Source organism: Glycine soja, chromosome 8, assembly GCF_004193775.1.
Source record: "Glycine soja cultivar W05 chromosome 8, ASM419377v2, whole genome shotgun sequence".
NCBI lineage: Eukaryota > Viridiplantae > Streptophyta > Magnoliopsida > Fabales > Fabaceae > Glycine > Glycine soja.
Genome location: NC_041009.1, coordinates 795,751 through 907,033, shown reverse-complemented (window position 1 = coordinate 907,033; position 111,283 = coordinate 795,751). Strand labels below are relative to the sequence as shown.

At 31.1% G+C, this 111,283-nt stretch overlaps 10 protein-coding genes and 1 long non-coding RNA gene across 18 annotated transcripts; 6 read left to right on the top strand and 5 right to left on the bottom strand.

The window, feature by feature from the left end:
* Positions 1-4,858: 4,858 nt before the first annotated feature.
* LOC114420991 (heavy metal-associated isoprenylated plant protein 7-like) lies at positions 4,859-6,857 on the top strand. Of its 2 annotated transcripts, none has more exons than XM_028386729.1 (5): positions 4,859-5,084; positions 5,187-5,379; positions 5,529-5,734; positions 5,813-5,900; positions 6,168-6,857. In XM_028386729.1, exons 1-5 carry the CDS (start codon positions 5,076-5,078, stop codon positions 6,599-6,601), a joined length of 930 nt encoding a protein of 309 aa, XP_028242530.1. In that variant the 5' UTR covers positions 4,859-5,075; the 3' UTR covers positions 6,602-6,857. The 2 variants fall into 2 exon arrangements, with proteins under 2 accessions (XP_028242530.1, XP_028242531.1); XM_028386730.1 differs by having other exon boundaries at positions 4,865-5,079.
* Positions 6,858-16,722: 9,865 nt separating this feature from the next.
* LOC114422133 lies at positions 16,723-18,101 on the bottom strand. The gene is made up of 3 exons (XR_003668630.1): positions 17,854-18,101; positions 17,616-17,711; positions 16,723-17,014 (listed from the first exon to the last, which is right to left on the bottom strand). It is a non-coding gene; the product is annotated as an uncharacterized LOC114422133 (long non-coding RNA).
* A 9,088-nt stretch (positions 18,102-27,189) lies between these two features.
* On the top strand, positions 27,190-30,118 carry LOC114421936 (11-beta-hydroxysteroid dehydrogenase 1B-like). Of its 2 annotated transcripts, none has more exons than XM_028388077.1 (7): positions 27,190-27,450; positions 28,041-28,130; positions 28,235-28,427; positions 28,720-28,805; positions 28,916-29,047; positions 29,155-29,319; positions 29,541-30,118. In XM_028388077.1, exons 1-7 carry the CDS (start codon positions 27,268-27,270, stop codon positions 29,823-29,825), a joined length of 1,134 nt encoding a protein of 377 aa, XP_028243878.1. In that variant the 5' UTR covers positions 27,190-27,267; the 3' UTR covers positions 29,826-30,118. The 2 variants fall into 2 exon arrangements, with proteins under 2 accessions (XP_028243878.1, XP_028243877.1); XM_028388076.1 differs by having other exon boundaries at positions 27,194-27,450; positions 27,982-28,130.
* Positions 30,119-30,273: 155 nt separating this feature from the next.
* On the bottom strand, positions 30,274-34,036 carry LOC114421935 (recQ-mediated genome instability protein 1). The gene is made up of 8 exons (XM_028388075.1): positions 33,524-34,036; positions 33,253-33,423; positions 32,864-33,015; positions 32,565-32,698; positions 31,704-32,443; positions 31,320-31,430; positions 31,106-31,234; positions 30,274-30,975 (listed from the first exon to the last, which is right to left on the bottom strand). The coding sequence occupies exons 1-8, from the start codon at positions 33,992-33,994 to the stop codon at positions 30,811-30,813; spliced, it is 2,073 nt and encodes a 690-aa protein (XP_028243876.1). The 5' UTR covers positions 33,995-34,036; the 3' UTR covers positions 30,274-30,810.
* A 531-nt stretch (positions 34,037-34,567) lies between these two features.
* LOC114420990 (myb-like protein X) lies at positions 34,568-40,441 on the top strand. The gene is made up of 11 exons (XM_028386728.1): positions 34,568-35,144; positions 35,264-35,297; positions 37,129-37,208; positions 37,346-37,405; positions 37,599-37,709; positions 37,796-37,876; positions 38,287-38,337; positions 38,956-39,385; positions 39,628-39,725; positions 39,816-39,846; positions 39,939-40,441. Exons 1-11 carry the CDS (start codon positions 34,800-34,802, stop codon positions 40,079-40,081), a joined length of 1,464 nt encoding a protein of 487 aa, XP_028242529.1. The 5' UTR covers positions 34,568-34,799; the 3' UTR covers positions 40,082-40,441.
* A 6,315-nt stretch (positions 40,442-46,756) lies between these two features.
* LOC114423870 (omega-hydroxypalmitate O-feruloyl transferase-like) lies at positions 46,757-50,206 on the top strand. The gene is made up of 3 exons (XM_028390774.1): positions 46,757-46,890; positions 47,036-47,477; positions 49,054-50,206. The coding sequence occupies exons 2-3, from the start codon at positions 47,046-47,048 to the stop codon at positions 49,912-49,914; spliced, it is 1,293 nt and encodes a 430-aa protein (XP_028246575.1). The 5' UTR covers positions 46,757-46,890; positions 47,036-47,045; the 3' UTR covers positions 49,915-50,206.
* Positions 50,207-53,339: 3,133 nt separating this feature from the next.
* On the bottom strand, positions 53,340-53,813 carry LOC114424717 (auxin-responsive protein SAUR71-like). Its single transcript, XM_028391561.1, has one exon. The coding sequence runs from the start codon at positions 53,811-53,813 to the stop codon at positions 53,340-53,342; it is 474 nt and encodes a 157-aa protein (XP_028247362.1).
* An 11,316-nt stretch (positions 53,814-65,129) lies between these two features.
* LOC114420989 (protein MICRORCHIDIA 7-like) lies at positions 65,130-83,481 on the top strand. Of its 2 annotated transcripts, none has more exons than XR_003668473.1 (20): positions 65,130-65,787; positions 66,481-66,555; positions 66,683-66,717; positions 66,797-66,875; positions 74,380-74,472; positions 74,559-74,643; positions 76,614-76,689; positions 77,172-77,300; positions 77,444-77,542; positions 77,641-77,742; positions 77,960-78,124; positions 78,202-78,297; positions 79,152-79,203; positions 79,293-79,404; positions 79,499-79,572; positions 79,690-80,054; positions 81,056-81,150; positions 81,251-81,338; positions 82,787-82,896; positions 83,240-83,481. XR_003668473.1 is itself a non-coding variant. In XM_028386727.1 (20 exons), exons 1-20 carry the CDS (start codon positions 65,352-65,354, stop codon positions 83,321-83,323), a joined length of 2,463 nt encoding a protein of 820 aa, XP_028242528.1. In that variant the 5' UTR covers positions 65,175-65,351; the 3' UTR covers positions 83,324-83,481. The 2 variants fall into 2 exon arrangements, 1 of the variants encoding a protein (XP_028242528.1); XM_028386727.1 differs by having other exon boundaries at positions 65,175-65,787; positions 82,774-82,896.
* A 3,574-nt stretch (positions 83,482-87,055) lies between these two features.
* Positions 87,056-87,412, top strand: LOC114424716 (TPD1 protein homolog 1-like). The gene has a single exon (XM_028391559.1). The coding sequence runs from the start codon at positions 87,056-87,058 to the stop codon at positions 87,410-87,412; it is 357 nt and encodes a 118-aa protein (XP_028247360.1).
* A 2,326-nt stretch (positions 87,413-89,738) lies between these two features.
* On the bottom strand, positions 89,739-97,280 carry LOC114420988 (membrane-anchored ubiquitin-fold protein 3-like). 5 transcript variants are annotated; one of them, XM_028386725.1, is made up of 6 exons: positions 97,191-97,280; positions 97,006-97,104; positions 96,663-96,875; positions 93,585-93,755; positions 91,115-91,184; positions 89,739-90,135 (listed from the first exon to the last, which is right to left on the bottom strand). In XM_028386725.1, exons 3-6 carry the CDS (start codon positions 96,790-96,792, stop codon positions 90,132-90,134), a joined length of 375 nt encoding a protein of 124 aa, XP_028242526.1. In that variant the 5' UTR covers positions 96,793-96,875; positions 97,006-97,104; positions 97,191-97,280; the 3' UTR covers positions 89,739-90,131. The 5 variants fall into 5 exon arrangements, with proteins under 5 accessions (XP_028242526.1, XP_028242524.1, XP_028242525.1 ...); XM_028386723.1 differs by having other exon boundaries at positions 96,663-97,104; XM_028386724.1 differs by lacking the exon at positions 97,191-97,280 and having other exon boundaries at positions 97,006-97,147.
* A 10,673-nt stretch (positions 97,281-107,953) lies between these two features.
* LOC114420986 (bidirectional sugar transporter SWEET14-like) lies at positions 107,954-110,472 on the bottom strand. The gene is made up of 6 exons (XM_028386721.1): positions 110,307-110,472; positions 109,818-109,854; positions 109,494-109,707; positions 109,222-109,383; positions 108,973-109,092; positions 107,954-108,549 (listed from the first exon to the last, which is right to left on the bottom strand). The coding sequence occupies exons 1-6, from the start codon at positions 110,350-110,352 to the stop codon at positions 108,364-108,366; spliced, it is 765 nt and encodes a 254-aa protein (XP_028242522.1). The 5' UTR covers positions 110,353-110,472; the 3' UTR covers positions 107,954-108,363.
* Between the last annotated feature and the right edge of the window lie 811 nt (positions 110,473-111,283).

The window sequence follows — 111,283 nt, the reverse complement described above, 5'->3', positions numbered from 1 at the left end:
ACATCTGGTCTAAGGAAATTTATTTCATTGGCGGAAGGAACGTGTGCGCATGCTTGTCAGTTATCACCCCTTATATAAAGACTAAAATATATTGAACAAATTCATACTATTAAAAAGATCCACCCATCAAGTGAAAATCTTACCCTCTAGCAATTGTTTCTTGAAAATATCCCTCTTCCTTAATATTAGGGTTACATTGGTTAATAATTAAGTAGTCCTAAAATCTTTTGATGTTGATTAATAGCATTTCATCATTGATGGCTTAAATGCCAAAGTGTACCAAACCAAACTATTTACAAATTGATGATATACTAGTACTTAATAGTAACACAACATTTTGCATGTCAAATCAATAGTCACGTCACACTTGCATTCACAAGCAACATTCTTAATTTAGCTATCATTTATTATCTTGTTATTTACATAATAATGATTTATGAATCGAAGACAACAATCTTGATTCCATGTAATTCACCTTATCTTATCCCTTTCCACCATATCATCATTCACGTCATCAGCCTAAGCTCATCTTCGAGTCAACTTTATTGCCCATCATTTTGAAAAACGTACTCCTTGAAAATTCTAGGAATACACTCTCTGACAAACTTATTTGTCTTGTTTTATTTAGATGATCTTAATTCATGACATCAATTTAGGAGCTATCCATTGATCTGTTATCGAGAATTCGATAAGAATTTCTTCTTATGGTATGTGAATGTGTGTGTGGGGAAAGAATCAAATGAGTGAAGTGATCAACAAAGTTCTTCGAATTTTCTTGAGTCTTTTCAGATAAAGAATTTTGAAGGAAGCCTTCTCTGTAATCATACTAAAGTTTCTCTCATTTTACATCAATGTATGTTAACAAGTTGCAATGTACAATCTTTACTTCGGAAAAATTAAGGTTCGGTTCAAGACTGCTACTAGCTGATAAACTTGAACATTAAAATCATCTCTTCTTCTAATGCAGGGGCAATTAATAAAACGCCAGATAAGAATAATTTGGTGGTACTTTGTCTTTAAGTGAAATTCGATCTCCAACTCTATTTAGTAATCATGATGTCGAAGGCCTTTAATCAAGTTAGGTACGTTACCTAAAACTAGTTACCCGCTTCCATTACAAGAACACCACTTTTATCATTGCAGTGATGAACAATTAAGTCATTCACCAACCCATCCCAAACCCTTGCAGAAAATGCACTCTTAGACCTACCTTCTTCCCTAGGGTACCCAAATTGATATACCAACAACAAAATAAGAATTTTTACCTTACAAAAAAAAAATCGATCGAATATCGATGTTTTTTTTAAAATTTCTTTATGTATTAGTACTTTTAAATATGGTGGTCCTTTTGATGAACTTTTTTACGAAAGTAATAAAAGATCTTTTTGAAATTTATTGATGCACTAATTAGTATTTTTTTGCAATTTGAAATGAAACATGTTGTCAGTCACAGTTGGCCCATTCATTTATGTTTTATATTATAATATTAACAGTTCAGAAAGAGATACAAACTTTGTTTCATATCGATTCTTTTTAAAAGTATATAATGGCAATATATATTAATATAACGGATGAAACCTGTATAAACAAATCATTAATAGTATTCGATTTGCTATTAGCTGAATTAACGAGGCTGCATGTGAGTCCAGCACTCATGTTTTGATTGGGGTTGGTGATAAGAGTACTTAAGCACATGGTAATCCTCAACCCTGCAACTTAGTGTTCCCTACTCACAAATACGTATGTAACGCTTTGACAAGCCATGTCTCCATCCGTAGGACCCTCAACTTTTATGATACCCCTTAATTTTATGGCCCTTTTGTTAGTACACCCCATTGGATATTGTAGCAACGCCTCTGTTCAGTCAACGTACTGATTTGGCAATTTTTAGCTTATGATAAATTAAAGTGATGAATAAATCAATTTGGTGCATTTACCCTCTTTTCCTAACTTGGCATTCACTTATAGAAGGAATAAAGATGAAACTGAAGGGGCCTGGTTGGCTGCCATAGTCAAATGTTATCATGAAATTGAAAGTAAAAACGTAATGTAATGTCATGTTGAGGGTATGGACCCAACCCAATTCTGCAAAGGTAAATATGCTACTTAGAGCCATAAAAGTCAGACTGAGTTGTGACATTAACTTTTAATTTAGTTGGAGTATGATATTTTTCTTTTTTTACCATTTTAAGTCTGAGATACGGTATAATTTTTTTTAAAAATTGTAAATTTAGTTTCTTACATGTAAAAAAAATACTAAATGAAATAAAAAATAACTTTAGAAATTAAACTCATGATTTTTTATTTATATACAAGTCAATAAATCACTAACATATTTATTTTATTTAGTTAATAATAATATTAACATTGTTTTTTATGTATCATTAGTCAAGACTTATTAATTTTTTTCATATTATCAAAATTTATAAATTAAAAAATATTTAATATATAATTTTTTAATTTTATTTTTATTTTACCTATTTATAATTAAATTTCATAAATTAATATGTAAATTGATTTTAATATAAATATTATTTTTAATCTAATTATTTATGTAAAATTAAAAATATTTATATATTAAATATTTTTAATTTATAAATTTTGATAATTTGAAAAAAATAATAATTTTTAACTAATGATACATAAAAAATAATGTTAATATAATTAACTAAACAACACAAATATTTATTATCTTGTCTATAAATAATTTTACAGAAACAATTAGAGTAAAAATAATTTGTATATTAAAATAAATTTTTAAAAAATTATGTATATAATTTACATATTAATATTTATGAAAATTAATTATAAATTGATAAAATAAAAATAAAAATATATAACTATTCAAAATAAAAAACATAAAATGATATAAAATAAGATTAAAAAGATTTATATATTACATATTTTTTAATTTATAAATTTTGATAATTTTTTAAAAAATAATAACTCTTTAACTAACGATACATAGAAAATAGAAAATATTATTAATATAGTTAATTAAGAAAAAACAAATGTCTTAGTTGACTTATGTTCAATTGACGATTAATAAGAAACAAAATTGTTTGTTTTAAAAACAACGAAATAAATATCTTAATTTAAAAATAAAATGACTAAAATTATGAATTTAATATTATAGAAGATAAAAAATTATAATTTAGCCTAAATTCTTTTAGGCTAACAAATAAATAATGGAACGTACTGTCATAATTTAACGTTTAGTCATATATTCATATAAAGAGATTTCATGAAAAAAATCAGGCCATGATAATATACGGGAGTACTATTGTATGCCTATTTCTAGTTTTTGAAAAAAATATGTTTTGATTTATTTATTATTTTTAGACAACTTATGTTTTAAAATTACATTAGTTAAGAAGAGTTATTGTATATCATTTTTTTAATGAGGTTAATTGACACGTTTAATTGAGTCATTGTATACCATTTTCTTTTTGGTTTGAGACGATATGTATTATTCTTCGTAAGTGAAAAATTTACTCTTTTTTTTAAAGAAGTGACAATTTTACTCTAATTAGTTAGGATGACTATAATTTTTTATATCATTTTTAACTATATTTTAAATTATCATTTATGATTATATGCTACAGATTGAAAATATAATGAGGTGAATTAGTTCAGAAAGCAAAATATTATACGTAACTATATATATATATATAAAAGACTCTTAATGTTTATAGTATAGATTCGAACAAGATTTTTCCTACTATGGAAAATAATGTAATCTCGTGTGTGTGTGTGTGTATATATATATATATATATATATATATATATATATATATATATATATATATATATATATATATATATATATATATATATATATATATATAACTCAAACTTAATTCAAGGTGGTTAATTTACTCTGAAAACAAAAAAAGATGTTCAAAGTAATTAACTAGTAATTATTAATAACAAATTCAAATTTACACAAAGGTATTCAACTATTAACGTATGATATGAAATTCTAAACATATAAGAACTAATTTATCTCATGTGTAGAGAACTTGGTAGCTAAAATAGAATTTACAACTTTTCACAATGTGACACTACTCATTCGGTAATTTATGTTCCAATCAAGTTCAACTTCCAAGCACTTGCCCAAATGTCCCACCACTTATTACCTTATTTTCATCAAGTTTATAGCACTAGAGGGCCGACACAATTTGAGTCACTAAAGCAAGAGAGTTCTAGGTCTCAACTTTTAATTTTTTTATAATTTAAAAATAAATAATCATAAAAAATTTAAAATAATCCAAATTAAGTGCTTAAAAATTATTATTTTACACTTTACATATCCTTATAAATATTCTCAATAAGAATTTTTTTTTGGTACAGATCTTCTTTTTTTTTGGTACTGGACCCGTCCATGAATCTAATAGTATATATCTATGTCCAGCTCAGTGAGTCAAAATTACCTGAGACATGATATAATTCATTGGCGTTATACACTTATACCCCCGCGCCCTTCCTGATAAACTGCAAGTAACCTTCGTGAACAACCGTTATTTAAATTAATGAAGCAACCTTGAATATTTTTTTTCTATCAGTGCAACAACCTTGAATATATTCTAGTCAAAAGATGTAACCGGTGCTAAGTTAATTTCTATTCTGTATTCTGTAACCAACCCAGATTGTTTTTTTTTTTTTGACTGACCAACCCAGATTGTTGTAAATTTCTTGAATGTTTTTTTTTTCACAATTAAATTTCTTTAAATGCTAGTAATTATAATATTTGAAAAATTTGTTCCGTTGAATTCAAATATAGCCAAGGAGCAGTAGATGAGAGAAGGGGTTCTAGAGATTTCCAAAATTGCCCAAGCAAGTAATGCTGCAATGAGACTCAGTGTAACCACCACCAAGTACCATGTGTTGGAAGCAGGAACTCCCCGCGTCGCACGTGCCTCTTGAAAGAAATTGAGGCATATATAAGAAAGGACCCCCACACACTTACACATATATAAAGAACGAAAAATCCACTAACAGCAGCAAGCTTATCTCTGCAGCATTGAACACCAATTGAACACCAATCTGCAGCATTGAACACCAATTCAACGCCAATGGGTCATGTCTGCATAACTATTCTCTTTTTCTCTTTTTTTTTTTCTTCGATTATCATCATTGTATCATTTCGGATCCTGATTTTTCTTTTTTTTTTGTGTTCTGAATAGGAAGAGAAAAAATCCCAAGAAAACAAAGTGGAGGAGAAAAAAGTAGAAGAAGAAGAAAAGAAAGAAGAAGAGAAAAAATCAGATGAGAAGAAATTCAAGGAGAAATCTGCGCCGCCAGAAATCGTGCTTAAAGTGTTCATGCATTGTGAAGGTTGTGCTCGCAAGGTTCGTCGCTCCCTCAAAGGATTCCCAGGTCAGAACCAGTTTTGTTTCAGTGTAACTTCTTTTTTTGGTTGCGAGCAACTAACTCCTTTGCGAGACTTGACTACATGGGATGTTTTCGTTTTTTGGAAACTTTTGTTTTCCTATGTTGTCTGATTCTGGACTTTGTCTGAATTTCAGGGGTCGAAGATATACTCACAGATTGTAAGTCTCACAAGGTGGTCGTGAAAGGAGAAAAAGCGGATCCGCTGAAGGTTCTAGAGAGAGTACAGAGGAAAAGCCATAGAAAGGTTGAACTTCTCTCTCCGATTCCAAAGCCACCCGCGGAGGAGGCGAAAAAACCCCAGGAGGAAGAAAAGCCCAAACCAGAGGAGAATAAACAAGAGGTTCATTTAATTTAATTTCCTTTCCTTTTTTTTCTCTTTCTGTTCAGCTCATTGAAAATCATTTTACTTTATATGCAGCCTCAGGTTATCACGGTTGTTCTTAAAGTTCACATGCATTGCGAAGCTTGCGCCCAGGAAATCAAGAGACGCATCGAGAAAATGAAAGGTTTGTACGTGTGTAACGTGTTTTTGTTTGTTAATAAAAGTTTATTTTTTTTCCGTGGAATTCAAGGTACCATCCCGTGAGGAATTTGTGGATTTTATTCTGTGATTGATTCAGTTTCAGAAAAAATTACAATTATCTTTCATAATCGGTTTTCTAGTTTGATTCTCTTAGTCTTAGATTATTCAACTCAATAGTAAAATATTAAAGTGGACCAACTAGCTATAAGTCACACATTTTGTGAGTTGAATTTCATTTAAATGATGGCAGGGGTGGAATCAGCGGAACCGGATCTAAAGAAATCGGAGGTGAGCGTGAAGGGGGTGTTCGAGACAGCGAAGTTGGTAGAGCACGTGTACAAGAGGACAGGGAAGCATGCAGTGATAGTGAAGGAAGAGCCAGAGAAGAGAGAAGAAGAAGAAGAAGAAGCAAAAGAAGAGAAGAAAGCAGAGGAAGAAGGTGAGAAGAAGAATGAGAAGGGGAGTGGTGAGGGAGAAGAAAACAAGGAGAAAAAGGGAGAGGGTGAAGCCAAAGCAGAAGAGGAATCCAAAGAAGAAACCGCAGTGTTGGAGCTGAAAAAGAGTGAGTATTATTACAACCCACCACCGAGGTATGGCATGGAGTTCTATGCCTCCTACCCTGGACCATCGTACCCGCCTCAGATCTTCAGTGATGAGAACCCCAATGCCTGTTCTGTCATGTAAAAATGGTGGAATGTCAGGGGTAATACTGGAACTTTGGGGGAATTATGGAATTTGAGTGAGTGATTGATTGGCATTGCCTCCTGAGATAGATGTGCCCTACTCCTTCTTCTTCTGTACTTTTCCCCTAATATCAAAAAGTTAAATGAAATCTACAGATAAGCTGTAGAGTTTTGTAATGCCTCTACTTTTTTCCTAAATTGTTGTTAATATGTATATGGAAATATAAGTGAAAGTAATTACAGTTCTTCTTTTATTAGCACCTCTTTTTAGTTTCCAACAATCCAGTTTCTCCTTTCTTTACATTGTAATTTTTTTTAACCTTTTAAGGAGAAAAAAGAGAGATATTTTACTTTCTTTTTCACTTGCATGTTGTTTGTCCTTGACCATCTTTGGAGGAGGTCTGTCCGCGTACTATATCAACAAGTTAGGATAAAATACGCATTTATTCCTTTTATACATTAAAAAATATGCACTTACAACTGCCTTTCTTCCGTAAATGAAAATAAAAAATAAAAAGACAGAAATAAAGTTGCAAAGTTGTTTGGTTAAAAAAATAAAGAATAGATAAAAAAAAAACAAGTAAAGTTGTTTGGTTAAAAAAAATGGATAAAAAAGACAGAAATGAGTGAAAACAAATAATAAAAATACAAACAGATTCTACCATTTTTAACTTATTAAAAAAAAAACAATAATAACAATAGGGTAACTAGACCTAATAGTATTTGGGCCTACACTTTGTGGGTGGGACCAAATTGGATCTTAAACTTGAGAGTGTAATTGAGCTTGCTAGGGTGGATCACTTTTGATAAGTGAACCAATGTGTACAAGTAGTTTGAATTATTAGATTTATTTGTTATCATAGGTTAACACACACTAGATTCTCACCATCCCTCCCTCCAACCAAAGAAGTCGCGACGGGGAGTGGCAGTGAAAGAAGCAGCAGGGTCTTCCGTGCGACTCTTGGATTCGACTTCAACGTTGGTGGGATGTTTTTGTGGGAGAGTGAGTGTGCGATTATTTCCATTTTTTCAGGTGAGAACATTTCAACAACCAAAAAGGGAAATTTGGCATTCCAATTTTTGAAAAAGAGGATTCACAAAGGTGGATTCTTTGGAGCTCCAAGACATCGCATATGGAATGTGAACAATAATAACATTTCAAATCTTTCTATGATTTATGAAAAAAGAAGATGAAGTTTAAGCGAATTGTGAAGAGTGCACTGCCGCCGAAAATCGGTGAACATTGCTGGAGGGATGGTGGGACGAGGTTGGGAGAATCCAGTAAGTGCAAACCTATGATAACAGATGAATATATATGAGCTTAAACATAGTTCTTTTGAAATACTGATATTATAAAATTTATATTATTTATTAATTATAATTCAACATATAAGATACATTTATTAAATTTTGTAATAATAATCTTAAAAACTATTAACAATGTTAATTAATCAAGAAAGTAAAATTACTTTATAATATTATAGATAACCATTATGATGTAAGTATGAACTTTCGAGAAATTAGGAAAAATAAAAAATAAATTTTGAGCTCCGACAAAAGTAATGAGCTTTCGAGAAAAAAGTCATGAACTTGATTTTTTCATTAATAAAAAAAAATTAATAATTAATATTTGTTGATAATTTTTTTTATGAAAGAATTAATTAAGATTGTATCAAAATAATGAGCTCCAGCAAAAATGAATAAATACTTTCAATTTGAATTTTTACATTACCACATTATATAAATTTTGTGTGTTAATCTCTTTTCTCGTAAAAATTAAATAGGCAAGTTTTTTTTTTCAAAAAAATAAAATTATGAGTATTCTATAAAGAGAAATGAATACAAATTTGTCACTGTACATTATATTTTTACTATATGAAATTTCAATATGAAAAGATCCATTGATAAAAAAAACATATGACTTTGGGAAAAACAAAATATGAAAGTTTTCGTCGATTTATAGCGTACTGTATCATTTTTCTAATATATAAGTGATTGTTGTATCATTATTTCTCGGGTAAATGTTTCCAATGCATATAGGCTTGCGCATATGTCGACTTACTGGAAATTTGGAATGAATATTATGTGACTTTTTTGAATTATATAAACATAATTAGTTTAAATAAGCATTTTTCTTCTAATTTTATCTCACTTTTAAAATATGCCTTCTCTTGAATTATTTGTTGCTATAATTAAAAAAATATTAGTAATAGTTTTATTTATTAATATTTCAAATTAATTATTATTTTTGTTATCTATTTAATTATTACTGCAATAAATTCAATTATATTCTATATTCACAAATGAAATTAAAATTTTGATAAATAGAAAACCTTAAAAAAAATTACGTAAACATAACTTATATATATATATATATATATATATTATAAAATACCATTTGCAACAAAAGAATAAAAGTAAAATAGTATCATTAAACAATCGAAAGGAAAGAAAACATATAAAATAGTATATTTAGAAACTATTTTTTTTTAAAGAGAACTTAATGACTTTTTTTTAAGAAACGCAATCACATTTTGTTTCTCATTAAATTGATTTTTTCCTAACATAGTCAAGCACGGTGATTACACCTTGACATGATTTTTTTTAATGTGTACATAATTTGGTATTCAACTAAAATATATATTTTTACATACTTAAACACTTTTAATTTTTAATTGATTAAATGATTTCTAACAAGATAAATATCATAAAATATCCCATACAAAACTCATCGAGATACCTACCTTTTCTTTCTCGCTTAATATGCAGTAGACCTCACAACCGAATTCTTGTAAAAATAAATTAAATAATTGAATTCATTCTCTCAAACATTCAACACTTTTATCTTACCTTTTATTTTGATCAAAGGACACATTTTTTTAAGATTTTTTTTATTATATCTATTCATTGACTAAGAGATGATATCCAAATTCTTATGCAGGGAATTCCTTGACAATTCATTTCCCTCTATTTTCCCTTAATAAATGGAGTTGATAGGATTGAAACCATAAAAGAAACCAAAATTGAGGGTCACATTTTCAAAAATAAAATGTTGATATTATGGTAGGATTAGGTTGGAACATATTAAATGAAGCTAAAATTAACATAGTACTAGTATCTTCTTCTTTTTTTATAAAAAATAATCAATTAATTTTAACTTTTTTGTATTGTTCCGAGTAATTTCAATTTAAGATGCTGATCTTAAAGAAAGAACAAGAGGACTAGTACTCGTCGTATAGGTTTCACCCAAATTCTTGAAAATGCCACTTTTTTTTTTTTTGGAAGACCACACCACTTGTCCTCAAAATCAATCTGAGTGAGTAACAGATCAAACGGTTTTTTCATCCCTAGCGTGGTAGTTCTCCTTTTCCCAGGTAGATTAGAAAATCACTCCATAATGAGCACAGCTGAAAAGCTCACCACATCGTGATAGTAATTTTTTTAGATATACTTAAAGCACCGTGATTATTATTATTGTTTCACGGTCTTCGTCTCTTCGACTCTGTGTAGTATATAAATAGATGAAGGATGAAGACTAGTTAAATATTAGTCTACAGCCTAAAAACATATTTTGTCCCATATATTATCCTTCTATTAATTTTTTTATAGAGATTCTGAGTTGTTTTATCTTATAAGAATAACCATTTGTTTACTTATATACAGTGTTTGGTCGGGGAAACTAGAGGAGAGGGGTACATAGATTTTTATTCAATTTTTAGAGAAAGGAGAATGAGAATGGAGGAAAACAAAATTCCTCTTCATTGAAATTCTTCTCCTATTCAATATTAGAGGGCTTGGAAAGGATCGATGATATGCTTTAAAACATTTCAAGTGTATTGAGTAAAATATATTTACATATTTTGAAATTCAAAATTATAAGAATATAAAATAAATTATTTTCTAAAACCTTTCCTATTCCCAAGTGAACCAAACAAGAAAAAAGTTTTTCCTTTATTGAAATCACTATCTTCTCTTCCTCTTAACTAAACAAAATATATAATCAAAGTTTCTTCCCTTATTTCTCCTCCATTAAAATTATTTTCCTTCCCCTATCTCTTTTTTTAAAATGTGATCTGGTAAACTGGAAAAGAAAAGCAAAAGGGGAAAAGGGAAATTTGAAGTTGAATTCAATCAATTTAATGGCTTAAAAAAAGACATTTTTTTAAAAGGGGAGAAAATGAAAAAAGAAAAGAAAAGGAAGACCCTTGAGCTCTGACAAAGTGGCTACCAGTAAAAGTGGAAGTAGGTCAGGTTGGTGGGTCTAATAGGCCAAATAATATGAGTAAGGACTCATAACTGGTAGCATAATTGCTCGGATATGGGTTTAATAGACCAAATAATATGAGTAAAGACTAATAACTAGTAGCATAATTGCTCGGATATTTGCACATGCAATGCCTTTTGGTTAGTGTGTGTGATGTTCAAAGTAGTATTGTCGAGAGTTGTGCCAACAAACAGTTTTGACACATAACGTAATCATGTCATAGCAGCATATATTAGATTATGGAACAGTCTCTCTGTGACTCAAAATGTCGATATGGAAAGGTTTTATGACTGCCTGTGCATAAGATTCGATCTCACATGCTAATTTGATCATTTCCAGCTTGGAGAACTTTGTTTTTGTTTTCTTCTAAGGCAGTATAGTTAAAGCTATGTGATCTAGTTGTGGCTTGAGGGTGGATCAATGAGTATTCCAGTTATGGCATTATGTGCGAACTAATTTAAATAAATTTCCCAATAGGTGACCATATCATATGTACTTTTTGGCGAGGGAGAGAGGGGCAGATGGGGAAAGTAATAAAAAAGGAGAGCAAAATACACTTTGTAGATTCGAATTGTTAACTCATCCTGTTCGTTCATTTTAGTTTGCACATTTTAATGTGCTTTTTGTCATTTCTAAAGCCTTTCGACCATTGCTTTCTCTTTCTCTGTTTCAGTTTAAATGTATATTACTCTTAGCAAATGTGGCTCAATAAAGGAAATCCATTTTAGAATTGAAAATGTATCTCATTTCTTAAGCCCCTTCTGTAACATGTTTCCATATTTAGTTCCATTTTGTTGGTATTCATTGAGGATTAACATGGTTGATTAATACTAACAAAAGGTTGAACATCAATTAATAGATGACTGAATTCCTTAATTATTAAAATAAGATCGAGTTTGATTCTTTGAACGTGCATCTAAAGAATATTTTTTTAAAAAAAGATTAAATTTATTTTAATAATCGATGATTAGTCCTTGACTTTCAAATATCAAAATATCTTGTTTTCAATAAAAAAAAAAAGTTTAATAAATTATTTTAATTCATATCTAATTTAATAGTTATATGTATAATCAATTTAAAATAATCTCTATTAAGCCTTAATGGATATGATTCACTTCGCAACATTTGGTAAACGTATGGGTGAGAATACGAATTCAACTTCTGAAGAACAAATCCTTAAAAAAGAACAAAGAATTTTAAATGTGACTTAATCCCAAATTTAACATTAGTCTCATTTTTAAGAGAATAATTAGTTTCATAATCGACTTATGAGAAAAAAAAATGTATACTTTTGAGTTTAATAAAAAAAAAGCCTAATTATAATGATTACTGGAAAAAAAATTCCACCAACTAAATGATGTAATAAATAGTTCAAAATAATATTTTGGTCAAAGTATAATAAAATTTGACATTAAAAATTTATAGTTACTTGATTTGTATGCATCACCCAAGATATAATAATTTTAGAATTGAGGAAGTGAAAAATAAAGCATAGTAATGTCAATTACAGTGAACGCCTAATGAACTCAATGATTTGAATTTACTAATGACTAATGTTAATCAATATTTAAAGATGATTCATTTTAATCAACATTATGTTATATATATTTAAGATAATTTTGACAATTAAAAATAAATTATATTTTTTCATTAAAAATTTAAAATAATAATCATTAAAATATTTGAATAATAATTATAATTTTAAATACTTGTAAAATTTGGTTATAATTTTAAAGAAATAATTGCATAAATGAAACATAATTGTGTAAATTTAGTTAAAGTTATATGTTCTTATAATTTTCATAATTTGTGAAAATAAATTAAAATTCATTTTTAGAAAATTATATGTAATTTTAATAAAATAATAAATTTGTCATTTTAGCACAATTTATATTATATCTTATTATTACTTGGTCTGTTATATTGTGAGCACCAATTGAAGAAATTTATTATGTTTTTATCTTATGTTGTCATTATCCTACTCTCCTATCCTATGGTTTGGATGAAAAGAAATAAAGAAAAAATGATGAGAAATAGTACAAATAAATCTCATCATTTTTTAACTTATACAATTTTTTGGGAAACATCAATAGTTATATATACTCTTCCTGAACCTTAGCTCATTACGTATATTTTAATTAACTTAAATATGATTTCAAAAACTGAGTTATATAATAACTTTTCCGTGAGAAAACGCAAGGATAATGCGGTCAAACGAGTAATAACTAATAAACAAAGAATATTCCATTCCATGCACACTCATTGACGCAACTCCACACTACAGACTTGACACCCTACGAAGTTTTGTCTCTAATAGGGCGGAAGTTAAGAATCGAAATGGATTAGCGAGAGAGTGACGCAATGCAAATCATGGCATTTGGTTCATTCCACCATCTTTCCAACTCCACCACATAACATCTAGACATGGCAAGAAAATCTGTACATGTGGGTACCTATCTGAATCTGTTTCGGCTTTTACGGGTAATATTCGAGTTGATCGGGTATGGGTTTGGGTTTGGGTTTTTTCCGATAACCAAAAGTCGGGTACGGGTACGGGTATGAGATTACTAGACCCGTCCCGACCCCGAACCCGCCCCGCCACTTAAAATCTTTAGAATTTTTGCATAATTTAATCAAAAGGCATATAATTTTTATTACTAGTTAATTTTATTTTAAAATTTTTACATAATTTAATATTATTTTCTTAACTATTTATGTAGACACACGGGTTATAATAAATTTATTGATATATAAGTAGTTAAAAATAAATGTTTAACAATCAATTTATTTTTTTTCTAAAATCAAATTTTTAATATTTTTTTACAAAAAAAAAAAAAAATTCTAAATGGTGTGTGAAACGGGGTTGGGGATACCCGATACCCGACGGGTACGGGGATGGGAGAATAAACTCAAATCCGTCGGGTATCGGGTACGGGTATGAGAATATGTTGAGGAGTCGGGTAAGGGATTGGGGAGACAATACCCGTACCCGACCCGCCCCATTGTCATGTCTAGTGACATTTAATTGGTCCCTCTTCTCTTCGAAATTGCTTGGGGCATCCAGCAATTTACAAAAATATCAAAAATACCCTTATAGTATTTTTGGTTGTAAATAACAGGTTTAATTTTTTATTTCTGCAGAGTCATTTTTTTTGTAAAATTTTCGTGACTTAGTGTAAGTTGTTACCGTTAAGGGCGGTTTGGAAACGTATTTGATCTTCGGTGGTGTATATGCATTCGTGAGTAGTATACGATGAATTTTGGTCAATTATCATTGTTAGAGTGTAAAAAAAAATTTGACGTACATACATGGTCCATACGGATCAACAATCCGTATAGTGCATACGGATTGTCAATCCGTACGCACGTCAAATTTTTTTTCTTAATACCAGCCATTTTTTTGTGATACCGATTATAATTTTTTTTTTAAAAAAAATTATAATGATAAAACAAAACAATTAAAAAAATATTTTAATGATTCATTTTAATTCAGTTATTTGTTAAATTTAACAATGATAAAAAAAATTATTTAGTCGTTAATAAAAAATAATGTTTTTCAAAACATGACCAATTTTTTTCAAAAACAATGAGATGATATTATATATGACAAAACAATTATTATATATAAGAACATTGTTGCAACAAATTTAGAATCAACACATGATAAAACAATTATTATAAAACAACTATTATATAAATAAATTGTTCAGAAATAATTAAAATGTTCATAATAATTAAAATGTTCAAAATCCTAAATTGTTCATAAACACGACCAATAAAACACACGATTAACATTGGGATCAATGAATTCAAAAACTATTTTCATGTCAACAGTCAACGACAAGGTCTCGCATAAATGTTTTCATCTGACTTCAATTTTAAGTGTCTTCCTCAAATGATTGAACACGAGCGGACATTTTGCAACGTCCTCAAAGTGCAAATGAATCCAGCCTTTGTCTTTAAGAAAAATAATACATGCTACTTGGAACGTCCTAACAAATAAAGAAATGTTATGTCAGCAATTTATGTTATGGAATTTAAAACTTGAAAAATAAAAAAATGCTGACAACTAAATTAGAAAGTTGCTTACCAGACTGTTACAGGTTATTTTCTGCTAAATGAGATAAACTTTGAAGGTGACAGAATCTGACACTTGATGATATAAAGAATGTCATCTTAGGAATGATCTGGCCAGGCAACTGGTCTTGAATATGGTAAGAAAAAAAATGCACTATTACCATAATGAATTAAGGATACTAGATGATCTTCGGTCAACAGGTAAAAATCTCGTAGTGATGTCCACCCTACTACAATGGCTGGTTGGTCCAAATCTTTTGTTGTACATAACATTATATTGATCATTTTCGTCTTTGTCAACCAAAATCTGGTAGTGATGCCCACCACTTGGGTTTAATTTATTATAAAAAATATCGTTAACATTGTAATTTCTAATATATTTTATCATGATTTTTTAATAAAATTTTGATTAATATATTTAATAACTTCGTTCATCAAATTTAAAAACAATTATATAGATAGAATCTTTAGGGAGGATAATGTTTACCTATGAGATGTGAAAATTGTATAAGAAAAAGAATAACAAGGAAAAGTGATAGATAATAATGGAATTAAAGAAAAGACAGACCTGAATGAGAATAAAGTAGAAAAATAAAAACTATTTTAAAAAAGAGTTTAATTTAACTAACAATGTTACAATTTAAAGTCAACACTATATACATATGCAGATATTTTGGGTGATATTGTGACATGTGTTTCATATATCCTTTTGAGAATTATTTTTATTCCTGTAAAATTTCAAAACCTAATTTTAACCATTTTTTTTTACCTTGTGTTAGTCATTATGAAATCTCTTAATTTTTTTTCTTATTAAAATTGCACTTTCACCTCACCAACAGTATTACATAGTATCGCTCAAACTAATATTAGAGATCAGAGGTATCAAAACCTCTAAGGCAGGTTATTGAACATTCTTCAATAGTTAAAAAAAGTTTGAAAACTTGGGGTTCTAATTAACAATCTTTGAAAACTCTATTAGTAGAGAAATTTGAGACCAAGTAGTGTTGCAATTTCATTAGTAAGTGAAGAAGATATTAGAGATTTCGCTAAAACAAGACAAGAACTAAAATTGGATTTCATGGAGATTAGCTTAAATTTTTGAATTTTATGAAAATTAAATCAAAATTAAAATTTCATAGAAACTAATAATAAACTTTTAAATTTTTATGACGAAAAACATTCTAAAATATTCACATGACAATCACGTGATACTACATAACAATATAACAATCATAATTTTTTTTTCACTTGAACAGTATTAACATGGTATTTCTATTAACCACATCAGAATTAAAAAGTATTTTTAAAAAAATTAAAGGGAAAAAATGTATTCAACAAGAATTAAATAATTTTTTTGGTTATCTTCTCATTTTATTTCACTTATTTTCATTTTTTCTATTTATTTCTCGCTACTAAACAAAACACTAAGTTAATCAACCAATGAGTCAATCGACAGGCTATGTTTCCAAGAAGATTCAACGTGTATAAGTCATTCCAATTTAATTTGGGTGTTTTTCAATCTCAACATTATTTTTATGGGGAAGGCCACAGTTAGAAGTGCAAATAGTAAGCAAACCTTATTTAATTTCTTCCAATAAATAAATTTTGGATTATCTTGTTAAGTTAAGGAATAACAAATATGAAAATGAGGACTTCAGTAAAAAATTAAAAACTTCAAATATAAAAAAATCCATAAGAAAATTACCAAATAAAAAAACACTATGTTAATCGTTATTTCTAAAACGTAGGGAGGATCTGGCCAGAAAACAAGAGCTACATTTATTTCTAAGAAAGAATTATACGGCAAGGACATATTGCTGCTGTCACTGTGCAATTTGTCATTTAACCTTTTACAAGAGCTTATATACTACGTAATAATTATCAGTGAAGAGGTGGGCCCAAAACTAACCAACAACAACAAAAAAGAGCCAAATCGTACATACAAAAAGTAAAGGAGGCATTTTAAGATAGAGAGAAGTGTAGCTTTTTACGATTTCCGTCGTTTTTGAAATAATTGAGCTCCATCTCCATTTCACTTCAATTTGAATTGCAGTAATCCACTTTCTTTCTTTTCTATTTGAGAAAACAAAAATTATATCAGTTCGAATTCGAATACCATATTACTGAAAATAAATAAATATCATCATCCATATTTTGAAGTCAACTGAAAGTCTTATTCATTTTATCATAAATGTGTAATGAAAGATAAATTGTAGGTGGGGCACTTTTAATTATATTCCATTATGAGAAGTTGGATCAACGTGGAGATGCAATTATCAATTATTCAGTGTCACATGTCTTATCAGAGTTTGGTTGGATGTGAATGCTCAGTTTGACAACCACAGAGAGAACCTTCAGAGCCATGATATTTGATAGTAATTTAGTAATTAATTAGAGAATTATTTATCAATTGCTTGCTTCTGGGTGTCCATAAATTTCATTGTCTACATCGATTACACTTTTTGACAAGATGACGGGTTCAAAATAGTTTTCAATTGCTGGTGGAATAAGTTCTACTTCTTTTCTTATGTGCTTGTGATTGGTGATTTGAAATGGCACAGGATATGGCAATAATATAAAATTAAAGCAACAGATGACATAATGGAATCTCTTTTATGTTTCTGATCTATAATATAGTCCCCACCCCTGGTGAGTTTTCATTAAGGGTAAATACCTTTTTCCCCGTCCTTCATGTCTGTTTGTCTTTGGTGGTTGAATTTCTCTGTTTCCATTCTTCGTAGATCATGCTTTATGGTGGTTAGACATGAACCTGCAGTGATTGATAGATAAGAATTATATATTGTCTAAAATTGACACATATGCGTTGTTAATATTTTGTTGATTCAGTACAATCGTACAACAGTTATGTAATATCCTAGAATCGCCAATGAAATCGATATCTTTTTACTTACACAGAAGGAGTAGGAAGAGGCACTCAGATAGGTCATACATGAATGGATGGAATGGACCCATAGAGGGTCAAGATTCGGCTGATGAGAGATACTACCAACCTGTTGCCCTGTCCACTAGCGTTACTACATTGCTAGCTACATATATAGGGCATGATTCCCTACAATTGAAAAAGCAATTGGTTCAGTCATAATCTAATGATTTGTATAATTTTTTATCCTATCTGTTTATTAATTATTTTAATTATAAATTATAAAACTAAATGTTCAGATTTTGTATCACTGATCATGTGAATTGTGCATGATTATTTCACTTTAACCAAAGTTTTGACATTTATAATGATTCTAGTCAGTTTGTGTGAGTATCCTATAGAGAATACCTGTAGACTCTAACAGTAAAAGGTGCATATTTTGTGTAGTTGAAAAAGCAATCGGATGAAATGCAAACACTTGTTACAAATACGCATGTAAATGGGGTGGATGGAAAACTGAAAAAATAGACTCATATCGCAATCATAAACCCTTGTGAAAATTTATCTAAAGTTCAGATAATATGCAAATCACTACTGATATAGAATATAGAATGACAAGATATGAGAATAGGTGGTGGAAGATTTATGTGACTGCACCACAGAAAATGTTGGCTATTATTATTCATCACTTCATTCGGGTCCTATCACTTTCTAATGCTGGCCAGTTGTTCAGCTTTCATCATAAACAACTTGTTTTGGTTAACAGCAAATTAATTGATAATTCCATGGTCCTGACATATATAGTAAATGAAATTGATAGATACTCATTACTTAGTTATGTTGGTAATTAGTTGGTTACTTGGTTAAACAAATAAGACATGTTGCCTATAAATAAAAAAAATGAGACAAAGAGAGAGGACATCTTGTGAATTGTGAGAGGTAATTGGGAACATTAATATGTGCATACCTTTGCATTCTTGAAGTAATTGATACAGGTTCTAAGAGAAACAAATAACTTGTCATGACCCCTATTAAGTGTCCTCCAAGTCATCTTTTACTCTCAATTGGCTTATCAAAGGTTGATGTGGAATATGGTATATCATAATCAATCTAAAAGTTTGAATGATGGCCCACTTACTGATGTTTTTGTCTTGGATGCAAGAGGATAATCTTCCCAATTAAGCTAGTTTTTTGGCATTGAGTAATGTTTTGTCTCCTATCAATTATAATATTGCTAGATGTCTATGACATTTTTTCACGAATTGGTCCAAATCATACTTGGGTGTGTGTGAAATCCAATAAAACTTGGAAAAACAGCTTGTGCACGCACTGTAGACTATAAAAACTGAGGCTTAAGGTGAATGCACTAGAGCCTTAAAGTGACTCAACAGACTCAAATGAGTATCATACAATAGGTTTCAATACCAAATTATGAACACATACTTAATCTAAGATGTAAATCGAATGGACCAACCGGTTTACTAACATTGGTCACAACATATTTAAATCTATTTCTACATGTTGAAAGATATGGCTATCTAGAAAATACTAGTAATGTAGAATACGATGCACATCCTGCACTGTATATTTTTAATTGGGAAGGACCACAATGTATCATCTAGACGAGAAATGAAGGCAAAATAAAAGCGAGAAATCTCTTGACATTAGAATTGGGCCGAGGCCTACAGTCCCATGTATGGGTTTTATTTGCCTTTCTTCTTTACTAGACCAACTAATCAATGCATTGTTGGACCATACCATGTATGGGTTTTATTTGCCTTTCTTCTTTACTAGACCAACTAATCAATGCATTGTTGGACCATATTTTATATACGTATTATTAGCCTTTGTTTTTAGAGAATGTTGAACCATTTTATAGAAGGTACGAATCTTGTTGGACCATGTTTGATGTATTATTCATGAGCCTGGTTGAAGCTTGTACCTAGAGACATTGACCCATCCCTCAAATGATATTGCTTAATTATCATGTTCACCGACCAATTGACGTTCAGAAACGTGCACACTTGGCTTATGTTATGGGCAAAGAACCCTTGTTATTTTATTATTAAACAAAAACTAGTGAAATAACTCCTGTCCCATGCAGCTGTTAAGTTTACAATTTACAAATATTTATATTATTATAATTTTTAATATATTTATAATGTGTTTTTATTTTAAACATATATTTAGATATATCTCTTGTGCTCGTATATGTGTGTATGTATGGATATGCTTGCAAGGATAACATTAAAACTAAAAATAAATTAAATTAAAAACAAACAAATTTATAACATATTTTTATATTAAAACAAATACTTTTAAAAAAATATATTTATTCTAAAAGTAAATAATTTTAAATTTTTATATTTATACTAAAATTATATTAGAGTAACTTAACTTATATACATAATTAAAATTATACCAGTAATTTCAAATTACATGTATCCATATATTTGAGTTACTTGTGTTTCGTTAATAAACAAATACAATGAAAAATAATTTTTTACTCTTAAATATAAATACTCGTTAAACTATATCTATTTTTAATTCATAATAAATTTTAATGCATATTTTTTTCATCTCTAATTGCTAGTAATATATATTTGTGACCCTAATTAAAAGATGAATAAGATAAAAGTTAGAGATTCACAAACGGAATAATATTTTTATATTATATATATATATATATATATATATATACACGTCATTCAAAACATTAATTAACATCATTAGTAATTATAATTATCTGTTTTGTTCCATACATGCACTCTATCATATTATTATGCCCACTATCTTAAAAAAAAAGATCAATTTTAACATTATTCTAAGGATAATGCATAAAACATTTTTTCTTTCAATGTCATGTGACAAATGAAAAAATGAGAGAAATCATTAGCCAAGGAGAACACTATTTGTCACACCTGTGAAATTGAAAAAAAAAATTAAAAAGTAGTGCTAAAAAGTGCAAAATGAATGAGATGAAAAAACAACAAATGGCAATAAAAGTTAGACAATAGAAAAAAAAAGAAGCAAAACATACAAATGAATGAATAAAAAATACATTTATAATTTAAAATAAAAACTAAATTCAACTCAAATAATTAATAAATAATAAAATAAAAAGATGAACAATCTTAATTACATATAATTAGAATTAAATATTTAATTACTGGATTAGTTATAATTTACTAATAACAAGAAAACTTTGTAATACTAATCAATTTAATATTAATTAATTATAATACATTTTTCAAATTAATAAATATATTTAAAACTTTTTATCAGAAAAGTAATTATTAAAAATTTATATATGAAAATATATTTAAAATTTTCTTATTATAAATTTGATCATAACAAAAATAATATCTAAAATATATATTATTTTTTTATTTTTAAATATTTTAGAATAAATTAAATTTATAAAATATTTTTAAATATAATCTAAATAATAAAAAAAGATTTAAAGTATAAGAAAATACGATTATAAAAGCTTGAGTTATAAAAGATGTTGAATGTCTTGTTTGAATATTCACATTATTTAATTGAATTATATTTCTTGGTGACCAATAAATATATTAAAATTTAAATTTGATTTATAGTTAAATCAAGTTATTACCAACGTGACCAACTAATAACATGTATTATTTAAATATTGAGAAATTATATGATTTTGACATTTAAATCTAAACATATTTTTTGAAGATTTTCAAATTCAATATTATTGATTGCCTGAAAATAAATTGAGATGATCACGAAAGTGAAGCATGTTAAAGCATGACTCGTTACTTTAAGAATCTGGTGCTAAATTACATCCTTTTTTATTTCTCTCACATGCGCATGCTCCCTTGCATCTATTACAAATTAAAATCAGAATCTAGAAACAATATTTGCATCTATTACAAATTAAAATCAGAATCTAGAAACAATATAAGAAGAAACTGCACATTCTAACATTGTACCCTTTTCGATCAAAACACTCCAACTTTTTACTTTCTCTAAGGATCTTCCACTCCTAATTTTTCTTTTAAAACGTTGAGTTGAGATCAAACCTAGAAATGGCCCAGTCTGAGGTGACAAACTTGGCTAAGGCACTTCGTTCCCTTGCTGGGTATGTGTGACAATTTGTTATGGATGCATTTCTTATGTTTTCGTCATTTCATTCATCAATATCTTGAATTATCAATTAATTCCTATACATTCCATTTTTTGCAGGCCAGCGACGTCGTTATTGTACCCTTTGTGAGTATTGAGTGTCTATATATATATATATATATATATATATATATATATATATATATATATATATATATATATATGACATGCCACATTCTAGCAGCATATAATATAATGTAATAAGAACTTATTAAATTAATTTCTCCTTTATACAATTATAGGTATGCTTCGGTGGTTGCAATAGAGGGTCCGTCTAGATTGGATGAAAAGCAGTGGCTTGCTTATTGGATCATTTATTCGCTACTCACCCTCGTGGAAATTGTTCTCCAACCTCTCTTGAAGTGGTGGGTTTGACATTGATTAATTTATTGTATGAAATTCAGTTACATTACATATATGTATATTCTATTATCTAGTAAAAAATGTCACAAATCAAGCTTGAACTAGAGAATCACCACGCACAGATCTGCACATTAGGTGCAGTAGCCATCAAGATAAAGAAAAACAGAGGCGATTGCTCGAGAAGATAAGAGTAAAAGCTTATGAACAAGAAAGCAAAGAAATTGAGCAAGATGATCAAAACAAGCTTTGTCTTATTCATTGAGCAAAAGGAACTTATATACAGATTGAAAATAGATGCAGAAACTAACACAAAAGCAGTTACAAAGTTTGTTACAAATCTGCTAGAGTTCAAAATGAATTTGGCGGAAAAGGTAGTTTTCTGTTAGCTTGCTTCCCTTGATTAAGAAAAAATGAATTGAATTTGCAGGATTCCAATTTGGGGCGACGTGAAGTTATTTCTGGTGTTATGGCTAATTTTGCCGCAATTCAAAGGTGCTGCTGTCTTGTATGAAAGGTTCGTGAGACCACATGTTAGGAAACACATAACGGAGAGAGTAAGTTAATTTATTCAGAGAAATTCATATAATAATTTCTTCTAATAAAATTGAAATGAATTGCTTAGTCGACGGGGTTTAGAGTTTTGGATTTCTGATGCTATATGTGGAATTGTGTTATGATGGTGAGAACAGAAGGGTTCGTACAGGATGCATGATACATAATGAATTGGAAAGACAGTGGTGAGGTGAATGCTGGCTCGGCAGTGGGTGGCTTTAATTTGAATGAAGACTCATGAGATGTTGATATTTGATTATGGGATCAGCTTCCCTTTTTATCTAGTTAAATTAATTGAATTTATTTTAATCTTTAATAAAAACATCATGTGTGGTGGCTTATGTCACAATTTAATAAAAGGTCATTTGAAAAATATATACAGGAGTGTTTGTCTATTTGATTTAAATGCATATCCAATGAAGACACGGCTTACAAGTAATTAACTTCTCATTAGAATTAGTTTCTAGATCTATAGTAAGGAATCAAATCACCGGCCCCATGAGGGGTATTCCACTTTGTGTCCATTTCTTTAGGATCGACTTTTTTACTTTCTAATTGCTGTTACAAATTACGTGCCCTATCATTCTATTTCAACTACATTGATAAAGAAAATGTAAGCAGATTGTCCACAGACATAACAATGTTTACCAGCTTTCCACTAGTATCCAATGAGGGAAAAATAAAATTAAAACAGATGATTCATATTGTTAATTTAAATTAAAATATTTTATATGATCAAAGAAATTAACATATCATTATCCATAAGAAAGACAAGAAATTAACATGTTATAAATTTAAATTACATCAAATCAATGTCATGCACTTTCTCGTTTTATAATTTTCCCATTTTAAGGGAATTAATTCTCTCAAATAAATGGAGCCGCTGGCAGTTTCATGATGAGTTTTCTTTTCTTCTGATATGATAGTTTTCCTTTCTTGAAGGGAAGGGGCCCCGTACCCGCCAACCAAATTGCTTTTTGTTAACTTTTGCAGATTACCATTAAAAAAAGATGGCCCCTGCGTATCTCAAGAGCCATGGCACTTTGCACTGACAAATAAAGCTAATAAGATGACTAGGTCATCAAGCAAATACTCTATTTCGTATTGCGAAATTAAGATGACTATTTCGTATTGTTAACTTTATTGTTTTCTTCCTCTATCTGGTTTTGTTAATTGATTGATTTGGCACATGATTATAGTTATGATTCTCTATTTCGTATTGCGAAATTAAGGTGACTGTCATGCATGCACAGCCTCGAAGCTGATAATGGGTGGGTTTTATTCAAGTTTATCTGAAATACGAAATTTTAGTTACATATGATATAATTATTTGTTTATTTCAAGGAATTAAATTCAAAACTATATAAAAAAAATGCAAAACTTAAATAAATTCTTCCAAATACCCATAACTACAACTACAAACTTTTCGATCGAAAACAGGACAAATTGGTTTGCTTTATCAAAATTGACACTTAACGGTAAGCATGCCGCAGTAGTATCATTTAACCAAATTATTGGAGCGTATTTTTGTTGTTCTGTACTCATCATAAAATGTAAACTTTTTCTGAGATAAATTTGAGTACATATATAGAGAGAGGGTTTATCTCCATGGAAATACACAAAGCAATCATTATCATCATCGTTTTCATAAATTTGTGTCGATGACATGTGCAGAACATAAAGAAACTTGCGTAGTGCGCACTGTAATTGTTCTCTTGTTAAATCTACAGTCAGTAAGTCACCAGTGAGACGTGTAATTAAACCGTGACTTAGCTACTGCCATCGAGTTCATATCAGAGGTCACATTCACAAAAACTAAGTATTAATGGAGAAACATGTTGTGGAAAATGTGGACATGAACAAAGGGTGGATTGAGAAAGCTACAGAAGAATCCAAAGAGGAGGAGAATCTAGATGATGGAGGAGATGAACAAAGCTTAATTCCTTCTTCTTCTTCTGATGAATTGAACAAAAAGGTTGATGATTTCATTGCGAGAGTCAATAGGCAAAAGGAGGCTTGAACTTAGCCTTCTGCATTATGATAGTTACTAAGGAGCTTTGCAGTGTATAGGAAATCGATCTTTTGTTCTCAAGTAGATTATTTTTATGATAAAATTATTTGAGAAGTTTTATAAAATATGTTTAGTTATTTAAACCTCCTAATAAACAGTATATTTACAACTAATTAATTAGTAATTTTACAGTAATCAATAATCATCACGAGATAGATATTCTTATAGGATTTGGATTATCTGCAGTGAGGAGAGAGAATTAATACAATAATCATTCATGGAACTTTCTTAAAATATAAAATAAACAATTTTAAAAATAATTTCATTAACATTTTTTATTTTTTTGAAACAAAGTTTAATTTGTCGACAACTTACTTTATACTTATAATTAGAGAAATGATAAGACACTTTCTTACATACTCTTTTTATAACACTCGATTTTTATGTGATTGGTTTAAATCTATTATGATTATAAAGTATAAAAAAAAGTGTCATTAGCATTCTTTTTATGATTTTTTTATAATCATTCCTTTTATGATTATATATAACTATGAATATTTAAGTGATTTTAATTTGTTGATATGCACGGAAATAATTTCCTTGTTAATCACCTTCACCTTTTTAATAAATAGGTAGAAGAAAAGAAAAACAGTTATTTACCCATAACTATCTCTTAAACTATACAAATTCATTATCACTGGGTAGAGTTATGGAGTTTGGATCAAAATTTCATTCTATATTCTATTTTTACCGATCGATTTCATTATGGTTGTCAGACATATAAATAAATACGTATAATATGGTTTATAATAGATGTCAGATTTTTGGATCTGGGCAATCATCAAAAAATCCTTCGTTGATAAGCAAACATCCACTTGTACGTAAACATCCACACGTGATAATTATACAAAGTGTATAAAGCCTAGGAAGCTATCTTACAAATTTAGTTTAATATATGTCTCAAGTTCATAAAACATAAACTTTTGAAGGTTTAAAGTAGGCCACCGGAAGGTTGAAGCTCTTCGCAAAATTTTCGCTTCTGGTTACCTTTTTCACAGCGGGGCGCGGCATTTTCTCTACCTTTAAACACAAAGGTTATCTTAAACATGAATTAGAAGTTGAAAGGATACAGAAGCATATTGCTTGATATTGTGATTTTCAATTCTAACAAAACATGTAAGGTTTTATCCATCTGACTTTTTTTTTAACTCCATCTGACTTGTTTATACAATTGTAAGTTATATCTTATGAATAATTGTTTTCAGGTCTAACTACAGTTTTCAGTATGATTGTGCAATTTTAATCATTGGGTTCTTATTGCGTAAATTAAGTTATTAAGATATCACACTATTATTCGAGTTTGGTCCATCCATTGACATTCAATTAAATGTTTAATAAAATTTGATGGCCGGAGGGATCAAAATAATATTGTGATACCTATAAGATTTAATTATATATGCAATTAAAACTTGGGATCAAAATCGCACAAAACATAAGTATATGTGTATATGAAATTAACAATACTAACATAAATATGTTGTTTCAATTAATATGTTGTTAACATATTTAATGTTTTTTTGCTAAAAAAGATAAAAATAAACTTCTTCAAAAATATAAATGATTCAAAAAAAGACTTTTGAAACTTAAAAGGAACAAAATGAAAAAAATTCTAATCTATATTTAAATAACAAAGTTATATGTCAACCGTACAACATTGTGTTGATTTTTTCAAAAATTAAATATAAATAAATACTTTTTCATATTTTCCGGTGGATTTTTAGAAATTAGAATGATACACTCTACTAGTTGTTGTACCATGCTGTATCTACTCAGTGTAACGCGCATTAAACATGCCAAAACTTCTAAATCCAAATCATTCAAGCTCAAATATACCAACACAAAAAAGACAGAAAGCCCAAGTTTTATTACATTTAATTTGAATTTGTCACAAGAATCAAAGTAATCCAAAATATTAATATCGCCGAAGATTAATTTAGACAGAAACACGTACATACGAGTTGTACTATCAGACTACTACATCTGTCTGTAACGGATATGGATGGAATAATGGAACGAGTCTAGAAATTAACTAGGAAGTTTCATTTTAACTTGCATTATGAATCATTGGAATGCAACTAGTATCGTCTGCAGAAAATAGTCGCCGATATTGTTTCTCTGCGTCTCTAAGATACCTACGTGTCCTTTACTTAGCATGCAGTGGTGCCACCTTACCTACACACCTTTTTTCTACTTGTTACACTTATCCCTTTCCGTGCTTGCTTCCTTTGCTTATAACCTAAAACTCCAAATTTCCATTTCTGCTCCACAACATCCTTCTTCATGATCAGATAGTACTTTTGATCAGTCATGGATCTTATTCATAAGTTCCTGAACATAGTAGCTCCTATAACCACCTTCTTTTTCCTTTGCCTTTTCTTACCACCGTATTGGACCTTCAAGTTCTTCCTTTCGATCATAAATTCCATCTTCAGTGAAAATGTTGCCGGTAAAGTTGTTCACATCACTGGTGCTTCCTCTGGCATTGGCGAGGTATCTATAAATCTGTCATCTTCACCCATATAAATCTGTCTTCTAAACCAAAAAAAAAATGTCAAACAACTTTTACTTATTTTTTTAAGTTCTAACTTTTAACTTAAACTTTAAAATCACTTTTAAGCCAAAAATAAGTTTGACAAACATACCCTAATAATCTACTAATAAATATAAATATGCAACCGGTCAGAACTCAGAAACATACTTTTCAGTATGTAAAAGTCAAAAAGCTTGATAGCTTTTTTATGTAAAATAATAATATATATTATATTCATTAATTTAGTATATAATTTTATATATAAAGTAATTCTATGCAAAGTTGAATTTCTTGATCAGCGCTAAGGCACTAACACGTATCCAGCTTCCAAAACCAAAAGTGCTACGTGTTGTTTCCCCTCCATGCAAAGTTAAATGGCTACGTTAAAGCTGAAAACAAAAACTATCTCCAGTTTCTGTTTGATCCGTCTCACCTTTTCTTTTCTTCAACCGAAACCATGGTTTTCATTCATGAAATGTTGAACATTCTAGTTCCCCCTCTTGGCCTGGTTTTGCTGCTCCTCATGTTACCGCCCTATCTGTTATTCAAGATTCTCCGCTTCATCGTAAGATCAATTTTTAGTGAGAACGTAGCAGGAAAAGTGATACTAATCACTGGAGCCTCCTCTGGCATAGGCGAGGTACAAACCAATTAAGTTCCATCTATCTATTAATTCTTGTAATTAATTAACTAAGTGCAATTGATTTTTTTTCTTTGTATTCCTTTTTTATTTGTTTCTCAAAGCATCTAGCATATGAGTATGGTAGAAGAGGAGCGCGTCTAGCACTTGTTGCCAGAAGAGAAAATAGACTCAAGGAGGTTGCTAGCATTGCCAAATTGTTTGGATCCCCTGAGGTCATCATCATCCCTGCAGATGTTTCAAGTTCCCAAGATTGCAAACGATTCGTTGACTCAACAATCAACCACTTTGGACAACGTAAGTCATTAGGACTTAGGAGAGTGTGTGTATGTGAAAGGAGAAGTTATTACATGTTTCAGGATTATCATGTTATCGATTAGTCTCCATGTAACTGAATTTCATTATTTTTTTCTCATAAATTGAAATGTTGGTTATATGTCATGTGATCAGGTGATCATATAACAAACAATTTATCGTATGAAAGGGTGGGAAGAGTTAATATTTTCTATACAAATTAGCAGTCGCATACAAATGTGTTTATGGGTAAACATGGTTAATCACTCTCGTTAATTATGACCTTCCTTTGTAGTGGATCATCTGGTGAACAATGCAGGAGTAAGTGCTCCCGGCTTGTTTGAAAGCACCACTGATATCCGCAATTTTGCACCCGCAATGGTAATGAATTTATCAGTTTTAGCTCATTTCTACAGCAGGTTAAGAGGAATAGAGCTTGTTGTTCCTCACACTGCTTATAACATTTCCAATTCATCATCTTGATTTAACAGGACATTAACTTCTGGGGTTCTGCATATGGCACTTACTTTGCAATCCCCCACCTCAGAAAAAGCAAAGGCAAGATCATAGCAATAGCTTCCTGTACAGGATGGTTGCCTGTTCCAAGGATGAGCATCTACAATGTAACACACATGAATCCATCAACAAGCTAATTATATCGATTATGATATCTTTCTCGTGTTAATATATAGTCAATAATGACCAATTTATTGCTTTCTAAATTCTTTAGGCGAGCAAAGCAGCAGTGATCAGCTTATATGAGACTCTAAGAATTGAATTGGGAAGAGACATAGGGATAACTATAGTCACTCCAGGGCTGATTGAATCAGAAATGTCGCAAGGGAAGGTCTTATTCAAGGAAGGCAAGATGGTTTCTGATCAACTAATAAGAGATGTAAGCTATCTTTACTTTCTGCACAAAACTTAGATGCAATTTTTAACATGTTTTTCGTGTTGTTTCCTAATCAGAATTGGAAATTCACTTCAATAATAACAGATTAGCATTATTCATTGTAAAATAATCCAAGTTTGGTCCTTGCCTTTCATTGTAAAAAATATTTGGTTCTATTAGCACATTGCTTTTATTAATTTACAAATTTGGTTTCTTGGCAATAGGTGCAAGCTAGTTTGATACCCATAAGATCAGTCACAGAAGCTGCCAAATCAATTGTTAATAGCGCTTGTCGCGGAGACTCATACTTGACAGAGCCAGCATGGTTTACGACAACGTTCTATTGGAAGATATTTTTCCCTGATGTGCTTGAGTTTTGTAACCGTAGGACCCTAATCTCAGGGTCTTCGGAGAGGGATACAGTTAGCAAGAAGCTCCTTGATTTATCAGGCTTGAAGAAATATCTGTGTCCCAAGTCAGTGAGAAATCCCAATCTCAAACCCAGCTAACCATCAACTTCATGACTTTGAAATCTAGCTCATGCCATCTAAATGTGGAAGTAGTATCTATTGACATAAGCTACTTCTGTACTTCACCTTAAGAAAATAAAAATAAAAAAATCATTTGTGGTGTGGCATTAAGTGTTTCTAGTTTCTACTTATTCATATGCCTAGCCGTCTTAAAGTGACATTGTAATCGGTAAAGGAATAGTAGTTCAACTTTCCTTCAGGCTCGAACTGTTGGATTCTTGAAGGAAATCAACTGTGACTTTTATCGCTCTGTTTCAATGACTTTGGATCAAGAAAATGTTTTCCATTTTTATTTTTAATTATAAAAATATCATTTCTAAACTGAACGAGTATTTCACACAATACAGGAGAGGTGCAAAACTGCAAACAGTTACTACTCTAATATTCAGAGATGTTTCCACTTTCCAGAGATATTTACTTGTGACTATTTCATTCATTATAATATCGGAGGTGCATTGATAACAAAAATGTCAGTAAACTTTACAAAACCACTTATAGATTAAAAGTAGCAAAGCTAAAATCACCTGACAAATGATGTAATTACAGAAACAAATGATATATCCATTCAAGAACTGCAATGCATCCTAAGAAGAAATAGACATCTCATCCGACAAATAAACCTCCAACGGGAACGCCAAGAACAATGAAATGATGCAAAGCATTCATGCCTCAGCTGTAGTGTGTACACCAGGCAACTTTTAATCACATTTGTAATGCTGTTTCTTTCCTCCTTTTCCCAGGACTCATGGTGATTTTTCTTTTACTGTTGAACTTGGATCAAAGAGAAGACTATTTTGTCAAAATGAACACCAAACATTTTATCGACTTTTGTCGACTTCTCCATAAGTCTATAGGACAAATTTGAACCTTCACCTCATTCACATTTTATTTGCTTGGTTGGTGTGACAATTTTGAGCGCAACTTTTGTACCAGCCAACTTAGGAAATGCTAGCCATTCAAGTAATTACGGGGATAATTCAATTGGATCCGTAGGTTTTTGAACTTGTGGAGGGTTAAGAGACTTCAGCCTTCTCAGAAGTAACCGTGCATCAGATTGAGGACAGCCTTGACTCATCTCTAGGGCAAGTGGAAGGGAAGATTTTTTATTTAATTCCACAAGAATTATTCCCTAGACAAAAAGCATAGATTTTTAATTAACAGAATGAAAAACACAATTATTAATTTGTAGCCAATTCAGCGGACTGCATACGAATCTGTCAGATTCCCTTATGTCTACAGTAAGAGAGAATCTATATTACCTCAAAGTTTGCTAAAAATGCTTGAAATTTATGCATTGTATCCCTCATTTGTTGGACAGTTTTCGTGTCAGGAGAAGAAATGGCCGCAGTTACCTCCTCAGGAGAAAAACCAATTCCTTTCTGTACAACCTAAATTTTTTTATCATTAATCAACTTAGTACACTTAAAAGATAAAGACCATGTGATAAAAGCTTAAATTCTAGAGCAAACTCACATCATGATCAATGAGGATTTCAGAAATAAGGCTACCATCGTCTACATATGCCTGAAGCTCATATGATGTCCTCTTCTTGTACCGGAATCCTTTTACACCAGTCAAAAAGCACTGCAAAAAAATTGCATTTACACTTGAGAGAAATATAAGATTGCAAACACTATGATGACATCAGTTAATAGAATTATGACATGCTCGAAAGAAAATTACATCCAACTATCCAAGAACCAATTTCACAACAGAATAGCAACAGCTGGCCACAGAAACTTTTGACAATTCCAACTGCTCATATTGGCCGAAGATTCAATTAAAATAACTTGAATACGACGTGCATAAGGTAAAAATCACTGCCCAAAATAATACAGTAGATAGTTTATCTTTTACCTTGATTTTACCCCGAATTGCAGGAGCTTCCTCTTTCATTTTAGCCCACTTGGCTGACAAACTAGCCATGTATGTGAACGGGACCTCTTGGTCTCCAGACAGTATGAGTGGATGGTCACTGGCATCACCCATCTCGACATCGCTGGTGTTTAAAACAGAGGAAGAGGCTCTTCGTGGATGAGAACTATCAGTGGCTGCTGGAGTTCTATCTCTGTATGTCTCAACATTTTCAACAACAGGAGGGCACTCAGTAGTTGCAGAACTTTCCCTTGTTATATGAACAGTGTCATTATGCACCACTGAAACATTTGAAACCATGTTAGAAAACCGATTGTCAACAGAATATTCCCTAACAGTGGAAGAGGTTCTTCGTGGATGAGAACTATCTGTGGCTACTGGAGTTCTATCCCTGTATGTCTCAACACTTTCAACAACGGGAGGGCACTCAGTAGCCACAGAACTTTCTCTTGTTATATGAACAGTATCATTATATGCTGCTGAAACATTTGAAACCATATTAGAAGACTGATGGTCAACAGAATATTCCCTGGTGACATTAGAAGCATCTATGTGCATCTCCTCAGCCTTTGACATGACAGAAGAGAGCTGGTTAGCCATAGAGCTACCACGGGAAACAGAATTGGTATCTCTAGACATATCCATGTTCATAGCATCAGCATTTGACGCCATGTGGGGTATTGAATTACTGTTACCAGTGCCAGACATGCTCGGGCCAGAACCTGTGGTTAAATTTATACATGAATAATAGATGAGAACAAAATCAGGAAACTGTCAACAGCACAGATCTACACTCCCATCCACACACAAACATATACTTTTATATGTAAAATAAGAATGTACCTTGATTGTTTTCCTGTACAGGATCAGTACTGTGCAGCGTGGAGCCACTGCGTGCAAGATCATCAACTCCACCTGGAGGCCACGCAGCAAGAGTTGCTCTAGTCGCTAAAGGAATAAACACTCCGTTTCTAGTTCTGCATGAGGATAAAAACTAACTAATCAAGGTTTACCTATATGCAGTAAAATCACATATTGCAATTTTGCAATAGAATAAGCCAGCAAGAAAAAACAAGAAAGTTTGTACTGATACAGCTTTCACATTAAGATAGCATACAGCTATCCATTGTAATGATTTGTACCTTCTCCCCCTAGGTCTAGGTGGCTTCTTTAATTCTCCAACCAGGCGATTTCGGGCAGCATCCAGCTCCTCAACCAATCCCCCCAATATTTCAATGGTTTCAGGTACCAGCATAAGAAGTCCACGACGCACATGTACATTAGAGATAGTAACCTAAAAGTATCAAATAATCCCCTCAACCTTGCATTCTCTGGCAATAAAGATAACCAAATAACCTACTTGTATTTCTCGGATAGCGGATAGAAGTAATGAAACAAGAAAAATAAGAATGGACCGAATGGGAGTTACACCTCAATGATCCATGTAATAAAAAATGCATTAAAGAATGGCATAGTCTACTAAGAAGAGTATAGAAATCATCCAAAATAAAAGAGATGGCAGTAGATAAACCTTTAAACCAGAAGAGGCACAAACTTCAAGAGCTTCGATGGGCCTATACTCCATTCCAAATACTCTTTGAATGCCATCAGTCATTGATAACTTCAAACATCTTTTAATTCCAGGATTTGCCTTTTCATATCTGCCTCGTAGAGGACAAGTCATATTAATTATTTCATCAACCTGCAACAATGAATTGCACATTGCGGTGTCTTCAAATTCCACAAATAAAAAATCGACCGCACTTCCAATGAATGAACGATGTGAGGAAGCAAGGGCGCACCTGCAATACATAGGGACCGGGGAGAACGTTAAGGTGCATGGCGTCTACGTTGGGAGGGAGTATGCCACTTCCGCAGAAATTCATGTCGGCGTAGAGAAACTGCTCGAAACAGCGTTTGGCTTTTGCGGCGACGTCGAGGTGTTCAAAGGCCGGAACGGAGGACTGGAATTCGCGGAGGCAGGAAGTGAGCCAGTCACTCTTGGGTGACAGTCCAAGGCGGCGGAGGAAGTCGGTGACAGGACAGGCGGGAGAGGGCGGAGGGAGGCTGTCGAGGACGTCGAGGAAGTCCTCGTCGTCGGAGATTTCAACCGGAAAATGGGTTTGTGGCTCGGATTGGGGTTGGAGTGGGTCTTGTTCTTCTCCGTCGGAATCGGAGTCGAGCCTGAGACGGCGTATGCGTATAGGCGGCATTTTTTGCACGACAAGGGGAGTTTTTTGAAAATGTGCAGTGCTCTCTTTTCGAGTAGGCATGCAAAACTTGTAACAGGTTCAGATACCCAAGTCTAGCCCAATTACTATTGTTGCCCTGCTTTCAACTAACAAAAAATATCTTCATTAACTTTTTATTTTTTGGGAAATTCTATTTTCAATCAATAAATTTCATACAATTTATCTTCTGCTTTTGCTCCTACAAAATTTATGAATTTCACCTTCTAACAAACCTGACATTTACTCTTAACTTTTTTACTTTTTTTAATAACTTTTATCTTTAACTTTCACGGACAATTAATCAACATAAATTTTGAAAGTTTTTTAAAAATTAAGAATAAAATATAACAAAAAAATTTGAGATTTACATTCAATATCTTGAGTTGTAACAGATTAAGTTTTGAAACGATTAATTATTTTGGTTGTTATTATTTTAAATTAATCATTTTATTTATATTTGATGTTTCATTAAAATTTAAATATTAACTAAATATTAATGTTTTTGAGGAAAAATGATAAAAATATTAAAACTTAATATATCAATATAAAAAAACATAATCAACCAAGAGTGAAATTTAAGTGTTTTTTTTTTACAAGTTAAGTTTTTGCCGGGAATGGAGAAAATAAGGGAAAGGAGTGTGAGAAACCGCTGAGAAAATTGGCATGAAATTTGAAACACTAGTGGTGAGCGCGCTTCATCTTTTTACATTCCCTCCATTTTCATTTCACGATTTCCTCCCTATCACAATCATAATGACTAAAAGCCTCCTCTCTTCTTCTTCTGCTTAGGATTTTACTCTCTTCGCAAATTCATTTTCTACATTCCCCTCTCTCTCGAATCTCAACAATGCCTTCCGAAACCCTAGAAAACCAGAAACCTCAAGTGGAAGACCAACAAGACCTAGCTGAAGACAGCCACACAGAGCAAGAAGATAATTCGGAGATGAAGGAGATTGATGGCAAAGGCGAAGAAGAGAAGGAGAAAGAGGAAGAGGTAGAAGGCGATGAAGAAAATGAGGAGAAGGAGGAACGTGACGAGCTGAAGTCAAAAAAGTCAACGAAAGAAAGCGCTTTCGCTACTCCAGGAAGTGAGAGACCAACTAGGGAGAGGAAAACGGTGGAGAGGTACACTGTTTCTTCGCCCGACAAGTTTCCCAGATCTTCTTCCATCAAAGCTCTCTCAATTGAAAAGGTACATTTATTATTATGTAAATTTGTATACTATTTTACTTTTCGGATTTTGTTTCTCCACTGTGACGAATCAATTGAACGACGGCTGGATTTGATCGTGTGAGTCTCCTTGGGTTTCAGGGCAGCGGTACACAGCTCATGGACATTCCTAATGGTAAGACCTGTTTATTGTTACATGCGTTTGTGAAGAAATCACGTGATCTTATTGATGCATAATTCTATCTCTGTATGTTATAATGTTATTGTTTGCAATTGTAATACCGTCTTGAATTGCCGATCCCCCCAAGTAGATTAAGTAATTGTGAATGTTGACTTCGGTTTTGCAAGATTAGGTTTGGGGTTTTAACATTTTCATATTAAAGTGGTCTCATTGAATATTTCTGGTTAAAAAAGAATGTATTTGATTATTTTATCAAAATAAGAAATTTTGAAAATGAAGAAATTTAATTGCTTTATTCAAACACAAAATTTTGAAAATGAAGAAATTTAATTTTTTATTCAAACACAAAATTTTGAAAATGAAAGAATTTAAATTGAAACATTTGAAATTCTTAAAATTTAAAATTCTTTAGAATTTTAAATTCTCCCATCCAAACACACTCTAAGGATGCAAGGTGGTGGTAATGTCTTAAGGCAAGGGAGTCAAGAGAAGGATTAAAGTTAGGGACAACTGGACAAGTGAAGAGAAAAAAAAAAGGAACGGAAATTCTGACTATTTTGCATCAATTTGCAACTTGAAATGACCTACCCAGGCATGGCATTTGTGGTAAAGATAAAAGAATCAAATGTTTATGTGCTACAGTGTTATTATAATTTGATCTCTGTCTCTAAAGACACAAACTTCATGGCTAAAACAGCTGTGGCAGCTGGAAAACATAAAATTCATAACAAAAAGACCTGAAATTTGGAAACCAAAACCCTAAGGGTACATCCATAGAAAGACCATCAATTTGGATTTCATAATTGTTGTTGTTGTTGTCTCCTCCTTTGTTAGACTTATAAATAGTTATGTCTCATCCAAATCAACATCTATCTCTTCAGTGTTGAAATTCAAGAAATGACTGAGAGCCTTATTTTGCTAACTTTACTTGCATTAGCCATTTGGCTTGGCTTGTATTTTTACCCGCTTCTTCATCAATACCTGCCCTTGCTACTCTCAGTATATCAATACTTCATTATCATCACCATAGAGAACTTCATCTTAAATGTGTTCAGGATTATTAATGGTTGAACACACATCCTTTGTGGACCTCTATGATCCTCCAAGACCTGCACAGTCTCCCTCCTTTCTTAAATTGGTTTGCTTACAAATTGCCTAGACCCTAAGCTAAGCTACTAGCCTACTACTAAGAGTCTAACATGTCTCCCATGCATAGGCTACAGAAGTACACTTGGACATATTTTAATGTTGAACATAAATTTTTATGCTAGGATTTGGCTTATGAATGATGGTTCATTCTCAGCTGTATGTTATTATTGCATGTCCAGTTTTAGAAGTTAAACTTCATGCTTTCTTAACTCAGAAGAAGTTTGTAAAGTGTAAGTGTATTCCAACCCAAAACTTCCAGCCCAAGGTAGTAGAAGTACAGTGACCTTTAACATAATCTGCTTATTGGGTTTGACCTTAGTTTAGATGGTAATGACAAATACTCCTCTGGAAAGATGTGTTTTCAAGTTTTCTAAGGATAACATTCGCTGTTGTCAAGAAACATGTTTCAGCTGTTTGATACATTGCAAATTTTGGGTGTTTTGTGCTGGCTGTATATGTTGGTCATTTTTGTTTAACTCATGCATTTTAAACATGTGAAGTGTGAAGTGAGGAATTGTAGATTGCTCTCCTGTTATAGTGTTATTGGATCCACTCTCTTGGTGGTAGCAACTAAATTTTGCAGAATTCCAAATTAGTAGTTTGCTTTCAAGTTTTAATGTTATGTTTCTCCAAAGCAGTGTTTTTAGTTATGTTATTTACTTCTAAACTTTTTCAGTGGCTTTCACGTTATCAAAGAGAAAAGCTGATGACAACTTGCGTGCACTTCATAGTATATTGTTTGGGAAAAAAGCAAAGGTGATAGACTGACTTAGTTCCTTTGTTGGTTTTGCATTTTGTTTCCATGTTTTATTATTTTAATTAAGGGTGGATGAACACCATAACTCTAGCTATTGGCTGTTGTTTGAATGCTAGTGACATGATTTCTTGTGTAGGCACACCATCTAAAGAGAAATATAGGATTGTTTTCTGGCTATGTGTGGACTGAAAATGAGGTACAGTTGCATTATATACTGTAATACTCCTTGTCTTTTTTTTCCTTACCATGCAGATAAATCTTAATGGATTTTGTGTTAATGTTGACAGTACTATTTATTTATTTTGGTTAGATGTGCCTGTTGTCTTTAAAAATGGATGGATGGGGCTGTAATTAACCTGCTTATATTATGGTTTTATAATTCTTGGCAGGAAAAACAGAGGGCAAAGATAAGGGAGAAGATTGACAAATGTGTGAAAGAAAAGTTGGTGGACTTCTGTAATGTGCTTAATATTCCGATAACTAAGACCAGTATGAAGAAGGTAAGTAGTGATCTAACATTTTCCCATCCTTGTATTGATTCAAAGACTGTCTTTATACAAAAGTCATTTTTAATGTGACATTTCAGGAGGAACTGTCTGCAAAGTTGTTAGAATTTTTGGAGTCCCCACATGCTACAACTGATGTTCTGCTTGCTGATAAGGAAAAGGTATTTTTTTTTAATATTATTGTATAAGGATAAGGATTAATTAATATTAGTAAGTTGTGACACAATTTATCCACTCTGTTGCAATGTGTAGATTTCATGTTACTTTAAAATTTAATAATATATTCCAACCAAATAACTTAATATCAGCAAATTACAGACCTCCCAAAATCAAGAAGTTGAACCATCTGATTGAAGACTTATTTTGTCCAAAATTTCCCAAATTTAACTTGGGACCTTAATATGATTTATAATGTAACAGCTAGATCAATCATCATAGCTAACTAATCATGTTTGCACTGTATAGTGTCATTAAGTCCTAAATCATTATATAAATATGCTAATTAAATTATTTTTGTTTTTTATTATATTTTATTAGTGTTTGTTTATTGAAGATTGGTTCTATGTTACAGAAAGGCAAAAAGCGAGCCAGAAAGCAAACCCCAAGCAAATCCCCTGCTAAGGTGTGTTATCATTCTAGAAATTCATTGCTGCATATCTTTTATACACTAGTCTTTGTGTGCAATCCCCTGCATTGAAACATGTTGCCAAATGTTTGATTCTTCATGTAGCATGAGGTAATCTGATTTATGATGGTTCAGTATCATTTATAATTATCAACTAATTGTTATATTATTGCTAGACTGTCTTTAATTAGGCTTTAATATCATTTATTTTCAGTTGTTTGTCTGATACTACCCCTATGAACAGAATTTGAAATTACTATCTGTTGTTATGATCTTATGGAGGCGAACTTCAAATAAAAAATTGCCATCCCATACCTTTGTAAATGTGAATGATCTGAAGTTAAACATAATTGAATTGTTTTACTTCTAAGATACCTTTGGTATTCCTGGCAGAAAAATGTTCTTGTTTCAGATTATCAGTTACTGCTTTTTGTGGCTTCTATAAATTTCATGGTTCAGTTTTCGTCCCCCCCCCCCCCCCCTTTTGTTTCCATGGATGAATTGGGATGTAAATTATCTCATTCTGCAAGAGCATTAATTATATCGTTCTTAAAAATGATTTTTCATCTGTTTTAATTACTTTTTTAATTACTTACATACATCGTGTGTCTTTAGAAGCAAAAGCAAAATTCACAAGTTGGGAAAAAGCAAAAGCAATCTTCTGACATCGAGGACAGTGATGCAGCTGAACCTTCAGATGCAAAAGTTGATTCCCGGGAAGATGATGATTCAAGTCAAAAAAGTGAAGGTGGTAATAAGGAAAGCATATCAGAGAAAGAGGAAGATAAAGAAAAGGTTCACAAACGTTCTTCAAAAAAGATTCTGAAGGAGGATCAAACCACACCTGTAAAGAAGACCACTGGTGTAAAGACTGCCAAGAGCAATGAAAACACTTCTAAAAAATCTACTTCAAAAAGGGCTGTTACTGACAGTACTTCTAAGTCCAAGAAACAGAAATCAGTGAAGGAAAACCTGAACTCGAAAAGGAAGGATGCAAACAAAAAACAAACTGACAAGTCTTTGAAGGCTTTATTGAAGGATCAAGGTTGGTTCTTTCTCATTGCATTTGATATTATCTGTACTAGAATCTAATGCCAGTTGTCATACTTAGTTGCCCAAAAGTCTTTTTTGGAACCTATGATCACTTTTGCTAGAGTTGTTCCAGAAAACTTACCCGCTACACATAACAATGTTATGTTTGGACAAGTTACATAAAATCTTTCAATTTTGTAGGACTGAATTGTTATTTTTTCATACTTTCCTGTTCCATTCTTATGTCAATGGCAGGCAAAGATAAAAGTAGTGAGAAGGCCAAAGCAGAACCTAGTAAGGAGGAGTTGCATCGAGTGGCTGTTGATATTTTGAAGGAAGTAGATTTCAATAAGGTAAGTAATGTTTTTCTGTGCCATTTCATGTATCTTTTTTGTTTTTTTAATATTGTACAATTTTTCTTTTTTGTATTTTCCTTTATGCAGGCAACTTTATCTGACATCCTCAGGCAACTTGGTATGACCCGTTCCACTTAATTCTCTCCCTCCCCCCAAAAAGATGGGAAATGATTTTGTGAACTCAGCTCATTTGTAATGAAATGTTGGCAGGTACTCACTTTGACGTGGATTTAATGCCTAGAAAAGCAGAGGTGAAGGATATAATTACAGATGTAATTAATAACATGTCTGATGATGATAGAGAGGAAGCTGAAAATGTTGGGGATGATGATGCAGATGAAGATGATGCTTGATTGTAGAATTATATATGGGTAAATAATCTTAGGCTATTGCAGAAATTAGATGCATGTGTTTCATTCCACAACTATATTTTCTCACCATGATTCTCGCAATAATAGGTTTCAATGAATATTTGGTTTGTGTTGTGACCTTTTTCCCTGATAGGTATTCTCAACTTCGTTGTAATTCCATTTAGATTTAACTCCTTTCACCGTATTATTAGTGCGACCTTAATTTTATTTCTTATACTGAATAGGTTTATTCACCTGCCTGTAAACAATATTGCCATTTAGATTATCATTTTTTTTTCAATAGGTAGAACTAGATTATGAATCTTTAAAAGATGAGATTGTTATGAATTGCAATGGCTTTCCTATTTAATTGCTGATAAGATAAGCATTTGCACCTTGTATTTATTTATCTTGATGAGAAGTTTGGTTTGCAAACTTTGGGAGTCGCCTATTGAGATTCAGCAAATGAATCTTGGGTTGCTGTTTCTCTTTGTTGACTTGGTTTATTTTTGCAATATTGATTCTCTTTGCATCTCTAGTGTGTATCAATTTCTGCTTCTTTTTTGGTAGTCTGTTTTTGGTACAGAATTTCTTCCAGTTTGTCATTTCAAGAGTGACTTGTTTAAACTTGTGTACATCACCTTAAGGATTAAAGTTGTATTATTTTATCAACAAGTGGTTGATTCTAGTGATATTAAATTTGATTTTCTTAACCAACATCATTTTAATAACATTAATAACATGATTATCCAAAAAAAAAGTTACATTATTTTTATGAAACAAGAATTAATTGTGATTTCACTTTCATAGTTATTTATCATAATTTTGAGGCTTAATTAATTGTCTTGTTATTTATTTGTGTTCAATTTCATTCCATGAATCTATATTCATGTTTCTCAGCCTTTCTATTCCCTTATAAAAAGGTGAAAATTGTGTTTTCATGGGAATGAATTTTTTTTTTTCTAAAATAACTTCTCACTTTTATCCTTTTTTTATCACATTTATTTATTTAATTTTTTCTGTTAAATTTAAAATTTTTCCAAAGAATTCTGAATATTTACCTAACATCTTTGATAAAGTAATAGCATTTCCAAATATTATTTGTTGTGTATGATTTTATTTGTGAAACAAAGGATCTATCTAATTTTGTTATCAAAGTGTTTTGTATGTGTTTATTTGGTGGGATTTGTTACCAATGGTGGTTTTACCTTACGTTTGATAAAGAGGAATGAAAATGAGAAAAAAAAAAGAAATTAAATTTAAATTGAAGAGAAAGTGAAAAAAAAAATTAATTTTTGTCTCATGAAATTAACTATTCATCTTTTTTTTTGTCCTTTCATTTTTATGCAATCAAACAAAAGAAATAATATTGTGATCTGTGCTTTTTTATCTTTGTTTTTTTCCTATTTTCTTCTTTTCCAAACGCACCATTAGTGTTTTTAATGATTAAGTGTATTTATGAAAACTAATGAGCCAACTAAATGTGGGTTTTCAAATACCATTTTTTTATAGGTAAAGTTATTCTAGTTTTTTTATAGGCCAAATACAAAAACACTAACAATATTTATTCATCCTCCTAGTATCCACTCAAAGACCATTAATTAATTTCTTTAATTAGGATCTTTTAATTCAAAACTCCGTTAGCTATCTTTAATTAGTCACTTTTGATTCCCTAAATATTTTGATCAAGATTTAATTTTGGATTAGTGCACAAAAAATGTAATTTTTAAAAATTATTTTTGGGTTTCTTTTCACTTGTAACTAACAATAAATAGAACATTTATCTACATGTATCAGATTTTTTTTTTGAAAAAAAATGCATAAGATAAGATGGAAATTCTTCTAATAAAAAAAGAGATGAGATGAGAATTCATGAATAGAGTTGGAAATTGAGTATTTCTTCCCCATTGAAAATTTATTTTTCCCCCTCTTGTGAAACCTTGCTTTATCAATTTTGTTTATAGGATCTGTGTCTCAAATTCACAAAGCTCTCACAAACCTTTCTAACTTGTCATGTATTCAGAGTAGGGTAAGTGATTGGAGTCACATTCTATACAACGTTTGTTGATTATTTGTATTTGTCAGGTCATTGAACTGTCCTTTTTAGAGCAATTATCATTTCCACTTTCCTTTCTCAAGTCTTAAGGGTGACACTCATATCCTTCTTTTTAATTTGTTATTTCTGATTTCTTAGATAACTTATCTTGTGAGGATCAAGCCAAACGGTCAATCTCGTCATTTCATATCATGGTAGGAAAAGGAGGATCTCCTCTTTTGGTTTGTAGGGAAAATAAAATAATACCTTGCCATTTTTTTTAGGAACACCTTGCCTTGCAAAAGACAACTTTGTTTTAGATTAAAGACAACTTAATTAGTATATAATTCATAAACTTTAAATATTTCCCCTCTCCTTTGGATCCTCAGGAGAAATAATACTTTCTTCTTCCCTAATTATAAAATTTTTAAAAAATTATTTATTCTTTTTTATAAGATTTTTTTATATATTTTTACTTAATTATTATTTCTTCAAACATTAATAAGAAACAAGTAAGTGAATAGAAAAAAAATAAAAGGATAATTTTAGAATAAAAGTATAAATAATTAACAAATTTAATATGATAACTATTTTTCTTAAGAGACATAAATTAATTGAAATAGTCTTATAATTAAGAATTATGGACAAATAGATAGAGTAACAAGCATAACAGTAAAAAAAAATGATTTCTTACTTTTTTTTGCTCCTTTTAATTTTCTAAAACTTATAGTATTTTTTACAATAAAAAACGTTGCTCTTTCCTTATCCGTCTTGAATTTTTCTGTAAACTAACCATATTTTACATCTTTTTTAATACTATGTCCGTCCTTTTTTTATCAAATGTTAATTATTTATAGTTAGTTTTTTTATTAGTGGGAAAATTAAATCTATAACATTTTTCCTCTTTTTATCATTTAACCAATCTTATAACTCTATTTTTATCCTAAAATATAAGACTTTTTTAACTAATTTAAACTTTTTAAGAAAGTTAGTAATTCACATTCTTTAAAAAAGTTAATTAATATAGTTAGTTACATTAAATTTGTTAGCATATTATAATATTCTTCCAAAATTACCCTTAAAAGTGTTGGGTTCATAATCTTTTATTTTACTTAATTATTTTTTCACCTAATCAATTAATGTGTGTTTATCTTTTTAATTTTTATCTAATTCTTACAAGAGAGATAATACATTTAAATTTGGATAAAAAAATAATTAATGCAAAAGAGAATCGAAAATAAATCTTATAAAAAGATATAAATAAATTGAAAAAAGAATGTTATATTTAGGGGAGTAGTAAAATTAGGAAAATCAATAAAAAAAATAATATATAACGGCTGCTAGTCCTAATTTAATTATCCGTAACATATACATTTGGACTTACATCTATACAAACGGTTACATTGGCTGCTGTATTAATGATTATAAATTTAGTTGGAAGTTGGCACTGCAATTATGATCAGACATACAGTTAAAGATATCTTGATGAGTGGCCTCACAGCAATAGCACTTGCCAATTGATATACAATTTAAAACAGATAGACAAACAGCATTACTTGTATTGGCACAGACATTAGCACTCCAATCCCAACAACTAATGCAGCTCGTACATTATTTGTCAGTATACAGATATAAGTAACACTCACTACCATTTCTAAGCATTCTTCCAAGTTCCAAGTCAAATTTGGCAGTTGGCCACTGCATCAATGATAGTTTTTTTATTTTTTCCTTTAAAACGAAATACAGTACTGTAATACACAGTATATTTTCTTGCGATTAGCATTATATTTTCTTTTATAGTATTAATATTCTAAAATATTGATTAAATATTTTTTTATACAAAATATAATACTTAGTATTCAATGTTATCTATATATTCTTATCTTAACAGTAGTGTATCATGAACACCAACGTCAACGTGCGTTCCCACGGTGGAAGCACGCACTCTCACTCTCACATGTAGGAATATAAATAGGTAAGAAAGGATTGATTTATGACTTAGCTTAAACCACATCACGTTAAAATAGGTCCAATTTTTTTAGGAAATGAATAAAATTAAAGTTTTATATAAAAAAATTAATTTCAAAAGTTCAATGATTTGGGTAACTTTTGAACCCAACTCCATCTGAACACGTTGATTTAAATTTTGGCGTTTTTTCAGGTTAAATTGATTTGACTCATTCAAACTTGACAATCGGCCTATAGTTCAGGCAACAAGTTTTTATTTTGAAACCTGCAAAGAACCTAATTCAATGAAGTGATATTTTCTTTTTTAGTTATTATTAATTTATATATTTATCCTTTTATTTATTGATTATTTACAATTTTTAGAAAATTTTAAGCAACATTTTATGTTTTCAGAAAGACCTAACCCAACCTAACTTATCATTAATCTAATTGATTTTGTTTAAGTCAAAATTAAGGAAAACTGCAAAAACTCAACTTAACTGAAAATGAAGTATTTTGATCAATTTGGGTAACAACTTAGTCAAATCAAATCCAAAGTGACCCAAATACACCTTAGTTTATAGTATGTTTTATAGAGTTTTTTTTTTTTCATTGTCCTATAGTTGACAAGTTTTTTTATGGATTATGTTACATGCATCTATCCAAAACCCTAACATGAATAAATTACAGGTCGAACTTGACTTTCAAAAAGATTAGGATATATTATGGATGATAATAGGGTTGGGCGGTAGTTGCCTTGTTACCTATCATGTTAGATAAATAGTAGCTCTTGTCAGATAAATATCCTTGGCTATTCATGGATATTTACTAGAGAAACTTAAAATATTTTTTAAGAAAATACCTTGACATAATTTTTAATTATATATTCAAACAGTTTATTTAAGAAAATAAAGGCTAAAAAATTAAAATTATTCAAATATTATACATAATTATACTAATCAAGATACTTCAATTTTGTAACTAAATCTAATTATTTTTGCGTGTAAATTTGAACTTAACCTAATTCAACTCTAAAAATAATTTATTTTCTAAAAATTACCTAAATTACATACATTTTTTAATCATATTACTAGTTGATCCGAAATCTCCATGAAACCATGTTATGTTGCGCTGAAAAATATGAAATAACTCTTGACAAACAGCAGATGCCAACACCGAGCAAGAACAAGAACAATTATGAAAGCATCAGATGTCAAATTATTAAAATTGGTATATTAATCAATTACTATTTTTATCATTAATTAATTAATTACTATAAGGGCGTGTAAGTGGTATTTTAGTTTGATGCAGATCTGTAGAGGTCAAATAACCTAGTGCTATGGTGTTCTTTTTCATTATTGGGATACATATAAATGGGAAAAAAAAAACGTATATAACGCAGATGCACGTACGGTCTGAAATCCAATCAATAAATACAAGTTAAAACAACGTCCCAGCATGTCCTTTTTGCTAATTAATATTGCCATTGGTGCATGAATCATTCTTCACCATATCAATTCGTGTTGACCTAGCGTATTGACCATGTCTCCAAAAGACTCAAAGAGCGCGAGTTTATTTACCTTTGAAAAACTAAACAAATTCATTTAAAATAAATCAATGAAGTGATGATATTTGGACTTAAAAAAAAAGTTCTATTAATATCTTTCATTTTTTTTATTTTTGTCCGATCATGTTACCAATATTATCAATTAAGTAGTACTTATCTATTCTATCTCTCTCAAAATATGCACACCGCTTGTTCAAGAGCAATTTCCCAAATCCTGATCACGTGATAAAGACTGTAAATTGTGTTATTAACAAATTAACTCGAAGAACACCTACATATTTTATATTTCTCTAACTGTTTTGGCAATGAAACTCAAAACAACCAAAAAACAAAAACAAGTACCATCCATTCGGAAGTATGGACCTGAATATCTCAATGGCCATTATTGCTGGATACTCAGCGTTAAATGTTTGGGCACGGCACATTCCCCAGACAATGACATTAAACTTTATTTTATACTATAGTAATTATTTAGGCTAAATGATTTATTTAATTTTAATTTTAATTTTTTTTCTTTTTAAAATGATATTTATTTTCATCTAAATGTTAACTTTAATAATAAAATAAAAATAATGACAGTTAAATATCACTACAAAATTCAAGTTTGTTTGTAATTCTTCCTCATTCTTTTCTTCTTCCTGGCTCCCTCTACTCCCTCCTCTTACCTGCAGCACCTGATGGCAACTCTTGTGTTGGGCGACGGAGCTAATTAATCACCCTAACATGATAATCGTAATCCTTATCCAAGCAGGAACAGAGCAATTCTAGAAAAGAATAAAATCCCTAAAGAACATATGAATCCCAAATTAATTAAGACCGGAATTTTTCGTATGTATTCTTACGGAGGGAGAAGAAACACATTTTACGCCAGTTTTTATCCGTCAATATTCTTTAATGGTTAATGGTGTTACTATTAGGTGGACCATTTTAAATATTTTAAAAAATTAAAATAAAATTTTTAAAAAATAAATAATTAAATTAAACAAATAAAATAAAATAAATTAAGGATCAAATAGATTATTTGTCCTATTATTTATAGCAATTAATTAAATTATTTTCTCAAGTCAAACAAGACTGAATATAGTATAGTTTAATAATTATTCTCGTTCACCAAAAGCAAGTGGCTAACCTCTTCCTATATAAATTTCTTTTTGAAGAAATAGAGTATATGCACAATTGAGTTATATAATCGTCTATAATCATATCTGTGTATCAATTTTCTTTCACCATCCTAGCTAGCTTTGCTGTAAACATCTGATCTGAGTAAGTTCTGCAACTTCTTTTTGCATATTCATAATATATATACTGTACGTATTACAGAAAATTTGCATTGCGATGCTCTTTACACACACGTTTTTAAATACAAATGTAACTCTCCTTTTAAAAAAAAATTGTGGTCATGCATCAGGTTCATATATATGGCGAATAAACTGAATATAAGGGTAGGAGAAGCAACTCTGGTGCCACCAGCAGAAGAAACAAAAAAGGGTATATACTTCCTTTCAAACCTTGACCAGAACATAGCACATCCAGTTCGAACCGTTTACTTTTATAATAAGTCTCCATGTAGAGGGAACGAGGAAGCAGCACAAGTCATAAAGGATGCTTTGTCAAAAGTTCTTGTTCACTATTACCCTATGGCTGGAAGATTGACCATCAGTTCAGAAGGGAAGCTGATCATAGAGTGCACAGGTGAGGGTGTTGTGTTTGTTGAGGCTGAAGAAGCAAACTGTGTGATAAAGGACTTGGGAGATTTGGCAAAACAACCCGACCTTCAAACTCTTGGAAAACTGGTTTATGATATCCCTGGTGCAACCAACTTGCTTCAGATACCTCCTTTGCTAACTCAGGTTTGTGTTCTTAATTAATTATTAATCCTCTCATCAATTACATATCTCTTAAGTAATAAAAACTAACAACTACGTACGAAAAAGAGAGAGTCATTGTTTAAAGGCAAAACTAATGGAATCTAGAATTCATGTCTTTAACGTAAAAGTTATTATCGGCAGTTTTAATTTGGACTCAAGTAAATTGGTACGTACTCCTCCCATCTCATTTATAATAAAAAATAGTTAATTTTATTAAATTCTATCAATTTTAATTAAAAATATTTTTTTCTTAGATTATTCTATTTGAACTTGAGGGCGAGCCCTGGTACAGCGTGTAAAAACATTTAAGGCTGCGTACAACATCCCTTCCCTATACCTTCGCATAGCGAAGAGCCTCTGGGCAATGGGGTACGAAGTTTTTTTTATTCTATTTGAACTTAAAAATATAAATAAATTTTCATTAAATAAAATAAAATTAATTAAGATTTATTTATATTTAAGAATAAGATATAAATATTTTTTTAATATTTTAAACCAAATGAGTAATATGTATTTTTTTTTCTTTTAGGAAATATTCAAACATGTGGTTAAATGCAAGTTTTTCAGTTAATTAATTATGAAAAGATATGATCTTATCTTATTTTTCTTATATGATAAATTATTTTTTATTTTAAGGATTATCTTTATTTTTCTGATAAATGATAGAGTTTTCTTCAAATTTTAATTATTTTTTTAAAATTCTTTGAATGTCGAGTGATCTATTTGGTCGGCCATCAAATATGAAGTACAAGTTGTATTTTTATGATATTTTTTTATTTTTTATGATTATTTATTATACTCTCGTTTTGTATAACATAACTTATACCTGCAAATTTTTCTTGTAGGTTTTGTGCAAATTCTTTTTTAAAAATCTTGTGATTTTCTTACAGATTTTTTCTTCAAATTTTACAATGATTTTAATAAAAAAAAGTATAATTATTTTCTGAAATTTATTGGAAAATTCGTTGAAATTTTTAAAATATTCTCTGCTTATTAAATTTTGTTATTGAATAACATAATTTGTCTTGCAGATTTTTTACAAAAATAATTTAGACATAAATTCTCTATTTTTTTATTTACTAGCATAGAAGGGTTTAAAAGTCATTAAAAAATTAAAGAGTATTATTAATAAAGTAGAAAAAGATATATTAATATCATAAAAATAATTAATTAAGAAAATAGCTTATATTTACGTAATATTTTTAACAATTTAAAATTACTCAATTATAAGAGATGGTTTTATAAAAAAAAATAGTATATACTATAACTTTAATTATTTTGGACATTACAAAAATTTTATCATTTCACATCATCAATCAAATGATACTAATATAACACTTAATGGATCTGACGATAAATATTAAAATTAACAAAATATTTTATACAGTAAAATAAAAAATAAAAAATTAGATAATAAAATCAAATTAACTATATTATAGATGTAAAAAATATATTTAAGTTTTTTTTTTTTTTTACCGTAGTAGACCTTTATTGCAAATTAAAAGCGTATATACATGTTTATGACTTAAAGGGCAACGAAACCCGGCCTCTCTTTTAGGTGACAAAGTTCAAATGTGGAGGATTTGTTTTGGGCGTAAACGTGAACCATTGCATGTCTGATGGTATATGTGCTATGCAATTCGTGAACGCATGGGGTGAGACAGCCAGAGGCTTGGACTTGAGCATCTCACCAGTTCTGGACCGAACTATCCTAAGAGCACGAAACCCTCCTAAAATAGAGTTTCCACACCACGAATTCGACGAAATTGAAGATGTATCAAATGCCACAAAACTCTACGAGGAGGAAGAGATCCTCTACAAGTCCTTCTGTTTCGACCCAGATAAGCTTGAGCTGCTTAAGAAAGTAGCCACAGAAGACGGTGTTGTAAAAAAGTGCTCTACTTTTGAAGCACTCACAGCTTTTGTCTGGAGAGCTAGAAGTGAAGCCTTAGGGACGCACTCTAATCAACAAACAAAGCTACTTTTTGCTGTTGATGGAAGGTCTAAATTTGTGCCTCCAATACCAAAGGGATACTTTGGCAATGCCATTGTGTTTTCAAATGCTCTATGCAAGGTAGAGGAATTAGTGAATAATCCCCTTTCATTTAGTGTGGGATTGGTTGGGAAGGCAATTGATATGGTCAAAGATAGTTACATGAGATCTGCTATTGATTACTTTGAAGTGAAAAGATCAAGGCCTTCCTTAACAGCAACACTTTTGATCACAACATGGACTAGGATACCTTTCCGAAGTGCAGATTTCGGATGGGGGAAGCCCTTCTTTTTTGGGCCTGTAACTTTGCCTGGAAAGGAAGTCATTTTGTTCTTGTCTCATAATGAAGAAAGTAAAAGCATAAACGTGCTCCTAGGTTTGCCTGCTTCTGCCATGAAAAGGTTTGAAAGGCTGATGGAGATATGAATGATCGATATCACGAGTTTTAATTAATTCCCTTCATTAATAATGTCGTAAGTAAGCCTGTTTTGCTTCAAACTGTTTTATTGTACTGTAATTGAAGAAAGTTTAGGTGGAACTATTTATTACACTGGAAGAACATCACTATAGTGGGTCATTTATAGGTTTTATTGACCAGAAAGTTTGTTTATAGGTTATTAATTATTTATATGAAGCTAGGTCGTTGGGTCCATGATAACATGGAAATAATTTCTATTAATGGCATGTAATAAAGGAAGATCCTTCTCTCCCTCGTTTTGATCATTGGCTACCCACCACAATAAATGTATGAGTGATGATTTGTCAAGGAAAAATGATACTTGTCCCACTCTATCTTTAAGAAGTTAAATTTGTTAGAAATTATAATAGTTATTAGAAAATAAATGATTATCAATTACTATCAGAAGATGAATGAGTTTGACTTAATAAGAATTAAGGGATATTATTTTGTATATATAATCACTATATATATTGAAAAGACTATGACATTATCTTCATTTAGTGTCTTAATTAAATAATTATGTAATACCTATGGGTTGTTGTATTATAGAACAAGTGTGTTAAATAAAGAGAATCTTCTCTATAATCTCTTATCTCTTCCTCTCTTTTTCTAACAAGAGATTTCAATTCATATTGCTGATTGTCAAACACATATGATGATAAGCAGTTAGGATTTTGACTTAAGCAGGGTTGATTAGATATAATTTAGTGTACGGTGACTTCGGATAATTTGAAAAACCGTTGGAATGTACTTTAAACATCATTTCACAGCTTCCAAAACACAAAATGTAGAAGCAATATTTTATTTCATCTGCATGAAATGGGTTTACGTTGAGTTGAAGTGTGAAACAAAACACACTGTCCATGCTACTGGCTTATTTAATTTCTAAGAGTGATGACTAATGATGTGAATCAACTGTATTTTTTTCATATGTTGAATTATTTTTGTGCCACTGACATTAATAAAAAAAATTCTGACGATTTTAAAATTTCCTTACTTTAATTTAGGTAAATTTAAGGTATTTTTTTACTAGAAGTTAATGATTAATTTCTTAAAATATCAAATTTTATTTAAGAAACATGACCTTTTTTAATATGTATTTTTTTATGTACATAAACTTAGAAACTAAGCCTCTAATAACATATTTAGGAAGCAAAATTATCAATTAATTATATTATTGTGTTTGTAAAATAAATTACCCTCCTTAGTATAAATTAATAATTTAACTGAAATCTTATTGACTATGATCTCGTCAGCTATATCTTGGGAGTCACTCTCCCACCATTATTTCTAATGACAATATCACATTTAACTATATCTTTAAACATATGATTAGAGTTTTATATGGTCATATTATATGAATGAAATAACATTACAAAATATATGAGTGGTGATTTTTAAACATCCAAACAAATTAAGCATCTCCTTGACAATAACTTATTAGGTTGTCTTAAATTATCATATGGTTTGTGGTGTCAATCAATCTCTATGTAATTAAGTAATATTAATTATTTCTTAAAATTAAAATTTTTAAATATACATCACATAAAAATTGGTTAAAATTATATATGAATAAGTGATGATTTAAGATTATCTAAAAATTTATTTTGATCGACAATTTGACACCCTTACTTAGGGGTGAGAATAGGCTAAACCAAACTTTGAAAGGCCTGAGCCTAGCCTACGATGAATCTTTGATGCATGAGTCTAACCTATAGTCTATCAAAGGCTTTTATTTTGGTTCGGCATGGTCTTTTTAAAAGTCTGGTCTGGCCTTTTAAAAAGTTTTCTTCACAATAAATATTTAATATTTTATGAAGTAGGAACTAATAGGAAAGTTAAAAAAAAAAAAGGAAAGTCAAATCAAAATAATGAGGAATATAAGATGGCACATGACTCGTACCTAAATTGTAATTAAAGTCCTTGATCATAGGAATAGAAGTTATGTAGCAGTAATGTGTAATCAAAGTGTGATAGTTTTAAAAAAAATTAATTGTATCCAAAAAATAATATAAATAAATATATATATATATATATATATATATATATATATATATAGGCCGGCCTATATTTAATTTAATAGATTTTTAAAAAAGTCTGAACCAAACATTTTTGATTAAATAAACCAGTTCAGGTCAAGTTTTATGTAGATCAGGTCGTAGATCCTTGTAGACCGTTCTGGCCTATTCCCACCCCTACCCTTACTTCATAGATATTTTTTATGATAACGTCCAAATATGGGCTGTCAAGCCTACCCCAAATGGACCGTCATCTGAAAGCCCAAAAACAATCCAACTGACCTCTTCAACAATATGACGTTCAAGTATTAGGATTTATTCCAGCGATGAATATGCAAAAAAGAAAGGAAAAAAAAATCCTTCCTTCAGACACGAATCACGAGTATGGAACCCCTGAACTGTTTCATTTTGTTTGCAATGATTTTAAACATCACAATAGATGAAGAAGTAAATGTGCATTTAAGAAACGCTTCTTGAGCTTTAAATGTGATCCAACCAATATTAATTAACCTAGTATATTTTGTTGATAAAAAAAACCTATAGCTTAAGTAATTCTATTACGTGTTTTAATTTTCTAAATCGGCTCTTTTTTGGTGTGGTTTCAAAATAAGCTCTAACACTTTTGAATACATTTTCATTCCGATAAAATCTAATTTCCTTTTTTTAAGCAGAATCTAATTCCCTTTTAATTTAAGAAACCTAGTGTTGAAGGAAATGCAGCTAGGAACCACCTCCAATCCAAACCATGCATGCATAAAGATGTGTCTGAACGGAGTGAGAAAAACTTTAAAAAAAGAAAAGTGTGTAGTACTACGTATATGCCTTCTTGAAACAGATTGTACACAAGGGATCGACCCAAAAACACAGAATTTTTTAAGTTGTTAGTAAGAAACCATGGCACTCAAGACTTTTCTTAATTTGCGTCAATAATTATTCCTTAACTACTCCACCAAATTTGCGACTTTGATTAATGATGATAATATGTGTAAAGAAAAACTTCAAACATCATCCAATCAAGGTTCCCATGCATTTGTGAATTTGATTATAATATCATGGAAGAATTTAAAATCTTCTAAATATATATTTATTTGATAATTATTAAGAAATTTAATTAGAAAAGACAATACTGTTAAAAGTTTTTCAATAAACATATATGAATCAATTGTCGCGAACGTGTTTCAATTAACATAATCCTTTACTATTTAGTACATGAATTAATTAGTGAGATTTTATAGCTTAATTAGTTTTGAGTTCAAAATTTAAATATCTGGCATATGGTCACCAAAAATTGTTTGCAGTAAAACAAATAAATTTCTGATCTATTATATATATATGAGCCTTTTGCCTCTTTGAATCTGTTTCAAGAATTAATCTCAACTAACAAGGGTTTGGTAATGGTGAATGACAGATCCCGTCAACAAATATCTACAACTGATGTAATTATTAGAAGCTGATGAGGGGCTGCGCCGGAAACTGTGACCCGCAGCAAAGGCGGCGCAACCTACAGAACCCGTTTCTTCTTCTCCTTGGATGCTATTTTCCATATCCTTAAGCGCCTCAGAGAACAAGTCAACATCGCAAGGGAGCCACAAGGGACCATTGTTTCGATAGCCATATTCTCTCTCAGCAGCGTCCAAAAGCGCCTTGAACAAAGGGTGGTTTGCGATCTTTACCTTGATCACGAATCTCTCTCTCTCGGCTCCAACGTAGACGCAAATGCAACCCTGTGGAGCCTTCTTCTTCTTCTTCTTTGAGGTGCTCAATCTTCTGCCGTAGCTGCCACTTCCACCACTGTTTTCAGGATACAATCTCTTGCTGCTTCCCAATACTCTCTTCACAAACTCCATCTTCTTCTTTTTTTTCTTTTAGGAAGAAAAAAATGCGAGGGTGTTAATTATATATATGCATGATGTGGTGCTGAAGCTACAAATTAAAACCAAGTTAAGGTTGCTCTTTATATAGAGGACTTGTTTTAATAGTTCCACACGGTCGTCACTAGCTTTATTGGTATGAAATATTGTCAGTTTGCGCATGCTGTGGATTTTGATTCTTTTTTTAAATAAGACTAAGTAGCATAGCGTGGTATTATATATATGGCGGAAAGCATGTATACCTTCTTGAATCTTGAGTTTTCTATAAATTACTTTTTTTTTTTTATTCGTGATGACTAATTGAATTTATGCAAATGCAATTTCAAAAGTTGCAATAATATATGTCGACCTACTTGCATTGACTTAGTCAAATGTTGGATAAGCAAAGGAGTTTTAAATATTCTTGCCTTATGTTTGACTATCACTGTCTACTATACTTCTCTTTAAAAAAACGTGATATAGTCATCGTTTTACGTTGAATTAGTATTTAATTCAGTTTATCTTTTCGCTTTTTAATTTTCAAATAACCAATAAACAATGTCCACATGCAATGGAATAGGTTTTTTACAGTTAATTATAATTTCGTAAGATACAACAGCAGCACCCTTTTATTAATATATATATATATATATATCATTTGTTGAAAGGATATTAAGCTATTAATGAAAACATTGTAAAATTATATTAAGAATATAATATAATGGTAAATAGATTTATTGGTATGAAATATTGATACATGTTATTAATATTGTTAAATGTTGGCATAATACATCATATTGTTAGTGTGCATATATACAATATTTATCATAATAATTTAATTTCAATTGGATATAAGTTATACCGACCAAAACTAATGTTTTTTTTCCTGATAATAAGTGATAATTTTTATATAATGTTGTTAAAAAGTAGTTAAGGAATTTTAAAAATATATTAAAAAATTACAATATATCTTTATTTTAATTTGAAATGATTTTTTTAATCATTATATTTAAATTAATTATTAAAAAAATTGCATAAAAAATATTCAAAGGTACTAGTGGTAAAAGAGTAATCTCAAGGCTTGGGTTGGTGGGTGAGAACTGGGAAAACAAGTTGCCCGCCGCAACCAAAGAATAATCATCCGAAAATAAAAAAAAAAAGTACTAGTAGTATTATTCGGATAATATATTTTTTATAACATTTATTGTCAAAAGCAAGTTATTATAATATTTATTTTTATATTCACTTCTTTCCTTAAAAATTATTGTAAAAAATAAATTATTTTATCTCTCATAATTATAAAATGATTGTAAAAAATTATAAGAATTTAATTTTACTAAAACTGTCAACTATTAAAAAAACCACTGTAAAGCAATCAATTTGTTTGGTTCAGCATTAATAAAATTAATTTTACAAAATTGAATTTGAAATAATATATTTTATGTATAGATTTTTTATATTATAAAATCAGATTAACAGTAAAATGTAATATAATTATTTTTATTTAATACAAAACTTACTTGAAACTACTTAAACTCATAATTAATTTTGATGCCAAGATACATTCTGAAATATTTTTTCTAAATATTAAAATATAATTTTTTTTCTAAAATTAGTTCTAGATTCAAAATTATTTTTTATTATAAATCCAAACACGCAATAGTTGAAAAAAATAAAATAAAAGGAAGATATAGTGGTACTCGCGCGCGCTGTCATTTCTGACGGGTATTTGGAAAGCGTATAATGATTTTCCATTTGCATTAACTAGGAGTATGATATGCGTTAGTCTACGTCTTCGTTAAGGTAACTGTGGATTTTATTTTATTTTTTATTTTTAAATATAAAAATATAATTCTATTTAAATAATTAAGTTGACCGTGTGTGCAAAGATATTTTACACTACATCCTGGAAGGTCAATTAGTTTACGTATGTAATTATAATTAAAGACTCATTTGACAGATGAGATGAGATGAGATATAAGAATTAGATAATATTTCCTCTCATCTTTATATAAACAATAAACAACTAATTCCCAAGGCCAACGAAGACAGTTAAACTAGTTTATTTTTCTCTTTTTGATCACTCATTTTTAAGTGTTAGACTATGAAAATATATATTAAAAATATTTATTATTATATTCTCAAAATAAAATGTATCAATGACCGACCCTCACAATAATAATAAGAAAAAATGTATCAATTGATAGCTCAACTTAATAATACATCACACCTGTCTCTAATTAGACAAGTGTACATATATTATCAGTCAAGCACAAGGCATAGACACGCACGCTGGCACAATTTTAGTTACCTATGCATGTACCACCTAATGCAAGTGCCAATTAAAATACTCTAGCTTATGAATATTAGTATAATTAGAGTTTTATTATTATTTTAATTGATATGTGATATTAATCGTTTGTAACAGAATATATCATTTATTAATATGTAATTTTTTTAATGTATTTTATTTAATACTTATTATAATGATTATAAGTACTATAAGTTTTAAGATTTAAATATATTTTTAGTTTTTTTAATGTGAGTCATTTTTTTAGTCTCTTAAATTTAAATGTATTTTGTATTCCTTAAAATTTGTAAAATATTTTTTGTCATCATGCAAAATGTAACTCAAGTGAGAAATAAGATATTCACATTTTTTTATATATCTAACTATTAGAATTTTAATTTTTTTATTTTATATTTTAAGGGATGATTTTTTGGCGGTTTGAAATTGTCAGAATTAAGTCTATAATAAAAATTAAAGTGATTTTAAAATTAGTTATTGGGTTTTTAATTTTTTTTAACTTGATTATTATGTCACTTTTTAGTAGCTAAAAATGTACCTAAAATATAAAATAAAAAATCAAATTTTGACAATAAAAAGTTATTACACAGTGTAAATCTCTTATTTTATATTTGATTTGTCCGTAAAAGAATTAAAAATAATATTTTTTAAATTTTAAGAACTAAAAAAAACTTTAGTCTATAAAGTGTTTTTTATAGTGTTCATGTTTGCCTCATACTTGCATGAGTATCTGATAAGCAAATATGGATGAATTTTATAAATATTTGCAAGTATTTTCATAGGTAGGTATTTGTGAATATTTGTTAAAACAAATATGACAAAAAACATTAAATTAAATTAAATTAGAAACAAATAAATTTAAAGCATATTATTATACTAAAAAAAAGACTTTTGAAACATATATTTATACCAAAAATAAATAATTTTGATTTTTTTGTATTTACATTAAAATTAAATTTGAGCAACCTAATGTATATATAATTAAAATTATTTAAATAATTCTAAATTACATATACATGTGAATTTAAATATCTTATTATCTATTCATGTCTGGTTAATAAGCAAATAGAGAAGAAAAAAAATAAGGATTCACAAACGATTTCTGACAGTTTTATTGTATCTAGCTTGTTTAAAAGTAAGAGAGTTTCACAACTTTTGTTTAAAAGTTAGAGAGTGTTTCAATATAAAATATTGGACAATTGAAAAAACAATTGTAATTATAATTGTGGTTCATAACCTTGTGCAAAAAGTCTAATAGACGAACCAATTTTAATATTTAAATTAATTTATTAAATTTTATCTAAATATAGAGAATTTATATGCAGTAAAATAGGTTGTGTGACACCCTTTACCCCTCATCTATATACTAACAAAGGAATGAAAATTTAAATATTAATTAAAAGTATTTTTTTAAAACATTTTTAAATACAAGTCTTTCAAAGGGATAAAAGGTTCACAATCACTTCCTTCTACGTCATTTTTAACTTGTCCAAATAAATAATAAAGTCATCGGCTCAAACAAGGCCGTCTGAGACTTCATAGAATTAATATAAAACTCTATACCCCAATGTCACATCCTATAAGAGCGTTGTGTCTCGACGTCCTTCAGCACAATATTCCCTAACGCAGTTCACCTAGTCATCTACTCCCCCGAACACAAAGTTCAAGATCATCACAGGATCCAAACACAAACAACAAACCGGGAGTGAGTTATCACATTCCTAACTAATAGAGAAACAAGACAACTAGATATACATATCATATAAACCAAATAAAACTTACTTACACGTAATTCATGTAATTCCACCACTTTGTCATTCGAGGTTCACTTTTCATCCATCAATCACACTTTTCAATCATCAATCACATTACACAAGAATCACACACTCTGATCAAGACATAATAACACCTCAATTTCATAATAAACAATTAGCAAGCGCATGAGACAGTTATGCTAAGACTCAATCCTATATGCAATGTGGTACCATGTCAGTGAAAAACCACCCTGGGGCGCTTAGGAGTACATAACAAGACACACCACACAATGGGTTTGTCAGGTCACTCTCACTAAGTAAGATCATAGGGAGACCAGTCAGGGTCACGATGTTTTGCGAGAATGCTCCAACCATATGGGATCAACATAGGCTTAAAGGAGCACTCAAATCCGGTGACCCCCAAGGCCTACACTCCGAAGAGTCCGTCAGGGCCTCTCCCTCCTGATTCAGGTCCAACCCCTAAAATCATTTTAGCACACAGACACTGCTCGTGAATTATACAATACCCACGACCTCACACTCGTGTTTTAAACACGTACAACATATTGCGCTACAATTTAACACTGGTTCCTAAATAGGAAACCTACACTTTCTCTTTAACACTGGTTCCTAAATAGGAAACCTACGCTTTCTCTTTAACACTGCACATTTACACTATTCCCAAGATAACACTGGTCGGGTTATTGTACAATTCACAGCTTACAACACAAATAATGTCACATCAAGAGTTAATCACACACTTATTTACAACCAAAACTCATTCATAATTTCACATCTCATAATGTCACAATCCACCATCACATATTTCATTTATAAGCACTGCTCATGAATTATACAATACTCCCGACCTCACACTCGTGTTTCAACACGTTTAACACGTTGCGCTACAATTTAACACTGGTTCCTGAATAGGAAACCTACATTTTCTCTTAAACACTACGCATCAACGCTTTTCTCAAGATAACACTGGTTGGGTTATTGTATAATTCATAGCTCACAATATAATTATTGTCACATCAAGTGTCAAACACACACACTTATTCACAATCAAATATCATGTCCACAATTTAACATCTCATAATATCACATCAACCATCTCATTTTTACATGTATCTCGCAAAATGACACATTCAACTTTGTACTACTCAATCTTCACAATAATATTATAATACCATTATAATAACTCATTACACCTGATAACTCATATACACATAACATGTTGATAATCGTCGTAGAAAAATTAGAACAAGATAATAATTTGTATAAAATAAGTCATTGAATAATATAATTTACGTTATTAAAAGGGCTTAATTTTTCTAAGGGATTCACACTCAACACAAGAACACATCAATTTCATAGCAATTTCTCATTGGGGCATCAACTGATTCATTAAACATATATAATTCATTGTAATAATTAAAAGGATAAAATGAAAATTGCAAAAACACCCCAAAACCCATTCCAATGACTATCTCTAAGGATCCGTACACATGTTCTCACTAATCCCCAATTGTGAATAACTCATCCCTTACCTCTAAGCGGACTCACGTGTTTTCAGCCAGCAATAGCAACATCTCTAGCGGTTCCCCGAGATTCCTCCAATTTTTTTCCTCTAACTGCTCTGATAGAGTTCTCAAACGTCAAAGAGACAGAAAAGGGATTGAAGCCTCCACTTGTACTGTCACCATGCAATTTATTTTTCTCCCTCCACAAATATTATCTCGCAAATCCCAACGGTGAAAGCGTGCGAAATTGAATTTCGAACAACATATCCAAATTTCATAAAAATCCAACGGTTAACGAACCGGGATCATAGTTTTACCGAGACAACTCTGGGTTTCTACGGGAAAGGAAAATGCTACAATGCGAGGGGTATTTCTCTTAGCTCAGACATAATATCAAAATTCCCAACGATGAGAATGCTCGTAATTGGGTTGCGAACGTGGTGCTAAAATTTCACGACGATCCAACGGTGAACAAGTCCGAGATCGTCGTTTTTCGGAGACAAGTTAGGTGGCCTGCGGGAGAAAGAGAGGGTTTTGGGAGAAGAGAGAAGAAACAAAATTGTGAGGCAGAGGAGACTGAGGAGTCAAAACTGACCTAGCATGTCGCTATTTATAGCTAGGGGCATTTACGACCTATTATTTACTCTATTTATTTATTATTTTATAAAAACAAACTTTATTTTATTCTCTATCAAATAAATAAAATACCCTTTTTATTTTCTCTCAAATCATTATTTTAATTAATAATTATATCTCCTTATTTATTTATTTATAAAATCTCATCATTTTTTTTAAAATTCTATTTATTTATAAATAACAATCTTTTTTTTAATCTAGTTTACGAAAATTGGATGGTACACGATGGGTGTTTCATCCAATAGGTTCCGCTGACTATGTTTGTTTGGGTTTAGTTTATGCCCCATGTATTTTGTTCACTTTTCTCTTTTGCCTAAAAAAATGCGGTGAAATATATTGAACCGTAAGCTGGGCTAAGTTAGTCGCGCGAGCAGTTTATCATGGTCATGTATTTTTGTAACACATGACTCATTTTTGTAAATCCATTGGATTAAACCCTGTCTATTTCTTGCTCTGGTCATTTTGTTTAGGCGTAATTTATGTTGTTATTACTCTTAATAATTTATTTTGGGTAATCATATGCTGACAGAAATATTATTTATTTAGGTTGGAAATTAAAGGAAAAATATATTTGTAATAAGACACTTCATTTACTGTATTACATAATTTTTTTTTATTAATAAATAAATTTTAAAAAATTAAAACAACAATAATAATGATAATAATAATATCAATGACAATATTATAATGATTATCAAATACTCCCCGCCTATTTTCTACGTTTTAGATTTTGAATTATATAAATATTGGCAATCATATTTCAAATTGTCTTCATAGTATTATTAAATTTGTCCAAAAGTCAATATCAGTCTTATTTAAGATATATGAAATATATTATAATATAACAAATATTTAATATAAGATACACATCATACATGTAATATATTTCCCTAATTCTTTTTTTTCCTTGTGTGAAGTCAATGACATGCAAGTGAAATATAATGACAATCTTAAAAGTTCTTAACATACATGACAATAATTATGTTATTTGTTTTGGAGGGTTTATACAAGTGACATGATTATTGGTTATTTAAAAGAAAACAAACTGCAATACATGTAAATATACAATCATAAATCATGAGTATGTGTGGATAAAAAATTTTAAATGAGGAAAGTAATTTATTAGAAAATTTAAATTTTTTTAATATAAAATTCATTATTTGGATGTTTTTTTATAAAGAATTTAAAATTTTAAAATTTTAAAACAAAATCTTAAACAACTAAAAATGTGGAATTTTAACTTCCTTCTAAAAGGTGAGAAATTTAAATTATCTTCTTGATAAAAGAACTTTTCAAAATGTTTGTGTATTTCTTTTATAACCTTCATCCTCCCTTCCACCTGAAAGTTTCCAAAATCTCGTTCTCGAACTCACGACTCTTCCCTCATGTCGATAATCCACTTTTTCAAGAAACACCGTCTGAACTCGCAAAGCGTATATCAAATACGAACATAGGGGGACATGTAAAACTGCACCCGCCAGTTAGGGGAGCAGCTGTCATTGTCCATCACGCGACGAAGGTGCTTGCCGGCGCGAAGGGCCTGAGCCATGTCTTGCGTCGTTGACTGAATGTCGTGATCAAGTGTAGTGGTGTACACCGCCGTATTCCGATTCCCCTGTAACTTCCCAGGTTGCATCAATATTCTTCTCTTTGGAAGCACATAAACCATATCATCTTTTTTCTTTGCATTCATTTTCGTTCACCCTCATAATTTTAATTTTTTTTATCCAAACATAAAAATTTGAAAATAAAAGAATTTCAATTGAAGTATTTGAAATTCTTAAATTTTAAAATTTCTCAAAATTTTAAATTCTCTCATCCAAACACACTCTTAAGAATCATATCATGGAAGTTTTAAAAATAATTTTTTTAAGCATAATAATTTGTATTCTTTGCTTATTTTTTCTCTTCCCTATTTATTAGGTCATTTTTATTTCTTATTTCTTCTCAATCCTACATGCTTACCAATTTTCTACTTTCTAAAAGAGACTCTTTATAAAATTACAAGAGAAATAAAATTGTCTATCCTTATATAAACACAAAAATATATGATTCAAGATTGGGTTTAAGGGTGTCAAAGTGAGCCGAAGCCCGACCTACCATAGGTTCAGATGGGGTTGAATTGAAACATGTAAGATTTTACAATACTTATAAAAATCCAATCCGACTCACTTAACTCGCAAGTTATACAGGTTCGAGCCAGATTGACCTACTTAACTTACTTAGAAATATAATATTAATTATATTATTTTATTTACCAACTAGTAGTACTTAAAATAAAATCAACGTGCAAAAATCCATTACTTTTGATGTAATCCTACCCCCGATGGGCATTGGATAGAAAACTCTAAGAAAATTGGGTCAGAGACTTAGGATTCTCACGAATCTTATGGTAGATTTTGAACTCATGGGTTAAGTATAAACCCATTTTTCTTTGTAAATATTAGAATAAATTTTCATTCTTTTGAGCCTTGTATTTTGACTATTTTAGGTTTGTAGGATATCCTACAAATTAAGGGCATCCTACCATATAAGTTAAGGGTACCCTAGTAGTATATGATTTTAGCTTTATATTTAAGGACATTTTAAGTAGTCTTTGTAGTAGGAACCTTTTTGTATTTTCATGTATTTTGACATGGAATGAGCTTAACTATTGGAGAGGTGTGTATAGTTTCTCCCTCTAGCTTCTCAAGAAATATGTTAAGATGCCTTTGGCATATTCTTATGACATATTCCTTTCCCATGTGCTAGAGTCACACATTTCATTTTCATTCTTGTGGCATTTAAAAGAAATATGCTAAGATGCCTTTGACATATTTTTGAAATATGCTAAGATACCTTTGGCATATTCTTGAAATATGCTAAAAAGTGAATTTCATTTAGTGAGTGATCTAAACTATAAATAAAAACATGTGTAACACTTGTCATAACTTTGTTGATGAATAAGAGTCTTGTGAGATACACTTCAAAATTCAACTTCTCTTTATTTCTTTCTTTAATTTTCCACACCATTTTATCTCATCCTCTCTCTCATTCTATTCCTCCATTTAAGTTTCCTCTCTAAATTTCTTATTCAAGACACACTCTCTTGGTGGTAAGTTTCTTTTTCCAAGGCTTATTTCCTAGTAGATGACGTCTCCTCTCACCTCTTCTCCTTTGTCTTTTGCTGCAACTCTATAGTTGAAAATCATCAATGAATGGCCTTATTGAAGTTCAAAAGATTTAGTCTCCATAGAAGCTTCTTAAGCAAACTTCCATCAACATTTGAGAATTTGATGTTTTAAGACTTTTGAATGATATTTTATGTATTTGAGAATTTAAACATTTGAATGATTATTTAACCCATTTGTTTATTATTTGTATTCGAATCATTGAAATGACTGTGGTTGAAAAAAATGTAATTTTTTATAAAAAATATAGAAAAATTACTTTTAATTTAAAAAATTTTATCATTCAAATTCTTATTATAAAAAAGTTGGTGAGCCAATCCACTGACTTGAGGTGAACCGAATCAAGTTGATTTTTTTGTGGTTCATTTAAAAGTGAGTCGGGCTAACTTGACCCATTTAAGTTGAAACATATATGACCCCAGACTAACCCATTTTGACACTCCTAATTGGGTCATATGAGATACATTATGAAAATATTTGGTTGACCAATTTTTTTTTTTATATTTTTCTACTCCATTATCTAGTTTTATCTAATTATTAATATCATCTATTATTTTTTTCCAAGATATATTAAACTAAAACATGATAAGATTTAAATCACTCTCAAGGCTAAAATTTCATATATAACAAATATTTAGTCAAAAGTAGATATATAATTACTATAATAATTATTTTCACAATAGAAATAATATTTAATCCTTTCAATTAATATATGGAGCTTCACACTACCTTTTATAATTATGACATAATCTCATAATTTCTTATATCAACCACCTAATCATTTTATTGATAAAATAATTATCTAACTCAATCAAAATTAAGACAATCATACATATTTTTAATTCAATTAAATTTAATATATCATAATCCAAACATTCCAAATAATATATATATATATATATATATATATATATATCATAGTCATTTTAATATATCATTTTAATTTAAATGAATTCTTAGGTTAATAATTTTATACTAAAACTAATAAAATAGTTATATTAAAAAAGTTATATAAAGGATAATGGATACTGTATAATATACTTAAATTATATTAAATATTAAATCTTAATTAATTTTGTATTTTCAATCAATATTAGATGAATTATAATTTAAATATTACTATTTTTAATTACATAAATAAATTAAATCAATCATATAATTTTATTTTATTTTTTTTTAAAATTTTTTATGCAATTAAAATTACATGATTGTTCTTAAAACTTTTGGGATTGCATTTTTTTTTTGTATTTCAAAAGGATCCTACTTATTTTTTTTAAAACATGCAACAATTTTTTTTAAAGACTTTTAATTTATTTGCCTTAATTACTGTTTTAAAAGTTTTCAATGATCAGATTTAATACCTTTTCAAAATATTAATTGCATATTATTGCGGAATTAATTAGATTTTGAATTCTTCAATTATCACCAAAAATAAAAATAATAAAAGGGACGCGCTCATTTTTGTTTACACATACATGGAAAAATATAATCCCCATTATTTTTTTATTATTTGGATTCTCAAGTACTTCTCTTACTAGCTTTGATACTTCCATTAATAAAAGAAAAATATATCAAATCAAATATTTGATACTTCCATTACTTGCTAGCTTTGATACTTCCATTAATCTAGGATGGATGGTTAAATTCTTGAGGATGTGTGCTTTTCGCAGATATTTGTTACTCTTACTTTAAATAATAAAAGAAAAATATATCAAATCAGATATTTGATTAAATAAAAACTTAATCCTATTTTTTTTTTGTATCCAACTTTTAAATTATATTTTGTTAACTACTAAATAATTTCTGGATGCATTTGATACTAATATTTAGTGCAAATGTTGATTAGCTAGATTATAAAAATAAAACAGTAATTGAGATAAGTACTAAAAAAAGAATTTGAAAAGAATTTTGGTGGTACAACTTCCGGAAGAAGATTTAAAAAAGGAAACGTGGGTGAGTGCACCGTATTTTCCTGGATTCCGAGGCATCAAGGGCGGAGGAGTGCGTGTTTTCTTCTCCTCTACGAGACAAATCCCCTTTTAGTTCAACCGATCCCATCAACTTCACTTGATTCTTCGACTTTCAAATCTCAAAATACCTTGCATGTTTTCTTGAATCCTCATCTCCCGTTTTAGCCACCCATGGATGTTTGCGTAAAAGAAGAAGTCTTGGAGACTCCGATTGTCACCGAGAGGAGGCCAAGAAACGCCGTCGTTTCGGCGCTCCCTCCGGGTTTGGTAATTGAACTCAGCGATTCCGATACGGACGAGGGCGATTTGGATAGTGTTGTCGCCAATGCAGTGAACGGTGCTACGGTGGAGAGTCCGTCCAAGAAGCGAAGGACGAGCGAGGCTGGAGGAGTGGTTTTGCCGGTTGGATTCCTCACCCCTCTCCCTCCGGCGCCGGTGCCGGTGCCTCCTCCCGCGGCGGTGCTCTCTTTGCCGGCGCCGGAATGGGCCTCTAATTCGGCATCGCGCGTCAACGCGAGTAAGAGTTTTAGTCTGAATAGCTCCAAGCAGTTCTGGAAGGCTGGGGATTACGATGGTGCTCCTCTCGGCGGCTCTGGATCTTCAACAGGTGCGTTTTGTTCTTATGAAATGCCAAATACTTATTGGGGTTGATATTGTGTCCTATAATTTTTTATGTTTCTGGTCTTGATTTTTCATCTATAAAAAGGATATTCGCACAAACTACATAATCAAAGAATAAAAAAAATGCGGATAGCCTGGCCTCTCGCAATGCTTGTTTTCCCCGTAGTTTCTAATAATGTTTATTCCGAACCGAAAGAATTTATCCACGGGCTTGTTGTTTCTAACACATGAGAAGTTTGAAATTTAAATGATTGACAGAACCTTAGTACTATGTCTGTTGTGATGTTTGATGAGGTATATATTATTTTTGGGGAGGGAAAACCTGCTTGATTACCGGAAAATACAGAGGTTACTATACATTGTTTTTCCGTGTGCCTTCGCGAAATTCAAAATACAAATTTCAAAGTCTGTCTCCTAAGTGCAAGTTTAGAGTTAACCTCTTCCCTCAACAATAAAAACGACATCATCCACAAAAAAAGTACGGGTTCAACATTGAACCTTCTTTGTTAAGCAATGAATAAATCCAATAAGTTCTTCATTGTTATAAATAATTTTGTATATTTTTGTTGCCCGGTTATTTTATTCCTTTTGTCTGGCTGTCACAAACCTGAGGTTCTTTCCGTTACCCTGTGTTGTTGACAATGTAACCATAAACTGATATTTCTTCTAAAATCTGCAGTTGGTATGGATCATGTCAGAGTTCACCCCAAGTTCTTACACTCTAATGCAACAAGTCATAAATGGGCTCTTGGAGGTAAAGTGGAAAATGGGCATGTTTGTATCAATGGTTAATAGTTAATGGTTATTTGTGACGTTAAATGAATTTTTTCCCTTCCTTAGAGATTTATCATGCTTAGATTGGTTATGCTATGTTTATGCAGCGTTTGCTGAGCTTTTGGACAATTCATTGGATGAGGTATGCCTTGCTTCCCATCTTTTTGAATAAAGCACCGCTTGTGATTATTACCCTGCCTTACTCTTGAGTTTGACTTCAGGTTTGCAATGGGGCCACATATGTTAATGTAGATATGCTTATAAATAAGAAAGATGGCACCAGGATGTTGCTGGTTGAAGGTATTTTCATTCATAAATTTTCTACTCTATTGATATATGGAAAGGAAAATGAAGCATATATATATTTATGATGATTAGTTTTGGTGATAAAATAGAAGTAGAGGATCTACTTGAAGTAGGCTTCAAGTTTACTTGTACCCAACTTGTCTTGACCAAATGTATGATGGAATTGTATTGGCAATTTAGAAAACACTGTTGAGAATCATTATGAATTAGAGGAACAATTATAGTTTATAGGCACATAATCTCTTATTTAGAGGAAACCAAATATCCTCCATTTATTTGTAATTATTGCAATAAGCGTATATAATCTCCTTTCCGTGTTGTATTCAGATACATGGTTCAGTCACATTATGCTTATGTTCTTTCACTTTAACATGGTATCAAAGCCTACCCTAGATCTGTTGGTAGGCCATCCGTGTTTATCACACTCTAGGCAGGTAGCCTTGAGCGTGAGGGGGAGTTTTGGAAAACCATCCTAATTATGGTCACCCATAGCCACCATAATTGTGGCAGGTAATTCTAGGCTAAGAGGGGTGTGTTGAAGTCCCACATTGTGGCTGGTAGTCGTGAGCAAAAAGGGGGCATGTTGAAGCCCACATTGGTTAGGGATATTGCTGAGATATATAAATACGGAGCAATCCTCACCTGACAAGCCAATTTTGTAGGGTTGAGTTAGTTCCAAACCCACGTTCTAACAAACACATTCCTATTCCTTTAAATATCTAAGCCCACCATTATTTCATCATCTGTTTACTTCTTTAAGCTGATATCCAAGGTACAAATAACACTGCACCTTTTTTCATTGAGAAGTAGGGGTGACAAAATGGGTGAAACCAACCTGCCAAAAAATAGGGTTTAGTTGAACTCATTTTGAGAGTTGGGTTGAAAAATCCCAACAACCTTTGGTAACTTGTAGGTTGGGTTAACCCACCATAACTTTATATTTTTATAAGAACTAAAGACCTAATGACCTATTTGGTCCATTATCTTATTTTTTTGGTTCAGTTTTTTCTCCCATGACTGCAATGGAACAACCATGGAAACTCTCCCCTTTCTTTGCACCATGCTCTATGGGAGTATTAGAGTTAGAGAACTGAGAGAACAAAGAGAATAAGAGAAAACATTGAGAACAGAAAAGAGAAAAACTGATATTATTGATTCTAAAAAAGTTAATTTGAGTTAGTTACAATTGAGGTATTTAAAGACCTCTTGAACTGATAAACTAACTCTAATTAATCCTAACTAACTTCTAATAGAATGTAACTGAATGTAACTTCTAACAGTATGTAATAGAATCTAAAAAAACTGTTTTCACAGTTGTGTATTTACACACTCTAATACCCCCCTCAAACTCAAGGGGAAGATTTTTCAGAGGAAAAACTCTTCACATTGAGTATGTCTCTCAGTTCTTCAAATCTTGCTAAGGAAAGTGGCTTGGTTAAGACATCAGCCCACTGATCTAAGGCAGGAAGATGCACAACTGAAAGTTGCTTAGCCAAAACTTGTTCTCTTACAAAAAATACATCAATTTTCAAATACTTTGTTCTACTATGGAATACCGGATTATGTGCTATAGACACTTCACTTTGATTATCGCAATAAAGCACAGGAGTATTAAAAGAAACATGTAACTCTGCTAGAAGAGTTCGTATCCAGGTTAATTCAGTAGATGTTTGAGCCAAGCTGCGATATTCAGCTTCCGTGCTGGACCTGACTGACTTTTTGCTTTCGAGACCACCAAGATATCAAGTTGGCGCCAAGAAAGATTGCAGCCCCTTGTGTAGAACGTTTGCCATCAATATCTGATGCCCAATCAGCATCACAGAAAGCATAAAATGCCATAGGTTTTGAAATAGGAGCAGGTTGAAGAAGTAAACCATGAAACAATGTACCCTTGAGATATCTCAAAGATTCTTTTAACTACAGCCCAGTGAGAATCCAAGGGATTAGCCAGATATTGACAAACCTTGTTAACAAAAAAATTGATTTCTGGTCTAGTAAGGGTAGCATACTGCGGGGCACAACTACTGATCTATAGAGTGTTGGATCATGAAATAGATCAGCCCCATGTTTAGATAATTTGTAGTTGGTAACCATAGGAGTGGAGACAGAATGTGCCTCAGCCATTTGAGTCATTAATATAGATCCGTTAGGAAGATATAATTTCCAGCCCCAAGAAATAATCCAAGTGACCCAACTGCTTAAGAGAAAAAGCTGTATTTAATTTTGAAGTTAGCTGTTGAATGAGAGGGATAGAACTGCCTGTGATGATGATATCATCTGCATAAACTAGGCTGTAGGCAATATGCTTTTGATGTGTGTAGATGAACAATGAAGGATCACACTTGCTTCCCACAAACCCAAGCTGAGTTAGTGTAGATCTTAACCTGTCAAACCATTGCCTCGGAGCTTGCTTTAACCCATAGAGAGCCCTATTGAGCTTACAAACCAAGGATTTGCCTCCAACCTCAAAACCTGCAGGCTGATTGATATAGGCAGACTCCTCAAGTAGCCCATTTAGAAAGGCATTATTGACATCAAGCTGAAATAATTCCCAACCTTGAGAGAGAGCAAGAGTGAGAACAACCCGAATTGTAACTGGTTTAAAGTCAAAGCCATGAACTTGATGAAAACCCTTAGCAACTAGTCTAACTTTGAACTTGTTAATTGAATCATCAACATTTTCTTTTATTCTAAAGACCCACTTGCATCCAATTGCTTGTCTACCAGCAGGTAAGGGAACTAAATCCCAAGTTCTGTTTCTCAGCAGAGCATTATACTCCTCTTGCATAGCTGCAAACCATTCTGAACTTTCTAGAGCCTGCTTTACACTTTTAGGTTCAGAATGAGTAAGAAATAATGAAGGAGGCAACCTAGGATTATGTATTCCAAATTTGGATCTAGTTTGCATAGGATGAGTGTTTGTGGGAATTGAAGTTGATGCAGATACAGACTCACTATGTGACACAGTATTTGATGGTTAAGAATGAGTGGAAGTGGATTTAGATGGTATAGACTCACTATGAGACATTGTATTGGATGACTGAGGATGAGTGGAAGTTGATTCAGATGAGGATTGGTTTGAGGCAGCAGAAAACCCAGGAGAAATAGAGGGAACAGAAAGAGAATTAGAGGGAGGCATTTGGGAAAGTGAAGGTGCAGGAGCTACAAAAAGAGGAGATAGGTCAGGATTAAGATTGAAATAGGAGTTAATATTTTGTGTTGGACTAGAGGATGAGGAAAATAGATCTGAATAAGGAAATCTCAGTTCATTAAACAAGACATCCTTAGAAATATAAATTCTACCAGTTGAAGATAGACATTTATAGCCTCTATGTGATGATGACTCCCTAGAAATAGACACTCTTGAGACCTAAAATTGACTTTATGTGTATGATAAGGTTTCAACAAAGGAAAACAAGCACAACCGAATATTTTAAGAAAATGAAAGTCAGGTTCTTTGTTGAAAAGAGTAACAAAGGGAATAGCAAAATTGAGGGATGCAGTGGGTAGTCTACTAATTAAATAAACTGCTGTGACAAAAGTATAATCCCAAAACTGTAGAGGTAAAGTTGCATGATGCAACAATGTGAGTCCTAGGTCTACTATGTGTCTATGTTTTCTCTCAACTACACCATTTTGATGATGAGTGTGTGGGCAGATTAATCTGTGTGAAATATCATAAGAGGCTAATAGAGCAGAAAAGGGTCTGTACTCACCCCCCAGTCAGATTGAACACTTTTTATCTTTGTGTTAAGTTGAAGTTCAATAGACGACTTGAAATTTTGAAATAGAGATGTAGTTTCAGTTTTGGTTTTAATCGGAAATATCCAAGTGTATCTTGAAAAAGCATCAACAAATGACACATAAAATTTGAATCCAGAGTAGGAGGTTAAATGAAAAGGTCCCCATAAATCTATAAAGATAAGTTCTAAAGGGGAATAAACTAAAGTAGATGAATGAGAAGACAACCTATGAGATTTTCCCATACAGCTAGAGGCACAAAAATCTAAAATCATTTTATTAGATGACGAAATATTACACTGATCAAAAACTAGTTTCAGTACATGACTATTGGGGTGTCCTAACCTAGCATGCCAAAGATTAACAGTGCTAGGAGGTGAAACAACAAAATTAGAGGTTACAACAAAATCTTTATTAGCAATAGAAGATGATGTTGATAACAATTGAGGTTTGTGGTCCTGAAGTCTGATGTTATGAAATGAATAGAGACCATTTGCACCTACAGCACCCTGAAGGAACACTTTATTGGTCCCCTGTGATTTCACAACACATAAGTGAGGATGAAACTCAAAGAAAACAACATTATCTTAGTAAATTGACTGACACTTAATAAATTTTTTGAAATTGAAGGAACATGTAACAGTTTATTAAGTTTGAAAGTAATATGAGAGTCATTAGGAGACACAAAAGATGAAGAACCAGTACTGGAAATGCTCAAACCTTCATTTCCTATAAAAATCTGATCAAGTCCATCAAAATGAGACAACTGTTTGATATGCTGAGATTCACCAATCACATGAAAACTAGGTCCAGAATTTGGAATCCATGTCGAGCTAGCTTGACCATTTTCATGAGATGATGAGTTTGTAATTATAAAACTAGGTTGATTAGTTGGCTGAGCAACAAATTTGGAGTTAGGATTAACCTAATTGTTTAAGGACCTAATTGAACTAGTTGAATATGGGATAGGTTGGAGTGTAGTTGGATCAACAAAATTGTGACTCATGAGATTGAAAATTCATATCAAATCGAAAATGGCACAATGGCAGTGTGACCATACTTGAGGCAGATTTGACACTGAAAGTTGGAAACCTACCTCCACCACAGCCTCTGCTAGAACCCCACCGTGACCACCACAGGGATCAAACGAAGTATTATGGCCATCGTTACTTCTACCATAACTTCCTCTTGAGCCACTAGAATCTTTACCTTTATATGAGCTTCCATACGAACAACCTTAAGTGTAATTTAGGAATGGAGACGCAAGCATCTGAGATAATAGGTGGAAAAGCTGGTGGATGGCCCTTACATGGTCAGTGTGGCAGCAGAGGAACAAGATTATTTTTTCTAATGAGACTTTTGATGGCAACAAATTAGTGGAGGAAGCCTTATTTCTACTGTGGACCTGACTGAGGAACTTTGAGGAGATTTTTACTATCCCCTTCAGTCACTGGTCGTCAAATTTATCATCAGCTTTTGTATAATAGTGGGGGGGAATAGAAATAGCTGCAATGGCAGCAATCATTTAATGTTTTGTTCTTAGTATCTGGTTCCCATCAAGACTGATTTAAGTCTGACTTTGGAACCAGTTCACTGAGATATCATGCTTTTTGTATCCTTAGTACCTCTGGTACTTCATTATTAATATATATTATCTTTGCTGATAAAAAAAAAGCATCTGAGTGTCTCGATTTCTCCTCATGCTATATTGGAACTCCAACGCCAGCAAGCTCGTCGACGTAGCCTTTGATTTTGTGAAGGTACTAATCTATTGGTTTCCCTTCGAGTGAAACAGCATGCATTGTGGTCCGTAATTGTCGTGCCCTAGACTTGGTGTGAAGGTTGAAATGCTCGTGAATCTTCTCCCATACCTGATAGGAGTGATTCAAGCCAAACACGCATGAAAGAACAGATTATGAGAGCATTGATTGAAGCCAAACAAGGAGTGTTTGATCTTGCACTTCGCATGCTTCATATTCAGAATTAACATGATCCATGATTCAAGATTCAATCATCTTCTGTGAGAAATTGAGGCGGAATGACTGGATTAAGCACAAACCTCTGCAGCTTATGTGATTTGATGACTGGTTCGACGTGTTGTCGCCAATGTAGATAGTTGGAATCATCCAATTTCTCAGCTATCGTTGTCTGAAATGAATTCAAAGTGAAACCTTGAGAAGCGGAAGCCATGGATGTGGTGCTGCAGCTTGATAAACTGAAGAGAAGAGCTTTTACGAAGAAACAAGAGAAAACATTGAGGACAAAAATGGGAAAAACTGAGAGAACATAGAGAATAAGAGAAAACATTGAGAACAAAAAAGGAAAAAATTGATATTATTGATTCTAATAAAGTTAATTTGAGTTAGTTACAATTGAGGTAATTGAAGACTTCTTGAACTGATAAACTAACCATAACTAACTCTAACTAATCCTAACTAACTGATAAAACATTGAACCTCACTGTCTTGGAACTCCCTAAAATTCCCAACTCCAATACCAAAGCCATTTTCCTCATGCATCTTTTCCTTCTCCTTCAACCAAACCTCTTACTCATTCATTATTTTGTGTTCTGTTTCGTTTTCTAATTGAAAGCTGCTCGCACTCGACTTGAACCGAGCTGGGTAACTCAAGTAACCATTTTCAAAGGTTTGAGATCTGAGTTGTTTTGGTTGGTTCTGGGCGGTGCTGGTCTTTTTCTGGGTGTTTGGGTCACAGTTGGCGGTGTTGGACTTGGTGAATGTGGCTGGGAGGTTGCGGGTTTGAGCTATTTATTAGGGCAGATCTATGCGGCTAAGATTGATGGTGCTTGTAATGTGGTGGTTTGGATGGTCCTTAGGGTCGTCAGAGTTTGAATTGCTATGGTGATCGTTGGGTGCGCGTCGACGTTTTGGTGGGAGATGGTGGCACTCTAGTTCATTGTGGTGGTGTCTGGCTTGGTTGTGCGGATTAGAAGGCTATGGCGGTTGGGTGGGTGGTGGTGATGGGTAAAGAAGAGGAGAAGGAAGAAGAAACTTACATTTTGTGGTGGTTTTTAGTTGTTAATATCTTTATTCCATTAATAGTGTTGATATCTTTATTCCATCAACAATGTTAATGTTATATGGACGAAAGGACTATTTTGAACTTTTTCAAAAAGAAAAAGAACGAAAATGAACTTTCTAAAAGGACCAAACTGAACAAAAAAAAGATAAATGATCAAATATGTCATTTGGCCAATACCAAAATAAAACATGGGTTATAAAAGGATGACCCATTACCCACCACACAAATAAAAAAATAGAAAAAATAATCCATTCTAACATAACCATAATAACTATTAACTATTCCATCAAAACATTCAAATTTGAAACATCAAATACATCTATCGATGCCCTTCAGAGGCCAAAACTATAAGCATTAATACTTTAGTTTGTTAACATCAATAATTTCCGATGGTTCACTATAAGTACAAGGAAGCCAACCCAATTTAACCTGCCAAAAAACAGGTTGCGTTAGGGTGAATATATTTTGAGAGTGTGTTGAAAATCCCTATCCACCCCACTCCATTAAATTGGTCAAGCAAATTGTTGAGCCTATTTTACCTTCTTTGTTGAGAAGCAACTTTTTATTTTGATATGACAATAATACGTAGAAAAGGTTTAGAAATTTTATTTTGGAATGCCTTATTAGAGTCCTAATAAAAGTGCTACATGCTCACACTTTATTACCACTCTTGTTTTCAAAATCTAAAATATTGGATTATTAATTTTTATTTCAGATAATGGTGGTGGGATGGATCCTGAAAAAATGCGTCAGTGCATGTCGCTGGGGTATTCCATGAAAAGCAAAATGGCAAATACAATTGGTCAATGTAAACTTTTAGTCTTGGGGAGAATATAAATCTTATTGATTATTTCATTCAAAAAAGCATACTGATCTTTTGTATTCATGTGATAGATGGAAATGGTTTTAAGACAAGTACCATGAGGCTCGGGGCTGATGTAATTGTATTCTCCCGTTATCCTGGGAAAGATGGGAAAAGGTTTGTTTCACTCTCTTATTGCTTCATTCTTGTTTGCATGTGTTGGATTTATGATTCTTGTTTGCATGCACAATGGTGTAGTATTTGCCCAATTTACTAATAGCTGTGGAATGTAATTATATCTTGCTATTGCAGTTTTTTGTTCTTAAATTAAACAAGGTAGTTTTTTATTTATTGCAGTAAGTTGCCAAATGAACTGTTTATCTTTTTAAAAATGCTAACAAGTGCTTTAATGGCAATAGTTAAGGAAGTAAAATGGGAATTGGTTTTATTGGGAGGTGTAAAGGTGTGCTCCCCTATGATTTCTAAATGTGCTCCCATATGATTTCTAATAAAAATTTTCTCCTTTTAATTCCTTAATCAATGCCTAGAGTCGGACAAATGGGCACAGACCCGTGGGCCACTTGCATAACCCATAGCTCACATGGTCTTTTGGCATCAATATTGAGAGTCCATTTAAAAATTGGGTTTTTTAGCCCGACCCTTTTAACTTGTGGGCTAAACATTTTTTTTTCTTTCTTCGTAGTCGTCTACACCTATCTCCTTCCTTTGTCTCTCACTCACTCTCTACTCCTTCTCAGTCTCACTTTCACTCTCGCATTGCATTGGCGTCGCACACTCTTCTCCCTTTCATTCTCCCACTGCACCTCCACTTGTCTTTGCCAGTCTCCACGCCGTCCCTAGTAGACATGGCAAAAAAACCTGTACCCGTGGGTACCCGTCCGAATCCGTCCCGACTTTGACGGGTAATACCTGAGTTGACCGGGTACGGGTTCGGGTTTTCCCCGATAACCAAAAGTCGGGTACGGGTATGGGATTACTACATCCGCCACGAACCCGTCCCGTCACTTAAAATTTTTGCATAATTAAATCAAAAGGCCTAGAATTTTTATTACTTGTTTATTTTAATTTAGGGTTTTTACATAATTTAATATTCTTTTTGTAGACACATACGCTATAATAAATTTATTGACATATAAGTAGTTAAAAATAAATGTTTAACAATCAATTTATTTTTTCTAAAACCAAAATTTTAATATTTTCTTTACAATTTTTTTTCTAATTTGAATTGGGTATGGGATGGGGTCGGGGATACCCGATACCCGACGGGTACGGGGATGGGATAATAAATTTTAACCTGTCGGTTATCGGGTACGGGTATGAGGACATGTTCAGGAGTTGGGGTAGGGGATTGGGGAGACAATACCCGTCCTTGCCCCGCCCCATTGCCATGTCTAGTCCCGAGCCACGGTCTTTATGTTCAACCCCTTTGCGAGCCACTTCCTTTTTGTTCAAGTCCGTTGTGAACCCCCTCTTTGTTTAAAGCTTCTGTGAGTCACTCTCTATCTGTTCACCACTGCCGCGTACTACTCCGTCTCTGTTTTTGAGCAACCACAGTCCTTCCCACTCGCGGAAGCCCTTCCACGGAGACCAAATCTAATTCAACTTCAAAAACACCTTTGATTAAAATTTGTATTTTTTTAATTTGTGCTTTTAATTTTTGAACGCAGATGCTGGCTGGCCCATTTAGCCCCCGGGTTATGCAGGCGGACGTGGGCCTTCTCAAACAAAGTCCGCATAAGCAGGCTTAATGGGCAGACTATGCAGGCTGTGGGCTATGTTGGTGCGGGCTTTAATGAGCGGGTTTATTCGTATTCCCAGCTCTACCAGTGCCCTTAGCAAGACCCTTATATTTTATCATTTGTGAATTTTGGTTGATGATTTGAGGTTCTGAGGAGCATATGCTTACATTAAGTGTGCAGCTTAAAATGCACCCTGCTAAAATGTTTTTGCTGTATTTCAATGGGTTTGTTTCAGAATGTACATTTAGCATTTTAGGTTGCCTGGTCTATTACTGGCACAATCATTAATTGTAGAATTTTCCTTAATAACAGTCAATATTTGTATAAATTTATTGTTTATCATGGCATGCTTCTGTATCTGACGAGGTGATTTGGATGCTTTAATAGCTCTACACAGAGCATAGGGTTGCTGTCTTACACATTTTTGAGGAGTACTGGGAAGGAAGACATTGTAGTACCCATGGTAATTTGTTGTTTTCTTTACTTGTAGATTTTAGTTTTTTAAGTTATTAGTATTTAGGAGTGAAACTAAAATATTTATATTGAATTGTCTTTCACTCTTTTGTGGTATTATTTAATAGGAGTTTATACTATATATTGAATAATTATAGGGTGGTCTGTTTGTCTGCTTGAAGATAGCCAATTTCCTATGGTCTTGATATATGTTGCATCTTATAACTTTATACCTTTAGTTTGTTTACCTTGATCACCATTGGCAAACACTTGTAAAAATTAGGCATCTGATTTTCTGCTGACGTCCATATCTTATGAAAACATTATTCATTGATTGCAAAGATGGGATTTGGTGGGGATATTTGTGGATTGTATGAATTATTTTTAGGAGACATTTACGGGAGAGTTGGTGTTTTCTATTTAATTTGATTATTTGATTTAAGTATGTGCTTTTAATTATGCATCTAACTATTGTTTATACTGAAACTAAAGCTGGACTATGAAAGAAGAGGACAGGAATGGAATAAGATAATACGAACTTCTCTGGATGATTGGAATAAAAATGTTGAAACAATAGTACAATGGTCACCATTTTCCAATGAGGCTGATCTACTTCTTCAGGTAATCCCTTGTTATTTGAGGGGAAGGGAGTAATTAATCTGATATTCTTTTCTGACATGTTCTTGGCAAATTGGCTAATTTCACTTGTCGTGGTTATATCTATATTGTTGATAAACTGTTATTGTCTTGCTCTCAATTTTTAGTTCAACTTGGTGAAAGATCATGGTACACGAGTAATTATATACAATCTTTGGGAAGATGACCAAGGTCAGCTGGAACTTGATTTCGATGAAGACCCACATGTATGCCTGATAACTGAAATTCAGCATCCACCCTAAAAAATTATTCTTTTTTTATAAGCAAATTTCATACAAAGTTTGATTCTTTTATGGCTTGTCAGGATATCCAAATAAGAGGCGTAAATCGAGATGAGAAAAACATACAGATGTCTAAAGAGTTTCCCAATTCTAGACATTTCTTGACCTATCGACATTCACTAAGGGTAAACCAAGATGAACCAATATATTTGTGTAGAAAAACAGCATATTTAGTTTTTTTTGTATAGTATTCCTGCTCCGCTGTGTATGTACAATATGTGTAATATGTAATGCAATATTTTATATGTAATTTAGTTCTATTCTATTTTCAATATAGACATGTATCTGATTTATGTGTGTGCATTATCACACTTCTCACTATTATTTTTGTTGCCTATCCAGAGTTATACTTCTATTTTATATCTGAGACTTCCTTCTGGCTTCCGAATTATTCTTCGTGGGAAAGATATTTTGCATCACAACATAGTGAATGATATGATGATGTCTCAGGAGGTGACCTACAGGCCTCAAGCAGGAGTCGATGGACTTCTTCCAAAGGATTCAAATGTAATATCTATTAAATAAATCGAGTTTGATATTCCAAACTTGTGTAGAAATATGATTTCATCTCGATCTTGTGACAGATGGTTGCTGTTGTTACTATTGGATTTGTCAAGGATGCAGTACACCATGTTGATGTTTCAGGTTTTAATGTTTATCATAAGAATCGACTCATTAAGGTAGGGTTTGTTATGATTAACAATGATAAGCATCATTATGTTGTATGTGAAGCTTACCCTCTTTCTCCCTTTAAAAATTTCTGTGGCCCAAGTGCTTTTGAGATTATGAAGAATATCTTTTCTGTTAACCTGGGTTTGTTGATTTTAATCTGCAAGATTTTAGTTTGTCACCTGACAGTAACTAAAATTTTATGTACTGACATAATTTTTGTTATTGCATGCTAGCTAAAAGCACAATATCAATAGGATATTTATAACTGGCCTTAGATTCTTTTTGTTATCCTTATTTCGTTCTTAGAAATTAGAGAATTTCAGAGAAAATATAATTATTGATTCTAGTTCGTGTGCTATAATATAGCTTCAGAACCTGGGCAAGCTAAAAGGAGGCAGTTATAAATGCCTGCTAACTGAATAGTTAGCTGTTTAAATGACAGCTGTGCACCTATCAGAGAATACTATTCAGCTTTATAACTGAATAGTATTCTCTGACAGAAATGATAAAGATTGCAATTTATTTCCGGGGTGTTAAGTTTTAGCAATTGCTGTCTCTGTTGGATATTGTTCTGAAAATAGTCTTTGCTTTGTCTATTTTCGAATTAGCCTCGGTATAAGGAGTTTTTTTTAATTAAGTTAAAGTTATTGTTTGGTGAACTTGCAAGTGAAGAACTCTAGATATTCTTTATATCAGTCAAACTTTGAACTACTTGGAAGCCGTAGTTTGGGGTGCGGGGGGATTAAGTTCATAAAGTGTACGATAAAACAACTAATATGGACTTGGGGGAGCTGGTGTTCTGTTTTTTTGTAGGGGTCCAAACATTGTAATAATTCTTACAGGTTGTTTTCTTGTTTTTCAGCCATTCTGGAGGATCTGGAATCCAGCTGGAAGTGGAGGGCGTGGGGTCATAGGTGGAATCTTTTCCGTGTTCATTGAGTTCTGAGGTTCTTTTATCAGGCCTACTGTATTCATTTATTATAAGGTTCATTTCTATTTACAGGTGTGTTGGAAGCCAATTTTGTTGAACCTGCTCATGATAAGCAGGGCTTTGAGCGTACATTAGTTTTATCAAGACTGGAGTCTAAATTGATACAAATGCAGAAAAAATACTGGTGATTCTTTATTCTCCATTGGTCTATTCATGGTAGTGGATGGCATATGATATGAATTATGTTTCACTTTTTTGTTGTTGTCTATTTTATTTAGGAGCACTAACTGCCATAAAATCGGTTATGCTTCCAATCGAAGTAAAATACAAATAAGAGATTATGCTGATAAAGGTATGGTGTAGCCTTGCTGTTGTAGTTTGATTTATATGGTGCTTTCTCATCGAGTGAAATCTTATTGTGGTCTGTGGATGACCTTATGATATTCTTCTAATTGATCTTATTTTGCAGAGGCATCTCCTGATTATTTTCCAGAATCATCACAATCAAAAAGGAAATATTCTACCATGGATGACAAGGCTACACCGTTGACATCCGACAAATTGCGTTCACACTCGGATCAGAAACGGATACAAAAACAAACAGATAAATATATTGCCTATAAAAATGGTCAATCTTCGGTCTCTCCTAGACGCAGAATGCAAAGTTTATCTGAACAATCATCATCTGATGACGAAGTCAGTGAAGTCTTGCCTAAGAAAAAAACTCAAAAGATATCTACTGCTGAAAAATCATTTGAAAAGGAGAATGGATGTTCTCAAGATACCACATCAAGGGGAAAATCCTCACAGTACACACGAGGATCCAAGCTAGAGGTAGTGCATATCATCATCTTTATTTCACTTTGTTCTCTACATAGTAGTCAATAGCTGATAGCGGAACGGGGCAGCCACCCCTTGAAAACACTAGCCGGATGACTGTTATTTTGATTTTTTTTTTGTTATGCCTATTTTGAAGTTTTCTAACACACACACACATTGTTTTTCTAGATAGTTTGTATTATATAACGATATATGTATTTTTTTAATAATATTCCGTATTATATTATTTAGAAATAGTTATTATTATTATTTAATTTATTATATTATATATTATGTTTTATTTGGCTTTTATCACTATTATTATTTATTATATCACATTATACTTTATTTAGTTTATTATTATTATTATTCAGTTTATTGTATTATACATTATTCGTCAAATAGTTTTTTTTTAATGTTTTAAAGTACTATCACTTCTTCTTCATTAGAGCCACTGCTCTCTATTCCCGCAAATGTTTACTAACCTGAAAGCCTCCCTTCTTCTTCTTTGGAACTTGAATTGTTAATATGCAAGGCTTAAAAAGGGTGAAATTGGAAATTTATTACTTCTACCATGAATGTGCCGTGGTACTTATAAAAAGGAATGGAGAAAGATAGAAAAATGAGGACTATGCTAAATTGCAAGTCCAAACCATCAAGGCTTTGGTGTTATTTTTGAGGTGGGGAGGGAGGTCATAGGGCATAGGTGCCCAAAATGACTTTTGGGATAATTGATTGAGAAAAATTGCCTCTAAAATCTGAATTATGGTGAAGATGATTTCATTAGTCAATAAACAAAAGTGTAATTCAAGGTGTTGATGATTTTAGTTAGTAGAATTTGTTTACTACGGATGTCCCAAAATGACTTTCAGTATATTTGATTGATAAAAATTGCTTCTAAAATCTGAGTTATGGTGTAGATGAGTAAGATTCTAAAATGCTTTTTGTCAAGAAATTCTTTCTTGTTTGTTATTTGAAAATGTCTCCTAATAAAAGAGTTCATGTTTGAGCTGCAGGGAAAAAGTGTTAATGATGGTGAGCAACCACCATCTGACAACGATTTACTAACTCTCGAGCAATTGAAAAAAGAGAATCGTGAGTTGAAGGAGAGGTAAATTGAAATTTTAGAATTTATACTGCTTATCTTGCTTTCTCCGGTGAACTATTTCATCGAGCCTTATCCTTGCTTTTATTTATATTTATGGTTATAGATTACAAAGGAAAGAGGAGGATATTTTAGGGCAAGTGTTGCAGGATCTGCAGCATGAGAAAGACAGGTGTAAATCTCTTGAAACTCAGGTTTGGACCATGATCTCAACACTTTACAGCTTAATATTTGGTGTCATTAAGTGATGTATATTGGTTAGCTAGTTTTCATTTTGTTCAGGATTTCATCTCAATAAGTACTTTTTTTTATACATTTTATATTATTTTATTATTAAGGAATTTTATTTTGTTATGTTTTTTTTTGTTACTTGGAGATTTTATCTTGTTAGGGATTCTATAGATTTGAATTATGTTATACTAATAGAGTTAGTTTTTTTGAATTATATCTTGTTCACATAAAAAGTAGTTTAGCTGGCTTATTGTTTGGATTAGGTTAGTTGTTTCATTGGGTCTATAATGAATAGGCTTTTATGTGTAGCATGCTCAGTAGTTTCTGCATCATTTTGTATAATTGATCCCAAATATTTAAACTTAAAAATTTGGGGTATGACAACTCCCATTTATGCTTCTGAATTTCCTCTCATATTTTGGTAAAGTTGCAATGCATACACTCTGTTTTATTTCTATTTAAGAAAAAATCTTTTGATTGCAAAGTTTGCCTCCCAAGTTTAAGTTAATGTTAATTGCTTCACTTGAGTCCTCAATCAAGACTATATATGCTAAAAACATGTAATTAGGAATAATCTTTTGAATGACCTTCATAAGCACATCAAAGACTAGATTAAACAAGTAAGGACTCAAAGGTTGAACCTTGATGTAATCCTATACTAATAAAGATGTGGAGATGACATCTCTACCCCAATTACAACAAAATATTTAATACCTAGTATTTTAGCCTATGCATTGCACATAATAAATGTTTGTTTTATATAGCTAAATTTATAATTTCTAAATATGCAAATGTTTTTAGCATAAAAATCATATAAATTATATTTTAAATTTATGACAAATAATTTGTTATGATATATTGTTAATTTTAAATTATTAATAATTAAAAAAAATCAAATTCAAGTTTAAACTAAAGATGTTGAAGATGATAGATTGAAAGAGATAAGAAGTTATATATTGTTATGACCATATTTGATCTTTTAAGATAAAATATATATATTTAAAATTGATTTCTATTATTCTATTACAAATTATTAAATCACTCAATTGGTATATAAATTTAAAAGCAAAAAAGTATGTACCTGATGCATACTAGGAGAGTGAAGTTTACCACACATCACTCAATTAGAGATCTCAATTTTCATCCCCAAGCTAGTATATTGTTGAACTTGCATTTTCTCTAGTCTTTTTACATTGTAACCGGAAATAATGTGATTTGCACATTTCTGGGTTATGTCATTTGCACATTTCATGTATGGCTTAAATGAATGAAAAAAAAGACGGATTCAATTGGTCCAAATTTGACGACATTGGATATGATACTTGATGAATTTATTCAACCTGCAAAACTTCATTTGTACTCGTTTAAACTCTGTTGCGTATTTGTTTTCTTCATCAGCTCATTGATGCAGAAAAAAAGCTTGAAGAGTTGAACAATGAGCAGGAAACTCTCATTGATGTATTCGCTGAAGAGAGGGATAGACGTGATGCTGAAGAGAAAAAATTGAGAAATAAGCTCGAGGTTTTACTCTTGCCTAGTGCATTTCAGAATGAGTACAAGCAACACACGTTGTAACACTTTTTGCATATTTTATTATTAGTTAAAATTTATTAAAAATTACAAAATATGCATTCATTCATTAAATAAGGACTGGAACCTATTAAAATTTGTGATTTCAAATATATTTCAGCTTAATAGTAAAGAATATGTTGAAAAGAGCATGTTAAAAAATGTGTTATTAGGATTTCTTAAAATAAAAAAAAAAGAAGAAGAAAGGGTGCTTATGTTGTCATTCTTGTATTTTAAGCCAAAATAGTATTTGTTTGTTTGGTTAAGCCTCACGACGTTTGTGTTTCTTCTGTAGGAGGCATCAAATACTATCCGAGAGCTGCTTGATAAGACACGCAAGCTTGAAAGGAAGTCTTCAAGCGGCAAACCAGATCGATGAGACGTGGTGCCTGTAGGAACCTCCTAACCTAGGATGTAGGATTTTTTGTATAGTTTCACGTCTGGCTTTTTGTTGTATGACTTGGTCACTAATTGAACAATGTTCTTTACTACCATTGGTATTTCAAGCAATTTTATGTGTCTACCGATTTTTTTTTTTGGTGTCCTCTCGTTCTCCAAAACTATTTTCATTTTTTTTAAAACTGAAGCACTTGCATACTTTTGCTAAATTGAGTCCCCACTGTTATGGGGAGGTTGTGGCCATTGGTCACGCCTACACCATATAACTTTGTTCCCTTAATTGTTTATGTAAATTTCTATATCAAAAATTAATATATAGATATTTTTTTAAAGATATATTATGAATAATTTACGATTAAAATATTAATTTTTTTTTATTAATTATAGTTATATATTTTTAATGAATTATTGGTATATATTATAGATATCTAGTTAATTATGTATATGGTAGACTATGATTTTTAAAATACAATAAATTGGAGAAATTAAAATTAGTTATATGTTATGTAACATAGTAATTTATATAATTATTTAACATAATGGTTTAATCAACTAAAGTTAGAGTTCCTAGTTACAATGCAAATATTTTTTATATCAAATGATATCTTTAATTATATATTTTAAATTACTGTTAAAAAAACTATTATTTTATATTAAAATTTAAATTCAAGTAATGCGTACCATGCAAGATATATATGATGATAAAATGATAATAGTAGAGATTTGGGCAGGATACTTTAGTATTATTCCTATATCCACACTTTTAAAATTTCATATATTCAGACCTATACCCATTGAATAATAACATCAATGCCTGTGTCTTTTTTCGTTGAATTTTAAATTGCATTTTGTTTACAACAATAATTCAATTGCATTTTAATGGATTGATTTTTTTTTACGAAAACAACTTCTTGCTACTTATCATTAACTAATTTTTCTACTTAGAATAATTAAATGCCGCTACTTTTAAGTGGGGGTCTTTTATTTTAAAATTATTTTAATTTTTAATTAATGGTCATTCAATTTCTTTTTTAGATAATGTTAAATATTTATAAATTTATAATTTCTTTACTATTATAAAAAAAATAGTTTTTTTTCAAATTTTATATATACTAAAAATATGTTATTTTTAATGTAATATTATATACTGTTAAATAGTTTTGCAGCTCGAAATAGTTATATACCGTTGCTTTTAAGTAGGAATCTTTTGTTTTTATATTATTTTAATTTGTGGTCATACAATTATTTTAATAAAATTAATTAATATACACTCTATTTTGTCTATCAACTATTCATTTGAGACATATTTTAGATAGACAAATATTTTTCTAAGGCAACCCCAATATTTTTCGTCTCTCTCTTTGTTGACGACTCACATCAATGTACACAAAAAAATTAAAAATATTAAAATGAGAATTTGGAAAAAGAAAATGCACAAAGTAGACATTCACACACACAAAAAAAAAAAAAAGACCAAAGATTCCATTGAATGAAATAAAGCAAATTTAAATATAAGGTGTAGAAGAATGCAAAGTGTCTTTCCAATACAAAGACATCATATAACATATTTAAAGTCACCCTCCCATAACCTACTATTGAGATCCTATAGTTATAGTTATAGTGCTCAAATCACATGTCAACCCACGGAAAATTATAATACCCATTACACATTAAAACTATTCACCTATTTTACTTGTCACTTCGGCTGCACCAGTATCCAACATTCTTATGAGAGTCTCACATGAGATTTATCCGCAAAACTTGCACAAGCACCTCTCCATTGCATCGGCTAATTTGGTGTAGAAAATGTATTCACAACATGGAACTGCACACAACTCGCCCATTATTATGATTTATAAATGTTGGTAAAATTATTAAGTTAATTTGGAAATGTAACTAATTATTATTATATCATTAATTATAATAGTGGGGGATTGTAATAATTGATTATATATATATATATATATATATATATTAATTATTTCTCATTCAAACATCAGTTTTTATATATAAAACTCAGTCACCTAATTCATTAATTAAGAAAAATGATAAAGTTGGTTGATAACAATAAATTTTTCTAAATATGTTCTTATCATTAATACTTTTCCTTTCTCCCGATGGTTTGTAAATATATTATTTTTTTAATGAAAAATATTTTTAATCTAAAAATAATTAATACAATAAATATTAATAAGAACAAAAGAAATATATATATATATATATATATATATATATATATATATATATTCCAAGTTTTAAATTTATTTTTAAAATAATATAAAATGAATTTAGTGCCTATGTATTATAATATATCTACACTTATTCAATCACAAATCATCATTTAAATTACTTTAAATAATTATTTAAAAAATTAATAAATTTACCATATATGACAAATTATAATTGGACAATAGTGTAAAACTTTTTATTATTTGTGTATAACCATTTTTCTCATAAATTATTACTCTCTTACAAATAATTAAAGAAACATGGATCACAATAAGGAAAATATTATAGAAAATAAAATTTAGTTAAAGTAATTCATTAATTACAAAAAAATAAAAACAGATATGTCAACTAATTAATATGGCCTTGAGAATTTCCATATATACGTTTTCTTTGTCCTTATGTATGCCAGGATATATAGAGAGACAATTCTGTCTTTGCCTTGCTGCAGCTCTGCAAAATCCTCGCTAGCTTTCATAGTTTCAATTTCAAAGGTGAGTGTGCTTCTTTTCTCCTCTATCTGCATGGGTATGAAATATGAGCACTCGTATATACATACATGTTTACCTTTTTGTCATGATTTGTCGTTTCTGATTTTCCCAATAAAAATTCACTTCATGCAGTTTTTGTCCATTCCTACATTCTCCTTCTCCCTTTTCACTTTCATAGTTTCTGATTTAATTTTTATGCACTGTGGTCACTGTATTATCCCTTTGGTGAGTTTTTGGATCACTGTTGACCGAATTAATCAGAAAAAATGTGATTTATGTTTGATTAATAGTTCTATTATATTTATTATAAAATTAAATCATTAGTAAAATTCTATATAAAAATTACTTCATCTCATAGTTACTTTTGAAATTTTGAATTCAAACTTAATTCTTCGTAAAATTAAATATATAAAAATTTATCTAAAATCACATTAATTGTATAGTATTTTAAAAGAATTTAACGTGAAATCAATCATGCAATTAGTAACATATGAATGTCATAGTATGGATTTCTTTTAATTTTCTACCTCAACGATAGTAATTCTTTTTGGGCGTTTCAGTGCTTCCGTTGTAATTCAATGGAAATCTCACGCTCGACCGTGACCTCATCCTTGTTCATCCTCGGAGTCCTCGCTTTTGTTGCAAGTGAGTTAGTCAGATTCATATAAACTTACCGCAAATTTTTTATTATGTTGCACGGTTGCAGTTTGGTCGTTTTGTTATATTGCTGTTTTTGTTCTTATGCTGTTTTTTTTGCTTATTGTTTAAATTAATTAAGTATTTTAGTCTGTTTATTTGTTCAGCATGCATCATAAATATTTTTAAGGATTAAATTAATATTATGGTTCATTTTAGTTTTACTACCTAAACTATCTGTTTTTATTTTATGTCGGATTTTAGTATTTGTGGTTAGTGAGGGTCCATTAAATATTGATGTTTTTATGAGAATTACATTCTCAGTAATAATATTTTTCATCAAATAATGTGATGCAGCAATGTGTGAAGCAGAAGCTGAAGGTAGCAGAAGAGGAAAGAGGGTAGAGGAAAAGTGCAGTAAGTCCGTTATACAAATAAACCAAAGTCCGACGGAACGACTCCCAAGTGGCATTCCCACATACACAGTTGAGATAGCGAATACGTGCGTGAGTGGCTGCAACATCTCTGAAATTCACGTTGCTTGTGGCATGTTCAGTTCTTCGCGTCTCATAAACCCTAAAATCTTCAAGCGCCTTCTCTACAATGACTGCCTCGTTAATGACGGAAAGCGCTTCCGCAATGGTGCCATTATCTCCTTTAAATATGCAACTACCTTCCCTTTTCCACTCTCTGTTTCCTCTCTACTTTGCGGTTAACAAACCTGATAGAATGGATCCAAAGAGGCCCAAAAGAAAGATGATTAAGTGATTCAAGGATTATATAAAATGGAGCTAGATATTTATAAATTGTAGTTTTATTTTATTTATGCTTAGAATAATATGATGTTAACGCTTGGCTAAATATTATCCATGGATTAATAACATCTAGGACTATACAAATGTATTCCCTTTTTCTTAGGAGTAGTGATAGAGTAAAATTAGCACTCTATCACCACCCTCCATCTGATATTATATACTACTGTCTTAATAAATTGAAATGAACAAATAATCTTAATTACTGTCTCAGTTATCATTGTCAACTTTCGTGCTAATCTTTCTCCTAATTTTTATCATTACCCAAGAATAATATATATATATATATATATATATATATATATATATATATATATATATATATATATATATATATATATATATATATATATATATATATATATATATGAACTAACAATGGTTTACATTTGAGATTGAAAGAGCAGATTTTGAGAACATATGCTGTTTTTATTGGCTTTATGATTAAAATGGATTCAAAACGAAAACTAATAATAAGAATAGATTGGTCAAAAAAATATTTACCTATTATAATTGATGATTTTTGTCATATAGGATATTAGAGACATTATATGATCCTTATGTCAAGTATTTAACATCGGCCTACCTAATGCTAACTAGCTATTTAATAACTAGATTTAGTATCCCATTTTTACTCAATTTCAAGTCAATGACTCCATTTATTTGTTTTTTATAAAAATAAATTGATTTTCTTTATATAACTTATATAAAATAAAAAATGAACATAATCATGTTTTTTATTAATATAAATAAAAATTTCTATAATTATGATAGAAAAAATTGTTTTAAAAATTGTTTGAAAAAAATTATGACAAATTAAAAAATAACTATTAAGAATATTTAAGAAATTGTATCTAAAAAATAATAACATGTTTAATAAATTAATTTAGATTTAACTACAATAGTGTAAAACTTACCTTGCAAAAAAATAGTCTGTGAGCATGTTTCCAAACTTGTAACATATTTTGATCAATAAATTAATTATGAATTTTGTTTGTTCTATTCAACAAAATAGTCATCAATAGGTATTTTACATCGAATTGATCGACATTAAATTAAGTGAATAGAAATATATTTTTAATATCGGGTTAGTGGATTCCAAATACCTGTTATGTGACAACAATCTCTTATAATATGTAAATATTTTTTTTATCAACCCATTTTGGTCAAAAAGTCGCTTTTATCTATTTGTTTATATATTTTGCTTAGTTACACTTCAATTTTTTTGGCAAATTTTATCTTAATTTTTTAATTTGATGCATTTTACTCTCAATTTTTTTATTTGGCGTAATTCACCCTTAACCTTTAATCTTGCCAAATTTACCCTTTACCATTTATCCATTTGTAAACATAAAAGTTTGGGGTAATATTTGTCAAAAAAAATTAGGTGTAAAATTTGCCAAAAAATTTACAAGTTGGGAACAAAATTTTTCAAAAAAAAAGAAGTTAGGAGCAAAAAGTATAATTATGTTAGTAGTAAAATAATATGATAAAATTCATAATATTCTTATAAATCGGAGGTAAAATATGCCAAATTAAAAAAATGAGGTAAAATATATAAAAAATTAATAAGTGTTTCCTTAGCACGAAGATATTCCTTTTGATATTTCTCATTTACGTATATTTCATAATTATTACTGCTTTTTTTACATATTAGGAATATTTTATTTTTATTTACGGTAACGAATAAATCTTAAAAAACCTGTGCTTTGAAACACGACCTTGTATTTTTATTTTATTTTTTTATTTATAGAACACGACTTAGGGGAAAAACTCGTAATTTCTGAAAGTTGTATTTCTTTTTTATAAAACGTGTTCATAAAAGCTGTAATTCTTAACACCATTTTTAATAATATTTATGTTGTCCAATACCATATTTTTTTAATAAATCAAACAGATCTAAAGGAATGTATAAGTTGATTCGTATCGCAGTATTCACTAGAAAGTACTCAAAAGAATTATCTTACCGCATTTTGTTAATGCTTTTGTAAGCCTATAAAAATGATGTTAAGAATACAAAAAAAGTGTATTAATAAAATAAATTATATATTTCACGAAAATCTTTTCATTTTAGTATACTTAACATATTTGCTTATTTTGTTTTGGGAAAAAAGATTCACGTAACTTTTTGTGCCTTCCTAGTTCACATTTTCATCACGTTCATAGAGAGATTCAGTCCGAGCTTCTTACTTGGACAAGTTGAAATACGTTTAACCAGGAAACAGAGTTGTTGGTGAATTATCCATGTCCATGATAAACTGAAATGAGAAAGTGAACACTGCTCAAGAGATATCACGCACGTCATTGCAAATGCAAATGCAAAACGACAACTTGATGCACGACACTAGCAATCAATGGTTACAATGTCATCAACTCTGTAGACCTTGTAATAAAAGAATGACAGCATCTTCGGAAGTCACCATTAACACAAACTTTTCTATAAGTATATAATTGCTCGTATACGTACTTTACACAGGAATGCTGAAATAGGGGTTTGTTCAGGCAGATGATTTCTACAGTTCATGAGTGATTGATGTATGAGGATACGCATATCCAACTCACAAACTCTCTTCACAATATGGAACAAGAACAGACAACCTTCTTTGGCGAATCATCAACCTTCTTATCTATTAAGGCAAAGAGAAATGCAAATCATCAAACTGTATTGTTTATTCAGCTTTCAAGTCTAAGGTACAGTATGACAGGTGCAAAAATATGAAAAGAAAATAGTTTTCAATCAAAGCTAGTAATATCAATATCCGTCATGTTTGATGGACGACTCTTCACCCGCAGTGCAACCTAGGTATCTCCTCCAGCAATTATTATATTATCATATTACCATCCTCTACCACACAAAATAAAATTACAAGGCGGGAGCACCCGCCTTGTGTTTCACCTTTCAATCCCAAATGTCTTACAGTCTAAAAGAAAAGACTCTGACATGACTAATCTCTGAAATCTATGACAACCAAACACCAACTGCACACACTTATACACAAGTAAAATGACAAAATCTATATTGACAATCAAGATTTGTATGTTCACCTTTTATAAATAATAGGCTTCACAAAAATATAAAAAATGATCATTATTTTACAACCTAAGCACTTAAGTGTCTTTACCAGAAAATGAATTGTATCTTCAAGAAAAGTATATTCATATTCTTAAAACAACCTAATGAACTTTATATTTTTTTATGATAGTGAGCCTAGGAAAAAATACTAAGAAATTATTTTTTAATATTATATTTACATGACTTTTATAAATGTTTGAAAAATATTATTTTTATTAAATTTTTTTTCTATAATACCAGTGTCCTAAGTATCTAATTGTTTGGAAATATTAGCTCAAATATTCAAGCTAATAAAAAAATATTCTTTTAATTGGACACGCCATGAGCAGAGCAGTGTTAAACATGTGTTGTAAAGGTGTTAGAGGTGTCAGTATTGAAAATGTGTCCAATACTCCTAAAATCTCAAGAAGGAGTGTCTGTGCTTAAACCAAATAGGACTAAATTAGTTGGTTGAACAGATTGTGTGAGTGCTGTAAACTATACTGCCTTTGATTCTTATTGATAAAAAAAAAGTATTTGTGCTTAACACTTACCTTCCCCATATGAAGCAATGCAGTAATGGTAAGCTACATTGATATTTGGCTTGACAATCAAACCTATACACTGCAACCATTATTTAGAAGAACATATAGGTGATTATGGATGACAATTTTGACTAAGAATGATTGCAATTTCTTTACTTTACTGTTGTTTTTAATAAAATAATAGAAAAATTAATATCTTTGCTATCTTTGATTAGCAAAATTCAAAAGAAGATTTCAAGCGTTTTGGAGGAAAATATCTTTAAAAATGATTATTTAGCAGTTATCTTTGGCTTAAATGATAGAAATTGATATTTTTCTTATCTATGGCTTGCGGAAGGATTAAAATTACAAATAAAAAAAGATCCAGAAGATATCAATAAGAAAGATTTTTTACATCAAGCTCAAATCTATTCCCGTAGCTATAAAAAGGAAGTCAAGCCAAGAAGGAGGGGGACGAACTCTCAGAACCTACACACTGGGTCTATTCCTTAGGGGAAATCCTCTCTCTTTATTCATTCATCATCTTTTTCCATCCATCTCAATCCCTTGTAAAAGTCTCATGACAATGAGAGACTAAACCCCTCTTAGTTAGGGCGTGATAGGCCTAAAAAGCCAACAGATGTATTGTAATATTTCATATCTATCAATGCAATCAGATGCTTTCTTTCCTATTATCCTTTATTATTTTAATTTCATGTATCATTCATTCTTGCATTATCTTTAGGGGTTAGACGCTCGGGAGACGATAATCCTTAATAGAAGTCAAGGAAAGTCTTACATGCATTAGTTTTAAGAAGGTCTTACATACATCTTTATACTTAATGCTGTTTATAATTCTATCTTTGCAAAGGGATTTGGGAGAGAAAATACATAAATTAGACTCTTCATCATGAGGAATCCGGGTTAAGCATATTAGTAGATGTGGGTAGGAAAAATTCACTAAATTGATAGAGAAAAATCTAAAATAATACATCTTAGGCAAATAAGGCAGGTTAGGTCCCAACATTATCAGATCTTGAGAATTTATCTTATCTTTTACTTTTTCTCATCTTATCTTTCTTTATCTTTTATCTTTATCATCTTTTAATTCAAATATTTTATCTTTTCTATCTTCGATTTTTATCTTTAAATCTTATCTCCTATCTTTCTTTATCTATTATTTTATTTCTTTTTTTCATTGCTTAATAATTGGGTTTGCATCACTTAAGTACAACCAAAGGATTCGACACTCGAACTTTCGAGTACTTTACTACTTTTGATAAAATTGGTACATTTGCCAATCGGTTAACAATAGCTTATAAAGCAATACAATAACCATTTATAATTTAACATAGATGCCAGTGCCACACATTACTAGCATTATAATTTTGGCAAAATTGCATTTTTGGTCCCCCTAGTTATCTCCAATTTCAATTTTGGTCCTCCTTTAAAATTATTGATGCATTTAATCCTCCAATTATGTTTAATCCCATAAATGTGGTCCCCAAATTCAGATTTAGACGTTGACTATTATAAAGGAATGTTGACTGCCAGTCTGTCACATGTCACATTATGGTGGGACGATGACGATCACGTGTCACGTTCTGATTGGATGTTAACTCTATGGAGGATGAAAATGTATTGTTGTTATCAACGTCCAATCAGAACGTGACACGCGACAATCATCATTCAATCAGAATGTGACAAGTGTTAATCAACATTTCTTTGTAACAGTCAACGTCTAAATCTGAAATTGGGGACCACATTTGCGGGATTGAACATAATTGGAGGACTAAATGTATCAATAATTTTGAAGGGGAACCAAAATTGAAATTGGAGACAACTAGGGAGACTAAAAATGCAATTTTGCCTATAATTTTTGAAACACAAATATGAAACATACCCTTTTCCTTTACCACAAGAATCAACTAGGGGAGAATCAAATTCTCACAAAAATACAATATTTGTTGCTAGTTTAGTATTTTTAGCACCGATTATACAACTTGTGTAGACTAAATATAATAAATAACACACCATATGTTAAAGTATTGTCAAAATCTTTGCTCCACACATTTATTTTACATTTGAAATGAATAAATGTCATATTACTAAGTGAACACAAAAATCTCTCTCCATTAAATGGTGCTAATCAGACATAAAAACAGAGCTCATTACATAAAGAAGGAAAAGTTAGATATGTACGAGAAAAAAACCAAAACTCATCAACTACAAGCCCTATATAGCTTTTGGTTTTCAATTTTCAATAATATTTATTCAACTACTCAAAGCAATGAAATCATATAATTTGATGTACAAAAAATTATAGAAAAAACCAGTAATGAAGAACCAGTTGTTTTTTCAGTATATTTTACATTTTTTTATTCAATCAGAAAATTATTGAGCTCATTTTTTTTTATAACTCTCACCTATTTGACCACAATTTTATAAATCTAACTAAAATTATATATATTCCCTATAGCAAGAAGTCCATGGAACGTACCAGCTTTAGTTTTTGCTAGAGATGGCTGTACAACAACAAGCATTATTATAACACCCCCTGGAGTCTCACCAAATGGTACTTTACATTGACCAACAGTCTTATTGTTTTCCAAGATTTTACCAGAACTAATCAATTTCACTTCATTAGCTGACTTTGGCACGACGGTTTTACCTACACAAGGGAGAAAGTGCAACAGATAAAATGATAGAACAAGAAAGAACCAGTGCCATACTCTATCTTCAATAAGTTGTAGAAATGGACCCAAAGCAACAGGAATAATCACCATAACAATTAACAAGTTGACTGAATCGTTAGAGAAATATGATAATAAATTCACCAAGAGGCCATCATATGTAACAGTCCATACCTTAATTAGAATGATAATGATTAAACATCCCTTTTTAGTTAATAAATGTCACCAAACTTCAATTTGAATTAAAAAGGATAAGAGCTCAATTTTCCGATGCAAAGAGTTTGACCACAACTTTCTAATGTAATTTTATTAATGTTATCATCAGTATTTTACAAATAATTGTAATTCAGTCGATTACCTTCAACTATATCAAACTAACTGGAAAAATAAATAAGATTCTAAAAATGATCTAAGATTAATTCATGTTGGCTGTCATTCCTTTTGATTTTCTAAGCATCTCCCAATCATTGTATAATTTCACAATAAGGGTTACACAGAAACACGGGGAAAAACACATATTGGATTTGTTCACAGAAGTCAGAAGGTGTCAAAGATATATATGTAACTTGTTGGAATATTTGGGTTCTTATTGATACAGGAGACTTAATATATTAGGAGTCTAGTTGGGTTGGACTTGTACTAGTTGTACAACTGTATGTTTTAAATCTTTAAGTCCTTGATTATCAATATAAATAGCAGTCAGTGTTTTGTATCATATGCACATTTTCATTGTATGTGAAATATATTATTTGTCTCTTTTACACCTTGTTCAAATAATTTCAACATGGTATTGCATCGGTATCATCCTTCATGACCAATTCCATCATAATCTCTGTTGCTGAGTTCCAAAAAACCTGGAACTCCTTTTGTTTGGTCCTCCTCTCCCATATGAACTTTATCCAGTGATTATCAACTTCTGTTTGATTGAGCACCAACTACAACTACCACAATCTAGTTTCCTGTACTACTTATGGTTGTATGTGAAATATATTATTTGTCTCTTTTACACCTTGTTCAAATAATTTCAACATGGTATTGCATCGGTATCATCCTTCATGACCAATTCCATCATAATCTCTGTTGCTGAGTTCCAAAAAACCTGGAACTCCTTTTGTTTGGTCCTCCTCTCCCATATGAACTTTATCCAGTGATTATCAACTTCTGTTTGATTGAGCACCAACTACAACTACCACAATCTAGTTTCCTGTACTACTTATGGTTGTATGTGAAATATATTATTTGTCTCTTTTACACCTTGTTCAAATAATTTCAACATGGTATTGCATCGGTATCATCCTTCATGACCAATTCCATCATAATCTCTGTTGCTGAGTTCCAAAAAACCTGGAACTCCTTTTGTTTGGTCCTCCTCTCCCATATGAACTTTATCCAGTGATTATCAACTTCTGTTTGATTGAGCACCAACTACAACTACCACAATCTAGTTTCCTGTACTACTTATGGTTGTGTTCACTTTTCTGGTGTGCCTTTTCTTCTTTCCCACCGATGTGAGATCTAGTTCACCTTCATGGCCTCCATTCAACAAACTAAAGCACCATTCTAATCAGATAGTGCTGATCCAATAGAACTTGCCCAAAACCTTGCAGTGGCACACCCACACATAGTACCTATCTACAGCTGCCTCAGTCTCATGTCTAGATGGTAGTGCATCCCAATCCACCTTCACGGCTTCACCGGTGACCACTCCAGATTTCCTTGCCTCAACTTTTCTGGCCAGTTGCTAGCCTTGGATGCTGGATTCAGTCACTCCTCTACCACAATTGACTGTGCTATGCAAAGATTCCCCAGTTTTCCTTTGTTCAATTCAAGTCTTCTGCCTGTACGAATTAATCCACGGGTAACATATCCCATCTGTATTTGATCTGGTTACCCTATTTGGGTTGTTGGCTCCTTATTACATCATGGAATACTATATTCTTGCCTTTGGCTTTAATCCTCTCAATTGAATTCCAACTTGTTCTATTTGCATGGATACACTCATTCCATATTTCAACATAACATAAATATATAACTTCTGGAGTTATAATTGATTCAGCAATGCAAGAGATTTCGTGACAAAAATCTGGTAATACCAATCTTGACATATGAACTAATAACCAGGTGTTAACCGCTATTAATATGTGAGCAAGGAAGGTAGATAAATGTCTGTGCTTCATCACAGCGAGGATTTTTTTTTTTTGATAAGCAAAGTCACAACGAGGACAGTAGAATGGCAATAGCAGTCCAGTAATATTTTACTCTATTTATAAAATATTTAGGCAAACCAAGTGCTGCATGCCTGTATGAATGAAAATTCAGGTGAAAATCTCATGTCCTCATTCTCCAGTCTTCACACTCCAATAAACCCACATTCAAGTTCATGAAATTAACACAGAAATAAACAGAAAAAAGCAACTCTGCAACTTTGATAATAATAATAATACTATTTTTCAGTTATGAACCTATGACTACAACAGTGTGATCTATGCTCTTCTATAAATATGCAGGCTAAACCTTAAAAGGGGGCTTCACTTGGCTTGGGTGATTCAATTCAGATTTTACTTGACACAACACAACCACGGTCTTCTAAATATCATCAATATATCACAGTTACAATGATAGCAACAGACTCCGAACTCACCAATTTCTAGCATGAAAGATTGGATAACATGTTTCCCAGAACCATTAACGATCAAACAAACCGCAGCTATAATTGAACTCTCTAAACCAAACTAGCAATTTAAACATCAAATTTCTCAAAGATTAATTAACTTATCAACAATCAAAACCAAAGGAGTGAGTAAACAAAAAAGTAACAAAACAATTGTGATGAAGAATAATTGAAATCAATATGGAGGTAAGTGAAGAGAGACAGAGAGAAAGACCTTTGGGCCAATCGGAGACAATCCTTTGCTTAAGCATATCGACGGTGGCAGCGGAGGAGTACCTGAAGGGTCCGATATCAGAACCATCGTACAACCTAAATTTGATGTCCACCAAATCCTCTTCCGGCATTTTGAATTGACTTCTTCTTCTACTACTTCTTCTCCTATATGCCTTCTCAATCCTTACCCTAACCCTAATTCCTTCCTCGATTCCTAAAATTCCAATCGAGATTGATTTGATTTGATTTGATTTGATTCCGTTGTTATTCGACACTAAATGGAATCTTCAAAGATCTGTAATTCGATGATCTATTATAGCGATGAGAGAGAAATTGAACACTACCTCAGTTTGATTTTGATCAGAGTGAAACTATTTCCGAGTTACTTTTTTCGATACCTCTCTGCAGTCACTTTTTCCTTCTGCTGCTTCTCTGGGTGAACGCTGAACTCAACAACAAGGCAAACATTAAATTAAAACAAAAATTAAAAAAAAAAAAGGGGAACAGGTAAATCCAATTAACAGAATACCGTATTCGCCATTGTACTTTCTACCCGTCCAAAACGACACAGTTCCCCGTATTCACATCTGGATAAACGGCGCCGTTTTTTAATAATTGATAATGTGGATTTGGGTTTATTCTGGCCCAAGAATAAGCTTTTGATGACTTGAACTGGGCTCAATATCAGTAAATTGATCCTGAACCAAAAAAAGAAAAAACACAAAACAAAACCTCAGTTGTTCCAATGAAAACTATAACACATATTTATGATACTTTGTTTTGTTCCCCCTTATATTCTGTATTATTATGAAGTAAAGCCTCCCTTAATTTTCAGCCTCTGGTTTCAATTCATTAATTATTATAATTATCCCCAGAAGACTGAAATTATATGCTTCCAAGAGTTTGGTGCAACTTAATTTAAAATGCTGATACTTTTATGTTAACGTTATATCGTCAATTAAATTATTTCTACAAAAAGAAATCGTAAAATTAATATTCATTTTGGATTTTCTACTGAATAGTTGACAATATAGTTACTTCATATCTTCACGATTTTTTTTTAAATCTAATAGTTAAACTTAATAACTTATTATAATTATTATATTTCAAAAAAAATAATAATAAAGATTATATATATATATATATATATATATATATATATATATATATATATTAATAAATTCGTAATTGCTAAAGTTGTGTAGTTAGCTGTTTCATAGGTGCATGATCCATGTTGTCAGTATCGTAAGAACTTTTGGTTGAGGATGGTGCTTTTGATCCTTTTAATATAATCTTTTGTCTCAAATATCTCCAATTAAAACTGGGCTAGCTCTTGTCATGAATATTATAAATAGAATATGATGTGGTCAACTCACTGCCACATGTGCATCTGACTCCTTACCTTTTGAGGCAGGCCACATGGCAGCCATGCTGTCACTGTGTATGCTATAAATAAATAAATAAGTATCTTGTAGGAATTAATCATTTTGGTTGTCATAGTCTTATTTATAAAACGGACGAAAAAGATGTAACAAAAGAAATGGAATAAGAGCCACATATGCAATTGAATTCTTAATTAAATAACAAATTCGAAAGCCATCAATCATGCATACTTTTTTTTCAATTTATTATATTGCCAATGAAGACTTTATTATATCTTATAATGATCATGAAGATTTGCTTCTGGTGTAATTGGGACATTCAATGTTGCCAATGAAATGTTATATAGATATATATATATTAGATACTCCAATGTCAAATAAGATGCTACTTGATCTGACATTAAAAGTTTGATGCATCAGTGCTCAATGAACTTGAAGACAAATTATTCCAAAAGAGATTAAAATATTTGCTGCGCATTTATAACGTAAGTTGTCAAGGATGCATAGCTTTTTTCTTGTAAAGAGTCCCTTATATATGTGTGTGTGCGTGTTCTTGGCTTTTGCTCGGTTATCTGTGGTAGTAACAGCACCATATGAAGTTGATTGACATAGAATAGATTTTCTCGTATGATGTAGCCTAGTTTATCATACGTGAACCACAATCATAAGTAGAGAAAGTTAAGAGAAGGCTTATACATATGATTGAATGTTACATATATATAAATGGAAAATATACCTATGTTTCAGTGTTCATTTTTCGTGTTGAAGTTGATGTTACAAAAATCTTTGTCTGCATAAATATAGCGACTTGCTGATGCTACCATTGTTTCAAAAGAATATTAATTAATGTTTGTTTTGGGGAACTAGATTGACCGTTACAAGATAGTTGGTTAAAGTATAGGAGTTTTATTTTAATACCTTTTTTTTTTCAAATACGGGAAAGCTTATTGTGAAAGGTGAGAACTTGGTTTGTCAATACTCAGCAGCAATCATCTGCTAGCTTTGTCATATGATTACAAGGATTCTATTCTGCCTGTCATTGTGGTTATAAAATCACTAAATTTCCATTTTTATTGATTTTATAATGGCTGACATTACGGGCAAAAAAATATATGGCCACGGTCTATTCAGCAACCAGCACTTGTACCCAGATCATTGTACGCACTGATTTTATAATGGGTTAGAAACTTAAGATCACCCTTCTAATAAATGTCTTTTTTATTATCATTAAAAAGAATTCAATCTGGACTTATGAGTCTCCATAATCTAATTGGAAAAATTAAAAATAAGCTAAACACCTTCTATTTTTAAGGCGAGTCTTCAAACAAATATGCAATAGCAATATATATATATATATGTTAAGCTATTGGTAAGTATACCAAATCGCTCGTAATAATAATTTCTCGGTAAACTGAGTGTTGTACCACAGAGATTTTATTGCATTTATGTAAAGTACTCTTCAGTTTGCAAATTGTAAATTTAGTGTATAAAATTAAATGCAATTTAAATCTAGTCAGGGATAAAAAATTTAAAATAAAAGATAAAGAAAGATAATAGATAAGATAAAAGATTTTAAAGATAAAATTAAAGGATAAAGAAAAAGGTAATTTAAATCTAAGTTGCTACTTATAATTTAAAAGAAACTAAAGCAATAAATAAAGAATAAAGTCTATAAAATATTACTAGATCTAATAAGCCTAAATACCTACTCCTAAATAGGAGATAACTACTCCTAATAAAGCCCAATAGTAAAAATAAGGAATAACTACTTCTAAGAAACCCAACAATATAATAAGAAATTTCAAACAATAAAATAGGGAATAAAATCTATATAATAAAATTGCTAAAACCTAATAAGTCTAATCAGCCTAGATATATGGACTCAGGATTTGTCTGTTATCGATACCAGTGAATTGATTTTGCCCTACATCTATCCATCTACTTTTCCTGATGCCTCACGATGACAAACCTACCTTAATTACCTATCTTTCAAATGTCCTTTGCGAAGACTCAATAACTAAGATGCATTAAGATTAAATTCTAGATGTTTGCTAAAGCATGGACATCGAGTCAATGATAACCCTATGATTTTTTTCTTTTATTGTTCTATTAAGCGTTACCCTCTCCCGAGTGGACTAACCCTTAAAACAGATTCACGCATTCATTCCTTACCCTTAATTAGACTTTACCCTCTCCCGAGTGGACTAACCCTTAAAACAGATTCACGCATTTATTCCTTACCCCTAATTAGACTTTACCCTCTCCCGAGTGGACTAAAGACTAACAGAAAATAAAGACTGAGATGTAGAATAAATAAGAAAGAAAAACAGCTAAAAGAACCTGGAAGAAAAACCCTCTAAATGATAACCCGATAATTTCTTTCTTTTAGTGTTCTATTAAGTGTTACCCTCTCCCGAGTGGCCTAACCCTTAAAACAGATTCAAGTATTCATTCCTTACCCCTAATTAGGCTTTACCCTCTCCCGAGTGGACTAAACCCTAATAGAAAATAAGGTCTGAGATACAGGATGAAAAAGAAAGAACGGTAAAATAAAAGAACCTGGAAGGAATTCCTCTTTTTATTGATAACTCTTGAAAGGCTCCATACATCATTGGCTTTTTAGGTCTGTCAGGCACTAGCTAGGAGTTTTAGCCACTTATAATCATGAGGGCTTTACAATGAGAAGGGGGGGTGAAAGAAAAGTAATAAGAATATAAGAAAAGAGAAGGAAAATGAGAGAACTGAGTGCCAGAAGTCTGAAAACTGAGCTCTCAGGAAGTGTGTTTGTTCTCCTAGGCTGACCCTCTTATTTATAAGAATATAAGAAAAGGGAAGCCTCATGAACATCGCCACGTCGCGCTCAGCGCATGTCGTGCGCTTAGCGCCTTTCCTTCTTGCGCGCTAGGCGCGTCCTGCGCTTTGCTAGACTTGAGCTTCTTCTGATTTCTTTTTTTTTTTTATTTATTTCTGCTCCTTTTTGCTTGTTGTACCTCATTTTTTTCACATCTGCAATCAAAATTCAAAATTAATTAAATCTTTTCAAATTAAAGCATAAATAACTACTAAATAATTAATTCTAAGTTAATTTATCAATATATATATATATAATACCTTACTTCTATGCACACTGGTGCATCACTAGATATTTACTATCATGGTAGTTCTCTATGTGGTTAGATTTAAAGAGAGGCTACTTCATTTAAGGGTAACTTTTCTTTTTCCTCGTTTAGACTCCCCACTTTTCCAAGTAATTAACCAGGTGTCAATGGCACGTTGAAACTGTTAGCAGAGGCTCGTCTAAATAAAGTTATTGTTCAAACCTAAACTACAAGCAGTAATTTTATTCCGTTGTAATTTGTATCTAAAAGGTTGAATAATCTATATCTAAAAGGTTGTTCACCAAGGGAAATTTTAATAACTTTAGGGAAGAGGGAGCTAGCTATGACATGTCACATAAATGATAATTGCACGAGGGCAACTCTAAGTAGCGGCAATCAAAGGGCAGCTTTACAGAGGAGTACTTTTGATCACTGCAAGCTGAACCTAGTCAACCTACTCCATTAGTTCACTGATTCTGCTGTTCAAATATTCCAGGGATAGACGACAAGAATGAACATGAATATGTTGTTTTCACCCTTCTTAATTTAGTTTTGGGGGTCCGATTGCTTTTTGAACGGGGGAAAGGTGCAGAACAGAGGTCAGATTCAGATATATATGTTTTCTATTTGAACATGACTACATATATCTACATACGTGTTTTCGTATTGCATGTGTATGCATAAACTTTTTCCCGGTCAAACCTCACATATTCATCACTGATATTTAACGTGAATGCTTTGCATTTGCCGACAATAGGTGGGAAGAACGTGGAAGCCAAGTTTAATAAGGCATGCTACTTGTAACAGATGTCTCGACTATATGGACTATGGACCATCTTCAAAATTTGAAAACAAAAATATTTCTACCATAATTTGATTCAATTTTGTTTTATATGCAACAAGAAGACCGATAGATTTTTTTAAGAGACTAATGTATGATAAAATAATTCTTGATTATCTCATTTATTTATTTAGATTAAAATTGATGTAATATAATTTTTTAAAAATATATTAAAATATCAATCATATGATTATTTTTTTATTAATTTTTAATTTTGACAAAAATGAACACATAATTATAATAATGTATAAATATAATTTAATAGTTAAATTAATAAAAATTATATTTTATATTAAGATATAAAATAATATAATAATTGATTAAGTTAGTCAGTATAATTTAACTCCTCTTTCTATATACACAGAGAGAGAGAGAAATACTACTTTAGCTCATTTTATAAGATTTAATTAATTGATTTACTAAAATTAAGAAAATAAATAAGTTAATTTAGACTATGTTGTTTAAACTTTTTTTTACTGACTAAAAATTAGTTAAATTGTTTGTTAAACATTTTTAATAGTTTTTAATATTTTTTTAAAAGGTTAGTTGAAGTAACGTTTAATTTCGTTAAACAATATCAATATATATACTAATAATATTATATTCTACTACTAATAATAAATTAATAAATATATAATATTGAAATTAATATGAATAAAATAATATTTATTCATAAATTAAATTGAATATTCTTAATATATATTACCAATTTCATATTAAAAAATCTCATCGAGGTGATGATTGAGGGAAAAAATATATTAAGTCACCTAAGTATATCACATCATCATCTAGTGTGATAGCATTAGTAGAATTTATTAAATATCTAACAAAATACTGACAAAGAAACAGAAAAGTATAATTACATTATTTGGAGGTAGGAGTGGAATAGGCTCATATGATAAACTCACTGCTTACCATACATAAGACCCGGACCAAGTTAGACTTATTTTTTTTTTTTTGTAAATAAATTAGGCTTAGGTTTTTATAAAGGTTATTTGGTTAAAAATGTTGGACTTTATTTCGTTTAATACATCATTTAGGTCTAATAGGCCAACTTATTTAAAAAATATAGATAATGATTTTTGTTAATAATATTATGTTAAATTTATTAAATATATTCAAATCATAGGTTTTATTTATTTTTAGATATTAAGCATATTAACCTATATGTAAAGAGTCAAACCTATGTGGTCATTGAAAGATAAATTTATGTTTTGTTTAGAATTCTTATTACAAAATGGACTTTTAAATAAGTTATTATGAAAGAACAAAATTAGATATATAAAAAAAACTTATTATCATATAAACATGCTAGATTTGACTATTATAAATGTTAATTAGTATTTCAGTTTGCTTAATTTCACCTTTTATAAAAAAGAATAATTATTGGTGCTGCATGTTGGGCTTTTTTTTTCTCGTGATGGAAAGGGTGGACAAGGGAGGAGGGAGAGTAACATTGCTTACACATCTATACCCGTTCTTTTTGCCGAAACTTTTTTCATGCATGTAATCTACATCAACATAAAAGGAGTGTACCCAAAAAATGTTTACATAAAAGATGTGGACCGTGTGATTCAGCTAGATCTATTTTGAATTAATAATGAAGCAAAAAGAATTTATGTTAGGTCCACTGCATAGGGGAAGTTTGAGACCAAAGAGTACATTATTTTTTTTATTTCATTAGAGTCCGTCAATTTTAGTCGAACTGAATCCACTAGCTAGTAAAGAATCTCTCCTTTATTTACATAGAAAGTTTGGCTTAAATTTTGCAACGTGTAGAGTGACTTTATATTTGTGTCGGGATTTTCACAATCAGTTAACTGTAAAAATTAAAAATGATGATTGCAATGGTAGCAACCCACCACAGCTTCTTTCTTGGGTAAGAAAGCATTTTAAAGGCGCCGGTGTTCAATGATAACCACAATTAACATTGTAAAAATAACTTTACAAACCGCGTCAAGTAGTTTTTTAAGATTTGATTCGTACAATGACACGGCAAAAGTAATTTTAATTATTCTACCTTTTCCAAATAAAATCAAAATTTTAAAATGATTCTTTTAAATTTAATTTATTTTGTAACTTCGGACGCTACTTACCTTTGCAAGGGTAACATGTTTTGATTTGGTAGCTTAAATTAATAATATAATTTTAAGTATTACGTAAGTTAAACTGTTATTAGATAATATGAGTCTTAATGCGACGGATCGGAGAATTACAAAGCATACAGCTAGCGTCAGTCAAACAATTTAAAGAGCCTTGAAAACCATTATTGGAGCCATTTAATATTTGATTTTTGATTATTTATACAAATTTTACTCCTGAAAAAATTATTGTGTTTTTTTTTTTGGGGGGGGGGGGGGGGGGGGCGGGGGGTGGATAAGAAGTTTGTTAAAGTTTTCAATTAAGACTTAACCATTTATGGAATGTTCGAAAATTTGAAAAAAAAAGTCTAATTGTACATTAGTCATTAAGGATCAACGTTGATTAGTACTGCATGATAGTACTGGGACCAAATCTTAAATAGTTTGCTTGATACCATAGAACATGTAATGTTGAGGATATTGAAGAAAATAAGATTTCAATAATAAATTGGTTTTATGTGATCGAGCACATGAGACACAATCGATCATGTGACACAATCGAGCACATATATCTTCTTTGTCAGATAGATTCATGCGAGTGAGAGTGAACCAGCACAGCAAAGTAGGAACATAAAATCTCTAATGGGTCATGTGGCACATAATGATAGGGTTAAATGGAACACGTATTAAGATGAATTTCCGGCCACCGTAACTGAACTGATTGAAACGTTTAAACAGGGAAAAGAGAAAATTAAAGAGAAGAAAAGGTAGGGAGTAAGATATGATTGAATTAAAGTATGAGCTAAGCAAGGTCCACCACAAAGTTGATGCATGACACATGGTACAGGCCCGGTCACTTAAAAATCAAAATAACCAAAACCAAATCCTACAGACCTATATATATAGGATGGTATTATGGGGCAATCATTGGCTAATACATAAGAGGTTAGCCACTAGATATTAATGAAAATTGAAAAACAATAATAAATTGGCGCCCCATGCTCATGTAATGAACGGAGATCGATCATTTCATTGACGTTAGGATAAATTAAAAACATGATAAAGCAATTGAAGAAGACAGGGTTTGATGGTTGACAAATACTATAATGGCGTTTGAGGGTCTTTAAAAGATACCCAACAAGTGGTGTATTGCATCACCACCCTTATCTATGTGCATGGTGGCGCATCAGCTTGAAGGATTGAGCACGGGAACAAGCCAACCAAGTATTGTGCATGGCAAGGTTATCTTTCAACACAATCATAGGCAACTTTTAGAGTAGCACCTTCCCTCACTTATTTGCGTAAAGCCTTCAAATACTTATCTTGAGACGCATAGTCATCAACATGATGCTTTGGTGCATTATCTCTCTCTCTCTCTCTCTTTGGCCCATTCTTTCGTTTCACGTTTAGTTAGTGCATTTTCCTCTGCCTACCGTTTCCCTTTAATTGAGTTTATCCCCCCCACTCCCGAAATTGCAAAAATAATTAATTGAATTAATCATTTGAAACAAATCCTTCGTAATTTTCGTCCCTAGATATATATATCAGAACGCGACATTTGATTTAAAAGGATACACGAATTAACGACACATACACAAAAGAAGCTTTTCCTATGGAGAAATTGACACAAAGCAAGTTTAAAAAAAGAAAATACAAATCCCAACTTTGTCTTCTTTAAATTTCCTCCCCCTATATGTCTTTTAATTTTGAGACGATCAGTGTGTCTACCTTGCAAGGGAGGTTAATTACCACGAAACATGAAGTGGTGGGCCAATATAAATCAGCCTGTTTTATGTCATCTGATACAAAATATCAGATTCCCTAGGAGAATTAAACATTTTTTCTATTAAAAAAGAAAAATAATCTTTGGACACTTGTTAAATGTAGACACGTAAAGAGAAATAAGAAGAGAAAAAAAATGGTTAATCTAATTAGTGATATAACATAATAAAAAAAAGAGAGAAAAATGAGAAGTATAAATAGAACATTTATATTTATTATGCCATCCACAATGATGGTATCCACCACGATATTTAAGAAATGGAACCAGTGTGCTGATTGAGTATCTATCGTTGAAACAAAATCTTAAACAAGATCAGGTTGTTATACAAGTGATCTTAAAAAAAATTATAGGACCAACACATTTGTATTTTCGTAAAAAAAAAAAAGGTGATAAATTGTAATAATGTGTGATTATTTGTGGAACCTACTTAATAAAAATTATAAATTTTTTGGATTGGAGAAGTAATAAAGTTCTTAAATTATAAAAGTAGATATCAATGAAGTGTAAGGTAAAATCGATTTAAAAATAATGTTATCAAACTCCAAATGATTATAGACTAAGTTGAGATATTAGGTCACAGGTCAATCTAGTGATCATTATTTAATTCGTATGACCCAATTTATATTAAAAAAATTATAAATAATTTCATAATCTGGAAATTTATACACTTAACATTTAAATTTTAACAAAATTCAACATATTTGAAAGTAAAATTATGAACTTATTTAAATTTTTAGCACACACCATATTTTTTTTCAAAATTGAGTATACACAACCTTAATTATGTTAGAATTTAAAAAATATTATTATTATTATTATTATTATTATTATTATTATTATTATTATCTATTTTTTAAAATTATCATTATTGTACATTGTCAGAAAAAATCTAATACACACACAAAAATTAGTTAAGAAAAAATTAAAAAGTGACAATAACTTTATCATTTCAAAATTTAATTAAGATATGATTATGCTTAATAAAAAAAAAGTAAGTAAATTGACAAATAAAATAAGTAAAAGATATAAATTTGAATTTTCTCATGAGTAATGAGATTCAACTGTAACAAAAAAAAAATCAAAATACATGATTTATTGAGTCAATCAATTAAGTTATCGATTCAAAATAGTTGTATCAAATCAAATTGTTTCATATCAAATCATGTATATATCCAATACAAGTGTGACTTGGACCGATTGAATTTCAAGTTACTAGACCATCGAACCAACTTCCCATTGTCAAGTCGAGTCTAATAACATTATTTAAAATTCTCAAAATGAATTGATGAGCTAAAAATATTCTTTGATGTTAAAAAATCATCTCTAAAAAAAGTGCAACAATGATATGCCCATGGACTTAATTAACCTCAGATCCGTACAGTTGCTCAAACCCTCAAATCACTATCCGGAACAGTTACTAATATTCCAGTGAGAACAAACTCGTAGTTAGTTAACCGGTGACACGAGACCATAGTGAAAAAAAGGGAAATTTTTTTATGTTTATAAAATGCAAAGGCGGAGAAGGTGCAACCAAAGGAAGACAAATAGACATGCATGGATTCCCTCGGCCATGAGCCCATGAGCAATTCACTTTTATGTTTCATCAAGAGCACTTTTTTTTTTTTTTTTCTGTTTTGACTTTGTCCTATATATCTTAGGTTATACTTTGAGCAAACGCTCCTAAGTAAATTTTAATTAATTAAGAGTCAATATAGTTTTGGCGTTCTAATCCGTAGGCTATTGGAATTTCTTTATTTTAACACTTTCCTTTTAAGATGGAATCGGATCGAGCACGATTAGATTAGAGTATCCAATAATCATAATGTCCGGCGTTTTAATTTGGTCCTTAACTTGGAACAATGTTGTCAAGATAACAAAGATTTTTTTGATAAACTTTTAAGAGGGCTTATCTGCCCCCTTCCATGGCACACGAAAAGAAAAGTGATCCCACTTCTCATCGCTTTAATCAATTATGATAAACACTTAATTGCATGTGATTTGACAATTACCAATATAAATAATTAAATAGTGAAGGCACCAAATTACTTAGGATAATGATGGAGAATTTAATTGCAAATATAAATAATTAAATAGTGAAGGCACCAAATTACTAAAATAATTAATTTTCATTACTCGAACATTAATTACGTATACAAGGGAAAAGTGAATTAAAATGAGTTTGACTGGGGGATACACTGAGAAAAGAGAATATACTACGTTACACGTAGTAGTACAATATGAGAGTGATATGGGCCAAATTAGAGAGGCTAAGTCTTGCGCCCAACAGTTACAGCTACCCGAACAGGCAAATTTAAACCACACCTTTACATTAATCAAACGAAACACTTATACCAAAGACTACGTACTATTCTTGCATTGTAGATATGAGCGATATTAGATGTGACCTCACTCAGTAAAGTAATTGAACGTTTAATTAGGTTATTTTCTTTTTTTAACTTTTCTTGTCATTGATCCCTTGTTTCTCCACATTCATATAATCTCAATGACGAAATCATATCAGACTTTGCCAACAGCACCACCGTGATTCGGTTCCATTGTTCCTATCTTCACAACGTCAATGATGTGCCCATTCAATTCTTGAGCCTTCACTGGCTCCTCTAGTGCCACTGGGGTGGCGTTTCTGTACATCAAATACATCACCATCTGAATTATGCCGAAGACAAACCCAAGCGTGTTTGGAAGCTGCATCATATCCAAATGCAAACACTAATTAATTAATTAATTAATAAATTCATCTTTTTTCAATCAAACTTTTAATCAAAAAGAAGAGAAGAATCATATTAAATTGTCCTACGCATAAAAGTTATGGTTAAATAATCATGTACTTAGAAATATGGGTTGTCCATATTGCACTTGGATTTATTTACGAGAACCCCCCATCAATGGAGCATGCAAACATTTAATTTTGTAGTATTATTGATTCGACATTATCACATATAAAGCAAAATGAAAAACTAAAGGGATTTCCCAAAAAAGGATCTGGACAAAGTGAGCAAGACACACATGCGCCTTTGTAAGAAAAATGATAATAATACAAAAATTAATAGTTCAGAGGTAAAAAAAAAAAAAATGAATATGTAAGTAGGAGTATAACATTGAACTTACAGCAACGTAATAATCCCTGAGGAGAAGGCCATAGAAGAACCACATAACAGCATTGATGGTTAAAAACATGGACAAAGTAAATGGCATGTATTCGACGCTCCTCGTCTTTATGACTCGCCTCTGCACGTATTGATCATAACGATTATTAATCATTGGCTCATGTATATCAAAAACCAAAGATTGAAATTGAATTTTCCACTAAAAAAATTTATAAAGAAATTTATTAATTAGGTTTTGTAAAATTCTTACAATAATGAAGAGAGGTGCAGCAAAGACACTGATGTTGAAAACAAGGCAAATCCATCCTATGATAGCAAGACGCTTTGCTCCCTTTGACAGGTAGAGAGTTGATAGAAGCATGGCCCCGAATCCAAACACATTCAGTAAGAGAAGAAGCTTGATGGTTGTAAGCTGTTTGATCCCAGCAAAGAAAAAAATTAATAAATGTTACTATACATCAAAAGATTTCATTTCAGTTTAATTAAATTAAAAGTTAACAAGAAAATAAATTAGATAAATACCCTTGGCTTCCTTGGGGCATAAATTAGGAAGATAGAAAGGTAAATTGACTCCACAACAATTCCAAATGTGTTAATGGTAATGAGAAGGAGGGCAGTTTCCCTTTTCACGAAAGCATAGTAAATCCAAAGCATTGCACTGAACAGTGCAACAACATAAGGAAGTGACTGGAAACCTTCAGTGGATTTCTTCTTGTAGATTTGGTAAAAGGTTGGCCTACAAGCAGATATTTATGAAATATTACTTCAATTAGCCTTCTTAAAGATTAATTACAGAGAGTATATATATAAATTCTGCAACCAAAAAAATTATTAAAATTCACTTACAATGGAGCAAGGAACACTCCAAAGGAGATGATGTTGCCTTTAAAAAACAAACAGAAAAAAGAAACATCCATCAGCTTGTGATCAAATGTTATAACATGATCGATTTTCTCATTAAACACTATATGGTATAATTATATTTATTAAAAAGCGTAGATATGAATTAAATATATTACTATATCCTATACATGTTCCTAACTGCATTAGAGGCCATGCAATATGCATGTTCTACCTATATATTGCTGTAGTAACAAAAAAATAAAAGTAAAAGTTTGACGTCAACTTTTAGGATTAATTGGCGAGGATGCACAAAATGATAGGAACATCATACCAAACTAGATGAATTAAGAAAGAGGTTAATTAAGATGATGAATAATGTGGCGTGATATGGAGATGGAAGTGGATTATAAACGATGGTGCCTGACCCTAATATGGAACGAAAATTAAAAAAACAAACAATAAACTATATGAGTGTAGGTAGCTAGTATATACCCATAACGCCGAAGACAAAAGCCCAAGACTCGCGATGCATGGTCATATTTTGAAGAATATAATAGACTTTTAGAGTACTAGTGCTCTCTCTAGATTTGTGTCACTCTCACCCTCACTTGAAGTTCTCTCTCTATTTCTCTCTCTCAAAATCCCACGAATCGATATGCATATAGTGGAAGGGTATTTATAGGGGGGAAAAGTATGGAGAGCTCGGTCAACTTGCAAACGGGAATGCGATACATCAATTTAGCTTTAACACACTTTCCAGTTGTTCTCCCAAACGCCATTTGCATTTGCATGCTTTAAGCCTTTAACTATATATCCAAACACCTTTCTTACCCTATTACCCTCTCTAACCTCATTTGTATGAATCTCTTGTACACACACGGGGTAAATAATTTAAAATAGTACTATTACTGGTACATACACAAAATTCCTATGGCCCACCATGGCCCTTTCTGATGTGTCACCCACCAAGTGGCTTAAAGCCCTCCAACTCATACTTTGGAACCTGGGTTCATATACTTGATCAATTACCTAAGGGTCAGTGTGTGACTCTGACTCCTCTATTTGATGGAACTTTACCATACAAATGTTACCGTGGTAAGTGGTAACCCCAAATATCACCATCTTTGGCATTAGTTGCATTATGATTCCGAGTCCACCTTGCGAACTATAGTTAGCGACGGGCAAATGAATTTGCGCTACTCTTTATGAGGATATTCATAATAAACGTGTTTCTCTCACTCTTTTTTTTTTTTTCTTTTTAATAGTAATTGGGCAACCTGCAGCCACCAAAAAGTTTCAAATGAGGAGCATGATGTAACCTCCATCTTCGAATTATTCTAATGTTTTATAATATATGCTTGCTCCGTTCAATTTCTTTCAATTCTCAATGACCACGTTAGTTATCTTAAATGGATTAATTAATTAATAACTTAATAATTGTATTGTTTAATACAGATATCTATTTTTTT

Coding starts and splice junctions, on each gene's coding strand:
- LOC114420991 (XM_028386729.1), top strand. Junction 5,380..5,528: donor CTCCCTCAAAGGATTCCCAG/GTCAGAACCAGT, acceptor TCTGAATTTCAG/GGGTCGAAGATATACTCACA. Junction 5,735..5,812: donor CAGAGGAGAATAAACAAGAG/GTTCATTTAATT, acceptor CTTTATATGCAG/CCTCAGGTTATCACGGTTGT.
- LOC114421936 (XM_028388077.1), top strand. CDS start 27,268: ATGGATCTTATTCATAAGTTCCTGAACATAGTAGCTCCTATAACCACC. Junction 29,048..29,154: donor CAAGGATGAGCATCTACAAT/GTAACACACATG, acceptor TAAATTCTTTAG/GCGAGCAAAGCAGCAGTGAT. Junction 29,320..29,540: donor CTGATCAACTAATAAGAGAT/GTAAGCTATCTT, acceptor TCTTGGCAATAG/GTGCAAGCTAGTTTGATACC.
- LOC114421935 (XM_028388075.1), bottom strand. CDS start 33,994: ATGCCTACTCGAAAAGAGAGCACTGCACATTTTCAAAAAACTCCCCTT. Junction 32,444..32,564: donor TGTACAGGAAAACAATCAAG/GTACATTCTTAT, acceptor ATTTAACCACAG/GTTCTGGCCCGAGCATGTCT. Junction 30,976..31,105: donor CATTTTTAGCAAACTTTGAG/GTAATATAGATT, acceptor CTTTTTGTCTAG/GGAATAATTCTTGTGGAATT.
- LOC114420990 (XM_028386728.1), top strand. CDS start 34,800: ATGCCTTCCGAAACCCTAGAAAACCAGAAACCTCAAGTGGAAGACCAA. Junction 35,145..35,263: donor AAGCTCTCTCAATTGAAAAG/GTACATTTATTA, acceptor CTTGGGTTTCAG/GGCAGCGGTACACAGCTCAT. Junction 38,338..38,955: donor CAAGCAAATCCCCTGCTAAG/GTGTGTTATCAT, acceptor GTGTGTCTTTAG/AAGCAAAAGCAAAATTCACA.
- LOC114423870 (XM_028390774.1), top strand. CDS start 47,046: ATGGCGAATAAACTGAATATAAGGGTAGGAGAAGCAACTCTGGTGCCA. Junction 47,478..49,053: donor TACCTCCTTTGCTAACTCAG/GTTTGTGTTCTT, acceptor CCTCTCTTTTAG/GTGACAAAGTTCAAATGTGG.
- LOC114424717 (XM_028391561.1), bottom strand. CDS start 53,813: ATGGAGTTTGTGAAGAGAGTATTGGGAAGCAGCAAGAGATTGTATCCT.
- LOC114420989 (XM_028386727.1), top strand. CDS start 65,352: ATGGATGTTTGCGTAAAAGAAGAAGTCTTGGAGACTCCGATTGTCACC. Junction 66,876..74,379: donor CAGGATGTTGCTGGTTGAAG/GTATTTTCATTC, acceptor TTTTTATTTCAG/ATAATGGTGGTGGGATGGAT. Junction 79,405..79,498: donor CAAATGCAGAAAAAATACTG/GTGATTCTTTAT, acceptor TATTTTATTTAG/GAGCACTAACTGCCATAAAA.
- LOC114424716 (XM_028391559.1), top strand. CDS start 87,056: ATGTGTGAAGCAGAAGCTGAAGGTAGCAGAAGAGGAAAGAGGGTAGAG.
- LOC114420988 (XM_028386723.1), bottom strand. CDS start 96,792: ATGCCGGAAGAGGATTTGGTGGACATCAAATTTAGGTTGTACGATGGT. Junction 93,756..96,662: donor TGTCTCCGATTGGCCCAAAG/GTCTTTCTCTCT, acceptor TCCCTTGTGTAG/GTAAAACCGTCGTGCCAAAG. Junction 91,185..93,584: donor TCTAGCAAAAACTAAAGCTG/GTACGTTCCATG, acceptor TAATGGTTGCAG/TGTATAGGTTTGATTGTCAA.
- LOC114420986 (XM_028386721.1), bottom strand. CDS start 110,352: ATGACCATGCATCGCGAGTCTTGGGCTTTTGTCTTCGGCGTTATGG. Junction 109,708..109,817: donor GGAGTGTTCCTTGCTCCATT/GTAAGTGAATTT, acceptor ATCTGCTTGTAG/GCCAACCTTTTACCAAATCT. Junction 109,384..109,493: donor ATGCCCCAAGGAAGCCAAGG/GTATTTATCTAA, acceptor GGGATCAAACAG/CTTACAACCATCAAGCTTCT.